Raw genomic sequence first — 140,341 nt, 5'->3', positions numbered from 1 at the left:
AAAATTATGCACCGATCTTGTTGCCCGTCCTAAAGACACTAGCAGGCACCGGTATGTAGAAAACCAGCCTTCCCTCCCAGCATCCTGATACCGTCTGCCATTACAATGGATCCTTTACCTTACTGAAATATGTTTCTGCCTGCTGTGAGTGAAAAGTCAGATTAAGGTGGCGTTCTACGTAGCATGGGTTAAGTGAAAGAATAAGTAGCATTAGAAGGCTATTTCAGCAGGACTCAAACTGGTTTGTAAGAAGCTGGCTGGTCTCATGGTGCTGACTCATTTCCCTTGTTTTCAGGTGTTAATTAGCAATAAAGACTGCTAAGTTATATTAAATATTTCCTTAGTGTTTTCTATAGAAACAGGTTTCAGAGTATAGCTGTGTTAGTCTGTATTTGCAAAAAGAAAAGGAGTACTTGTGGCACTTAGAGACTAACAAATTTATTTGAGCATAAGCTTTCGTGAGCTACAGCTCACTTCATCGGATGCATTTGGTGGAAAATACAGAGGGGAGATTGATATACACACACAGAGAACATGAAACAATGGGTTTTATCATACACACTGTATCAACCACACACCACACAACAGAACCACTAACCCAGGAACCTATCCTTGCAACAAAGCCCGTTGCCAACTCTGTCCACATATCTATTCAGGGGACACCATCATAGGGCCTAATCACATCAGCCACACTATCAGAGGCTCGTTCACCTGCGCATCTACCAATGTGATATATGCCATCATGTGCCAGCAATGCCCCTCTGCCATGTACATTGGTCAAACTGGACAGTCTCTACGTAAAAGAATAAATGGACACAAATCAGACGTCAAGAATTATAACATTCAAAAACCAATTGGAGAACACTTCAATCTCTCCGGTCACTCGATTACAGACCTGAGGGTGGCTATTCTTCAACAAAAAAATTTCAAAAACAGACTCCAACGAGAGACTGCTGAATTGGAATTAATTTGCAAACTGGATACAATTAACTTAGGCTTGAATAGAGACTGGGAATGGATGAGTCATTATACAAAGTAAAACTATTTCCCCATGTTATTTCTCTCCCTCATCCCACCCCCCACTGTTCCTCAGATGTTCTTGTTAACTGCTGGAATTAGCCTACCTTGCTTGTCACCATGAAAGGTTTTCCTCCCTCCCCCCCTGCTGCTGGTGATGGCTCATCTTAAGCGATCACTCTCCTTACAGTGTGTATGATAAAACCCATTGTTTCATGTTCTCTGTGTGTGTATATCAATCTCCCCTCTGTATTTTCCACCAAATGCATCTGATGAAGTGAGCTGTAGCTCACGAAAGCTTATGCTCAAATAAATTTGTTAGTCTCTAAGGTGCCACAAGTCCTCCTTTTCTTTCTATAGAAACAGCTGCTGTAATTGCTTCAGCAATGTTATGTGATTGTGAATGGGAAGAGAGGTGATCTACATGATTGCAAAGGAGAGGGAAAGTGCTCCATGGGATGATTTTATTAATGTTGCAGCTCAGAAAGCACATACACGAATTTTTTTTTAAAATGTGACTACACTTTTAGGCCTGTAGATTGTATAAACATTTGAAGGATAATGTTAAGATCAAAAAAATTGTGAACAAAATTTGACTATTTAATAGTATAACAGAAAAGCCTTTGCAAAACAGATCCTTATGCAAGTGTTAAATTCTGAGTATAATACTGTGAAAAAAAGGATTTGTAGATTTTGTTCTTCCTACTCTAGTACTTCATGATCTTAAATATTCTAATGAGGAGTCAGCTCTACTGATGTGGAAAGAACTTATGAAAGGTCAAAGGTGTTTATGCCAAAAAGCTCCAGTATCAGGTGTCATATTGAATTACCTTAACAGAAATAGTTGTGGGTCTGAGATCATAGGCAGAAGAGCTAATCAGGGAAGAAGCTGGTTTTAACATTAGACTTGTGTTGACAAGTTTAGCCTTGCCCTTTTTTGTCTTTGTTTTTAACAAGTGAATCTGGAAAGTACGTATAGTAAGATAAGAGACCTGAGACACTGATTATGCTCTAAAATAAGTATGGCTATAACTACTTCTTTATGAATTATTACTAAAAGTTAACAATTTTTTTTCTCTTGTAAAAAAAAATAGAAAGGCAAATAAAAACAACGGGTTGGTAATTCAATGTAAAAGAATAACAGAAATATGTTTAAAACTATAAAACTACCACTGAAATAAAGCAGAAGGCTAGATTTTTACTTTATTGAAACATGAAGTCAGTGATTTAGAAAAACAGTTAATCTTAATGTTCTTGATACCTTTATAGCTCATTAACGGGAGCTATAAAATAGTGAGGCAACATAAATAGCATGGATCACTTTTTCAGTAAAAATAGAGCACTAAGAGCTGCAAAGGGATTACAGTTACACACAATTAGCGTTTACATTGATCTTTCAGAGCCAAAATACAGAAGTGAATAGCTTCTCTCTACTTAGACAGATATTGTCATTTTATTAGCAAAGCTATGCTATTTTATCACTCCTTAACTATATGATGTCCTAAGCAACAAAACTGATTTAACTTGTGACTGATTTTACCATTGCTTATTATTTCTGCAAAGTAATAGAATACATGTGAAAAGTGCTATATGAAATCTAGGGACAAAAATCTGTTGTCTGGAATCACTTCATGGACACTTAATGGACTTTAATAGCATTACTTTAGCTTTACATTAGTGTAACAGTGCAGAAATTGGCCATATGTATGAAAACTATGGGTGATATATGTCTGTGCAACCACCACATCCAGTCCCATCTCATTTCATCCAATAGATTTGCAGTATGCACATAATTTAAAGGAGATCAGTAGAGGGAAAGGGGTAAAGTCCATTCTGGTTTCATGTGAGCACTAAATAATGAGCTGTTTTTAGGGCAGGAGCATAGGAAAAGGGGAAGAGGAGCGTCATACAGAGAGCATTATAATACTATATATTTCTAAAAGCACCCTACTTTACATCCCCCCACCTTCAATGCAAATTTTTATATGACAATTGCAAAGTGAAACTGACATTCTTAAACAAACTAGAATAATGTAAATACTATAATTTATTTAGTCTCTCATTTGTAATGTTTTCTTCTCCAAATAAATTTGACAATGCAATGTCAGAGTTATTAATGCTGATTAAAATGTATATTGATGATATACATCACAATTAATTAAAGGTTGTTCTTTTGCATTACAAGAAGCCCTGCAATTGATGGGTCAAATATTTAATTATATCTACATACACACCTGACATATCTGAAATAAGTGTCTGCTCAGTGTTGAGGGAAAGGCATTTCAGATGCAAGATAAATCTGAATTTCCATTTAATAATTACTATAGTTTTAAAGTAATCACTGTGCATATTAAGAATATCTTAACATACCCTAGGTGGACAGATATTGAAGAACCATGCGACAGAAAACAGTATGCTCTGAGATGAGAAATACTTTATTTTAACCAGGATAATGTTTTTAAGGGTTTCAGGCAAATTTGAACCCTCACCTGACCTTAAAAGATAAAAAAGCCAGTACACTAACCCTCCCAAAAGATTTTTTTAAAAATATAGTATAACTTCATAAAACTGATGTAAAATGTATGTAATTTACATGGGCCAAATTCTGTTCTCATTAACGTCAGTTGCAAAACTCTCACTGGCTTCAATGGGACAGGGATTTAGCTCACTACATCTTGCTTCTATTATTTTACTATTCTGCTTTATCACAGTGAGGGTAGTTCTATTTATTAGTGTAGAAATAAGATTCCTCCATCTGTATAAGTTCTTATTCACAAACACTACATCAAATAATATTTAAGGCCTGGAATATAAACTAACATATCATGGAAATTGTTAACGGCAGAATATCCTCTGATAGTTAGGCACAAAGAGTATACCAAGAGATAAATATTACACAAAAAATAATTGACATGCCTTCCCTGTTGTGTATAGGTTTATGAGGATATTATTGTACAATTCTCCCATAATATAGTGCAATTTTTCCTTAACCGACATTAATGTAATTAGTATGTGTAATACGAACAGAACTTGAGATGATGTCTATTAAGGTAAAGCAGTTTAAGAAACCATAGTGCCACATTGAAATAAAAAAGATATAAGCATATCCCAGATATCCCCCAGAAGCTATTCATCTTTTTCTCATTGGCACCAATTGCCAACATAAACAGGCTGTACAAATGATGAAGAAGAGTGAGGTCGTGTCTACTTTCATAGACATTAAGACTAGTTCTACAACTGCTCTGTGTATGGAACTCTCGATTGTTTTTTGTGAGAAAGGGCTGACGTGTCTCAGGCGCCCAAATCCAAGAGAGGGTTCCTGGCTGTGAATCTCAAATGGAAATGGGTCCTAAGTGGCCTGGAGGGAGGCACCTTAGCGCCCTTTGAGAGGTGGGGCTTAGACACCAACCCTCTCCTACTGGCTAGCTTAGGCAGCTCCTCACTCAGCTTGCTGGCTTCTCTGAATCCCATGGTTAGGAGCCCAACTCCCCTCATGCATTGAAAAGGGAACCTGGAAATCTAACTCAGAGCTGAAGATTCAGCAGGGTGCCTAAAATAAGACTCAACATAGCAATGCCTAAGTCCCCTTTGTGGATCTTGTCCACTGTCTGAAATTTCCATTTTTATTTGAATGGGTTGTATCAACTAACACCATCTTATTTATTTTCTAAGTAACCTGAGTCTCTCACTCTTAATAACAACCTATTGCTAAACTGCATATTGATATTTCCAAACATTATGTATTTGCATACAACAAAAGTATCATTGACCAACGACAACATAAAACAGTGAAAAAGGAATGCTTTGGAACCACAATTTTTATAGTAAAATTATAAATTTCAATTTATTTATTTTAAACGGATAGAGCATTTTACAGAATATGTGCTATACAAAAAACATTATTACATATACCAAAGCAAAAGTATTTTTGTTTTAGTGCAATGGTAAATTTGTGATCAATTTTATTCTGTACAGTATTATGAGACATTTTACTGATAATGACAATGCCTTTATTCTCTTCTTATTGACACATATTCCATGTTTAATTTAAAAAAATGAATCTGAAACATTGTTGCAAGATGTAAACTAACAGACATTCATTTACTAAGTGGATATTTTAAATATACAGTAACTTGATTTTTTTTAAAGTGCATTATGTGGCAATCTGTGAAGAATTCACTCTTACAAAATTTATATACTGGGAAACACTGAATTTGAAGATACCACATGTAGACAAGTTTAGTTGTCCTGTGAATTTATAAAGGTGGTCACAAATTTGCCTTCACAATGCAACAAGAGGTGCTATGTACCCACCATGTACAGATCTTGAACTGGAGGGCTCAAAACCAGCTGATAATCAGAATATGCGTAAGGAAAAATGATATAAGTAGGAGTATGTCATATCATATGCAGTGGTAGGAACCATTAGTAGTGTGTGAATATTTATTTACTTAAAAGCATCTCAAAGAAAAGCCACTTCATATATATCAAATTAAAGCAAGACTGCTCTCAGTTCTACTTCATGCTGGGCCAACTCAACCCACGTAGTCAGCAATGTTATACAGATAATTTAATAAGAGTCACTTTTAGCTTTTATTTATCCAGCAGTGCAAGCTACGCAAACTAATAGGCAAAACTGGACTTGCATATTAGTGGGCAAATACTGAGGTTTTGCATGTGTAAATTCCTTCAGTGCTGCAGAAGGGAGGAGACATAAAACTACCGTATGTTGAAAGCCCATACAGCTTAGTCACTCAATTCTACCCTCTCCTCCAGACATTGCAATATATATATGACATAACCTTTAAACTGAGAGCCTCAATTTTGCATAATCTGGCAGCACTATTACTTTGCACTGCCTGCACTCACACTAAGATTTTTTTTAAACATTTACCAACACTTAGCAGAATTTCTACCAGTGGAAGCCAGCCATGTATTTCTACCATAAACCAATGGTAAACAATGGGGTTTAGTAGCATCCATGATAAATTGGTGTTTAATTAAATACTCAAAAAAGAAAGATTTCTAGTGATTTACCTAAGGAAAATTCAGTGCTTCTTACAAATGGAAGAAAAGCAGTTATGATGAGAAAAAATGACTATGTAAAAGTGGCACTTTCTTGCTCAACATAAGTGCTTCCTGTGTGTATTCCATTTCATCTGCTTACTTTTCTGACAAAAAATAAAGGCCCAGTTGAATAGTTCTTACCCACGTTGGCAAACACTTACGTGAGTAGTCCCAATTACTTTAATGAGACTACTCAAGTGAGAAAGTGTTTTGCATCATAAGGGGTACACAGTTGGGCTCAAAGTGAGCAGATGTAATCTGGAGCCACAGAGAGACAATATGTTTTAGGATTAGATTGTGCTCAGCCTTATGTGGATACCACCAGAGCCTTCCACTCTTCCTGGCATCCCTGCACAAGGGCTATACACAATCTGTCCTTTTCCTTGCACAGCACAAGAGCTGCCACAGATTGTGTTAAAACCCCAGTCCTCTGATCTATATCTGGAGGACAGGGAACGTGGTGGGAAGCATGCCGTACCCTTTCAAAGTGCATACATTTGCAATCCCAGGAGCACTATGCTTGCCTCGGTAAGATCCTGGCACTGTGCCTTAAAGACAATTTATATCTAAACTTGGAAACTTACAGTGGCATTTTTGCAGAATCATTTTTCAAAGCATTACTGCATTTCATTTTCTTCTAATACTGTACAGGACCTTTAAGGTTGTGCTATAATAAAGACTAATATAGAAATTATGATTAAGGCTATGATTCTGTCATGGAGCTCACAGATTCTGTGACTTTCTAGGACCTCCAGGACTTCTTCTGGGGCAGAGATGGAGCAGCTGTCAGCTCTGGGGCAGCTGGAGCAGCAGCCACCGGAACAGTTGGCCATCGGCCAACCCTGAGGTCACTGGAACAGCTGACCATCAGCCAGCCCCAGGGCGCTGGAACAGCTGATTGGCAGACAGCCCCGGGATGCTGGAATAGCGGCTGGGGTTGGGTCAGTCCCCCTTGGGCCAGAGCAGAAGCAGTCAGCCCTGCCGAAGGAGCAGTGGCAGGGCTAGAGCAGCTGCAAGCCCTGACAGCACTGTTTCCGCCCCTCCCCTCCACAGGGTATTCTTAGTAGAAGACAGGGACAGGTTGTGAGCTTCCATGAATTTTTGTTTATTGCCTGTGACTATCTGACATTTACTAAAAATACCAGTGACAGAATCTTAACCTTAATTATGTTTTTTTACAATGGGAAGCTTGGTAGTTTAACTCAGAAACCTTGTAATTGGAAATAATTTACATACACAATTTATAGAAAACATTGCTAGTAGCTTGAAGTCATTTATAATGAAGATCTACACTCAGGGCTGGCCTGACTTTCAGAAGTGATGAGTAATTACAACTCCAGCTGAATTCAGTGGGAGGACAGATGCTTGGCACCTCCGATAGTCAGACAGACCCCTCATTGTATAAAGTGCATATTGTACTGAATAATATAGTACATTAGCAGAAACATTTAGTCATATTACTCAAGTCTTAGATTTTTGTTTGTATTTCTCTGTTTAAAAGAACAAAAGGCACATAAGCAGAGGCTTCAGTAGTAGCATTTGCCAAAGCAAACTATCTGAGAAGCAAATTCAAATTATAGTATCAAATGCAATACAGACAGAAAATTTTGGTGAATAATTGTTTTCAAAGAAATCCCTCTCTCCCCTACCAAAACAATTTGTAAGCATTCAATATGGAAATTTTAACTACCCTGTAAGCTTGCCGAAACACCATAATGTTAAATTCCATGAGGCTAACACTGATCTGAGAAATGTGAATTTTGTTTTGAAATTCAGACTGATTTTACAGCTATGTTCATAGGATTGTAGGTTGCAACACTCAAACATTTTGCAATTCAAAATATAAAGAACAATACAGTCAAATACATAGGCCCAACTTAATTGGCAATCATTTGGTTCTATCCTGCAAAGTGGACACAGTCAACTCCCATTAGCTTAAACTGGAGTTGAGTTTTCTCAGCACTTTGCAAGCGGTGCTCAACAACTTGCAGGAGTGGTCTCCATGACTTTACGCTGTGATTTTCAAAGGAACCTAAGGAATCTGGGCATCTGATTCCCTTACACTCCTTTGAAAATCCTAGTTTTAGTTGTTAAATGGTTTATTATGAGGACTTCCCCCACTGCTAATTCTAAATTATTTGACCAGTTTTAGGCTATCATGATGATTATGTTATCACTGTAAATCAAGATACAACAGACATGTTATATCAAATAAAAAATCCAGAAATTGTACACCTGTTTATATAGTAATATAGTTTCTGGGTTTGTGTCAAAAACAAAAGCTATGTTAGCCAAGCTTGAATGGTTTATTATTACATGACATCTACGATGAAAATACTGACTTCTGTAAAACTAGCTGTATATTATTAATAATAGATGGCTATTTTTATAAAATTCCTTGAACTTTTCTAGGTTTTTTTCAGCGGCTATGCAAACCCCGGAGCCTTTCCCCTTTCAGTTTTACATTTTAGCCTAACAATCTAGGCTTTCAATAGCTCTTATTAACAGCTGTATAGGCTTTTAACTTTCAGTCCTTGTAAAAAATAGGTTTGAGACTAAGCTTAGATATCATTTATTTTCCCCTGAGGGTTTCTCATGTTCCATCTCCAGCTTTATTTTTCTTTAAACCAGCTGGACAAATACCAGGCCCAACAATGTTTCAGTTCTGATTCTGCAAAGGTTAACTGGCATAGTTGGAGGCTCAGTATTGTCAGATCTGAAATTTGGCCAGAAGACTGAGGCAAATACTCACTTTTACCAACCACCACGGAATCTTTAATGTCTACAAAGAGCAGCCAGGACTTCAGTTTTGAAGGCTATTTTCAAAAGCCCTACATACATTAAACTACACATTAAACTTAATAAAACTGCCTCATGTAGAAAGGTGAATCAACCCTCCTATTTCCAACTCTAATTCCAGGTGGTTCAGAGCTTTCAACACTTTAGCTTAAGCTTGTAGGCCATTCCTTCTAGCATAACAGTGCACCGCATTACTATAATGTCACTGAACCAGCCCTGGCAATCTTTTAAAAACAGAAAATAAAAGATAAAACCTAGTGTAGTTCGAAAGACACTGAGCAGTGCGGATGTCTGATTGATTTTAAAAGTTTTGCATACTTTGCCATTGGAGAGCTAGGAAAATCAAAATGAGCAAAAGAGCTTAGGTTAGTTTTGAAAGCCCTTGGCCTGTTAACACCCTGTCAAATAGGTACCAGCAACTGTGTGCAAACTTTTATTATTTTCAGCTGTTAGCTGTCAGCTGAGAAATTGTTGATTAAAAAAAATTACATATATTAGGACAGCAGATTCCTAGGGATTCTCAATTCAGCAAGTTCCTTTCCACACAGATGTAGCAATACAAAGGGGCCTTAAAGAGAGCAGAAAATCCCTCCTTCCTATAGGGCCTACTCGATCAATGAAGAGTTATCGTAACAGCTCTACTCTGGCTCTCCTCCCAAACCTAGAAGAGGTAGTGTTGGGTGTGTAACCAAAGTGCATTACAGCAGTTTTCTGTTTTTCAGGACTCATAGAAGCAGGGCCCCAGCAATACCAAAAATATAGGTAGTTCAAAGGTGGCCTAAAGGCACCTTTGCTACCTTATCCCATTCCGCCTATGGAGTAACTGAGAATCAGACCCCTTAAGACTATGTTACCATATTTTAAACTGGGGGGGAAACATTTCATTAAAGAAATATGCTTTAAGATGTTTCCCCAATTGATCAGAATATAATTTCATGAAAGAAAAATTGTCTATTAGGTCTGACCTGTGCAGTAATACTAGATATTTGATGGTTTCGAGCTTGTCAGCCAATTAAATATATTAACTTTAATAAGTCAATTTGAAATGATAGACATTCTGTATGTGCTCTTATTATAGATTATAATGCAATTATTATAGAGAGCACCTTCTATACAAGGATATCAAAACCATTATAAAAAGTGGGTATTATTCCCACTTTACATAAGAGAAACAGATCATGGAGAGGTTGAATGACTTGCCCAACGTCATACAGAAAACCGTAGAAGAGTGGGGACAGCACTCGGATTTTCAGATTGCCACTCTCTGCTCTTTCCACCAGTCAAATCTCCTCCTAATGGTATTAGTTGGGATAGCTCCCCCTATAGGATTTTTATATTTTAAGATGTATTGAATATTTGGCAACCAGCAGAGGAGACTGGGAAATGTCACTTGTTAATTTCAGCTGGTGGTCGATAGCTGAAACTTGAAAATGAGGAATTCTGAGAGTTACCTACAGACTTTAGGTACCAGATGGTACATTTAAAAGAGCAGTTTTAAAGTTCTTTGGCCTCCAAAACTTGCTGTATTGACCTATTATCCACTTTGTTAAAATCAATGTTAGGACAGGATGTTAAAAGTGCTTAATTAAAAAAAAAACAAACAAAGCTGATTAAGGTTAGAATGACATTTCCAGTCCAATTATTTTATGCACTTTTAAAAAAGTAAATTATTTATTTAATGAACTTTTTTTTAAACAAAAAGCATTAACACTTTAAGTTGCACAGTAGCTGGATATCAATCACTTCTTAGGTGTTTAATGACATAAGGCTGCATTGCATAACTCAGGTGTGTGCATATTTGTACTAGGATACACCTGGCTGTGTATGTTGCTTATGGCCTTAATTTTCAGAAGTGATTAGCGTTTTCGGTGCTTGAATTTTTCATATCCAACTTGAGACACCTTAAAAGGGGTCCTGATTTTCAGGAAGTGCTGAGCACCTCTCTTCTGAAAATCAGTCCCCTTTAAGGTGCCTTTAGCTGAGGACTCCAAGTTAAGGCACCCAAGATCACGAGTCTTTTTTAATACTTAGATACCTTGTTAATACAGCCTAACTATCTGAGAAGTTTTTCACACATTTTCATAACTGCAGATTTCATCTCCCATTTTCCAAACTGAAGCCTGCATACATCACAAAAATTTTATAGGATCAAAGCGTCTCCAACAAAGAGGCAAAGCAACAGGCTAAGTACGGAGAAGGCCATTCTCTCCAAGTGGTTGCTGTGTTCCCATGCCCATAGAGGGGAGACTTCTGCCTGTGGATCCAAGCAGACATGGATTTACCAGCCAGGCCATTGTCCCTCCCTGAAGACCCACTTTTTGCTAGAGAGGAGGGAGCCGATAACTTCTTGTTCCACTGGTCAAAAAAAAGATCAGAACGAACTAATTTTAGGATTCAAAATAATATGGTAATAGTTAGGGTATTGGAACAGAGGGCTAGCAATCATAACTCCTGGGCTCTGTTCCATGGTTCTGTAAACTGTTTCACTGTGTGGCCCTGGCACTCAACCTCATGTCTCTTTCCATTTGTAAATAGGCACAATTATCTGTCTCACACAGGGGCAGTGAGGCTTTTTTCATTAACATTTGTATTGGGCTTTGAGATTCTCAGGTGGAAAATGCAATTAAAAGTGCAAAACTGCTCTGGTTTTGTTTAGTGAAAATAATTATGCAAGAAAGGAACAAGTTTATATTTTAAAACTTTATCCAGAGAATGGCTTGAACCTCACCTTGAAAATATCAGGCCTTCCCCAAGGAGGCCAGCCTTATGGCTTAAGAAACATATCTTAGCAAGAATCACTCTGACTGTATCAATGGCAAGCATTGGAGATTAAAAATAAAGAGAGAAAGAAAAAGAATCAGGTTAAAACCTTATTTATGGGGACTCCATCAGGTAGTTTCAGATCAATAGTTAGATTTTGTTAAATAATAATAAAACCAAATATCAGTATCAATATTTTTGTGTTTAAATAGGAATACAAATAATTTGGATATAAACATTGCCCTGCAGTGTTTGCACCCCAGCATTTGCAGCCCTGGAATTATGCCCAAGAACCAGTGTAATACTACAAACAAAAGGGTAACAAAAAAGTAAAGCTAACCTATTTTCCAGTGAGTTAAGTGCAAAAAATTAAAAAGTATAAAATGGTGACAAAGAAGTTGGAATTTTAAACTTTTTTGTTTATGTAATCTAAAGTATTAATAACAACAAATAATTTTCCTTTTGATATATTTAGCCTGACACAGTGTCCCTTTGAGCCAGTTCTGCCCTGATTTCTATTCTATGAAATCTCCTTGAATCCCGTGAAGTCACCTGGCATGTAAATCCGTGCAGGTTTTGGCCCTTTATCCTCTCTGAGGTTCTTACAAAAAAGTTTTGTACAGATCACAAGTTGTTACTCTCTTATTTTGAAACATCTTTGCCTCTTGAAGGATTTCTGTGGTGTCAAAGAGGCAGAGAGGAACACCAAGGAAGAAAAGGCCACTGCAGCCATTCCATATCCATATATCTTCTTGCTCAGATGAAGTGGATCCAGCTTTCATCACATTCCCTAGGCATCTTGAGAAGGTGATGCCTACAGGTGAAGCTGTAGTTCTTACCCTGGTTGTTATCCCAATACTCCTGCCCATTGACACAATATCTCACTGCAAACTGGACTACAGAGCACAGCTGGAGGAGGAAAGGAGGCATGGGGAGAAAGAAAGTGAAGACATCAGCTTGGCCCTTCCCATCCTCCTCAGGATTGCTGCTGTGCCAGTGAGCACACACTTCATGCATGCTCTTCCACTGGTTGAAGGTGTAGCGCACAAACACCTGCTTCTCAAAGGCCACATTGAGAACTTTGATAGTGCCACTGAGCCCCAGGTCTGAGCTGGTCACACATTCTAGACACACCAGCTGCTGATGAAGGCGGGTGGAGAAGTCCACACAATCCATAGGCTGCTGGAAGTCAGGCACCAAGCACTGCATGGTGATCTCCATATCCATCTGGCTGCAGCAAAGGTCCGAGTTGATGGAAAGCCTGGAGAGGACATGCAAGGGGATGGATGGGTCCTCCCCAACCTGAAAGACTTTTACTTCAGCCAGCTCCAAGCCCAATGCATCAGCAAATCTCACCCGGTTTATGCGGCTTCTGCTGCACCCAGGAACACGGCATGGTACTGCTGTATTCTTCAACCTCTCAGGGGAGGTGGGCAAAGACCTGGCTCGTCGGCGTATGATAGGCTGCAGGTGTGGGTCACAGCTGACAGTAGTGCTGCTCTGAAGATGACTTGGTTGTGGCTCCCTCTTGGGTAGGGTGCTCAGACTGGCCCTGCTGCCACGCAGTGGCTGGTGCTCCTGCCGCCACTGTCCTGGACCCAATGCTTCTTCAGCCCTTAGCATGTTCTGATACAGATCGGAGAGGTAACTGGGGCTCCTCTGAGGGACACGTAGCTCCATTGTTTCCTGAAGGCAAGATGACGAAGTTGATGCCACAGCTACTGAAAACTGCCTCTTTTGTGATAGGGAGGGGGCTCTGGGATGACAGCAGTCGCGGAGCCAGTGACGTACTATTTGAGGTTATTGCACTGGATGGTGTAACTAGCGTTGACTGAAGTGGTAAAGGCTGTTGCAATGGATGACAGGAATCTGGAAGCTATTGCTCTAACCAGAAGAGAATCGGAAGCTAATGCACTAGATGGAAGGATATATGTCGTCTCACTGGGTAGAGAATTCAAGGCTAAAAGGCTATTACACTGAATGGTGGAGCACTGAAAGCAGTTGCACAGGCTTAGGTGGGATCAAGGTTGTCACACTGGATACTGGTGGACTTGAGGCTGTCACGAAAACTGGAGGCAGTTGTGCTGGACGCTGGCAGATTCAAGGCTGTTGCACCAGCTGAAGGCGGACTGCAAGCTGCTGTGGTGGGCACTATGGGGTTCGAGGCCGTCACACAGACTCACGGGGGAATGGAGGCTGTCATGATGGATCTGAGACTCTTGCCCTGACTGGAGCGGGATTCGAGATGGTCCCACTTGCTGCTGAATGATTCGAGACTCCTGCACAGGCTAGAGGGGTCTTGGAGGTCACTGGGCTGCAAGGAGGCAGTTGCACAGGCTGGCGGAGGTTGGAGGCTGTCAGGATGCCTGGTGGAGGAATCGATGCTGTGTCAGTGGCTGGACAAGGAGGAATCCAGGTCTGGGAGGGAAGAGGCGGCGCTGCAGCCCACCTCCAACCCCGCCCCTCCCACTACTCTCCTGCGGCGCCCGTCTGCTCCAGGCTGGTAGCCAAGACTCCGCCGCACCACGGGCTGAGCGCTGGAAGCCGCCCAGCAACCAGCTCCCAGGGCGCTCAGGGGTGCAGCCGCCCCGCGCATCAGCTGACAGATGGTTTGCAAACCAAACCGAACCTCCCTTGCAGCACTTTGCAACCGGGGCACGCAGGCCACGTGCCCTCTGACGCTCCGGTGCCACGCCCCCCAGCATGGTAGCGCCGCCCCCCCCGGCAGCCTTCCCTCCGGCACAAGCCGTACGGCCCGGCCGCCCGCCTCGAGGCGCATGCGCAATAGCGGAACCGAAACCGCAGGGCCGCCGCCGTCGGTTTACCCGTAGGCCTTGGCGGGGTCTGCTTGCAGGGGCAGGCGGAGGCGGGGCAAAGGGGGGAAAAGGCGGGAGCGTTGTAGTGCGAGAAACTGCCCTCCGAGGGGATTTGCTACTGGTGGTGCCCTGAGCATGCTGCGGGGGGCGGGGCAGTAGCACGTGGCGCCGTCGCTGGCGGGGCTGGGGGAGGGAAACAGGGAGGAGGAGCCCGGGGGGGTTTCCCGCTGGGCAGCGCGTTTACTTTCCGAACGCCCCGGCCCCCGCTTCGCTTCAAGAAGCAAAGGGCGACATGGCAGCAAGGGGCGGTTCAGGTTGGACATTAGGAAAAACTTCCTAACTGTCAGGGTGGTGGAGCACGGGAATAAATCGCCCAGGGAGGCCGTGGACTCTCCCTCACTGGGGATTTTTAGGCGCAGGTTGGACAATCACCTGTCAGGGAGGGGCTAATACTTAGCCCTGCCTTGAGGGCAGGGGTCTGGACTAGATGACCTCTCAAGGTCCCTTCCAGTCCTAGGATTCCCCTCCCTGGAGCAGAGGCAGCTCCTGGAGGGGAAGGGGGGAGAGAGGGAGTGGCTGCCCTTGGGACAAGAAGGGTGGTGGACAAGGAGGACGGCAGGTAGGAAGCCAAGGGGGCTGCGATTGTGCCAGCGTGCTCACAGGACTCCTGCTCTGTCTGCGGCCTGATAGGCAGAGCAAGCTGCGGGAGGAGACAGCTGCTGCGTGTGCCGAGCAGGGGCATTTCTGCAAGTGTAGGTCACGCTCGTGCATCCGATGAAGCGAGCTGTAGCTCACGAAAGCTTATGCTCAAATAAATGGGTTAGTCTCTAAGGTGCCACAAGTCCTCCTTTTCTTTTTGCGAATACAGACTAACACGGTTGCTACTCTGAAACCTCACACTCATTGATGACAGGTTTCAGAGTAGCAGCCGTGTTAGTGTAAGTCACACTCATGCGTCTGATGAAGCGAGCTGTAGCTCACGAAAGCTTATGCTCAAATAAATGGGTTAGTCTCTAAGGTGCCACAAGTCCTCCTTTTCTTTTTGCGAATACAGACTAACACGGTTGCTACTCTGAAACCTCACGCTCATTAATGACAGGTTTCAGAGTAGCAGCCGTGTTAGTGTAAGTCACGCTCATGCATCCGATGAAGTGAGCTGTAGCTCACGGAAGCTTATGCTCTAATAAATTTGTTAGTCTCTAAGGTGCCACAAGTCCTCCTTTTCTTTTCACACTCATTAGTGTACAAACCAGAGCATGCAGGCTTGTACTGTATGGCTTGCACGTGGCATAGTGATTACTTCTCTCAGTTTTCCCCATAAGAGTTCATCTTGACTTTCTTTTATTCTTTTAAGATCTTTCTAATCTTGTGTCATTTCTTCATAATTGAAAAGACTGTTTCATTGTCAGCATGATTGCCTGTCAGAAAACAATATGTACGCCTGGACATCACTGATTCTGGCAGGTTTTTGCCATCCTTTTTGTGTACAGCTGTGTTTGTGAATAGTGGCCTCTGGCTTAGGGATGAGCAATGGGTGGCCACTGGGTCAAGGGTAATCTTATACCCTCTTCATGGGCATAGGCAGCACCTGGGGAAAGAAGTCTGTGCAGCTCAGAAAACGGTCCTTTCCTCCACGCCCTTATTGGAGAAACACAACACTGATATTCTTAATTTATCTCCTTTATCTGCTGCTACCACTTTCCCACCTTTTCATCTCCAACCAAGCTATGCCAAATGTACTGTTTTCAGAAGTAGGAACATAACAGAGGTGATTGTCTTTTGAGGAGACGGGAGGGAATATGCTGTTGGTCATCCTGACCAAAGTCCTGTTGCCAGTTCAGAACCGCCTGACATCATGACTGTGTCACTTGCCATGAGTCTAGGTGGCATTGGCTTGTCACCACATGCCAGCTTCAGTTACCCTGTAATGATATTGCAACTGAAAAGCTTCACGGTACTGTTGCAGTGAATGGCATGTTATGTTCCTGTGGAAATTACCATCAAACTTCTCTCGCTGCGGGGGGGGGGGACGGACGGACGAGGGGGTTAATTTAGAAAGGAGAACACCAGACTAAAGGAGCAAGTGGTATGTATTCTTTCCCCCTCAATCTCGGAGTCTCTGCCCCGGCAAGGCGAGAACCTGCTTGACAGACGCCTCCATGGAGTGAATTGAGGCACGAGGAAAAATCATAGGTGGAGCACAGTAGCAGGCCTATTGTGGGAGGGGGTCAAATCTCTAACAGCTAGAAGGTTAAATGCACACTGGGCCTCAGAGCGGTGTGTGGGGAGGGAGCTGAATGCTAAACTGGCACATCTGCAGCCTTGGACGCCTTTATACCATTCCACAGTTTGTCAGCCTTCTAAAATAAACTAGAACTGTCAAGTGATTAAGCAGATTAATAGCATGATTAAACAATAATAGAATACCATTTATTTAAATATTTTTGGATGGTTTTCTACATTTTCAAATACATTGATTTAAATTACAACACAGAATACACAGTATACAGTGCTCACTTTATATTTATTTTTATTACAAATATTTTCACTGTAAAAAATCCCAAAAGAAATAGTATTTTTCAATTTACCTGATACAAGTTCTGTAGTGCAATCTCTTTATCATGAAAGTTGAACTTACAAATGTAGAATTATGTACAAAAAAGACTGCATTAAAAAATAAAACAATGTAAAATTGTAGAGCCTGCAAGTCCACTCAGTCCTACTTCTTGTTCAGCCAATCGTTCAGACAAACAAGTTTGTTTACATTTGCAGGAGATAATGCTGCTGGCACATAAATACCTTGAAATGCCATCTATAAAAGTGTCTTGCAAATGCCTGTTCTCACTTTCTAGTGACATGTAAATAAGAAGAGGGCAGCATTATCTCCTGTAAATGTAAACCAACTTGTTTGAGCGATTGGCTGAACAAGGAGTAGGACTGGGTGGACTTGTAGGCTCTGAAGTTTTATATTGTTTTGTTTTTGAGTTCAGTTAAGTAACAACAACAAAAATCTACATTTGTAAGTTGTACTTTCAGGACAGCGATTGCATTATAGTACATGTTTGAGGTGAATTGGAAAATACTATTTCTTTTGTTTATTTTTACAGTGCAAATATTTGTACTCAAAAACAATATACACTTTGATTTCAATTACAACACAGAATACAGTACATATGAAAATGTAGAAAAACATCCAAAATAGTTAATAAATTTCAATTGGCATTCTATTGTTTAACAGTGCGATTAAAACTGCGATTAATCGCGATAAATTTTTTTAATTGCAATTAATTTTTTTGAGTTAATCACGTGAGTTACCTGTGATTAATTGACAGCCCTAAAATATACTGATACAGTGTTAGTAATGGGGTGTATAATGCTCCAGTCAAAAGTGTGTGTGTGTGTGTGTGTGTGTGTAGGAGGAAGGGGAGAGAACTTAATCTAAATGTTAAGTATAAGATACGAAATGTTCATTAAAATGAACAATAAACCTCTTTCATATCTATCCCTCGATACACCATGATAGAATGGGCTAAGTAATAATGTCAGTGCAGTTAAGCATGGTTAATTCTTTTCTTGTAATGCTCCTGTGTGATAGGGTTTGTATTTGTGGGTAAACTACAATGGGTGATTCCTGAAACTTAAATTGTTACAATGCAAATGCTAGGTTTCAGAGTAGCAGCAGTGTTTGTTAGTCTGTATTCGCAAAAAGAAAAGGAGGACTTGTGGCACCTTAGAGACTAACAAATTTATTTGAGCATAAGCTGTCGATCCGATGAAGTGAGCTGTAGCTCACGAAAGCTTATTCTCAAATAAATTTGTTAGTCGCTAAGGTGCCACAAGTACTTCTTTTCTTAATGCAAATGCTGTTTGACTAGAGCAAAAAAGGTTGGCTTTTTACTTTTAGCATGAACATCCTCCAATAATAATAATTAATAAACTGGGTAACATCTTAATCTCCCTTAACTTTTTCTCAAAGGGTGGCTGCCAACCCATATCTTTTTAGATCTCAGTCTTTCCTCACAGCTCACCTGCTTCCCTCACTTCTACTGCAAAGTCAGCATCCTGCTGTTAACCCATCAATCAGATTTAAAGAGGGTTTCCTAATGGGGGTTCTTGCTTGGGTTCTTTCAAGTATGGCAGATGTACTTGTTAGACAAGCAAGACTAGTATGAATAATAATGCTGTAAATAAAATGTACTATGGTTTTTCATATTTTTAAATGTTTTAAACAGTTTTAAATCTGCCCCAGTTTCATACAAAAAATCAATTCAATTCAATCAATTCAAGCCCTGGTATCATACGAGAAATGTGAAGGGTGAGATAGTGTGAAGTTTCCCTTTTAGTGGGAGCAGCACCTGGCTGGTGTTTTGGCCAGCTTTGGCTTTTGTTAATTATTTTTACCCACTGTGTTTTATTTTGTATTTTTCTTTTATAATTTATTTTACGTGCACTTGTATGTGTTCTTTTTGCCCTTGGGCTGCATTGCTGGTACCCACCTCCACCTGCAACTTAAACTTTTAAATAAAACCTATGCTCGGCGGCTGTGCACTGTGTCAAAGACAACTCCTGTGTCGATTGCCTGTTTTTTACAATTGTTCCCCAGGGGGGCACACAAACACGTTTGGCGCCAGGCCGACAAAAAGTTAATGCGGCTCTTCACTGCGATAGCACCTGGGAGCCCCAGTCCTGGACCATTGTGCAAGGCAGTCTATAAACACAGCAAAAAGGCTGGCCTTTCCCTGCCTCTGAGAGTTTAGCATTTGTTCATTGACAGATTCAATTTAGGGGTGCCTTTTTTTTAGATGCTGCACAAATACAAAGTAATTCATAGTCGCTGCCCCCAAAGAGCTAACAACGGAATGTATTTAACACTTAAAAGCTGTGTATACATTTACTCTCACAAAACAATAAAAGATTGCAAACAAAAAAAATCATTTATTATTTGTATTAAGAGGACAGGTGTGCAAGGATCTTCACGTGGTTTCTGCGCTGAAGCACTTATAGTTTAGAAGTTTAAAATGACAACAAAGGATGGAGAGAACAAATGGACAAGTTTAAATCCACGTGATCATGTAACTCACTTCATGCAAATTTTTAGCAAGCTTTTTTTAAGTTTACATTTCTTATAGTTCACTTCTTACAGGCTTTGTGGCAAAAGTGAATTTTTGGGAGAGAGTTCGACCAAGTTTGTCAAAAGTGACTTGATTTTCCATGGCTCAGTTTTTTGGGGGGCCAATTTAAGACTGATTTTCAGAGGTGAGTTTTCAGCACTTTGTTAAAATCAGGCCCCTTTAAGGTGTCTCAAGTTGGGCATTCAAAAAGGGAAGCACCCCAAACTACTAGCCATTTAGGAAAATTTCCCCAAAGTGACTTGAAAAATAGGTTGTAGGGGAGTGTTCCAGGCATATTTGTAGAGATGGTGCAGAGATGTTTGTGTGCGGGGATGAAGGGATGTTAACAGTGATGTCACTGGTAGAGCAGAAGGGGTAAAGGGAATGTGACAGACTAGTTAAGGACTTTGACTGCCAAAATAATTAGATGAATTAACAAGGGGATGAACATCCACAGTTATCATTGCTACACCGGTCTTATGCCCCTGGAAATTCTGTATTATACTAGGAGAATCCCCAGCTGGCCACTTAGATCATTTTGAAGGTTGCTTTGTTAGCTGGAACAGCACAAAGTAATCTTACTGGGAGCAAGGATCTGGTCCTAATTTTTTTGTAATGAGAATAATTCAGTTTTTCTGGGGGGACGGCTATGGGAAAGGGACAGACGCATAGACAGAAATCAGGGTAGGAATATTACTTTTAACTGGGCATCCTTGCCAACAGAATGTTCATCATTATACTTTTATAGAGTACCATTTAAAAACATTCCCATCTGGAATATAATTAGAATTATTGAAACATTCCAAGTAAAATGTAATATTTACTAAAAGTAACAAAAAAGTCATCACTTTTAAAGCAAGCAAGTGATGCAAAATTATCTAAAGGGTGAGAGAGACTTGTCAAAATCTGCTCCCGTGTGGAACAGGGCCAAGAATAGATGAGGTGCAAATGCTGAGATGTTTCGCTCTATCAGAAATTGCATCCCTTGGAAGTGCTGAGGACAAGTGGTTGAAACAATTGCTGAAGGATGGCAGAGAAACGCATCAGAAATCACATCCCCCACATGTCCTCTGTCCTGGTCCAAGGGATGAGATTTCTGATGGAGAGGAGCGAAATGTTTAAGAAACATGATCAGAACTAAGGACAGGTGAGGGGATGGAAATTTTGGAATTGGTTGTCTGTTACCTGGAAATTACATCACCTCCCTCTCTTTATTCCTGGTCCATAGAATGCAATTTCAAGGGGATAAGAGAGAGCATCCATAGGCTGCTCCAGTCCAGGCATTTTCGATATAGAATTCAGACTTTACTTAGGATTTAATTTTGGAAGGAGGAGCCAAAAATAAAATGGATGCAGTGTTAAAATTTGCCAGTGTCTACAAATATATACAAGGTCTATGCATTTTTTTTTTTTTTTTTTTTTTACTAAATGCTAGCTCAAAGGGAAAGCGCAGGTGGCTGATCACCTGTTCTTATTATTGTAAATGCAGAGAGTTATTGGCAAATGACACTCAGCTCCACCCAATGCTTCTGTGCAAGAGGAAATTAAATCAGGACGGAGTGTACGAAGGTTCCTGGCTCCAGGGCTGCTAGGCATTTAAATGCAGCCCTCTGCCTTTACAAGTGATCGTGCAGAGCCATGTTTGTCAACAGATTCCCAGGGGGCATTCATGCTTTGGGATGGTACTAGCGCAGCCTCCCCTAATCCAGGGTATGGTAGGCAGGAGTGAATGACAGGCTGTGTCTGATAAATATTGCAGCAGCAGCAGCCATCGAGCTTCCTCTAGAAAAGTATGCGTATTTCCCTGCTGTCCTTGACCCACAATGCTTTGCAATTCTATTGGCCAACCTATTCCTCAGGGAGGGTGGAGGGGCACTGTACTGCTCTCTATTCAATAGCCCTGGTGATGACAGCTCAAAGATCAGCAATAAGATGATGAATAATGCAGCTGCTCCTTCAACAAGCTTTGGGGGAGGGAAATGTTGTTTTCCAGTACAGCTGGCTAGCTGAGTATTTTTATCCTACTGTTATAAAACATTACATTACGTGTGGGGGGAGGGGGAGTGCATGGTGTTTGTTTACTGCATCCATAGGATGTGGTGATATTTGTATCCACTCCACTCTATTTTATAGGCAGAAAAGGTTGGAGTCCATAGTTTAATATTGTGGAAAATGATGTAAAAAAAAAAAGGTGCAACTTGCAAATACTCTTTAAAAGGAATTATAATGGGACCAGGCATTCAAGATTACCCCTTACTACTGCAACGAGGGACACTGAAAAAGGACAGCCAAATCCATGAAACCCACAAAGGAATGGTAATGTAAGGAAATTATTTTTTCTCTTTGCTAGGGAAATATGTAATTATTGAAGATTAGTAGCTAACTGATTGTGTGATTCAGTGGGCTAGCTAGGGTGACCAGAGAGCAAAAGTGAAAAATCCGGACCTGGGGGTGGTGGTGGTAATAGGAGCCTATATAAGAAAAAGACCCCAAAATCGGGACATCTGGTCACCCTAGGGCTAGCCAGGTTGTCGTTTACTTCCTTTTCATTTATCTGTTTATTCACAACAGCACAGATGATCAAATAGTTTATGTGCAAATCACAAAGTTAGAGGTGATTGTTTCCATCCTGGAGGGACTGGGACTTCCTTTCATTATTTTATAACCCATTAAAGTGACAAAACATCATTTTTCCAAACAAAACACGCTGTATTGACTTCAACTAAAAATGAGTCCGATATACTGACAGAAGTGAATTTTACTGCAATCCATCTGAAAGCAGACAGAATATGGTTGCTGTTTTGAAGTGACATTTTCAAGCATTCTTTTTTAAAATAAGGTATATTTCTCATGTGCAAAGCAAATGCAACTTTTCTTATTCTTAGAGAATGCATTATTTTAAATGTTAAAATATTTTGATTTTTTTGGCCCCAGAGAGAGTGTCTCTGACTTATTTAAGGGACTACTCTCTGGTTTATAATGTCAAATTGTCCAGATTAGTAGTGCATATCATTCATTTTGAACGTGTGTGGGATTTTTTTGCTCTTGATTTAAGCACCAACCTGTAATCACACAAAACTGAATTTTGCTTTATGCCACTGTTGTGAAATAGCTTCTATTACTATTGTAACAGACTGCACATTCTGAGCCAAATTCTGCTTACATCCTCATGAGTAATCCCTTGAGCATCACTGGCACTATGCATATAAAAAAGGCAAGCAAGCTTTGGCTTGCTATATTCTTAATACTGCATATTATCATCATTACTTTAGTTATATTGTGGAACCACCTAGTCCCAGTCATGAACCAGGTCCTCAATGTACTATGCAAAACAATAGTAATATGGTTAATTTACTGATGTTTGTAAATTGCTTTGAGATCCTCAGATAGAAAGTGCTATAAAAGTGTGAAGTATTACTATTATTATTGAATTATCTATTTGTGAATTAAGCACTTAGGTGGCATGTAATTTAAAAGGGACCACCAAATATGCATGAAAAAGTTTTAGTGAAGCATAAATGAGAAATCCCATAAATCTAAGGAACTCTTAAGTATAATTGACTATCTTTCTCACCCCTTTTTAAAATGAATCTGTACTGAAGCTGTGATTGTCAAGTATATTGTTATTTAATGACAATATCCTGTTTGTTTATTGCTAGTTCCAGTGGTGGAAAGGGACATCCAAGTACCAAAGGACTAGAGAAACCACTTCTCCATGTGAGACCTTCTCCCAGCAGAGTAGGCAAAAGTATTTTAAATACCACCAAAAAGGTAAATCAGTTCAAATCCTTTGCATATATACAAAAAATGTGCTTACATTTTATATCAGATTTTTCTTTATTACAGTTTTAGGTACACATATTTACATATGTTTTCTAGACTTTCCATTGCGCTCAGGATGATAGTCAACCAAGTTTTCTTTACAAGGAAAGAAACAAGCTAGATGAGGCTCATCAGCAAAACAGGTAAACATTTTTATATTGTCTGTCTGATATCCATAGATTTTTCAAAGCTGCACATAAGTCTTCAGGTGAAATACTGGCTTTGAATTCAATGGAAGTGCTGCCTTTGACTTAATTGGGGCCCTGATATCACCCTTCATGTTCAGTTATTAGGAACACAGATTTAAGTTACCAGTATTGGAATCTTGCTAGCCTGCCTCAAAGAGCTTTATAGTCAAAATCAGATTCAAATGAAACAGGAGACAGTGAGAGGGGAAAAAAGTCAGTTGTATGTGTTTATAAAGACAACATTCCTGGACAGGAACCATATGCTTACCACCATTATTTTCTGTTCTAAGCATAGTTAAAAACTGATCTCTCCAGTTCACCTCATGATACCCGTGGGCAAATGGTGGCTAATGTCTGTATTTACTTGTTTAGGAGCTAAGAGTAGAAGTTTTCTGGTTTTTAAACCATGTAACCACACAGAGGGCTAGCTCCTCAGCTGGTATTAGTTAGCAAAGCTCAGTTGAAGTCAAGGGAGCTACATCAGTTTACATGAGTTGGTGATAGGGCTCAGAAAGCCTAGCTATTTTATTTGTTATTTTATTTCTGTCTCAGATCTCAACTGACCCTTCTTGCAAGAGCCTGCCTTTTCCTGCAGATCCAAATTTGCTTTCCTATACCCTACACTTTACATAAAACACATATTGTAAGTTATATACATCAAAATGGTCAATGAAATGGGACATTAGGCAAGGTTATTTCTGCCAGCAAATATTAATTTAATCTCATTCATAGATTCTCAAGTCGTATCACTTCTCTTATCTTTCATTTTCAGTCTTTGACTCAGCTTGTGGACACAACTGGGGATCCAGAGGCTGTGGAGTTAGCAAGCCCTGGGGTAGTTGGAGTTCCAAAGGGGTTAAATGATCTAACTGTAAATGCTTTTTCTTTTCATATAGAATGATGAGTGTTTGCACATCACTGTACAAAGTACGAGAGGCAAAGAAGGACCTCACAGAAAGAAAGCAAAGAGAATCTGGACTATACAGAACCCCTTCCAGTTTAAAGGAGAATTCACAAGGTGGCTCCACTAGGGCAGAAGATGGACTGATGCAAAGATTTTATTCCAATCAAAAAGGAGAATCTCATGTGAGAGAGCATGTGACTGAAGCTGTCCCTTGCACTTCTAAATATCCAGGGACCTCTGTGAATGAGATTCTTCTTGACTTTGAATCAGTGAGAATTATTCAAGAGGATGCTGCTGAGGACAGTGCCAGTGACCTTTCTGACTCAGAAAGAATTCCCATTCCCCCTTCCCCGTGCACACCGCCGGAACTCAACCTCCGAGCTGAAGAAATTGACCCAGCATGTTTTGAACACCTCTTTGATGCAAAGTATAAAGAATCAATATATTATTATTCTGACTTCCTCCCACCCCCTTTCAACTCCTGGGACCTGCAGCAACTGGCAATGTTTGTTAACACAGAGTGTAAATCGGAATCTCGACCACAGCCAGCAGGATTTCTTGAGAAATATATCGATCGGCTTTTGCAGCTGGAGTGGCTGCAGGTGCAAACTACACAGAATGAGAAAGGAAAGACAGCCAAAGCTAGGCCTCAGACGGCTCCTAGTATCATTCGGACCCTAAAAAGCCCTGGCAAAGGCAAATCATTGAATAGCCCTTTTCCTAACAAGCAGTTAACTCCCCAAGAAAGGGTTATAAAGCTCCCCACCAGCCGTTCAGGTCACAGAAGAAATGTACACTGTGAAGAAAATAGCCAATTAAATGCATATCCAAGTCACTCAAAAGTTGCTGAGATGATGGGTGGCACATCATTCCCACAGAGACATGCCTATGAAATGAGGAATGAGGTGAAAAAGAGGTCAACCACCAAGCAGCAACTTCTCAGTATGCAGCCCCGTGCAAACAGCTCTAAGATTCAGGTTGTTGGTAACATTAGACCCCTCAAACACTCCCACAAGTTCCATAGTTCAGCTGCCTCCATCCAGGGGAGAAAAACACAGGTATGTTCAAATCTGAAGAATGGAAATGCTAATAATTATGTTTCTTCCAAGAAACCAACAGGGGACAGGAAGTTAAAAACAAATGGTGTGAAGCAAACATCATGTACATTTAAATAATGAAGAAGAATTTATTAGTAAATTGGCAATGCAATGCTGACTGCTGGAGAGTGGAGGGGCCATAGTTTTTCCATCAGGAAATCCTGTAGAAAATTGTTCTTGATGCAAATTTCTGCACATTGGATCTTAAACTGGGCCAACAGGTAATATTTTTCTCTGAAGGCAAATGTCTTCCACTGGTCTTTACTCAAAGGGTAGACACTTCCTTATGTAAGAGGATTCTATCTAATAAGGTTCGGAAAACATAAAATGTCTGATTTCTTCTCACACTGACACCCATGTAACTTCACTGACTTCAATGGAGTTACTCCTGATTTACACTGGTGTATGAGAGAGAAGAATCAAATCTATACATTCTCCATTGAGCAGACACACGTGTGTGCCATATAAGGGGAAACAGATTTGCTTTTCTTTCTGATGGAGAAGAGCTTAATTGATTTTATAAGATAATGAACTGGCCAGGCTCATCTATGCAAAGTCAAAGTCTCTGATTCTTGAGGGAAGAGCAGGAAATTGGACTGTTTGAGGAGCAGAGAGAAGAGAATGTTTTGAAGTAATCTTTTGAGTCAGAAGAGATTCTACTAGTTAAAATCATACCACTGCTAAAGGATTGACATCTAGTGACAGGCAAAGAATATTTTTATACAGCTACCTTTGTTGTAGTGTTAGACCATTTTCCTTAAAGTCCACCTTGTAGGTCTTGCTGTTTTGTGTCATTTAGAAGGTGATCCTCTTAATGTTTTGAACTATTACCACTCAAGAAAGACATCTTAGAGTCATCCTGGTTAGTTCTCTGAAAACATCTGCTCAGTGTGCAGTGGCAGCCAAAAAAACTAATAGAATGGTAGGAACTGTTTGGAGAAGGACAGATAAGACAGAAAATATCATAATGCCACTATATAAATCCCTGGTACTCCCACACCTGGAATACTGCATGCAGTTCTGGTCACCTGTAACAGAGTGCACTCATCTTTCATGAGTGCCCCCTTGGCCAAGTGCACACACTTGCACACTCTCTTTCTGATAGTCCCTCCTCTGGGATAGAGCAGCACCCCAGGGCTCCCACCCTGGAGACAATGTCTTTGCCCTCTTGGGACTTCCTGGCTGCAGCTCTCCATCTGGGTCACTATAGTTTTGTTCCCCCTCTGGGGTGCCTCACTGTCCACGCTCCTTCCCCCCCCAGTGGCTGATGGGGGATGAGGTGGGGGGACCCAGGCCCACCCACTACTCCGGGTCCGAGCCCAGGGATCCTGTAGATCGCAGCCATCTGCTGTGTCCCTTTAACTATGTTGCATGGCTTCTCTAATTCCCTGGGCCACTTCCCCACGCTGTCTTCCTGTCTTACCTCAGGGCCTTGTCCTAATGGAGTCCCAGCAACCAGCTCATAGCTCCTTCTCACTCTCCCCAACTTACGATAGCGCTGCCCTGTCCAGAGTTCTGTAGCTCTGTTGTAAAACAACAGCCTGGTCTTGTCTACATAAAATCACACTGTTACGAGTGACAGTAATTGGATTCAAACAACCCTTGAAAATATTTCTGCGTGCCCTCCCCCCCACAATGTTGGAAGCAAAATTAGGCCCAGTGGAGTAATGATACCATTTCCCAGGAGGAGGAATGAGTTAAAGCGCAGCTATTCCAAACTTCTCACTTCAATCAGCTCCTCTTTCATAGCTTTAAAAAGAGGATGTGACTGTCATGCTGGTGAGAAGTGAATTGACAGCTCTAGGGAATGAAGCTATTTGTCTACACAGCCTGGGCAGTGAGAGTGGCAGCCTTCCCCTTTCAGCCCTCCTCTCCAGGTCTGTCTCCGATGTGGTGATTCAGTGTTTCAGACCATTCTTCCCTCTCATTGCTGGGGCTGCCATTTGTGGTGGTGGCTTTCATGACACGGACACCTGTCCCTGGGAACTGGAGTCTGTCTTTTTCATATCTTTCTGTAGTGTGATTTCTCCTGCCTGGTCAGCCGGAAGAGATGATAGTTGTCAGGAGCAAGGTAGCTGAAGAATTATGGTAATTACACATTTATTTCAATTTCTAGACCAAAGATACAGAAGTAACCATTGCCCTATGCCTTTGAAGTTACTGTGTCTTGTGGCATTGCTTTCCCTAGCTCTAAAGAATTTCTTTGGCTAAAACAAAGATCAGTGATCAGTGATCTGATCAGTGGACAGAAACGATGGAGGGTTTGGTGTAGCATTTTTCTAGTCGATCTGGGACAGCTGTAGATTGATTTTATGGTTACTCCTTCCTTGTCCAGAATGTCCCACATAAAATGGCTGAGGAAACCTTCAGGCTCATATGTATGGCATCTATAATGATCTTTTAAGCCTTTTGTGTTGCCTGAATCTTTTCCCCTCTCCCAATCATTTATACTCAAGGCCCTTTTTCCAGCCTACTCGGAAAATGTCTGAGGAACCGGACAACTGTCTTATGACTCTGTTGCGATTTCCTCTCCCTCTTTACACAAACTTTATAGACGAAACTTCTGTACTTTCTGATCAGTTCCACATCTCCTACAAGGTTTGAAAAATAAGGAAAAATGATGGATCCCATTAGATTGTAACCTGATTTTCAAATGTGCTGAGCTCTCCAGGTCCCATTGAAAATCAGGCCACTGGGGAGAGGGTTTAACATGATGTGTTCTACATGCTTTCTGCTGAAGCACCAATACATTTTTAGCCCCTTTTCAATCACTTACATACATCTCCACCTACAGTCCATAGCACTGGCCTGCAGTCCACTATTCTTCACCTTGTTTGGGTTCCAATTTCAGGAGTGGGTGAAATGACTCCATATCGTGAAATCTGCTGTAATGTGGTGCAGAAAGTAACTCTACAGCCAGGATTGTGCACTGTTTCAGGACCATGTTTGGGCTGCAGTGTTTGTTTTGGAAGAGTGGAATTCTGTGAAAGACAGGAAAGTAGAGAGATTAGCGTAACAGCTACCAAAGAATTGTAGGATGAGATCATCAGCTGGTGTAATTCCAAGACCAGGGAATGACACAGATTTATGGCAGCTGAGGATACGGCCCTGACTTTTCAAAACAAAGGAAAAAAATCTGAAAAAAGTTTGATACTTATTTTTAAAGAAGAAAATATTTATATAGCAGATGCTAAACTTCTGCTCCAGGGGACCAGCATCAGAGCTGTTACTTGACATGTGACTAAGTCATGACTCTTCAGTAGTTCTTGCCTATTATGGTTTACATTAAGAAGCTGTAAATACAAGAGAACAAATTAAGCTATTTAAATTATGTTGCTATTGATTGAACTCGCTATCTAAAATGCAGAGTTGTTTCTTTTTCGTCATTGTGTGCTGCCTGATTTCAGCTCTGTAAACTTTTATAGCATGTATTTATAAGTAATTTGGAAAGATGACTGTTCATAAAAGTAGTAATAAAATAGAATATTTTACTGTACATTCAAAATGAAGTCATATGCTCAGGAATAGTTTGAGTGATTTTTAGTGTTGTCTTCCTAGTCAACTCTAGGCCAAACATGTGCATCTCTGATAGAATGATGGAAGAAAATCATTTTAATATATCATATTCTTTCCATTTTTAATAATCAAGCCAGGTGGCAATTATTTTAAAACTATTGTAGTTGCATGTCATGACTGCATGCAGTCAGCTAAGGCGAAGTTCAATTGCCTGTGCACAAAAATCAAATAAATTGGCTTTATTAGGGGAGGTCTACCAGCAAGCTGCAGTACAACCCTTGTATCTGCTGGTCCATCTCTTTTCAGAGAGAGCATGACACTCCGCCTTTTGGCTTAAAGGGTCTTGAGTCCAAAGGGTGAGTTTCATTCTTTGGGCCCAATCTCTTAAACTTTCATTCGTATGAGTACTCCTTTACTCACATGAGTAATTCCCTGGAAGTCAGTGAAAGTACTCAAGAGTAAGGATTACACACATGAGTGAAGGTGTGCAGGAGCAGGGCCATAATCATTAATACTTATTTTAAAAGCCAAATTCCAGTAAAACCAGGAATCTGTCATTCAGTGAGTATTACCTGAAACAAGATTCTTCTCTGAAAAGTGACTATATAAACTGCACTTATTTGATCGTTTGCATACACAGTTACACAAGTTAAGTATCCAGATACAAGCACATTTTGAATGGTCAGTTGGCACTGACATTTTTAAAAGAAAATTTGCTATTAAAGTCCTTAGCTTTCAGCATTGAGATCAGTGTGGCAGTCTACACCTCTAAGAACTATTTCAGTCTTCTTTAAACAGAGCTATGGTAGTTTACGCTGGAAGGGCTGGAAAGCTTTGTTTTTAAATGAAAGCTTGTATTCCGCAGTATCTGAATCTGTTACCGAAGGTCAAATAAATTCATCAAGCAGGTAAGAATGGTGATGCCACTGGTGTAAGTCATAACATAATTGTTAAATTACTGAACACCAGTTTGGCCTAATAAACACAAAAGTCTAGTCTCCTGTTACTCCTAACAAAGCCTCCTTTCCCCATTTATAGAACTAAACTGTTGTGTTTTCTCCAAACAACAATTCTTACATATTTTTTTCTTCGCACCATGTAATGGATCCAGACCAAAACAAACTAACAAAGCAAATATCCCCTTTAAGAAGGTCTCAGGGAAAGCAGCAATCTTAACAGAGTTCATAAGGTCCTTACCTCAGATCCCTGGTTCAGAGCCTCCAAAGTTAGTAAGGAAACAAAATCTCTGGTCTTGCCCGAGAGGAGGCATTGAGACCATAGCCTACATAGCTTCTAACCCCCTTCATCCTGCTCCAGTTCCTTTTCTTGTTTAAATAACCCAACCCCAGGGCAGGGGAACCTTGATTTCACCCAAACTAGTTTGGTTGTAGGCTTCAGCCTGTTCCTTAAAGGCATAATGGTTCCTCCACAGACCAGTAGACGGTGAGATTTGGACTTTATTCTCCAGCCCTTACTTGAACTGATATGGAATCCATTTTTTGTTTTCCACCTCTACTTCCATTTTAGCTTGTGCACAAACTGGGCCTACGATGAATGCAATCATTTATGCACAAGCTCAAAGTACACACTTCACTTATTTTGTATACGTTTTCTGGACTTTTCATTCAGGGATATAGCCTTCAGGATCACAAGTATAAAAGGAACAGACCAGTTTTTATTGAACTGAATTTATTGTGTTTGATTTTAAAGTCATTCCTGTTTTTTATTGTTGTTACATTATGCGTATGTTAATGTCAAAACACCTTTTGCAGATAATCTTAAAATTCAAGGATTTTTTTGAATATCAAATTTATCATGATTTGGAATATTTTACTAAGGTGATTTATTACAAGTTTAGAGAACCCAAGGTTCTAGCTGTTTATTTCCTTCTGAAATGAATACTCTGAGGTTTCACGGTAAATGTAGGGGGAGATTCTACTTCCAGGTAAACTGATATAAACCTACAATAACTCCATTATCTTAAATGGTGTTACTCTGAGTTCAAACTAAACAGAATTTGGGCCCCAAATATTTTTAAGCACAAACATTTCCTTATCTACATTACCAATAATACCTCAAATGATTAACATTTGAAAATGTAAAACCAATTTACTTTTTTCTATTTGTACATGTGTTTGTTTTTTCTGCATTTCCCTCATCTTGCACAATGAAATTAACTTTTGCTTGTGTTCAGTTTCCCATCAATTTAACATTCATGTTCCAGTCTATTAGTCCCTGCTTTTTATTGTACTAGTGAATTCAAAGCCTAACCCCTTTGTATAAGTATGATGGTCCTGTTGAGCTACCCCTCTCCCATCACATGGGTATGCTAACCGGCAGTGGAGGTCCAAATCCCAATCTTCCAAAATGTAGTATACTCTGGGATTTGAAGTCCTCTAGAGTGTAATGGGCATTGCAGGTTAGAGGGCACAGAGCTACATGGGAGTGGGCAGTGGCAGGGCTTACTACAGAGTCTGGAGATTATTTTTAAAATTGACAGGGAAGATTGATGCTGGTCATGGGGCTAGGGAGAAGAGGAAATTGCTAACTGGTGCAGTGGAACTATTTGGTACATGGATACAGTTGCCCAAAAATGTTGGGAACCACTGCCCTAGATCACAGCTAACAAGAATCACTTGTAACTCTGTATCCTGACCCAGCCGTCACTCCCCTAATTACTCTCCACCACAGAGGAATAACTCTGTATGGGCTTGATCCAAAGCACATTGAAGTCAATGTAAAAAATCTCATTGGCTTGAATGGGCTTTGGATCAAGTCTTATATCATTAAGATTGCTTAGATATGGCCTCAGTCCTAGAAGATGTTGAATACCTGCTACAAGGTGCTGAGAGTCCTCCATTCTTGTTGGATTCAGAGGGACCTGAAGGTGCATAACACCTCACCATATTGACCTTAAGAGCGGAAAAGTCACACCAGAGCATGTCAACAACCTGTGAAAAGGCCAGAACATCTCACAAGGATCTATATGCAAAGAAAATCCTCTATGCATGGATCTCCTCCTTCTCATGTGGAATGGAGGATGTCAGATGCCTTATCAGCACCCTTCCTCCACCTTCCCCCCAACCACACACACTTTCTAGGCTCCTGTGCATCACACACACCTCAGCAGGAAATTGACTTGGAAGTCAATACAGCCTGGAGTTCAACTTCTGAATAAAGAATGCTCACACTGTAGAACCCCCACCGAAGAGCAGGGGGTCACAAGGGAAGAGCATGATACTGATAGAAGAGCAGTGGAGAATAGCATGGAGGAGGTGTAGAAGCAGAATGGAGTGGAAGCATCTGTGTGAATGTCCCCCTGCCTCCATCATGTTCAACATGGGACTCAAGGGATAAGTGCAGAGGCTTTGGAATAATCCCATCCTCCCAAGCAGAATGATCTCATTGATGTTTTCTTCCCTCTGACCCCACACTCTGGGAATTTCTGTTTTTATAAGATAGAGGAGTGACTTGGCTCATAAATAGTACTGCATATAGGATCTGATTTTTAACTTTAATTCATCCTTGTGAACTGGACCTGTCATATAAGAAAAATGGCCACAAAACAAGTACAGTAGCCCTTATATATATCCTTCAATAACCTGGCTATTTTTGCCAACTTAACTTCATATTTTCTAAACTTTACCCTAAAATCAAAACCCCTGCATGTTACCTTTGTATGTGATGGTCATTGCTGTTTCTGAGGCAATTTACATCTTGACGCTGTTATTTCAAGGATCTAGTACTAGCTACAGAACTTTTTCATGGTGTTTTTGCTGAGAGGGGTTTGTAATATTCAGTGTACAGCGCCTTTTTCTGTGTCTGTAAAATAGATAAAATTTCTACCATGAAAAAATGCCACAGATGTCATTTAATGGCGTGATTTTCAAAGGTTCCGAACATCTGCAGCTCCCGTAGACATCAGGGAGATGTGTGGGTGTTCAGGCTCCCTGAAAATCAGGCCATAAATGTGACGTATATGAAACAGTAGTAATATGTTAACTTTCTGAGAACTTTGTAGCCTAGCTTCCTGTGTTTAGCAGATGTTTGTTTTTGCTAGTAATATAAATAGGAAAATGATCTTGCTAATTCAATATATACTGTCCATTTATTTACATAAAGGTGTGATATTGTACCTTTGTCATTTTTATGTGTTTTTTTCATCAGCCACAAGGTGGCAACCACAAGTTAATCTTTGATTGCCCATCCACCTGAAGATCCTCAAATCAGTGGGAGGAATTTAGTTTCAGTATTATGAAAATGTGTTGATTGAACTTGAAAAATAAACTACCCAATCCAATGGACTTCACATGCTCTGTGATAGCTTCACGGATACTTAGGTCCTGATCTTGCAAGCAAGTGAAGTATATGGTTAAGCATTTGCAAGGCATTAAAAACAGTTTTTTGGTGTCGCTGCTGGGTGTGAACAAACTTGTTTTGCTTAATTTCAAACGCATTCAAGCATTGTGGGTTCAAAACTTCTGCTCAGAGTGTATATTATTTGGGAAAAAGAAAAATTATAATGAAAAAAATAAATCCACTGGGTCTGATTGTTCTCTTATGCCAGTTTACAGTGTGGAGTTATTAGTGACATATGCCAGCGAATTGAAAGTAGAATCAGGCTAGGCAAGTATATAATTCCATGGTATATGCGAGCTTAGATTGCTTTGGGGGTGGGGTCATATAAAGCTCAAGCTTCACCTAGGTAGCAAAAATGTTTTGTCTCTTAAAACTGAGTCATTGTTGAAGTGAGGGAAAGCTTGAGGGTTAGAATTTGGGCTTGAAAAATGGTTGTAAACTCAAAACATTTTTTCACATTCCCAAAGCCGTTTGAGCTGTTTGGAAAAGTCCACAATATTTACCCAATCCTTGTTCTTTGTACTGTTATAAGTAGAATGACCAAACATTTGTTTCCAGGTCAAAACTCTTGTGCATATTACACTTGAACCCATTTTGATGGAAGCATTGGGGAAGTGTGATTTTTAGTATGTTTTGCACAAGATTGTAAAACCAAATTTTGTGTGTGATGGGTTAATAAGTGCTTACTGCGATGTATCATCACCTTTTCTGACCCATATGCCTTGCAAACTGTTAGTCCCTTCCCAGCCTGAACTGACAATGATGAGGTCAGATAGTGGGAGCTGCACAATACAATTTTTGGTCTGTTAGTAATATTTTTAATTAAGATGCAAAGCTCATTACTGTGAATCCTGGCAGAGTGTCTGCTGATTGCAACCCAACATCACCTGCTAGTGTCCAAAGAGAGGACAAAAACCCAAAATGAGAGACACCAAAGAAACAGAAAGATTTAAATGAGGTGGAATTAATTTAATATAAAGAACAATGGGCCAACATTTGTGCTCATTTACATTCTGTATTGACCTCCAGAAGTCACATATGCCAGGGTGCAGAAAAGGAGTTAGGTGTTGTGCCTCTGAGCATCGCAGCACCTAATGTTTAGGTGTCTAGAAAATCCCTGCAATTCACAAAGCCTGAGTCAGGCACCTAAACTCATGTACAATGAATGGGGAGAGATAGGTGCCTTACACTGCAATTCACAAAAGCCAGCACATTAGGCAGGGAGCTGTCTAAGGTAGCCAGTGAGGTATGTCCAGTTCAAGTCCCCCTCCACTTGACTTTATCCCGTCAGGTGAGTGCCTGAACCACTGGGCGATGGAATACCCTGATGGGTGTGTGTGTGTGCCCTGAATCTCTGTTGAAGCTGGTGCATTGTGGATAAATACTTGGTGTCATTTGGGCCAGGCACAGAGAGTGAGTGAGAGCACACACATGAGACTGTCTCTGTAATAGTTAGAGCAAAAAGAAAAGGAGTACTTGTGGCACCTTAGAGACTAACAAATTTATTAGAGCATAAGCTTTCGTGAGCTACAGCTCACTTTCATTGGAGCTCACGAAAGCTTATGCTCTAATAAATTTGTTAGTCTCTAAGGTGCCACAAGTACTCCTTTTCTTTTTGCGAATACAGACTAACATGGCTGCTACTCTGAAACTAGTTAGAGCATTCACACAGGATGGAGGAGACCCAGGATCCAGGATCCCTGCTCCAGTGACTCTTTAAGTCTTTGTCTAGTGGAACAGTTTCAACAGGAGAGAGTGAGACAGCTCCACATCAGCCTTATCCCAGTGGATAGAGCACTCACCTGAGAGGTGGCAGATCCCTGTTCAAATCCCTTCTTCCCCTCAGGCATATCCCAGGTGACCACCCTAACCACTAGGCTAGAAGTTATGAGGGAGGGCCTACTGCCACCATATTGTGTGACTTTGCCTGTGGGGCCTGATCCAGTAGGTGTGCTCAGAGTGCACCTACTGGATCGGGTCCTGCAAACGACTTTGGCAGCTGAACGTCTGTCGTCCCCCAGTTTGTGAATCGCTCTGGGACTTGGGTGAGAAATAGGCCTACAGGCACCTAGTGGCAGGCAGCACTGCACCTGTCCACAGGCAGAAACATAGGTACCTAGGAACTTTTACTGCAAAAATGTAAGCACTAAGTGAGTTTAGATGCCTATAGGATTCAGCAGGAGTCTTGTGAATTGAAATAGTCCTGAAACTGGAATTTAGCCCCCCTAACTCTTTTTGTGCATCTAGGCCATAGTGCCACAGGAAAGTCACATCAAAGTCAATAGGGTAGCATGGGTGTGAAATCAACAGGAAACCTGTCTATAACATCAGCCTCATGCCTGGGTATTTGGGATGTAAATAATTGAATTGTAAAAGTGAAAAAATACCAGATTTGCATGAGGTTGAGAAAAATTAAGCCTAAAATGGACGTGCTTCCTAATGACAAGATGGGGTGACAAACCTACAGCAAAAAAATACATAGTACTTGGGCAAGTTCTGACCTCATATCCATACAAATTCATTGACATCAGTGGTTTAATACTGGGGTACCAAAGGGCAAAAATCTGCTCTTTCTTCATGATCAAAGGATTTTCTTACACACAGTGATTTTACCCATGCTGAGCCAACTTCTGCAAGCAAGTGTAAATGTGTGTGGGGGAGGTCCCAAGTCAGTGAGATATCTGAGAACAACACCAGGCTCTGCATTGATCTGTTCTGCTCTTTCAGGATGGGATTTTCAAATAGGTCAAAGAAGTAGGCACCCAAACTCCCCTTTGAAAAATCCTCCCCCCTTCAGCTTTATACTGAACCTCACTTTGCTCATTCCATAACCCCTAGAACGAGAGATGCAGCCCCTCTTTCCAGCAAACAACGCTGCACTCAGATCTAAGACTGTGCCTTCATACTACTGATTGCTGTGTATAGTTCAGTACATCACTTATATGTATAACTCACTTAACAAAGGGACAAATCCAGATCCCTGCATAAGGCCCCTATGCTGGAAAGCTGGTACATTTGTGCTTGGACAGGATTGTCATTGGAACACTATGGGCCAGTTCCTATTCCCAGTTAAATCAGTGGCAAAATTCCCATTGATTCTGATGCAAGCAAGATCAGCCCCTGTGCTGTTAAAGTGGCCCTTCAACAAATGATCCTGCTCTTTTGAATTCAATGGAAGTTTCTTCCATAGACATAAATGGTAACAGGATGAGGCCCATTGTTAGGGCTTAATCCTGCAAGATGCTGAGCAATCCCTGGGAGGTGCAGGAGTTCAGTGTGCTCAGTATGTTTGGAGAAACTCTCAGTACCTTGCAAGTTTGGGCCTTAATTTGGGGCTATGCACTGCATTCCCATAAGCCTGACTCCTACTGATGTTTTTATTCTTTGGCTGGAGTAAGGGCCAATTCTACCCATTCTTACTCACATAAAGTTGAAGAACTGTCTTATGCGAGTAAGGATTTGTAGAATCAGTCTCTAGGTTTGCAAAAGAAATGGATTTTGTCAGGACAAATTAGTAACAAGTTGCAGTAAGATGCATACATGGGGAATAGAGGTTCACCCACTTATGACCGTCCATGTAACTGGACACTGACCAGCTTGCTGCTGAATAGGCAAACGGCATCTACTATATTTCAAACCTTTGTATACCATCAGGGCCATATGATGTTTCTGCTTAATAGCAAAGCAGAAGAATTTCGATTTACTATTTGCCTGTCCTATAATTGTCTTGTCAAATGCAGGAAACAAACTTTGTCATGAGATTTCAGTTGTGAACTAGATGCTGAATACTGTACATGTAAATTGAATGCATTATCTTTCTCTCCAGGTATACCAGTGCATTTCCTAAATTTACTCATTTATGTTGCAATGTTTTTCATTTACCGCATACAGATATGTTGCTTAAATGGATTTATCATAATAAAAGTATTTCACATGAGTGTTACAAGCTAAATACAAAGCTCTCTCTCTCCCCCTCTCCGTGCCCACAGCAATTGTGTGGTACAGAAATTACTGTTGATTTTGTCACAAAAGAAAGAAAAGCAAACATTAACCAGAACTGTGCTCTTGCAAGCCTGGACAAGCATTTGTGAGCTGGATTAATAGTTGTCTTAATGGAGTTTTAAGATTTTAGAAGACCTGAAAATCCAGCTACTGGCTGAAATACGTGTTTGGGAGCAGTTGGGCCCTTCAGAAGGGAACATTTGCTGGCTGAAGGGTAATACTTTTTAATTGCTGTAACTCTTTCACATTTTGTTTCCTGGACAGGCATACCCCACCCACTCTTTTGGTCCCAACACTGATCTCATGTTCCAGCTAAACCCAGACACCAATTAATCTAACTGATGGCCGCCCCAGGGCTTTTAGTTGTAATGATTCCTGGTAGCTGATCCTCCATCCATCTTTTCCCTCTGACTGAGATTTGATGTATATCCCCATCCCAGTGATGTCCTCCTTTTGAGTTTAACAGAAAGTCAAACTGCTGAAGACTCCTTGTTAATTTACTAATAAGTAGCTACTAATGGGAATTGTGTGATCTTTAACTTCCCAGATATAGACTGGAAGACAAGTGCTAGTAATAATAATAGGGATCAGATTTTCCTGGATGCAATAGCTGATGGATTCCTTCACCAAGTAGTTGTTGAACCAACAAGAGGGGATGCCATTTTAAATTTGGTTTTGGTGAGCAGTGAGGACCTCATAGAAAAAATGGTTGTAGGAGACAACCTTGGTTTGAGCGATCATGAGCTAATTCACTTCAAACTAAATGGAAGGATAAGAGATCTTTGACTAGGGTTTTTGATTTCAAAAGGGCTAACTTTAAAAAATTAAGGAAATTAGTTAGGAAAGTGGATTGGTCTGAAGAACTTGTGGATCTAAAGGTGGAGGAGGCCTGGAATTACTTCAAGTCAAGGTTGCAGAAATTATCAGAAGCCTGCATCCCAAGAAAGGGGAAAAAACTCATAGGCAGGAGTTGTAGACCAAGCTGGATGAGCAAGCATCACAGAGAGGTGATTAAGAAAAAGCAAAAAGCCTACAATGAGTGGAAGATGGGAGGGATCAGCAAGGAAAGCTACCTCATTGGGGTCAGAACACGTAGGGATAAAGTGAGAAAGGCCAAAAGCCATATAAAGTTGGACCTTGCAAAGGGAATTAAAACCAACAGTAAAAGTTTCTATAGCCATATAAATAAGAAGAAAACAAAGAAGAAGTGGGACTGCTAAACACTGAGGATGGAGTGGAGGTTAAGTATAATTTAGGACTGGCCCAATATCTAAACAAATACTTTGCCTCAGTCTTTAATGAGACTAATGAGGAGCTTAGGGATAATGTTAGGATGACAAATGGGATTGAGGATATGAAGGTAGATATTACCACATCCGAGATAGAAGCCAAACTTGAACAATTTAATGGGACTAAATCGGGGGGCCCAGATTATCTTCATCCAAGAATATTAAAGGAACTGGCACATGAAATTGCAAGCCCATTAGCAAGAATTTTTAATGACTGTAAACTCAGGAGTTGTACCGTATGACTGGAGAATTGCTAACATCGTTCCTATTTTTAAGAAAGGGGAAAAAAGTGATCCAGGTAACTACAGGCCTGTTAGTTTGATGTCTGTAGTATGCAAGGTCTTGGAAAAATTTTTGAAGAAGAAAGTAGTTAAGGACATTGAGGTTAATGGTAATTGGAACAAAATATAACAAGCACCATGTGTATACAAGTACTTACAAATACTGCTTTTCTTCAAATTTAGTTAAGGTGTGGCAAAGTTTGTAACAGCCTAACATGATATGAATAACTTATAACTTTAATAATAACCATTTTTGTGTCAATATTGACGTTTATCTCTCACAGTGGGTATTGCCCCAATTTTACCAGTGAGGAAACAGACAAAGGTATGATCCTCAAAGGTATTTAGGCACTTAACTCCATTAGGTCTTTGTCTAAATCAGTGGCTCTCAACTTTTCCAGACTACTGTACCCCTTTCAGGAGTCTGATTTGCCTTGTGTACCCCCAAGTTTCACCTCACTTAAAAACTACTTGCTTACAAAATCTGATATAAAAATACAGAAGTGTCACAGCACACTGTCACTGAAAAATTGCTTACTTTCTCGTTTTTACCATATCATTATAAAATAAATCAATTGGATTATAAGTATTGTACTTGCATTTCAGTGTATAGTATATGAAGTGGTATAAACAAGTCATTGTCTGTATGGAGTTTTAGTTTGCATTGACTTCGCTAGTGCTTTTTATGTAGCCTGTTGTACAACTAGGCAAATGTCTAGATGAGTTGATGTATCCCCTGGAAGATCTCTGGTCCCCCCAGAGGTACATGTACCCCTGGTTGAGAACCTCTGGTCTAAATGACTTACCCAAAGTCACAGAGGGCTCAATTGTGTTTGTAAGGGCCGGCAACTGGGCTACAATCCTTTCCTGAGCTCACCTGTACACAAGGGGTTCACAGATTATGCTGTGAAGCAGACTTCTTCCTTCGGTGCCAAGGGACCATGCTTTCATAACCTTCCCAACCCTTTGAGGATGTCTGTCCACAGGCATGCACTGAGGAGGCAATCTACAGTCCCTTGACTGCAATTATCCCTGGATTTCACACATGGCATGCAATGGCTGTAGAAACTCAGTGTAAAGAGCTGATGATACAAGCTTTGCCTCATCTTATAGGCTGTATTTACCAAAGCAGCTGCGTGAAATCATCTTAATTTCCTAGGAGACTCTTTGCATATGAACCCAGATTTTTTCTATGATTTTGGCTAGTTAAATTGAGGGTGGTATTTTTACCCTTGCTGCTGGTGAAGGCACCAGAATCCAAGCTCAGGAACAGACACTGGGTATCCATGTGTGAATAGTCAGGCTACTCAGTAAATGTAATATATGATTCATCTATCTCTACATTTGCTCCTGCACTGAGCTATGGGGAATGGAGGCATTTCCTTGGCTACAGCAGGTCTCCTTTTTTGTGGCTTGGGTTCTTAGAGGAGAGGTAGTGTTTCATTTCCTTTGGTTCTGGGACTGATTGATAAACAGTATGATGCATTAACATGTTGTGGTCTTTACTGTCCTGGTATATACCTCACTGATACAATGAGCTCAGAGTTACCAGCTAGAATTGTAGCATCAGCAGAAATGGTGCTCATTTAAACCACCAGTGGAGAAAGGCTAGAGCCAGCGTGGGACTGACATAGGTCAAGTTGCTCACGACGTGATTTGCTGTATTTCAATTTAGCTTGACATTAGAAGTGAAATAGCATACTAAAGAAAATCATCTAGTCCTTGTCAACATCAGGAATGTTTGCATCAGAGAATGGCAGTGACACCGATGTGGCTGTAATAGAGCAGCACACCCTGATCTACCTGCGCTCCATTGGAGTGAAGTTGGGGGCTTGACATTTTGAGGAGGGCAGTTTGGTGACAACCCTGTTTTACACTGGTGAAATGAGTCTACACAAGGGGTTTGTCCCAGTGGAGCTACATCTGTTTAGCTACAATGGTACAAAAACTCCCTGATGCCGACAAGACCTTAAACCAGGGATCGGCAACCTTTGGCACGCTGCCCGTCAGGGAAATCTGCTGGAAGGTTGGGACGGTTTGTTTACCTGCAGCGTCCGCAGGTTTGGCCGATCGCAGCTCCCACTAGCTGTGGTTCGCCGTTCCAGGCCAATGGGGGCTGCGGGAAGCGGCGGCCAGCACATCCCTTGGCCTGAGCCACTTCCCACAGCTCCATTGGCCTGGAACGGCGAACCGCGGCCAGTGGGAGCTGCGATAGGCCAAACCTGCGGACGCTGCAGGTAAACAAACTGTCCCAGCCTGCCAGCGGACTTCCCTGACGGACCGCCTGCCAAAGGTTGCCGATCCCTGCCTTAGATACTGTGGGCCAGTGCCTGGCAGGTGTTGAGCTCTCCCCGAAGCGCTGAGTGCCCTTGACTAAGGCTCGAAACTAGCTGGTACGTGCCCAGGCAACATACTCCACCTTTCTCCACTACAAAAGGTTCCCCCCTCCCCGCTCTCCTGCTGGTAATAGCTCACCTTACCTGATCACTCTCATTACAATGTGTATGGTAACACCCATTGTTTCATGTTCTCTGTGTATATAAATCTCCCCACTGTATTTTCCACTGAATGCATCCGATGAAGTGAGCTGTAGCTCACGAAAGCTTATGCTCAAATAAATTTGTTAGTCTCTAAGGTGCCACAAGTCCTCCTTTTCTTTTTGCGAATACAGACTAACATGACTGCTACTCTGAAACCTGGATACTGTGTTGTTCTCCAGAATCTCAGGTTTCATTCTTCTGAAAAGAAATCTCCAACTGTTGTGGCTGTGAAGAAAACCACAAAAATGTGTCCTGGACTAACTGATGCAGAGCGGAACTAGTTGAGTTTGCAGAGAGCCTGGAACAACAGGGAGGGGCAAACTGCCCCATTCAACTAGTGATGATGATGTCTGTCAACATTGTGAACTATTTTACTGCAGCAGTAAGAAAGGAGATAGAAGATCAGAGACCTGGACAACGGAGTGAGACAGGTGCTGGAACAATTTGTAGAGTGGGGGTGCTGAGAGCCATTGAACTAAACCGTAAACCCCGTATGGGGTGGAAACCATTTCAAGCCGGGGGTTGCGGCAGCCCCCCCTCAGTTCCAGCACCTATGCACCTAGGGTGTGTGTCTCATTTTAGAGCTACAAGTGGGTAGCGCTTTAGAGGTACCACTCTTTATTCCCCCACACTCAAGAAGCCAGACAGAGCCCATGGTTACACTCAAGCACAGCCAAGGTGGAGCCCAGCAGAGCAGATTGCTGCATGAGCCTATTTTGAACATCTGCACACTCTCCCCTGGGCAGAGCCCGGCGTTGCCCACAAGATGCCTGGGCACAGTTTGCCCTTGGGGCAGAACCGACTCCCACCACCCTCCCTTCCTCACTCTCAGCCGCCCCGGCAATGCCACGCCTTGGCTACAGCCAGTGGAAGTGGGGGGGCGCAGGATCACGCCGTGGGGCTGGGGAGGAGGAGAGGGCTCGGACAACGCCCCAGAAGAATGGCAGGAGCCCTGCAGCTGCCCCCGACCCCGCACCCCTTTCCCCGGGGGCCCTGCGTAGCGCGTCCACCCCAACCCACCCCACCCCGGCGCTGGCCCCTGCAGCGATGGGCCCCGGCCCCGAACTCTGCGTCCCAAGCGGAGCGTGCAGAGCCGGCCCGGGCCCGCACTTTGCAACCGGGGGGGTGGGGGGGGGGGGAGCGGCCCTGCCCCTCTAGCAACGACAGACAAGGGCCGCGGGCATCTCCCCGGAGCCCGCGTGTGTGTGTGTGTGTGTGGGGGGGGGGGGGCTCCCCGCCCCCCATCGCTCCGCGGGCCCCCGCCTCTCCCGGGGAGCGGCCGCGGTGTCCCCGCCCGGGCGGCTCCCCCAGCCCGCTTTATAAGCGGGGAGGCTGCGGCGGCGCGGCTCAGCCCAGCCGGCGCTCCGCTCGCCGCCGCCTCCTCCTCCTCCTCCGCGGGCCATGGCGGCTCTGGCGGGGCTGCTTCTCCTGGCGGTAGGTGCGGGGGGTGCCCGCGGGGGACAGGGCGCCCCGTGGCGGCTGGGCAGGGGGAGTTCGGGCTGGAGCGGTGCCCCGGCCGCGGATGCGGGAGCTGGGGAAGCTCCGGGGAAAGGCCCCGCAGCCTGCAGATGGGTCCCCCCCCCCCCCCGAAAGGATACACGGAGTCTGCCTAGGTTTCCCCCGCACCAGTATATGAGTAATTCGGAGCCACCAGCAAACCCCCCCCCCCCCCCGCCCCGCATTAAACTCCCCCACTGTGGGAACGCCGCTTATAGGGGGGAAACCTTTGGGAATCAAAATCTTTGCCCTTGAAATTTTGTTTGCCTGTTAACCCAGCTTCTTCAAAGATGCGCTGATCTCAAAGAGGTAGGTTTGGCAGAATTTTTTTTTTTTTTTTTAATAATTTTCTTTTTAAACATTTTGACTGTTAATCAATTTAAATTTTCATAGTTGGGGGAAGTTTATGGAGGGGCCAGATGCTAATTATTTAATGACAGTAGATGAGATTCAAAAAGTTAAGGCTTTATAACCATTAAAACACAAGTTGACAACAGTATATGTCAAAATATACAAAGTAAATATCCTTAAATCAAATACTAGTACATTTTGAAGCAGAATTTTTCTTACATTGGCTAGCTGTAAATTTAAATGATCATGGATGGAAATGTGCCTGTCTGTGTAGGTACGGTGAAGTCAACGTTTACAACAAAAATCTAATCCTTCCAAGCCTACAAATTAACACAGCTGCTACTCTGAAACCTGTGGTCGTCTGTATCCACAAAAAGAAAAGGAATACTTGTGGTACCTTAAAGACTAACAAATTTATTTGAGCAGGTGCCACAAGTACTCCAATTTATCAATGATATAGATAATGGCATAGAGAGTAAAATTTGCTGATGATACCAAGCTGCGGGGAGGTTGCAAGTGCTTTGGAGGATAGGATTAAAATTTAAAATGATCTGGACAAACTGGAAAAATGGTCTAAATAAACAGGATGAAATTCAATAAGGACAAATGCAAAGCACTCCACTTAGGAAGGATCAGTTGCACACATACCAAATGGGAAATGACTGCCTAGGAAGGAGTACTGCAGAAAGGGATCTGGGGGTCATAGTGGACCACAAGCTAAAGAAGAGTGAACAGTGTAACGCTGTTGCAAAAAAAGCAAACATCATTCTGGGATGTATTAGCAGGAGTATTGTAAGCAAGACATGAGAAGTAATTCTTCCACTCTACTCCGTGCTAATTTGGTTTCAACTGGAGTATTGTGTCCAGTTCTGGGCACCACTTTTCAGGAAAGATGTGGACAGATTGGAGAAAGTCCAGAGAAGAGCAACAAAAATGATTAATGGTCTAGAAAACATGACCTCTGAGGGGAGATTGAAAAAATTGGGTTTGTTTAGTCTGGCGAAGAGAAAACTGAGAAGGGACATAACAGTTTTCAGGTACATAAAAGGTTGTTACAAGGAGGAGGGAGAAAAATTGTTCTTTTTAACCACTGAGGATAGGACAAGAAGCAATGGGCTTAAATTGCAGCAAGGGTGTTGTAGGTTAGAAATTAACAAAAACTTCCTGTCAGAGTGGTTAAGCACTGGAATAAATTGCCTAGGGAGGTTGTGGCAGAGCTGCCCAGGCGGGGCAGAAGGGGGGCAAGTGGGGCATTTTTCCCCAAGCACCGGGGCAATATACTATAGTATTGCAAGTTTTTTTTTATGGAAGGGCCCCCCAAAATTGCTTTGCCCCAGGCACCCTGAATTCTGTGGGTGGCACTGGGTTGTGGAAGCTCCATCACTGGGGATTTTTAAGAGCAGGTTGGACAAACACCTGTCGGGGATAGTCTAAATAATACTTAGTCCTGCCTTGAGTGCAGGGGACTGGACTAGATGACCTCTCGAGGTCACTTCCAGTTCTATGATTCTATGAAATAGGTTCCTTTGTGCAAAAAATAACCAAACCAGTTGCAGATATTGCTACAAGGTAAAACAATGGAAATAATACATTAAAAAGTGTTGGTACCAATCTCGGTCCCCAGTTCTACAAAGAATTACTGTAAAGTATATGAATAGTCCCATTAAGATGAGTGGAACTACAGTAGAACCTCAGGGTTACGAACACCAGAGTTACGAACCCACGGGTCAATACATGCTTCACTTGGAATCGAAAGTACACAATCAGGCAACAGCGGAAATAAAAATTAAAAAAAGCAAATATAGTACAGTAGTGTGTTAAATGTAAATGACTAAAAAAAAGGGAAAGTTTAAAAAAAAGATTTCACAAGGTAAGGAAACTGTTTCTGTGCTTGTTTCACTTAAATTAAGATGGCTAAAAGCAACATTTTCTTCTGCATAGTAAAGTTTCAAAGCTGAATTAAGTCAATATTCAGTTGTAAACTTTTGAAAAAACAACCATAACATTTTGTTCAGAATTACAAACTACCTCCATTCCCGAAGTGTTCGTAACTCTGAAGTTCTACTGTAGTGACATGCTTGAAGTTAAGCATTTGTGAAAGTCTCTGCAGAATCAGGGCCTTATTTAAACACAAGTGCATGTAGGAGAACCCACAGAATGCAAAATCAATTGATTATCAATTAGTAAATGCATGCGTACTTCACACCTGTTCATTTATAAACTACTAGCATTAATAGAAAAAGCAGTATTAAATAAAAAGGTCTTGTTTATAAAGACTTGCTCTTATTTTGTGGTTGTGCAATTTAATAATTCATACTTGGAACTACTGTAAATATATATATTTTATATATACTTGTACCAATTAGACAGACAACCTATATTTTTTATAATCTTCACATGTGTATATATACACTGCCTCTAGTGCTTTTATAAAAATGCACTGATATAAATACTATAATTTCATTATCATACTATTTGGATAACATGCAGACTAGTATAAAATATACACCTGTCTAAAAATAATAATGAAGTCCATTCCCTTTTTGTAGAACACTGATGCTAATACTTCTGTACATATTTATGGTTTTGTGCTTGGAGTTCTTATTGGCTGATCCTGTGCAAGTTAACTGAAATAAGTTAGCTAGGTGTGTTGTTTTATATCTCCTTCTAAAGCATCTAGCATTGTCAGAGCTAGGACATCTGATTAGATGGACCAGTGGTCTAGTCTATTATTTTCTGGTGTTTAAAAATGTCTTCAGTGAAGTTTCTCAATTAAAAGTAGTTCAGCTATGCCCCCAAATACTTGGCTCATGGGTTCAGGACCTTCAAATATGGTGGGTCAAATAATTCACAAGATGCAGTTATTTTTACACTCTTCCTGGGCAGGGATTCAGGGGATGCATCAATGACATGATGTTCTGTAACGCTAGTGTTAGTCTTAATTTCATTGGTAGTGTCGGTGTAATCCCCATTTATTTTCTAATTTCATGGTGTAATTACAGCTGCTGTTTCTACTTGCTCTGAGTTGATATGGAAACGTTCCCAGACAAGGTGTCAATATAGAGCCTTGAATGACTGCAAAGTAGTAATTGTTACTTCATCACATTAGAGTGAGTGCAGGAAGTTAAAAGCCATGTTTGGTAGCTGTTTTGATGCTGGTGTAGAAGGCTTCATTAAGGACAGACATTTCTGCATATACACACATCTCTCTCTCTCTCCCCCACCCTTAATTAGGGCAGACATTCCTGCATGTACACATACCCCCCATAGTTAGAAGCTCCTAGCCAATCCATAATGAGTTCTGTTGGGGTACAAAACTGGTGAACCGTTTGAGCACCAGTCAGATCCAGTCCAGCTCTGCAGGGAGAAGATAGAGCTGCCAAGGGTAACCCAGACCGAATCTGTGGGTTGGATCTCAGTGCAACTAGAGTCCCGCTTGGATACAAAATTGATATCCTTGGGTGCAGATAGCCATGGATATAAAGCAGATATCTGCAGAGCTGCAGGGTTCTAGCGGCAATGAGCAAGACCAGCAGGGCCATGGCCAGTGACCGGGCCAGGAACCATAGCAGTGAAAGCAGAAGTATGTTGGGCTGCCACTTGCAGAAGCCAATACCCAGCTCGGTCAGCTCCTCCGGTGTGGCTGTCCCTTTTAAAATTACTGTGAGTGAATGTCTATTTGCATTGTCATGGATTTTCCAAAGAGCAATTTGCTAAACAATATTTAAGGTTCAAATCCTCATCTTTGAAGTCAAGGAAGCCCTGCTGTTGTATAGCCATGCAGGATCTGGGCTTGATTCTCTAGAGAGGGAAAGGTTTTTCTCTTTTTTTTTTTTTCCCCCTTGTAAGATTTTGTGAGAAACGATTGAATAGCTGTGTTACCTGAATGTCTAAGAAATGGAGAGCTCTGCCAAATAACAGGACACAGCACTGGTGCTTACTGCAGAGCAAACTGATTGTTAAAGATGGCTCCTGCTGAGGATGGGATTTGGAAGTGCTTCTCACAGCTTATCAGAAAATGTTTGGCAAATATGTGGTGTGAAATCTATTAAATGCCACCCGACTCTGCGAGAGTGTCTGGAGTGGGTGGTAGTGAGGAATAATAATATAGATATATTCAGCAAACAGAGCAGAATTTCTAAGCCTTCTCTCAGAAGGAGCAGATACAGTAAGTCTGAGGGGAATGTTTACAGAGAAGGAAAGGCAGAAATTAAAGACCTGAGTCAATTAGGGCTTGGCTACACTTGCAAGTGAGAGCGCATTAAATCAGCTCCAGGCGCCATAACTCCTGAGGTGTCCACACTGGCAAGGCACTTAGAGCGCCTGGACTCTGCAGCTGGAGCGCTCCTGGTAATCCACCTCCATGAGAAGGAGAGAGCTTGCTGCGCTCCAGCTGGAGCGCCGGGGCGTCGGTGTGGATGATGGGTTGCATTACTGCGCTGTGACTGGCCTCCGGAAACGTCCCATAATCCCCTGAAGTGGTCTGGTCATTGTTTGGAACTCGGCCGCAGGCATGCGGCTACCCCCTTTCAAAGCTCCGTTTCTGCTTCTCTGCTCCGGGACACAAAGCGACCATCCCTGTGGAATGCTCCTGCTGTAGAGGCAGGCGTTTGTGAGTGTGTGAGAGAGAGAGAGAGGCAGTGGGTGGGGGCTGATGTTGGGTTTCCACCTTTTTCCCTGCCGCTGTCTGAACTTGCAAGACAGCCTGCTGACACACTCTGTCCCCCAAAACATACTGTCTCTACCCCCACATACATGCAATACACTCCCAGTCACACTCCCCACCTCCTCATTTGAAAAGCAGCTGGCAATCTAGCAGGATGCCCATGGAACAATGGGATTGGGAAACCTGCATCATGTGACGCTTTGCCTGCCCCATGAGGCATTGCAAACCGTTTCCAAAGCGTGCTGCAGCCACTTGCACACTGGGATGGTTACCAGAATGCACTGCTCTCTGTGGCGTTGCAAGAGCTGCTAATGTGGACCTGCACCATAGTCACAAGGAGCAAGTGTGAACACACAGCAGCGCTATCCCTGCTGCTGTCTCCGAGGGCTGGTTTAACTCCCAGTGCTCTACATCTGCAAGTGTAGCCATAGCCTGAGTCTGTGTTGTAGAGTGAAAGGAAGGGTGTGGCTGGAACGATTATGGCTTTACCAGGCACAGATTGAGTTAAGACTATATTCTGTTACTGCTTGCTGAGCACCTGAAGCCCGCACGTCTCAGGATTTGGTCCTGTGGAAACGGCAGAGAATGACTTGCCTGCCACATATACTGGAAGAGAGACAAATCAGCGTGGTACAAAGTGGCTGTAGCTAAAAATAATAGGATGAAATGAAGAGGAGGGTAACCAGGGGAGCACATAGCTGAGCTGAATTTTACAAGATTGTGGAATTACTTCCCATGGAAAATGGTGAAAGCCCCATCCAGTGTGCCATATTCTTCAATCAGTTAATGAACAACAATTGATATTAATAATGCATATCACAATATAGCCCTGTGAGACACGTAAAATTAGCATGTGAAGCATTAGAACATATACATTGGGGATCAATCCGGCACTCTCCCCAGGGGATAGACTAGATGACCTGATAACATGCCATGAAAGGGGGAACAATATTTCTCTGACAGGCAGTTCACACCTTTGTATGGTGTTTAAGGAAATGGGTATGGACCTTGGAGTAACTTGATTAATTTCAGTTGCAATAAAGCAGACCTTGTACCTATTGTGCTTAATGCCCTTTATGATAAAAACTTGGTCTTCCATGGAAAAACTTGTTTGTGCTTGCAGATAACTAGTGCTACATATTCCAGAGTAGCAGCCGTGTTAGTCTGTATTCACAAAAAGAAAAGGAGTACTTGTGGCACCTTAGAGACTAACAATTTATTTGAGCATAAGCTTTCGTGAGCTACAGCTCACTTCATCGGATGCACAATATACTATTATGATGTTCCCTTCTGGTATTATCTGGACCGGTGATCTGCTAGGTCACTCCAATCTTGACTCTGGGAGCCAGCCTTACCCTGCTCTGCTGTGAGAACCTGCATTCCTGGGCTGTTCATACACAGCCTCTGGCATGTAAGCTGCTCCCAGCTACTTGCAACTGAATGACACTAGCCAATATCTCTGGTCCCAGACACAACCCTAAGAACCTCCATCTTGCAGTGTCCAGTTATGCCAGCTGGATCCTGCAAGATTATGAGTTCATCAATTTAACAAAGAAATTGATACCTACCAGGCTTGTTATTCCAAGGGGAGACTCTGACACGCTTTAAACGAAACACACTGCTTCAGGTAGAATAAACAAACAAATGTATTAACTATAAAGATTACAAGTCAAAGCATACCGAGTCAGATTTGGTCAAAAGAAATAAAGGGTTCTGTCGTTTGTTCAGCTGCAGAACTCTGCCAGCTAACAACTGGGACAGTTTCCTTAATCCCTGACAACACCTCTCCTGCTCCTGCTCCTGAGGGCATGGTGCCTTCTGCTGGAAAGGAGCTAGTCTCAGCCCCTCCCTTACTTACAGGCCCCACAAGGAAAATAACAGAACACCACTGGCCATTACGTACAGCCCCCAGCTAAAACCTCTCCAGCACATTATCAGCTCTCTACAATCTATCCTGGAAAACTATTCCTCACTCTCCCAGACCTTGGGAGACAGGCCAGTCCTCGCTTACAAATAGCCCCCCAACCTGAAGCAAATACTCACCAGCAGCTACACACCACATCACAGAAACACTAAGCCAGGAACGAACCCCTGTAGCAAACCTCGTTGCCTACTCTGTCCCCATATCTACTCTAGTGACACCATCAGAGGACCCAACCACATCAGCCACACCATCAGAGGCTCATTCACCTGCACATCTACTAATGTTATATATGCCATCATGTGCCAGCAATGCCCCTCTGCCATGTGCATTGGCCAAACCAGACAGTCCCTACGTAAAAGAATAAATACACACAAATCGGACATCAGGAATGGTAACATAAAAAAGCCAGTGGGAGAACACTTCAGTCTTTCTGGACATTCTATAATAGATTTGAAAGTAGCTATACTTGAACAAAAAAACTTCAGAAACAGACTTCAAAGAAAAACAGCAGAACTAAAATTCATTTGCAAAATTAACACCATTAATTTGGGCTTGAATAGGGATTGGGAGTGGCTGGCTCATTACACAAGCAGCTTTGCCTCTCCTGGAATTGATACCTCCTCATCTATTGTTGGGAGTTGACTATATCCACCCTGATCAAATTGGCCCTGTCAACACTGGTTCTCCACTTGTGAGGTAACTCCCTTCTCTTCATGTGTCAGTATATTTATGTCTGCATCTGTAATTTTCACTCCATGCATCTGAAGAAGTGGGGTTGGTACCCACAAAAGCTTATGCTCAAATAAATCTGTTAGTCTTTAAGGTGCCACCAGACTCCTTGTTGTTTTTGTGGATACAGACTAACACGGCTACCCCCTGATACTTGCTTCCCTGTGTTACAGAGTCACAGGAATCCTCACCCACCTCAGTGGTTTCTGAGATCCCTTGCCCCTTCTCTGGGCTCTCCTCTGGGACACATTTCTTTATGCTCCCCAGAGCTGGGTTAGTCTCTGGTTCAGCTGCAACCTGCTGGCAGCTAACAACCTGGATAGTTCCCTCCCTGGCAGGCATTACACCCCCATCCCTTCCTGATGTGGTGTTGCCTCCAGCTGCAGTGCAGGAGTTGGTCTCAACCACCCTCCCACCTGGAAGCACACTCCTTCCCTGTGTTAGAGTCCTAGGAATGCTCACCCACCTTAGTGGTTTCTGAGATTCTCTGCCCCTTCTCTGGGCTCTCCCCTGGGACACGTTTCTCTCTCTCCTTTTCTTCCATAGCCCTTCTGTGTGCAGCCTCTTCTTCTTTGAACCTCATTTCTGCCTGCCACATTTGAAACTCTCATGCCTTTGCCGTCTCTTCTGCCTCCAGTCTGGCCAGCTCTAGTTTTGTAGCTGCCTCACTGGTAGCCATTTTTCTGCTTTCCTGTGCTTATTTTCTTCACCCGAAATAAACAGAAAATAATAAAACTGTGACCTCCTCCTGACTGTTCTTAGCCACTGCACTTAGACTCACTTAAAATCACAAATATCAGTGCTTAAAGCATGAACTTCACTTGGAGTAACAAGCCGTACATACACCCTGCGCACTGAGCCACTGTGACTTCCCCTCTGGTGTCATCTGGATGGGTGATCTGCTAGGTCACTCCAATCCTTGACTCTGGCAGCCAGCCTTACTCTGCTCTGCTGTGAGAAGCCCCACTCCTGGGCTGTTCACACACAGCCTCTGGCATGTAAGCTGCTCCCAGCTACTTGCAACCGAATGACACTAGCCAATATCTCTAGACCCAGACACAACCCTAGGAACCTCGGTCTTGAAGTGTCCAGTTAAGCCTGCTGGATCCTGCAAGCTTACATGAGTTCATCAGTTTAACAAAGACATTGATACCTACCAGGCTTGTTATCCCACGGGGAGCCTCTGACACGCTTCAAACCAAATGCACTGCTTCAGGTAGAATAAACAAATTTATTAACTATAAAGATATATTTTAAGCGATTATAAGTCAAAGCATAACAAGTCATATTTGATCAAATGAAATAAAAGCAAAAGTACACCATACGTACTGGTATGTTGTAGGACTGCGTATCAAAATATTAGTATTTCCTAGTCTTTGTTTGGATTTGAAAAAAACATACATTTATGGGTCAGGTGTGAAGCAACATTATTACAAGAAGATAAACAAATTTATGATACTAACAACTTTTAGTAAGTTCTGGAGAGTAAAGAAACAGAATCCACTATAAATCAAACTCTGTTTTATACTTCACAATTTGGGAAATGCTTGATCAGAATTCTTCTTAGAGTCAGATGTCTTTTGGTTCCTTTTTCTGTCTGAAAAGGCAATGTACTTTCTGTTGGGTAAGTACAATATTACATAAGTCTCACAGACATTTTATAATTAGCCATTCCCCTAATTAAAGCCATTTTGTTTTATAAGGTTACTGCTGCCAGCAACACCTCTCATGAAAAGGACAGGATCAGTCTAATAAAGACCATCCACAAGACAAGCGGCAAGGTTTGTTAATCTGCTAATTTACTTAATAAATAATGTATTTAAAATCGGGAGTAGAGTGTAAATTTTTAGGATTTGCAATGCTAGTCTTGGGCTTGCAAGAAATCAACATGATATGAAAAGACAGGGAAGAATTAGTTGCATTATTAAAAAGCCAGGTCACACTCTTTGGTGAACCCTTTATGCTTGAGAAGTTGAAGGGAAGAGTGGCCTATTTGCAAAAGTATTTCCATCAGGTACCTGCCCCCTTCGTATCTAAGTGCCAAATTTGTTCTTATGGCTTCGCCTGTTAGTATGCAGTGATGCAAGTAGAAATCATTTCTTGCCAGTACTGCACTTATGGGAGGCACACAAAGGGGGGCACATGACCTCCACACATGAGCCTTCATATGACTCCTCCCAGCCCGGGGCCCCCACACTCTCTCTGTCCCCCTGACACCTCCCTTACCTCTCTAAAACTTTACAACTGCATCTGTTAAACAGTTCTGTTGAAAACTTTAATGATTTTAAAATATTAGGTTTATACTCCGACTTCTTACATTTATAAAATAGTTGAATCATAAAAGCAAAATCTGCAATTCACAATCTATTGGGAGAGTCATCTCCCACTTTTGTGACCTGAATACATTGTTATACCAACAGGGGCTGAATCTTTATCAGTCAGACAATCTTCGTCCTCTACGGCGTACAAAAAGGAAATGGGTTTTAACCACCTTTGAACTTGAAGAGGAGGACAAAGGACCATTCCCCAAACTTGCTGGAGAGGTAAAACTAAAGCTCTTAGCAAGGATATTCCTACTTTCCTCTATAGAATACTTTCCATTGGAGATTGGGGCCTCCAATGTAATGGGGTGGAGAGGCTGCCACTCCTCCACTGTCGAGCATGATTGGGCCTCATTCGAGAGACTGATACCTTCCTTACACACCACAAGAAAGAAACATAAAAATTGCCACAGCAGGTTGGACGAGTGGTCCATCTAGGCCAGTATTCACCCCCCCACCCCATCCCCCACTGTTCCTCAGATGTTCTTGTTAACTGCTGGAAATGGCCTACCTTGCTTGTCACCATGAAAGGTTTTCCTCCTTTCCCCCCCCGCTGCTGGTGATGGCTCATCTTAAGTGATCACTCTCCTTACAGTGTGTATGATCAAATCCATTGTTTCATGTTCTCTGTGTGTGTATATCAATCTTCCCACTGTATTTTCCACCAAATGCATCCGATGAAGTGAGCTGTAGCTCACGAAAGCTTACGCTCAAATAAATTTGTTAGTCTCTAAGGTGCCACAAGTACTCCTTTTCTTTTTGCGAATACAGACTAACACGGCTGCTACTCTGAAACCTATTCCTTCCCTGACAGTGATCAGCCCCAGCTGCTTCAGAGGAAGAGAAGAAACCCATGGACAACTCAGGAAAAAGTATCCATAGGAGTTGTTTCTTCCTATGAGTTAGCATTAGGTACATTAGAGTTTATATGGAGGAGAAAGTCCAATAGAAAACTAAAGTCTTTGTTTGTTCCTTATTTGATTAACATTTTGGTCTTTTAAAAAAATTGTTTCTGATTCATGATAGTACATTGCCTCTCATTCCATGGCTACTTAGTCTCCTTAATAGCCTCTTGAAGGGATTTTGTCAAAGACTTTTTGAAAGTCCAACTGGTTCTCCTTTATCTACCGGTTTTTTTTTAAGACACACTAAACGAATTGTGGTAGAGAAGTTTGATATTCCTTTACAGAAGCAGTGCTGGCTTTCCCTGTCGTATCATGTTCATCTAGGCATTTTTTATAGTATTCATCTATTTTTAATTGTAGTTTCAACAAGAGTACTTGATATGAAGTAAGGTTCACTAGTCTGTAATTCTCAGGTTCTCAGAGTGATCATATCTTAAAGATAGGCATAACTTTTTGCTGTCCTCAGTATCTGCTTATACAGTTGCTGATTTTGATGAGTGATAATAGATTTTTGGTAACAGCTCATACCCTTTGTTCTTCAGTTCCTTCAGAACACTTGGATCCAAGTTAACTGGGTCTGGGGATTTGTTGCTCTTTAATTTATAAGTTTGTCCTTGCTCTTAATATATTAGGGTCCAATCCAACTGGCTTTCTATTAATTTCAGTAGGATTTGGATCAAACCCTTGATTACAAAGACTCCATAACTACTATGAAGATCTCCCACTTCTGGTAAAAATTGCTTCTTATCAAAAATTGGCATCACAATTTGAATTAACATAGTAGCTAGAAACATCCTATGATATTTATTCTCCCAGAGTGTAGAGTCATATAACCATGACTACAGAAATGTACCAGATCAATATGATGTCCTGAATTTTTGGCAGTGTTTCTTTAAAACCTTTCAGAGTAGCAGCCGTGTTAGTCTGTATTCGCAAAAAGAAAAGGAGTACTTGTGGCACCTTAGAGACTAACAAATTTATTTGAGCATAAGCTTTCGTGAGCTACAGCTCACTTCATCGGATGCATTTGGTGGAAAATACAGAGGGGAGATGAAACAATGGGTTTTATCATACACACTGTAAGGTGAGTGATCACTTAAGATAAGCCATCACCAGCAGCGGCGGGGAGGGGGGGGGAGAGGAAGCAGGAAAAACTTACATGGTGACAAGCAAGGTAGGCTATTTCCAGCAGTTAACAAGAACATCTGAGGAACAGTGGGGTGGGGGGGAGAAATAACATGGGGAAATAGTTTTACTTTGTGTAATGACTCATCCATTCCCAGTCTCTATTCAAGCCTAAGTTAATTGTATCCAGTTTGCAAATTAATTCCAATTCAGCAGTCTCTCATTGGAGTCTGTTTTTGAAGTTTTTTTGTTGAAGAATAGCTACCCTCAGGTCTGTAATCGAGTGACCGGAGAGATTGAAGTGCTCTCCAACTGGTTTTTGAATGTTATAATTCTTGACGTCTGATTTGTGTCCATTTATTCTTTTACGTAGAGACTGTCCAGTTTGGCCAATGTACATGGCAGAGGGGCATTGCTGGCACATGATGGCATATATCACATTGGTAGATGCACAGGTGAATGAGCCTCTGATAGTGTGGCTGATGTGATTAGGCCCTATGATGGTGTCCCCTGAATAGATATGTGGACAGAGTTGGCAACGGGCTTTGTTGTAAGGATAGGTTCCTGGGTTAGTGGTTCTGTTGTGAGGTGTGTGGTTGCTGGTGAGTATTTGCTTCAGACTGGGGGGCTGTCTGTATGCAAGGACTGGCCTCTAAGTCTCTAAGGTGCCACAAGTATTCTTTTTTTTTTTTTTTTTTTTTTTAAACCTTTGAATCCTGGTGCTGAAACTTAATCCTTATGATACAGTTAGCATTTCACTAATACTCCATTTCTTTTGTAGCTGTTCAACGAAGTGTCCTATAATATGTCCATAAGATATTTAATCAGTGGACCTGGTGTAAATGAATCTCCAGAGGTTGGCTTGTTTTCTATAGAAGACGATGCTGAAGGACATGTGTACGTACATCGTACCATTGACAGAGAGAACACCCCCTATTTTAAGGTAAACAGAGTTTAGAAGAACAGTAAAGCATATGGCAATTCTAAATTACTCTCCTAGTGCTAAATGTTTCATGTGAAGGCGAAAATCCAGTAGTAAATTCAAGTCTGTATTTGTTTGTTACTTTCTACCTTAACTCTTATGATAATAAATATCATAAGAGTTATCATAAATATGTCAATAAATATCTGCATGGCCAATGATCTCCATAAAATTGCTTAAATTATCTAAACATTGATCAGTGTCATTGTCTAGTCTTTGTGCCATGCTTGAAGTTCTGCAAACCCAGAATTTTACTCCTTGCGTAGCTACAATGACATTGCTATGAAGCAGCATAAGCAGTTCTAAGGAAGCATAGCTGAACCAACATCCTGAAGTCTAAGGTTCTTGTTGTACACCTCATGATAAATTGCAATTCTAGCAGCAAAGTATGAGTTGTAAAACCACAAACTATTGGCCTGTAGTACAACCCTATTGCACTGTTACTGTTTCTGGAAACACATTTTTGCTGATGTATAAAGGAAATCAGTGATGAGCTGCCAAAATCTTAACAACTGATTCCCTCCTCACCCCACGAGGGGGTCGTGGCCCAGCCCTGCCCCCTGGGACTTCTGCCCCATCCAATCCCCTGAGTTCCTTGATATCCCCCACCCCGGGACCCCTGCCCCATCTACCCCTCTCCCCTGTCTGCCCCCAGAACCGGGCAGGAGGGTCTCGTAGGCCACCGTAGTGGGTGCCCACCCTGCCCCTAAGAGCCAGAGGGACCTGCCAGGGGGCGAGGTGGGGAGTCCCGGTGGTGCTTACCTGGGGCAGCTCCCAGGAAGCATCCTGCAGGTCCCTCTGGCTCCTAGGGGTTGGGTAGCATAGCTGGGGGGAGCAGCTGTTCCCCCGACTGATCACATCAAAAGTGGGGCCTTAGGCACTGATTCCATGGGTGCTCTGGGCCTGGAGCACCCACGGGGAAAATCTGGTGGGTGCAGAGCTCCCACCAGCAGCTCCCTGCCCCACGCCTGGACCCAGCTCACCTCCGCTCCGCCGCCGCCTCCTCCCCTGAACGCGCTGCCCCGCTCGGCTTCTCTACCCCCTCCCCCCCGGCTTCCCACGAATCACCTGTTCACGCGGGAAGCTGGGGAGGGCTGAGAAGCAAGCGTCACGCTCAGGTCCAGGGCAGCGGAGGTGAGCTGGGGCGGGGAGCGGTTCCCCTGCACCTCTCCCCCCCGGTTACCTGCTGCGGCGCGGGCGGCCCTCCTCGCGCCCTCCCGACCCAGCTCACCTCCACTCTGCCTCCGCCTCCCTGGGCCTGAGTGCGAAGCCGCCGCTTGCTTCTCAGCCCTCCCAGGCTTCCCGCACAAACAGCTGATTCGTGGGAAGCTGTGGGGGTGGAGAAGCGGGGTGGCATGTTCAGGGGAGGAGGCAGAACGGAGGTGAGGTGAGCTGGGGCCGGGCGTGGCGTGGGGCGGGGAGCTGCCGGTGAGTGCTCTGCAACCCACCAAATTTTCCCCGTGGGTGCTCCAGCCCCGGAGCACCCACAGAGTCGGTGCCTAAGGTGCCACTTTTGGCCGGTTGTTAAATTTAGAAGCCCTTTTAGAACTGCTTGTCCTGGGCTTCTAAATCTAACAACCGGTTCCAGGGGACTGGTGTGAACCGGCTCCAGCTCACCACTGAAGAATGTATTGATATTGGTCAACAGAAAATTCCTTTTCCTCTTGTATACAGATGTCGGAGCTCAGAGTTTAGATACCATAACCAAAGGATTGCCTCTGTATGCAGGGAGGCTAGGTATTGTGAACCACCCTCCAGATGTAGAGTTGGGCCCTCTTCTACCACATGAGTTATTGTCTGGAGTGCTGCCCCACAAGCACAATGTGGAGAGGAAACCAGGCCGAGCTGGTGCATAGTTGCAGCAACTCTGAATGGGCCAGAAAGAAGCCTGCCAAGCCTGGTCCACAATCTACACCAAGTGGACTAGAACGGAGGTGCAGCAATGGCCTCCTGAATTTACAGGATGTGTTAAGATTCTCTCATTGCTGGGTTATTTTGCGTAGCTGCATTTCCATTTTATCTATGGATTTATTTTTACAAAAAGTCTAAACATTTACCATGTTTAGTTTTTAAATGCAGAGGATAATTGTTTTGAGTTATACTAACTTTGCCAAGTGAAGCAACTTATTGTTAGTGATGCAAAGCAAAAAAAAAAAAAATTGCCAAATATGTTTATAACTGAAATAGCTTAAAGAGATTTTCTGTGCAATTCTGATGGCTAACTTTGTTTCTTTATTGATATCCATTACTCAGATACGTTTTCATGTTGCACATAGAGTGACTGGGAATATAGTGGACAGATCTTTAATTTTCATTATTAAGATTAAAGACATTAATGATAATGCACCCAAGTTTCCCAAGGAGGAATTTAACATTACTATAAAAGAAAACCACGATACAGGTAGGTGCTATCTAAAGAAGCAATTTTTAGTCGCTTGTGGGTTTTTTCCTCCTCTATAGTTTTTATTCCAATATACATTGGTTTAGGGATCGAAGGAACAATTTTCCATTTCTGTTGGAATCATAAGTAATGTACAGACAGGTCCCAATTCTGTAAGCACCTAATAAAGGGTGCCTACAGACTATCACAAGTAGCCCCATTGCCTTCAGTACCATGGCTTGGGCCCTATAGTAATTCCTTTGCCACTATCACCTCCGATTGCAGTATGTCAATCGGATTTAAGTCTTACCTAAAGGAAGAATTGGTCTGAAATCAGTTTCTTGTAAAGAATGCAGCAAAAAAGGGAATGCAGTTTGGGGAGTCATTTTTATCATGCAGCTTAAATGGTGTTGCAAAGCTTGAGGTTTAAGGTCAGGTATTTTCCTAGACCAGAGAAGGTTCATAATAAAAGCCCTGCATGAAGTATCTTAGTGTGCGTCTGAGAAGCTATAATGCCGAAGTTATTGTCTACATTAACTTTAAATACACAATGGTAGCACGTTATACATAAACACCAAATATCTTTAGCAAAACTTCTAGAGTCTTTGGGTCTGGTACCTTTTTATCAGTCAAAACTTGCATAAAATTGTAGAGAACTTAAAGAGATGGGAAGTAGACAGGCCAGCTCCAACCGGAAATAAAAATCCCAGGGTCATACACAGCTGATGTCAATGGCAAAACTCACATTTGATAAGTGGGAACAGGTTTAGATCCTTTGTACGTAATTCCAATATCCCTTATCTCCATATGTAACATCATTTTCAGCAGTAGAGCTTTCAGTGTTCCTGGCAGGCATTTAGTGGGCTAACTTCTGCTGCAGAACTTGGAAGCTGATAGGGCCCTGCTCCTTACAGGAGGTGCTGAGCATGTTGCAGGATTGGACCCTTTCATCCTTACAGATAAGAACATAAAAGATGCCATACTGGGTGATATGATGGTCCATCTTGCCCAGTATCATTTCTCTGATAGTAGCCTGTACCAGAGCTTCAGGGGCAATGAAGAGAACAGGATAATTATGGAGTGATCCATCCTGTCTTTCATTCTTGGATTTGGGTAGTCAGAAATTTAAGGTCATTTTGAGTATGGGGTTGCATCCCTGACCATCTTGCCAAATTGCCATTGACGGACATATCCTCCATGAACTTATGCAGTTCTTTTTGAACCATGTTATACTCTTGGCTATCAGAACATCCCATGGCAATGAGTTCCACTGGTTAGTTATGCATTATGGGAAGAAGTACTTCCTCTTGTTTGCATTAAATCTCATGCCTATTAACTTCATCAGGTGACCCCTGGTTTTTGTGTTGTTTGAAAGGATAAATAACACTTCTCTATTCACTCTTTCCACACCATTCCTGATTTTATAGATCTCTATCATCCTCCCTCAGTCATCTCTTTTCAAAGCTAAGCAGCCCTAATATTTTTAGTTTTTCCTTGCATGGAAGCCATCTCTGAACCTTTTCCAGTTTCACTAATGAACCAGATGATAAACAAAAAACTGAATGGGGTGTGCTTGGAAAGAACAGTGATGTGAACACAGTGTGAGGCTGGCTGGCAGCACTGATGGATTAGAAACCAGTGAATGTTTTGTAAAGAAATACAGAAATTCAATAAATGTCTTTATAGTATAGATCTCTCCTACAAATTTGTGTCCCTAAATGAGCTAGAGTAATTATAACAGCGGGAGAGAAGGAAGGGGCTGCAGAGGAAGAGAAACATAAGTGGCAAACCTCAGTCCAAATGTGGAGAGAACATGTGGAGGCACAGAGGAGTCTAGTGGATATGCAGAAGGCCTGGGGTAATGAGGGGAGAGGGGAAGTAGTACAGAGGGATAAAGGTCATTAGGTCCAAGCACATCCCTGTCAGTAGTGAGCTCGTTTAATAATTCGTTTCAATTCCTAGATGAGCCAGTTTTCCAAGTGACAGCCCTTGACAAAGATGAAGAAGACACGGCTAATTCTCGGGTGACCTATTCCCTTATTACACAGACACCCAATCTGAAAGAGCCCAGATTTAACATCGATCCTACCAGTGGTTTGATAGTGATTTCAGGATGCTTGGATTATCAGGTGAAGTACATAATATGATTTATACTTGCCATGTGTAAATTTAGGTTCATATAGGAATCTGTGAAGTAGGGAGAGATTCACAAGTATAAATAGTTTAAAGGATCAATTTTGTAGCAGTGATCAGACACTTTTTCCTAACCTATATTTTGGAAGTTAATTAACTTGTTTTTCAGACTGCCAGCTCTTTCAAACTTCTGATCAAAGCAAGAGACCATGGTACCCCACAAATGTCATCTCCTGCAACAGTTAACATTGCCATTGAAGATGCAAACAACCACCTGCCTGTATTTACCAAGGAAAATGTAAGGAAAAAGTGCAGCTACTTTACTGAACCATTCCAAGACAAAGAAATTTCAATCCTGCCAGGTGCCGAGTATGCTCAATGGCAAATTAAGAGTGCTTGGCACCTTGCAAGATCAAGCTAAAGTATATATGGATGTGGGTTATTAACACAACAGCACTAAGATTTGGGGGTTGTGGTGGATACTCAGTTGAACATGAGTTCCTAGTGCAACACTGTGGCCAAAAAAGCTAATGACATCCTGGGATGCATAAACAGGGGAATCTCGAGTTGGAGTAGAGAGATTATTTTACCTCTATATTTGGCAATGTGTTACTGCTGCTGGAATACTGTATCCAGTTCTGGTGCCCACTGTTCAAAAAGGATGTTGATAGATTGGAGTGGGTTCAGAGAAGAGCCGTGACAATGATTAAAAGCTTAGAAAACCAGCCTTTAGTGATAGACTTAAGGAGCTCAATCTATTTGGCTTATCAAAGAGAAGGTTAAGGGGTGATTTGATTACATTCTATAAGTATCTATCTGAGGTAACATATATAATAATGGAGTCTTCAGTCTAGCAGAGAAAGGGATGATACGGCTGGAAGTTAAAGCTAGATAAATGCAGACTGGAAATAAGGCATACATTTTTATTGATGAGAGTAACTAAGCATTGGAACAATTCACTCCATCACTGACAATTTTTAAATCAAGATTGGATGTTTTTCTAAAAGATCTGCTCTAGGAATTATTTTGGGCCTGTTATATAGGAGGTCAGACTAGATGATCAGAATGGTCCCTTCTGGCCTCAGCATCTATGAATGGCAATAGAAATCTCATAAATGTTGACAGGAAGACAGTTGACAGGATGTCATCAATTTCAGTGGATTTCTGTGTACTGATATTGGCTCCTCTAAAAGTTTTTGTACCATTTCTGTAATCAGGTGCTATTAAAACAGCATTTACATGTTATAGAAAAGTGGACTCACTGCTGTCATGCCCTCTTTTGGGTGGGCATGGCATAGCAGGCTCTCCTCATCTAGTACCCCTTACCAACAACCTCTCCGACCCTGCAGCAGCCTGAGTCTTCTTGTGACTCAACCCTCTGACCAGGCCACATTTAGTCCCATGCCTTCTGGAGTAACAGAAAGTCTGATAAACAATGGAGTGGCAGCCTCAAGCCAAGTCTCCGTCCCAAGTCCTAACAAAATAGTCCTTCCACATGTGGTCTCCAGGACCTTTTCTGGGGGCCAGTGTGAAACCAAGACCCTCCTTCTTCTCTGGGTTAAAGTCTAGGGACCCTGAAGAAAGCAGCCAAGCTCCATTTACTCAGATTCCTTGCTGCTTCCCTGGGACCACTTCCAATCTCAGCCTGTCCACAGACTTTTCCCACCAGCCCCTTTCTGCGCTCACTGTGCCCCTGCATGGCTCTCAGGCACCCACTTCTTTCAGGGCTCTGGCTTGTAGGATTCTTCCCTGGAGTTCTTCACCAAATCCCAAACCAAAAGTACATTCTGACTCACTTCCATCCCTCCCAGGCTTGAACGTTAGTCCTTCACAAGTCTTCCCTGGTACTCTACTTTTCAGCTGAACACTGACACCCCAGCGCTGCCTCCCAGGAATCTTGCCTCCATTTTGAGATGTACCACGCAAACTAACTCCCCTCCTGCAGCTTTTCCCAATTCTCCTCTCTCCTGACTTCTATCAGACCATTCTCAGAGAGCAGGAACTCCCAGCCTCCTCTCTCCTGGTTCTCTCTCCAAGTTTTCTCAGTCCTGACTCTTTTCCAGGTGGGTCTACTAATTGACCTACTTAGCACCCCTCTGGGTTCCAGCTCCCAGGTTCCTGTTAACCCTCTAAGTGCCAGTGTGGGGTTTACATTCTCAAATGCATGTTATAGAGTCAATTCATTTTAATATAGCCAACAACCGGAAATGTTGATTGTGAACTGCTTACATAAAACAATTCTGGTTGTGATCCATAATGCCTTGTACCCCTGGCTACTTATGAACCCTCTGTATATCCCATTGTGGTAGTTAAGTTTTGCTGAGTTGTTTCTACTGTCAGTTCAGAGGATAAAACTCTCTCTAGTACCAGCAGCAGGGTGCTCTCAGGAGGGGGCTTGCTATGACAGTGGGGCAAATAAACCAAGCTTGCCTAAAGGAAAGTGACTGTTAAAAGGGCTATGGATTAATGAACAATTAGCTTGGAATTCTGGAAAAGAGCTCAAACTTATGGCCAGAGTTAGTCTGAGGAAGATCCTGATGTGTGATGAGAACCTTGTTTGTGAATTGGACGTATTGATATGTATCAAGGCTGGTTTTTAAGTAAAGATTATTTTAGGTAGATGTAGTTCCTAGAAGACTCTGGAAGGAGCATAGTGAACAGCCTGGCCTGAAGGCTTTATAAAATACCCAGAGTGATTTTGAGGAGAGTGGGGCCAGTTTGGGTGCTTATTGTTTTGTTTCATAATCAGGATTCCCTTTCCTTTGTTTTTTTTTTTCTTTCTTTCTGCTGAGTTACAAGTTTCACCAGGCTGATTACAACCTACTGGCATGCAGGCTCAATGTTATTTGAGTTTAACAATGCATCCTCCACTGTTGTGGATCTGGAAAGCATCAAATGCATTCTCTGCTGGACCTGAGGCTGGGAGAGAGGCTACCTCATCCAAGAATTAAGGAAGTCCAGAACTCTTCTCTTGAAGCAGGCTTCCTGACCTCTAAGGGACCAGAAATTCTCTCTGCTTGAGAAGAAGCCATGACTTTAGTCTGAGCTGACAGTAATTATAGCCACCCACCTACCATCCAATCTCCAACCAGCATGCTCTTTCCATTTCCCCTCTGCTGTCTCCTCCTTTGTTGTTTGTTTGGTTTTGGGGAAAGAATTCTGAAAGGTTTATGAGTCAGCTGACGATTTTAGGGTACTAGTCCAGTTAATATTTTCCATTTGTGTAAGAAAAGGTTAAAACTGGTTTTATAACTTGCCTGTTCTAATGAATGAAAGTGGGAAGCTTGACAGGGTATGTGTGGGTATTAAGAAGTTAAGGTGCAGACCAGGAGAAAAGGGTCTTACTTTGCAGCATTGGCCACAAAGTGCACAAAAGAAACATCTGACTAAGACTTAGCCATGGCAGACCTTTGCCTATGTAATTCACTCCCCCAGGATTGTTGCTAGAGTTTGAAAGCTTCAGGGCTAGAGCAAAAATGCACCTGTTCCAGCAGGTTTCTGCATGAGGTTTGGGCTTTGTGGGGATAAAATATGCTAGTTAAGTTCTATGGTCCTTTGTAGCCATTGTGATTTGTTCACTCCAAATGGGTATCAGGGTTTGTATTTATGTGTGGTTTCAAAAGGTATGAGAAGCACTGTGGGGTACATGGGGGTGGAGAAGCTGCAATGGTCTCTGGCAATGGATGGTGCTTTAGATAAGCTCCAGGATACAAGTGTTAGATTCCACCACGCTTAGTCACATTGAGTAGGACCTTGTTTCATGAGTAGTTTAATCGATATCAATGAGTCAGTTTGCAGAGTAAAATGCTATTTTGTGTGAGTAAGGGAGGCATCATTGAGCCCTAAACAAAAAATTAAAATTACCTGCAGAAGATACAGAATCTGATGGAAGTAACTATTATCCTGGAGATATTTACATTGGGCAGAATTATGTCCCCACCCAGATCTTCAGAGATTACTTAACCTCAGGCCATATCCACAAATCCGCTGCCATCCTGGGGAACGGGGTCCTGGAGGAAGCTGTAGGAGAGGCCCTAGTTTTGCATCTACACTAGAGCTGCACTGCCAGGGAGTAGGACCCTAAAGCTAGTGCAGAGGAACAAGGCCCCTGTGAAGTGGATCTTCAGGGCTTGGAAGTGTGATGGGAACCTGGATTGATAGACTAGTTCAATGTGATGATTCCTGGTTAGACATTGCTGAGACAATCCTCTTTTTTTTTTTTCAGTATTCGCTGCAAATTGCAGAAGACAAAGCAGGGCCAGGAGTGTTAAGGCTACAGGTGGAAGATCAAGATTCTCCAAACACACCTGCTTGGAGAGCAAAGTACAAAATAGTGAAAGGCAATGAAAAGGAACAGTTCATCATTGAGACCGATCCTGAAACAAATGAGGGCATTTTAAGTGTCATTAAGGTAATGTTACTGAAGCCGTGGATTTGATACAATATGGCATGGACAGATTGACTGCAATGTTAGTAGTTGGAGCTGATTGTAATTTGGATCAGTTACTGCTCTCACTTTTCTAGAGATGATCTTTCCACAAGAAAAACCATAATTTCTAATGGAAGCTTCTCTTTGGGATTTGCAGTCTGTGGACTATGAAGGTGACTCAGAGAGGAGACTTGTCATTTCTGTTGAAAACGAAGAACCTTTATCTTTGTGTCATAAAGGAAAACCGAGGAGCCCTCCTGTAGTCCCCATTAGTGCATCTGTGGCTGTGAAAGTCCTAGACACAAATGATGCTCCTGAATTTCACCTTCCCACGCTTGCTTTTCAAAAAGAAGAAGGTGTGAAGCCTGGGACAAGGCTTGGAGTATATTCTGCTGTAGATCCAGATGCGGTGCCAAATAAGATAAAGTGAGTGGAGACACTATAAATTCTCAGCTGGGGAAATTGTTAAGGAACATAAAGGAAAGAGCTTTTTAACTTTAACAAAGAAATCTCTACGAAGTGCAATTGTTCTAAACTGTATATTGGAGCACTAGATTGGCTGGATTCAGCCAAACCTCCAGACTTAGGGCTTGTCTACACGACCCATCGGATCGGTGGGCAGTGATCGATCCAGCGGGGGTAGATTTATCGCAATTGACCACTGAGTGCTCTCCTGTCGACTCGGGTACTCCACCAGAACGAGGAGCGCAAGCAGAGTCGACGGGAGAGCTTCAGCTGTCGACTTACCGCAGTGAAGACACTGCGGTAAATAGATCTAAGTACGTCGACTTCAGCTACACTATTCAAGTAGCTGAAGTTGCGTATCTTAGATCGACCCCGCACGGTAGTGTAGATAAGTCTAGTTCTGCTTTTGGAATAGTAAAAATAATCATTCAAATCATACGGTGCTTGCTTGGTCAAAACTCGCATTGACTTCCTCACAATTGAACTGGAATGGAGACTAAACTATCGTCTCACCCTTAACAGTGATTCCTCCAGGCTCTAAGCGAGGCATATTAGCACTGGTGTGGGGAATCTTGCATTGCCACCAGCTACACTGCAAATGTTTTGGCTGATAAAAAAAAATTCAGTCCCTAGTGAAGCCACCCCACCTCCTCACTTTTCATCAACAAGAAACATTAGACAAACAAACAAACAAAAAAGTGAAGTCCCAGAGTGAAAATATCTGAGGCTTAAAAAGATACCAGGAGATGTAATGGAGCTTGTATTTGAGTGCCTAAGACATTTAAATAATTGTGTGGCCTTGGGTATTTTGTCTTGTTTTGTTCAGATACAAACTAGTTCATGATCCGGCAGGGTGGGTGACTGTTGATGAGAACTCTGGCATTGTTACTGCTGTGAAAGAACTTGATCGGGAATCCTCCTATGTGAACAACAGTGTTTACCTCATCATTGTTCATGCCATAGATGATGGTAAGTTTCTGCTCAGATGGTAGCAAATGAGACAGTTTCTGAGTATGTGCTGTGAGTGTTAGCATCACAGTAGAGAGGGATAACAGGTCCTGCTACTGAAAAAATAGTCCCTGTAGAGGAAGAGTGGGGATACTCAAGTCAATTGCACAGTGATAAGGTCTTCAGTTGCTATGTATCTGTAAGGGCTTGTCTACACTGGCAGTTAACAGCGCCCCAGCGCTGGGAGCTATGCCCCTCGTCGAGGTGGTTTTTTTAGAGCGCTGTGCTGTGACCACACAAGGCATGTTAAAGCGCTGCCGTGGCAGTGCTTTAGTATTGCCAGTGTAGACTAGCCCTAAGTCTTTCGTTTCAGGACTCCCTGCTTGTTTTGTATCCAGAATGCTGCTCATTTGCATATTTGTTTAGAGGATCAGATTTTCAGTGATTCCTGTCAAATTCTCCACGCACATGTGTGAATGATAAAGGCACAGCTATCATCACAATATGGGAAATAAACATTCAAAGAAAACAAATTTCCCAACACCCTCCCGCTTAAACCCTTCCTGCTCTGTCTCTTAATCAGTGCCTCAAGTGAGCACCTGGGAAAACAGGTCAGACTTGTATTGTACCCTAAAGTTCACAAGATCTAAGCTCTAGAGGACCAAGGGAGCGTGACAAGTGGAGGCCCTGCTCAGTGAGAACGGCCCGCTACTAGCCTCGCTTAGCAGAAAAGGGTGCTGTCAGCTCAAGCACCTCAGATGATTGCAACTGTGTTGGGATCTTACAGGGGGAGAGGTGGGGCATTGCAGATCTCAATTGACACCTCTGATTTCACCCAGACACTAATTAGCTGCAGTACAGACGATGGATTACAGGGTAGGGCAGTGCTACAATCCCTCGTGTACTGATGGGAATGGAGGCACAGAGATGGACTGACTTGCCGAAGCTCACACAAGAAATCTATGGCAGAGCAGGTGTCCTAAGTACTGGACCATCCACCTTCCTTTTGTACTTCCTTCTGTAATCTCATAATTGGGGCAGGAGACTGGGGGAATGAGAGAGAGGACTATGTTCTGGTCCTGACTGTGACCTTGCTGTGTGCCTTTTGGAAATGCATCTAACTCCTTGGTATCTCCCCTAATCCATCTGGAAGAGAGGATGATGATGTTATCTACTTGATAGAAGTATCAAGGGTTAATTGATTATTACTGGCTAATTGATTATTACTAATAAAGCATATTCTCAGGTCAAAGACACACTATGAAATGATTGACCATGAATCTGAATGGAGGATCAGTACAGAAAATCCTAATGTCCTTACATCTTGCTAATGTATTTACTTATACAGGGACTAATAGGAAATGAATTGGGCAGGGGAATCATGTCAGACTGTTGCCTCTTGCCAATATCTTGGCCAAGCTCTGTTTTTTCCACCTAGGCATCCCACCAAAGACGGGCACTGGCACCATTCTGCTTTACCTGTCTGACATCAGTGACCACATGCCAAAATTAGTTACACGTTCCTTGGACGTTTGTGACAAAGCAAGACTGACTCCTCTCATCATAAAGGCGGAGGATAATGACTCCCATCCGTTTGCTGGTCCTTTTACATTTAAACTCACTGATGACTCAAAAAATATAAAACAAAACTGGAAATTAGGAAAGAGTTTTGGTAAGTTCTTCCTCCCACACACCCTGTGAAACCCCTGCTCACGTCGTCATCCTGTCACTGTTTCACACAGGTATAGTCATGTTTACCATCTGTTATTTATTCTCACTTCAATGTTTTCAGTTCTGCACTCCTACCTTGGAATACTCTCACTTCAGTGGAGTCACTCCAGAGTTACACTGGAGTAAACTGAGGTCAGAATCTGCTTAGATGTCTTTAATACAATTGTCCATGATTATAGGCTCAATAGGATTTTGTACCATTCAACTTTCTGCTTTGAGGCCTCTAAAATCTCACATATGGCAAGAAAAAATTTTCTTTTGGGATCATTGACACCGTTACTATGGAACTGAAGGTATTACACATATTGGAAAGCGATCTCCTATTTTACTGGATAGTTACCAGGTACAGGCAGGCACTGAAACACTGGCACAGGCAGTTATCCACTTTGTGCACGCTGTCTGGGTAGCGGGGTGTGCAAATTAAACACCAAATAGTGAACCTAACCTCACTGACATTCTGTCCCTTTGTGCTTCCAATCAATTTCCCCACTCAGTTTGTATAATTCAGAAGGACTCAAAATGGAAAAAAGCCACTCCTCCATCAACACTTTGCTTTCAGGCTGTTTATTGCTTTTTTATAGAAGGCTCAGGAGTTCTTGCCTTTCTTCTTTTAGGTGACTCAGTTGAACTTTTAATGTTGAGAAGCCTCCCACGTGGCAAGTATTTGGTGCCTCTCCTAATTCTGGACAGGCAGGGATTCTCTACGAAGCAGAATCTGTCTGTGAGGCTCTGCCATTGCCCAGATGGACGTGTATGTGAAGAACCGAACTCCGTGTCAGTGAGTCTTGGAGGTGGCACCATTGCTGTGATTTTGGCAGCTCTCCTGTTATTTCTAGGTAAGATACCTCCTAAAATTTATTGCTCACTTACTCATCACCTGGCTATAAGATCTCATGGGAACTGCAGCCTATTAATATGTGGCATATTGTACCTTTTTGCCTTTAAAAGGAACAAGTGGCAGTAAAATGGCCATTTGACTCTCTTAATATGTATGACTGCTGTAGCGGTGGAACTAAATAACTGCTCTTTGGTGTCACCACTATTCAGTGGTCTTATTACATTCCGGAGCCACCTTCGTCTTGCAATGGGACCCATAGCTGTGCTCGTGTAATGACCACTGCAGTCTTCATCTCCAGCAACCAAGAGAACAGTCTGTTAAATTATATGGCAGAAATGCCATGATGTGCAGCACAATGGCAGACGATATCCAGTGCTGATAAATGAAGGGTAATGGCCATTGGAAGGGGTTATTTAAATGACTCATATGCATGGGGGGCACTCTAAATTAGCTGTAGCGTCTCAGGAGAAGGACCTGGGCTTTATTGTGGAGAGCTCAATGGAAACCTGGGTCAGCATGCAGTCATGATTGAAAAAGCAAACAATATTAGACTGTATGAAGAGTTGGTTAGAGAGTAACACAGTAAATTCTACGATGGCAGGGAGCTGGGACACTTTCATCTGGAATAGTGTGTTCGTCTCAAAAGTATAATGAAAACAGAAAGGGTCCAGAGATGAGCAGTGGAAATGAACAGTCCTGGAAAGTCTTCCATCTGAGGAGAGAGTGAAAAGCTCAGGGCTGCATATTTTAGAGAGGAGAGGAGAGGAGATGAAGGTGGAGTGTGAAATGTATGTCACATGCTCCTGCTGACCCTTTCTCATATTAGTATGAGGGAACATCCAACGAAATGGAAAGGCAGGACACTTGAAAGGGAATTCTCTCTTTTACAGCATGTAGTTAACCTGTGGAACTCACTGCCACTGATATCGTTGGGGCCAAGAAGAGTTCTGTAGGAAGAGAGAAAGTTTCAGTAGAATATAGGCACCTATAAGGATAGTGAGAAGATTCCTGGATGAAGTTAAAATGTATAAGGATAAAACTTTTGGCATTAGCCAAGCCCTAACTAATTGGGAATAGATATGCAGTGTTGTTGTAGCCCTGTCAGTCCCAGGATATTAGAGAGACAACACAGATGAGGTAATATCTCTTGTTGGGCCAACTTCTGTTGGTGAAAGAGCTGAACTTTTGAGCTTACACAGAACTCTTGTTGAGGTTTAGGAAACATACAGAATGTCACAGCTAAATACAAGGTGGAACAGATTGTTTAGCTTAAGTTAACACAGATTTCAAGGGACCTCCCATCACAGGGGGAAAGGAAAAGTGGGGGAAACTGGGAGTGGGGTAGGTTTTGTTGGTGGGTTAGATATTATTTTAATAAACCATACATGCAGTGTCTCTATTCAATCCATGATTTTTAGTGTCTAGCAAAGTTATGAATTTAAGCTCCCGGGCTTGTCTTTAGATGGTGTTGTGCAGGTTTTCTTTGCGGATGAGGACTGAGAGGTCAGGTATAGCGTGATCACTTTGTGAAAAGTAATCCCTTTTTTTTGGGCATAAGCTTTCGTGGGCTAAAACCCACTTCATTGGATGAAGTGGGTTTTAGCCCATGAAAACTTATGCCCAAATAAATTTGTTAGTCTCTAAGGTGCCACAAGTACTCCTCGTTTTTTTTGCTGACACAGACTAACACGGTTACTACTCTGAAATTTGTGAAAAGTGTTATTATTGGGCATTTTAGTGCACTGAATGAGGTATACGACATATTATGATATCAGTGGAGGTAGGGGTTGATCATTGCAGCAGCGGAGATATGCCTGTGGGTTTTGCATCTGTTCTGGCAGAGTCTGGTGCAGCTGTGAGTTTGTGTGTCCTAGTCTGTGGGGACCTTGCTTCTGAGGATAAGCTTGGAGAGGTTGGGGGATTGTTTCAAGGCCAGAAGAGGGCATTCAGGAAAGATTTATTTCAGGATGGGGTCCTACTGAGTATGGGTTGTAGTTATTTGATGCCTCTTATGGGTTCCAGTATGGGTGGTAGGTGACAGGAAGCGTTGTGCGGTCAGAAGGTGTTTTATTTCTGTATTGAAGCAGGTTCTTTCTGGGCTGGTTCCATGATGTGATCCACCTCTCTGGTGGAGTGTTCTTGTTTGGTGAAGGCAGTTTTCAGTGCGTTAAGGTGTATATCCTGGGCTTTCACCTTGGAGTATATTCTGTGGTATCTGAGTGCCTGGCTGTAGATAACAGCTTTCTTGGTGTGTCTGAGGTGGTTGCTAGATTTGTGGAGGTAGGTGTGGTAATCTGTGGATTTATTGTCTGTATTGTCATAGTTGTCTGTAGGGTTCCATTGTTGAAACTGACTCTGGTGTCCAGGAAGTTGATGCTAGTGTGGGAGTGTTCCAAAGAAAGTATAATGGACAAATGGTGGCTGTTGAAGTTGTGGTGGAAATCTGAGCGAGTTTAAGTCATCTATACAGAGGATGAGAATATTATAGACATATCTTAGGTTTATCAGTGGTTTTCTGATGCATTTGTCCAGAAACTCTTCTTCAAGTGGCCCATGAAGAGGATGGCATATCGGGGGGCCATCCTAGTACCCACGGCTGTTCCCATGGTTTGGACAAAATGTTTCTTGTTGAATGTAAAGCTGCTATGGGTCAGGATGAAATCGATGAGTTTGGCGATGGGTTCAGGTTGGAGATCTGAGTGTTGTCCAGTGGCAGTGATGCTGTCATTGTGGGGGATGTTGGTGTACAAGGAAGTGACATCCATGGTGGCAAAGATGGGGTCCTAAGAGAAATTGTTAATGTTGTGGAGTTTGTGGGTTGGTAGTGTTCTGGAGGAAGTCTTTTTGTGTGGTGACAGGTTTGAAGATGGTTTCTAGGAGTCCCAATATTCCTTCACTGAGGGTACCGTTGCCAGATATGATGGGTCTGCATGGGTTCCCTTGTTTGTGTATCTTGGGAAGCATGTAGAAGGTTCCAGTGGTGGATTCTTTGGGGATGAGTTTGTAGAGTTTCTCTTGGAGTTGTTTGGGGAAAGGATTTGATGATATCCGTAAATTCCTGGCTAAACTGTGGTGTGGGGTCTTCTTTGAGTTCTTCATAGTAGGTGCTGTTGGAGAGTTGATTAGACAGAAACTTCCCATAGAGGCAGGTTACTCCACAATTGCCTGTTGTGGGGTTTCTTGCACCTTCCTTTGAAACATCTGGAGCTGACCATTGTCAGTGACAGGATGTTGAGCTAGCTGGACCCCTGGTCTAGTCCAGACTGATTTTTCTATGTCACCATTCATTCATTCATTCATTCACTCATTTTTCAGAATAAAAAAAGATCTGAAATCTGATCTCTACATTCACAGAGCTCACTGAGATACCTGTGGGGCTGCTTGGAAAGGCTGTGAGGTGTCAGTGGCAGCTCTGGTCATTCTTTCCCTGTTTCAGTGGCAGGCTGTCTTCTGCTGCAGTGTTCGTATGGGTCTGAAAGCAGGAAAAGCCAAGCCAATCTCCCTTTTGAAGAAGGCAACCAGACTTTAATCAAGTACGATGAAGAGAGTGAAAACTTTTGCTCTCAGGTGAGCAACTGAGCATGTATCCACCTTCCTATTGTGAGCATCCTGCCAACTCGATACCTGTCTGCCCAGATTATCAACCATCTGGTCTTATCACTCATGTCACCTGTCATTTGGTGTTGAGCAGAACACTCCTCCCTTTCTCAGCAGAATGTGGCAGGAAAATGACTTGCTGTTTGGTATTGGTTATCCAGGTAATGGTGACTAACTCTGATGCACCATCTGCCATTCCAATGAATTTCCAGGTAATCTTCTTCCTTGACACCTCATCCCCTTGGAATGTATTAACAAGGCAGGCATGGTGCTTTGCTGAGGAAAGATCTGAGTGGCTCCTCCGTCTCTACTTGCCATGTGATACCAGCCTGGTTACTGAGAACAGGGAAATAACAGATGACATGAAGAAGGGCAGGGGTTGCAAAATACTGGTTAATAGCCAATAATGATCAATAGTCCTTTTTTTCTGTACGTTTAATGAATACACGTCTTCATCTCTGCCCTCCGCAGATTATGCCTGATGGTTTGGATTATGCTAGCCAATTCTCTACATATGCAGAAGTTAGACAAGGAAAACAAATGTCTGAGGTAACCATGTATTTGTTTATATATTCTTGTAAATGGAGCGGTCCCTTTTTAACACCCTAAGTTGATATTGTCATGCAGTCTGGAGTGGCTCACAACTGTGAGAGCCTACCTCAGGGCTGACTGTTGGAAAACTGGGCAGACAACCCAAGCTGGTCGTATGGTCTATATTTAGATTTCACCAAATCAATAACAAATGTGAACTCCTGGATCGCTATATCAGTATTACCATGGAGTCACAGACAGTCCCCATAGATTCTCTAGTCTATCCTGCCACCCAGACAAACTGGACTTTGTGATTTAAAAGGTCACAAATCAAAAATACACCACATCAGGTTGCTCCCAGTCCCAAGAGACCAGTCATTTACCCCATATCAATAGGTACTCCAGATCTTACACCAAAGACAACACTGGCAGCCAATTCTATAGTAAACTAACCATACTGTCAGTTTCCCAAAAGTCTTCTCAGGATACCCAGATTGTCTCACAGAATCATAGAATATCAGGGTTGGAAGGGACCTCAGGAAGTCATCTAGTCCAGTGGTTCTCAAAGCCAGCCCACCGCTTGCTCAGGGAAAGCCCCTGGTGGGCTGGACTGGTTTGTTTACCTGCCACGTCCGCAGGTTCGGCCAATTGCGGCTCGCACTGGCTGCGGTTTGCCGCTCCAGGCCAATGGGGGCTGCGGGAAGGGCGGCCAGCACATCCCTTGGCCTGCGCCACTTCCCACAGCCCCCATTGGTCTGGAGCGGCGAACTGCAGCCAGTGGGAGCCGCGATCGGCCGAACCTGCAGACGCGGCAGGTAAACAAACCAGTCCAGCCCACCAGGGGCTTTCCCTGAACAAGCAGTGGACCGGCTTTGGGAACCACTGATCTAGTCCAACCCCCTGCTCAAAGTCTGATCTAGTCCAATCCCCAACTAAATCATCCCAGCCAGGGCTTTGTCATGCCTGACCTTAAAAACCTCTAAGGAAGGAGATTCCACCACCTTCCTAGGTAACCCATTCCAGTGCTTCACCACCCTCCTAGAGAAAAAGTTTTTCCTAATATCCAACCTAAACCTCTCCCACTGCAACTTGAGACCATTACTCCTTGTTCTGTCATCTTCTACCACTGAGAACACTCAAGATCCATCCTCTTTGGAACCCCCTTTCAGGTAGTTGAAAGCAGCTATCAAATCCCCCCTCATTCTTCTCTTCTGCAGACTAAATAATCCCAGTTCCCTCAGCCTCTCCTCATTAGTCTCTGGCGATCTCTGCTTTGCATCTGGTACACTTCTCTGTACTCCAGAGATCAAGGATCTTTGCTTGAATCCATCCTTAATAGCTTCTGCTGACAGAAAACAAACTGACAGTGTCTCTACCCATTTGGGCTTTTCCTCTGACAGTGAGTGAGGAATGAATTTTGAGTCATTGACCTCCAGTCATCACACACTATGGCCACTTGCTTTGAAATTACACTTTTCTGTTAAAGTCCTTCGTTAGCATTCCACAAGGCTTCTTTGAAGGGTTATTTATTTACAGGGGTATTTACAATGTAAATGTTTGCTATTACATTATAACAGGATACAGATAAGTTAAAAAAAAATGCATGTACCATCCCATATTCATGATGCTTAAACACCAAATACATTCTTATACATTTAACAATTACTTTGATCAATACTAAATCACAAGTGAATTGACATGGGGCTTTGGCATGAGCTGGCACCTGGTCTGCCAACATCACAGATGTGCCTAACACGTGGCCTCTGACGTGAGCCACAGTGAAAAGAATAACTTAAGACAGCCCCTTTTTGAAAATAATAAACCTTTAACTAAAATGAGATTGCACTGCCATTCGAAGCACTGTCAGTCACTGACCATTGTCTGAGGCTGATGTTTCTCAAGATTAGTCTCCATTCAGAATAAAACTATTTTCCCCTTACAAGATTCTTACCTATCCAGCCAGATAGTTTAGTGATGTGAGATTGTTTGTCACTGTAGGATGTAAATGGAATGGCACCATCTCCCTCCCTTACATCCAGTCGAGGACACTGTGACCAAGGTCTATGTGTAAGTAAACTTTACAAACTAGCATAGAGTATTTTGTATGTGTGTGGGTGTTGGGGGCAGGGGAGCGGGGGGATGAGAGGTTAACGGTGGTGGGTTTTATTAACCCAGGGATCTCAAATTGGAATCACCAGGAGGGCCACATGAGGACTAGTACATTGGCCCGAGGGCCGCATCACTGACACCCCCGCCCCTGCTGACCCCGGCCCCATCCCCACTCCACCCCTTCCATGAGGCCCCACCCCTACCCCATCTCTTCCCACCTCAACTCCACCCCTTCCCTCCCCCTATTCCAACCCCTTCCCCAAATCTCTGCCCCTGCCTTGCCTCTTCTCCGCCTCCTCCCCTGAGCACACGGCTCCCTGCTCCTCCCCCCTCCCTCTTGGAAAGCACTAAGTGCCACCAAACAGCTGTTTGGCAGCGGGAAGTGCCTGGAGGTAGGCAGAGGAGCAGGAATGTGGCACGCTGGGGGAAGGGAGACCGGGGGCGGGGGAGGGAGCTTGGTGGCCCGCAGGAAATAACTGCGTGTTTGAGACCCCTGTATTAAACCCTAATAACTTTCCTGGAATCATGCAACAGTTCCCTGTTTTTATTTTTTAAAGGGTGCCAGCACAATGGTCCAGTCCAGACCAGTAAGCGGCAACCACAGTTCCCATGTAAGTAGAATGCCATTCATTCTATGTTATGCTCACTAATGGGCTCCACAAACTATCTCTGTCTGGGGACAGGTTAGAAAAAAAATGCAAAGCATAATGCCTTTATTTGTATAGCATAACCCTGAGTTGGTAAACTTAACTTAAAACACTAGGCCTTTGTGAGTAAGGACGACTTGTGTGAGTAAATATTGGCAGGATCAGGTCCTGCCTTTGGTATCTTTAACTAAAAGGAATGCAGTGAATTCTTATGATTCACCATGTTTATGATAGTCGTCCCAAAGGACCAACCAAGACTGGGGCCCCATCGTGCTAGGTGCGGTACAAACACAGTGTAGCAGATGGTCCCTGCCCAGATTAGCTTGCAGTCTAAATAGACAAGATACGTGTAACACCGACAGATCCCAGTCATCAGCAGGCAAGATCGAACCGGGGATCTCTGGAGTTTAGTACATGAGCCTCTACCGCATGAGCTAAAAGCCAACTGCCTGTTAGCTAAGGCTGTAGAGCAGACTCATTTTTACCTCTCTCTGTCTAAGTGGTCTCGGTGCCACTAGATGGGACAGGACACCACATCGAAGAGGTGTGTGGGTTACACATGCACAGGAGAAATGGCTGTAACATACAGTGAGTGCTGAGGAATTTGTTCAGACCAGAATGACACTTGTAAAATCTTGATGGAGGGGCTATGGCCTTGCCGAGGTCCAATGCTTTGTCTGTCTTTCAGGGGGTCCAGTATTCTAGACACGTGGAGACACTCCACAGAAGATCCCGCAATGAGATTGTACAAACAGTGGGTGAAACGTTGAATCAGGTAGGGAATGGCTGGTTTGGAACTCCTCAGTATTGTCAGTGGGTCCTGGCTGTGGAGCATGGGTTGCTGTGGGAGCTTTCCAGTTTGGCTGCAGCTGCTCGTAGGAGAGACACACCTGCCAGGAATGGCAAAAGGGGCTAAGGTGTGTAAAACAGGCATTAACTCGCAGCAGAATCCAAACTCCTGGCTGAGAGCAAGGTACAGAAGCTGGGGGAGTGTAAGGAGGGGCCACTTACAACGGTCTCTGAGCCTTTGCTGAAGATTTCATGTCTCCAGCACTTCTTGCTGTGCCATTCTGGTCACCTACATGTTACCTGGATGCTTGTGTGTCTGTCACATGCACCTTTTCCTTTCTGGACAGGCACTGGGCACTGCAGTGCTTCCCATTGCAGGTGCATAGGTAAAGCCAGGTTCCTTGCTCTTTCCGTTCTGTGCTGGCGGGGGAACTTGTAATTTTCATGCTTTTTGTATTTCTTATGATAGCTTCCCTGTGCTATTCTATTGCAGCGTTGCTCCCAGGGCGCTCTTTGGCATAGCTGACGTGTCTGTCTGCATACTGTGTCTTAAAGGGGCTGGCTGGTTGGGTGGGAGTGACTAGTATTTCTTACAGTATCACCATGGGACTTCTTGCTGACGTGCTACTTATAATGAATCCCACTGGTTTCCAAAGGGGTGTGAGAGATGGAGTCTCCAGGGAGATTTTGTTTTCTTATGTGTTCCCTTTCCCTTCCTCAGAAGCTCTATCACCTCAGCAACCTGGAGGAGAACATGGTCATTTACCAACCTCACATATATGCCGAGGAGGGAAAGCTAGAGATAAGCGGCTCCTTCAGTTCCCTGCTCACTGTTGACAATGAACTGCCTAAGGATTTCTTGGACACCCTGGGACCAAAGTTTGCTGCTTTGGGTGAAATCTGCTGGAAATGATTTCAGTCGCAGCCGCTCTCATAGGAACAATGGAATTGTGGGGACCTTTTTCCCCCTGCCCCCATGAGATACAGAAGGACCTGTCATTATTGCCAGCCTGCCATTGTTGCCAGCACTGAATATTATGGCTTCATCTTCTGTGTGGAGGGGGTAGGGCAGCCCACGAATTGGCATGTCGGAGGAAACCAGGTCACCAATTGTTTGGGCCCTGTATCGTTCTTGAGTTCTGCAGGTATCTGCTCTCACCCCTCAGAGAGCTAGAGATTGAAATAATCTAGAAATAGGATGGTGTTTTAAAATCCATGGTGTCTGACGCCCATGTAGGGCTGTAGAAGTGGATGAAAAGCCACCATCCTGATGATATTTACAGTAGATCTGCTGGGAGTTCAGATCACAAAGCAAGCACAAATTTTGGTAAATGCTAGGTTTTTGATTAATAAAACAGCGAAGGTCGTTTCCAGCTAGTCCTGAATTTGTGAGGCTGCTGGATCGTCTTCCACCCACAGATACTGGCTCGCACCCATTTTGTGTGGGCAAAGCCTGTCTTTGTACATTCAAAATGGGCATCAGTTCACTTCTTTAGGTCCAGGCCTGTTGCATAAGCAAGCATGCAGAATCTGGAGGTGGGCCCTGAAAGTTTCCCCTGTATGGCTAGAGAGGAGCAAAGTCCTAGCAGTGGCTCAGTACCTGGGGTGGTTTGCTTTGGCAGAGCAAAGGAAGTAGACGGAAGTGCCCACAAGGTTCCCAGCCAGAGCATGCTAACTGAGTAACTTTCTGGCTGCACTGTTCCAGGGACATGCTGAGCTCTTCACTGGGGCAGATGCATGCTGGTGAAATGGGAATCTTGGTACATGCATAAGATGATCTGAGGGTGCGGGAGAAAGGTCTCTCAAAGATTGCAGTACTAATACGTCCATTCAGTGAAATGCTAGCTTGTCAGAGCGTAATGGACTGGCCAGTGTGTGGGAGACCCACTTGAACGTACATACGTGTTGCCTCCAGGGTCTGGAGACTCACAGGGGATATACCAGCAGCCAGTCAGGGAAGTAGGGGATTCTCCTTCAGCTCCTGTAGGATAGCCTGTATGTTGGGAGCAGGAGGAACAGAGCTCTGATCTGTGCTGCTTGATGCAACATAGCTGGTGTCTTCTTGCTGCGGGTATGTGACTTGTTACAATCTGACAACAGTGAGTGCAGAACTTAGTCTTGTTATGGACAGACGAGCACTGCATCTTGTCCTATCTGAAAAAGGATCTGCCTGGGTGGGGAACATGTAACTCTTTTGGGGCAGGTGACTTTCTGAGTCTGGAAGTGGATTTTAATTGACACTAGTGAGTTTAATGGCTTAGCTGTTTTCTTTTGTACATATACTTTGGGGAGTCTTGTTGGGAAATAACCTCATACGTTCTCTCTCTCTCTCTCACACGCGCGCACACACACACACGTATGTATACACATATATAAATATGTTTTAATACATTATAGGCTATTTGAGGCATAGTGTGAGTGAAGTGCACTTGACATGACTGCGTGGGTTGTGTGCTGGTAACAGAAGCGAGGATTTAAGGTTGAGAGCGGCCAAGGACTGTTCATGCGAAACAATTTGTTGTGTCCAGGGGAAAGATGAAAAATCAACAGAAAAGGGAATAACATTGGTGATGTTGTCATAGCAATGTATCTGTTACAGCTGTGGACAAAAATTGCGGGAAATGAAACACCTTGGATTATGCCCAGGACGGAGTTGTGGGTGAAAGGCCTAGTGAACAGAAACAAAGGACTGTTGACATGATGGAATGGACTACACATCTATATACATCTGCAACTTGGAGTCAGACATCGATCCAGAGCCCTAATTTTGAAGAAGTGTGCTAGCCCGCTCCCAATGCCTTGATTGATTGGAGCGGATCTCAATTGGCCATCGGGACTTGGTTCTAATCTTCAGACTCTGGTGCACTATGTTTAGGGTGTGAATGTGGAGTGAGTGAGATTTATATTGTAACCAATAAAAGTATTTAGAGTATTATATACGAACACTGTGTCCAGTATCTGCCTGCTCCCCCATCCTGTAGAGAGGCCTCTATCAGAGCTTAACAGTCTGAATCAGGCTTTTTATGTATCTAAAATAAACACATGCTCCTGCTCGTGCACGACCCCTGACATCCTCTCACAAGTGCCCCCATGTGGAATTCTCTTCTGCTTGATACCCACCCAGGTCCATCTTTGTTACACTTCAGGGCAAGACTCAATCCTTTATGTTCCTGTTCACATTGTCCTGTGTCTTTATGCTGTTTACTCTAGGCCCGACTGTCCTGCACACCTGCTAGAGAGGGTGCAGAGGGGCCACACAATAGGGACTCAACATTTCACTTCCATTTTGCCAGGGGCTGGCATCTTCTGTTTACAAATCCGTTTCTCAAATTCCCATCAGGTTTTAGCACCAGGTAACAGTGGAGTGGACTTGAAACGAACTGCCATATGCTAGCACACCTCTGTGTGGCTTTGCAGAGACTCAATTTCTACCAAACGTGGGCATATCACTAAATGAAACTGCCACAGAACATAACGGCTTGCTCCTTTGCTATACGGCTTTACACACACCCATTTCTGTGTTCTTGATTTAAGCTTTTCTATCCTCTTATCTAGTCTCACGAGTCACAGAGATAATGGCTCAGTGGTGTTGTGTCTCATTCAGAGCTTCAGTCAGCAGCAATATTAAATGCTAAAAAAATAAAACACTATGTCATGGTAGTATGATACCCCTATAAATCCCAGGCCTCTTGTTGATGTTCCTACACTCACTGCTTGCACCTCTGCAGCAAGAGAGGTCATCTGTTGTCTGGAAAACCCATCTTTATAGTGAGAAACAAAAGGAGCGCGAACTAGTTACCTTATTAAAGAGAGCATAAGCAATGACTTGATCACAGTCAGGCGTTATCTGACACTAAAGGACCTTTTAAATCTGGCAGACAAAGGCAAAAGAAGAGCCAGGGCCTGGAAGTCAAAGGCAGCAAAAGTCAGACTGGGAATAAGACACAGTTTTGAACAGCGAAGGTAACTAACCATTGGATCTAGTAGCCAGGGATGTGTTAAATTCTCCATTAGTGGGAGTTTTTAATTCAAGAGTGAATGCCTTTCTAAACCTCTACACTCTAGTCAATCACAAGTGATTGATTAGATGCAGGAATCACTGGTGAAATTCTGTGGCCTGTGCTATACAGGAGGTCAGTTTAGAGGATCATAATGGTCTCTTTTGGCTTTGAAGTGTATGACTATCTAAGAAGCAACATACTTCTACTGCTACTACAATTACAATTAATTTTATCCGATGCCTTTGCAGCATCTTCTAAAAATGATTTGAAAGGTTTGTAGCATCCCTGCCATATAGTATCATATTAATGCGTAGAGCCCTGAAAATCTGCAGATACCCACTTTATATCCGCTGACCATGTTTGCAGATCGTGGATGGATGCAGATCCAAATTTTGTGTCAGCGCAGGACTCTATTAATGTGTACTTACTGCATTGTGATGTCACAGGTATGCTGCCACCTGGTGGCTGTCCATGTTGTTACACTTTTGTGAATGTAATGCTGTTAGTAAAAAGTGATTTGCTAAAGCTGCAAAAAGAAAAAAGTACTTGTGGCACCTTAGAGACTAACGAATTTATTTGAGCATAAGCTTTCGTGAGCTACAGTTCACTTCATCAGATGCATGCAGTGGAAAATACAGTGGGGGAATTTATATACACAGAGAACATGAAACAATGGGTGTTGCCATACACACTGTAACAAGAGTGCTCAGGTAAGGTGAGCTATTACCAGCAGGAGAGCGGGGGGGGCAGAACCTTTTGTAGTGATAATCAAGTTGGGCAATTTGCAGAGTCTCTGAGGTGCCACAAGTACTCCTTTTCTTTTTGCGGATACAGACTAACATGGCTACTACTCTGAAACTTGCTAAAGCTGCTGTTTTCTTAATGCTAAGAACCATGAACAGCAGCAGTGGGCATGATTGTCCACTTTCTCCAAAACACCTGTTTACACAGAGAGAAACTACATGTTAATTGTGATGGAGAAAAAATGCAATAGGCTTCCTCATGCATCATAGCAAAACTCTTGATACTAATGGGAAAGCAAGAAAAGGATCACGGAGATTTCCTCAGGCTACACTGACAATATATATTGTATAACAGTGTGCAGTCTACACAGATGTGCACACACACACACACACACTCTAACATGACAGTGGAGCTGTGTTATGACGCTGATATTCATGAATGAGGAAAGGGAGGATATCTGCAAAAGCTACTCCACAGCCATGAGTGAATTAACATGTGCAGAAGATGGAGTCAGCTGTAACCTCACTTCTCTGTTGTGTTCTTTCTTCATGAGAAAAGCAAAATGCTCCATCAGAAGTAGATCTGAAGTCTAGTATCTCATATCCTGCACTCCCATTTCAGAGTTTACTCCACCTATCAACCCCTTTGCTCAGATGCCATTAATCCGATATTCAAAACTGGAAACCTTCAATCCAGTGTGATCAAAGAACTTTCACTGACTGGCAAGGAGCTAAACTTTTCTAAATGCCTGAGGCAGGATCTGCTAACACAATAAATCATTACTCTGATAAATTGCCTTTAACTAATCATTACAGCTGGGAGCCTTTAGATCAAGCCCAGTGCTCTAGTCAGCCTCCAGCAAAATATCAATACCTACAAGGGCTGTTTTATTACAAACTGTCCCCCGGGGAGTGAGATTTGAGTTGGGATGTCTTTTTTTCTGTTTAGGGTGCTGAAAACTAAAACACCCCCCCCCCACACACACACAATAAAGAAAGGCATGTGTATGGTCACTATTCACATGTACTGGGTGTGTGTACCATACTGTAGTCAGATATAACACACACAGACTCGATGGGCATAAGTGGGGGTCAAACCTACAGTCTTTGAGCTAAGAGAAAGTACAGGGCTGTATAAATGACAGGGACCCACCATTACAGGCATTCTCCATCGCATGTACTATGCCAACCTTTACCAACTCTATAAAATAATACCAGTGACTGTTACAGTGCCCCCAGCAAAGGACCTCAAAGCCCTTTACACACACTAAATCAATTTAACCTTCCAACAACTCAGTGAGCTATGGAAGTAACACCCCTATTACAGAGAATGGAAACTGAGGCAAAAAACAGATCCTTCCTTGGCCAAGGACACAGAAGATGCCTACGTCAAAGCCAGGAATGGAACTTGGCTCCCCTGACCCTCAATCCTGGGTTTTAAGTACAAGACCTTTCTTTTCCTTTTTACAGTGACTAGAGCAGGTGCCTTGCCTCTAATGCTGCCTCTTACAACCAGACTTTTTATCTGTCTAAGATACTTACATGGGCTTCATTACTGTAATGTCCAGGCACCTCACAACCTTTAATGTACTTATCTGTGCAACACTCCAGTGAAGTAGGGCAGGGCTGTTATCTCCATGCTAAAGGCAGGGAGCTGAGGCCCAAGAGTGAACGGCTTGCCCAAGGCCACAGGTGGAGTCTGCGGCAGAGTGGAGAATTGAGCCCAGATCTCTCACCCAGGTATCTGCACCACAAGACCGTCCTTCCTCTCAAGCCTGTCAGTTTTGTGCAGGTACAGGTGCAAAATGTATTCCTACTCTGCTATCATCCATTTCTGATCACAAACTGGATAATTTCACACCTAAATGCACGCTGCTGGCCACACTGTTCCCTGATTTGTGCGCATAATTGTGATAGTTACATGTGCAATTTAATTGCATAATTCGATGCTCAATTTATTTGAACATCTGTCAGTGTTTTTCCAAGTGGCTGTCTGCCTCTCACTAGTGACATCCAAGTTTTCATCTAAGGATCTCAAAACACATTACAAACACCTACAAACACCTCCCGACATTTCAGGGAAAGTAAATGAACACAGTCATCTCAGATACTGAAGCACAGAGAGGTGAAGTGTCTTGCCCAAATGCTCATAGAGAGACAATGGCAAAGCTAAAGAGAAGTGGGATTCCCAGTTCGCTGCTCTAACCCCTGGACAACACTCCCTCCCTTATCAGTCAGTGTGTGGATTTTGACTGAGCTGGCATTTGCTCTCAAAAGGGAGCCTAAATTATTCCATTAATCTCCTACTAGTCTAAAAACTAGCAACATCTGTTCAAGGCATGAGTATCTTTTTAGCATAGTTTGGCAGCAGGGGAGCCCAAGCTGATGAGGTCTGTCCTCTCCACTCGATTACTACAATCAAAAAGGATTATTTGGCGGCTTTCAAGTGACATGATGATTAATAACTAGTGAGAAAGAGGCATAAATCAGGGCATATCTCACACAAATTACACATTTACATCCATCTCGCTTTTGCAGACAAGACTGCAGGAAGCCAGTCAAGAAATGGCTCTTAATCATGGGAGACCGAGTAAGAATCTAGAGACAGGCGTGTTTGTGGGCATCTGGAGGCAGCACATTTTCTTGTGTCGTTTGCCACTCAATACATGTAGCTCTATTGGAAAGACATCCCCGTCAGTGCCTGTGATACTGTTAGCATCCTCAGCAGCTGTCATGCTGCCTGTAATGATGATACAGGATCATCAGTCTCCCAAGCGCTGGGTGTGATCTCCTGTTTTTTTTGTTTCAAGTTTCCACTCAAAGGTCTTTCTTTCTTTCTTTCTTTCTTTCTTTCTTTCTTTCTTTCTTTCTTTCTTTCTTTCTTTCTTTCTTTCTTTCAAAAGCAAACACTGAATTCCACCTCAAGGTCTAAAGTTCAAGCCCCTGCTTTCTCATTCCCCATTAAAAGTCAGGGCTCCATGTTCAGCAGGTCTCCTTTAACTGTGCATAAAATATTTTTTGGCCCAGACATTTACATACACAAAACTCACATTTGTAAAAGCCCAAAGACAGGATTTTTACTGCACATCTAAACAGAAACAAGCTGGCTGGACTCATGTTCAGACTCCTTTGAATGTATTGCAACAAGAGGGTTAGTGTGCATGTGTACTGTGGCCCCATTCAATAGAACCAGAACTGCTCCATGAAGTGTTAAGTATATAAAATGCTCACACACTTGGGTGCATGTTTAACTCCCAGTCTGGTGCCCAATTCAGCAAGATAATCACCAAAGGGTCCCTAGCAGAAGGTTTAGACTGTGAGAAACACTAACAAGAACACTTACTTCATAGAGCTAAGCAGACGATAATGAACAAGTGGGTTCAGGAGGGAATTACTGCAATATGGTAGCAATGAGAACTAGTACCCAGAATTTCTGTGTGTTCAGGCAACTCAAATTTGTATACAGGAATGTAGGCCAGTGTGAGCAAAGTGACCCTTGGAAATAAGTTAGGTGCCAAGACTTCACAGGGACTCTGGCAGAGCTGAGAGTTGAGCCCAGCTGTCCTAAGCAGGCATCCTAACCATTAGGCCATTTCCTAGTGTGAGGCAGAATGCCTGGTAGTGCCGCCCCAAGAGCAAGTGGCATGTACTACTGAACTAGAGGAAGTGGAAGAGACATAAGACCCGATGATGTACTCCTCCTAATTCTGGCTTGCAGGATTGGGACCAAAACACTGATTGTTCAGCATACACTTCGCCTCTTCCTTGGTGCCCCGTGTCTAAAGGAATGTGTGGGGCCTCTCGGTTGCTCCAGACCTGCTTTAAACTCAGCGTCTTTGGGGGTCATAGTTTCATAAGTGGTAGTGATGGATATAGCATTTCAATTACCTGCTACCAGTAAGGGGTTTGATCAAGATGCCCGTGAATCGCTATTATTGCGGGTCCCTGCTCTGCTTAAGTCTGTGGGAGTCACAGCCGCACAAGCATTTATTGTTGCATGGTCTTCATCTGTGTCTTTGTTTTTGCCTAATTTATAAATCTCACTGAAAAGTAAAGTGACATGCAATCAGGCCTGGGGAAATTAACCACCTTAGGGTCCACACTCTTCCCTCAAATCAGACAATAGAGAGGAGGCTGCAGTTGTTTTGATCTACCCCCTTGTTTAAAAACTGGAGCTGTCAAACTGCACAGAGGTTCTGGATTCCAGTTCTTATGAGGATACATTTTAAAGCTGGAGGGATCTGGAGTAAAATTCTTAAAAGCCCCTGGAGCCCAGATCCTCAGAGGCATTTAGGTGCCTAACTCCCAGTAAAATCAATGGGAGTTCAGCTGCTAAGTACCATTGAGGGTCTGGACTTCGGAACCGAAGCCCCATTTTCAAAAGTGATTTCAGACACTTCAGAAAATGTTCCTGCTAATTGTTGTAGAAGCAGGACCCTTTGTGCCACTCACAGCACTTGGTCATCAGAGATGGTCAGTCAGTTATATTCACTGCTGTTCACCGAATCAAAGGCAATTGTACATTTCATCCCCCAACAACTCATGTGGTGTTTTGTTGAATGATGATCCCCTAGTAGGGTTGTCACTCAGGGCCTCTCAAGCTGAAAGCAGGAGCCTCTGCTGCCAAACACAAAGGCCTAAAACCCCAGCTCAGCAGAGCACTTAAACATGCACCTAACTTCAATTAAATGGCTCACATGTTTAAAGGCAATAAGACTGTTGATGTGTTTCACATGCTTAAACACCTTGCTGAATCAAGGCCTATTCCTAATAGCCAGGAGCAGCAGCTGATCCATAAACCTCTTATATGCCCGTTACAGGGAGACAAAGACCTACAATGTGCTGATGTGAGTTCCACATGTTCCACACTGGGCTGCAGGGCAATAATAAGGCTCCTCACGTCTTCCAAGGGAAAAGCTCCTCCTGCTCGCTATTCTCCCACAGCCTTGCCTTTCTGTGTGGTGACACAGACAGGGGATCTCTCAGGACCATTAAGCTGCTGCTGCAGGAGGATGAAGATTTTCCTCCATCAACTTGGAGTCACCTGCTCCCCTCTGAAGGAGCCATTTGTCCAAATTAAGAGTTACTACATCAGGAGCCATCCAAAGGACAACTAGATGATAACGACAGGTGGGTTTTTAAGCTGAGGGTGACCCAGGTGTGTGGTGAACTGTAATTAGTTCCCTCAATTAACATCTTGGCTATTGTCATATTTCACTGTCTTAATAATTAAACACTTAACAACAGAGTGTTGAATTAGGGGTGGTATGAAAAGCACACCTAGCCTGTGTGGATTTCTCCAAGGGTTTTCTGATAGTAAGAGGCAAACAGACTTTGCAGTGATTGTGCGAGTAGCAAAGTTTCACAACTCAGTGCAAAGCCATTTAGCACCTCTAAAGAAACCGGAAATGGCATTTTTTTCTTCTTTTTTGCATGTGTGCTGGGGCTGAAAATTGACAATAAAGAGAAAGTTATTAAAAATGTGGCTTCCCAGCTTAGCGTGCAATTGCATTCTGATTGCAAAGCTGGTGAGTAAGGGAGTATAGCCCACATACGAGTCACTGGTGTAACATCATTTCTCTGTGCATTTTTTGTCTGATCTTTTTCTTCCGCTTTATTTTATGCATTTTGAAAATCACTAGTGTCTGACCAAAGCTGGAAATGCCTGGCTGAGGATGTACGAGCTGACAGTCTCCAGTGTTCACAGTTCAAAATGACCCGCCAAATGGGCTCTGGAGGTTTGTTCCCTGATTGGCTGGAGGGGACTTCCTGATACTACAGCCAGGAACCAACTCACAGAGAATGCACAGCTGGGAACTTGTCACGCAGACAATAGGTAAATGACCTGCTTGGTCACTGTGCCTTGGTCTTACTACCAGTTGGAGAGATGTTTCATCCGACACTGCATCAGGGATCTCTCCTCCCACAAAAGGGGGCAGCCGAGATTAATGAAGCCATGAGGTTGCAGTATTAACCCTCAGCACCCTGGGTGGGATAGGAGAGGACTCCCTAACCCTGGCCTGCTGTGCAGCTTCCCACTTCCCTGTGCTGACTCTGCTTACTGAAGCAAAGCCCACTGACCTTGATCACAGTGATACAGGGGCACATCCTCCTTGTTCCAAAGTAAACTGTTATCAATGCTCCAAAATGCCTGTTGTCATTATTTAAACGTACCCTACCAACCACCTGCCCCCCCCATGTACTATACTGGGGACTGGGGCATTTCTCAGGGTGCTGCAGGCACTTGACAAAAATACCCCGACCACATATCACCCACATTACTATAGCTTACTGCTTAACTCTCGGTGGCCTCAGCAGGAGCCTGAACTATACTCTCATGTTCATGGCACCATTGTTTCTGAAGCTGTTTATACATTTGACATGCTATAGAAGAGGGATCAGCAACCGTTGGCACGTGGCCCATCAGAGAAATCCTCTGGCAGGCCGGGCCGGTTTGTTTACCTGCAGTGTCCACAGGTTTGGCCGATCTCAGCTCCCACTGGCCGCGGTTCGCCGTTCCAGGCCAATGGGGCTGCGGGAAGTGGCTCAGGCCAAGGGATGTGCTGGCCACCGCTTCCCGCAGCCCCCATTGACCTGGCACAGTGAACCACGGCCAGTGGGAGCTGCGATTGGCCGAACCTGCGGACGCTGCAGGTAAACAGACGGTCCCGGTTTGCCAGCAGATTTCCCTGATGGGCCGCGTGCCAAAGGTTGCCAATCCCTGCTATAGAAGGATCATCTCACCCCTACAGAAGTGCAGTCACTTCTGGCTTGCAACATATTGTTATGAGCTGGGTGGAAATTATTGTGATGAGTTGAGTTAAAACCCTAGTGAGATTGGTAGGTGCAAACTCACCCTTCAATTAAGTTCTCTTTAAACACGAGCTCTACCTAAGACAAAAGATGTGTGAGAATCCACCCAGGAGTTTTTTGGCTGAGTATTCTTTTGGGTAGGGGAGTGTGTGTGTGTGTGTGTGTGTGTGTAGAGAGAGATCACACAGAAACTGAGATCAGACAGGAACAGGCTGATTGAGACAGCTGAAGGAGCAGCTAAAAGCATGGTAGCCGACTTTGGAAGAAACCTGAAAAGAAATTTTTGGGTCAGAGGTGCAGGCTGAAAAGAGTGCTCTTGGTGCTGTGAGCAAAAAAAGCTGTTTCCTGTCATTTGAGTTCCTCTGTGCTCAGAGACACAGGACTTTGTACCTTCTTTGTAAATAAACAAAACTGCACCAAAGAAAATACCAGACTCCATCAATTTCTACTTCCAATTGGAACAACCTACTGGACCCTGAATTTTTGGCTAGCCACTTAGGCCAAAAATGGTAATATCATCAACCCTTTATTTCAGCAACACTACACATACATTTAGATCAGGAAGTGAAGTTCAGTATATCCAACTGAAACCGTAGGGGGAGATTTTGATAGACGGAATGTATTTACCTGACAGGATTTGGCCAGGACACTAGGGTGAATACAAAAAAATCCCATTGGATCTTTAATGACCACAAGTAGTCAGGGTCTCAGTTTCATATCTCCCCGGAGGCAGTACCCCCAGCCGCACAGAGTCCCCCAACTCTGTGACACACCTAAAATTCCCAGCAGCATAAAAAGAACAACTCTGTTCTATAGAGGTTCTTATACCAACCTGACATCTATTACATGTGGTTTGTTCTTGCTCACCTTCTCTCAAGGGGTAGAACGTCCAGTGATTTGGGATAATCTGGTGCCATATCCGAGAGAATGCCATCAATAAGATACATTGTAAATATTATCAAATTTGCACCATTTCTTAATGGTCAACGATGGGAAACATAGCAAAATTGTTGGACTCATACATTCATAGCTGTCTTTGTAAAATATGATGATTACAGTATTCATAAATGCTGAATATGATTACATGCTACTAATAATTTTCTAATATTTCATTTGATCAACATGCTTAAAAATAAGGAAGGAAAACTATTTTTGGGATGTGATTTTTAGAAAATTCTTTAACAGCACCGATAAATACTAAAGCTTCTGACTACATAAAGCAGTCAAGTAAGTAACCAGAAGATGGCATCAGTAAACTGGATATGGAGGCTACTCGAGCAAGCAGCAGAAGGAAAGGAAGAATATTCACTGTTACTCAGTTTCAAAACAAACTTCTTTATAAAGAATATTCATTTGAGTAGGGAGGTTGCCTGGTGGGGGGGGGGGGTTGGTTTTGTTAGAACACAACCTCTCCTTTCACTGGCATCATTTGAAAAAATGGACCAATTCAGAGAATCCAAGGCCAGAAGGGACCATTGTGATCAAATAGTTTGACCTCTTAGATATCACAAGCTATAAGGACTTCCCTGAAATAATTCCTATTTGAACTAGAATGGATCTTTTAGAAAAAAACATCCAATCTTGGTCTAAAAATTGCCAGTGATGGAGAATCCACCATAACCCTTGATAAATTGTTCCAGTGATTAATTAGTCTCACTGTTAAAAATTTATATCTTAATTAATAGGTGATACGGAGAAGGAAGGTGAAAAACCCATTATGGTTTATTTGGTGTTTGAGCTGTGTGTTTGGGTTAGAGTTTGTCCTTTACACAAACAATCTTTTTGGTTGTCCAGCTTGTTCGTATATTTCTGTTAAGTGGTAAGTTAGAATGACATAAAAATGTCTCCCTCTATTTTCCTTTGAGACGGATGTGCTCTGGTTAGAGGCTTTAATTCTAATTGGTACTTTAAGAAATTTGTTTTTATGACTTTTTGTCATTTGTGGGTGGAAAAGGGGGACTTACGCTTGCAATTGCCCTGGAGCATACACATGTCCACATGTGGGATTTGCATGTGTCAATATGCAGTGTAAATTCCAGTGATTGGCACTATATAAATACCACAGAGCAACAGAGAAAATAAATGATGCTTAGCACAATACCACAATCGCTGATACAAAGGTGCAATGGATAAAAGTTCAAGTAGAGGGTGGTTCCCCCCACCCCACTTCATTGTGTGTGTTTAAATTTGGAGTTCACAGCATTAAGTAGCCACATGATGATGCAACACTGAAATTCAGCACAATGCAAATATGCTCTAAATTAGTCTGGACTTTGCCAAGTCAAAATCTGCTGCATGCATAAACTAAGGCTCCACACATGAGCGAACAAATGGGGAAATGCAATTAAACAAACATCCCTTCAGGACTAGGGTTCAAATCCCAGTTAGGCTGTGAGTAAAAATGAGCTTGGTGGTCTCCTTGCCTCACTAGTTTGCAATTTGTCACAGTTCATTGTAATTGGCAGCCTCTGCTTCCGAAAGGCTAAGAGCTGGATTAGCAGGTTTGCTATGGGTCAGGATTGAGATGCCTGGGCTGAGCTGCGTGGGGAGGTTTGCACACGCCTGGCTTGGGGCCCTCACGTTTCTAAACACTGGAGGAGGTAAGAAAGGGAACAACGCTGGGGATTGGAAAGGATCTACATGCTAAACTGTAGGAGAGGGATGGTATTAGACAAATATCTGATTCTCTCCCAACTTAGTATGAATTAAATATTGGGGGGAAATCCTGCTGTCCGCCCTGCAGCTGTGGAAGGCACTGGATGCAACAGGATTGCTGCTGGGGAAGGAAGATTCAAGGAGCCTGCCCAAGGGGTCCATCCATGCTTCACAGCACAGCAATGGTCTCCATAGGGATTCCTTGCACAGGGGTAGGATGTGGAACTGAAGAGCCAATGGATCCAGTGGAGTTTGTTTGTATGGTGGGGTGGGGGGGGGGCAGCCCTGAAGCTACTTTGCTGCTGTGGGGAAAAGACTGATATTCATGTAACCCCCGCCTGGACTTTGCCAACTAGAGTTGCCACCTCTCGGGTACAAAAACCTTGGACCTCCATGATGATCCTGAGCCCTTAAAACCAGACAGCTGGCAGTGTGTACTGAGCCCCCCCACAGATTCCCCAGGACAGCTACCTCATGAAAGGAACAATCCTGGTAAAACCTGGACAGGTGGCAACCCTATTGCCAGCTTGTGGAGTGCCAGACTGAACCTCTTTGGGGTCCTAGCAAAGGGGTTACAACTGTCATGGCTACCAGAGCTCTCTGACACCATCTCCCAGCAAGCTTGGCATCAGGGATGGAGACAGAATGGACTAGAAACTCCTGCTGAGGCCAACAGGCAGGCTTCTGCATGGGGTACTCTGGACAAGCTGTTTGCTGGGCACACGATGAGCCAGGGCGGCTCAGCCCCTGGGGCGAGAGAACAGCCTGGCTAAGAGACTGTTTAGCTAAGTTTCAGCTCTGAGTGGGAAACAAAGCAGCTCAGGGAATCTCTGGTTGACCCCGTCACCCTGTGTGCAAAGGGGACATCTTTGCATTGTTGTGGGATCCGGTTGCATGGGTCAGGCAGCTCAGCCCAGCAGAGACCAGTGTCAGAGTGGCAGGGAACCAACCCAGCGCCAGCTACCAAGAGCCAGATGAGACCACCAGAGGATGCCAGACCAGGAAGCCAGAAGAGGACCCTGTCCCACCCAGGGGCAGAAACAGTAAATGGACCCTTTTTGTTTAATCTGTTCACAGCGCTGTGGCACTTGTCTCCCGTGTTCCATTTGCCCGGCACCTTCCAGATGGGACAGGGAGGGGTTGGGAAGAGTTGTGGGGTTGGGAGGTAGGGAATGCATTGATGCTCATTACCTGTCAACCCTGACCCTTTTTGTCTCCAGAATCTATGTTCCTGCTCTCGGTAAAGGCCCCTTTGTTACACTGTTATTTTGGGTGTCATTCTTTTGCTGGGGTTTGTATTAATGTACTTTGGTGTTTCTTGTACACCGGATTTTATACTTCTTGCCCATTAGCGGCATTGTGCAGTATCCCAGTACCCCTTGTGTCCCGGGCCCAAGACTTGGGCGGAGGCGCCGGGAGTCAGAAAAATGAAGAGGGGCCATGTGAGGAGAGGGGAGAAGCTGCTACACATAGCAAGCACCAGGGAGGAGGCTTGAGCCAGGCCTTGGGGAAGGAGCTACAAACACTCACAGACCTCACTCCTGCACAGCCCTGGTGAATGTGCTGGGGAGAGGAATTGGGTGGCATTTTGATATCTGTCTAGGTCACTTTTATGGACCTTGTGATCACAGTCTTGGAGTGCCTCACACTTATTAATGGATTTTAGTCTCACAACACCCCAGTGAGGGAGGGCAGTGCAATGTCTCCCATTTTCTGAAGGCAAGGTCACATAGGAAATCCCTGGCTGAGTGGGGAACTGAACCCAGTCCAATGTCCCAACCCCAGGACAGGTACCTTAGAAATAGATTGAAAGGTCCCTGTTGGACCAAGATTGGTAGGATGTCTCTTTAACCTATTTTTCTTTAATGTCTCATTGTAAACAACAAAAATGTCAGAACAAAGCTCTATCCTATGGAAAGCTATCTGCAAATTAGAAATATTAAACACGTGTACAGAGTTGGATAAATCAACCACTGCTGCACCTCACTGACTTGACTGTTACTACTTCGAGCGTGAGTATGACTTATTGGGACACTGCTGAAATGTATTTGATCTGGGCCAGGACATTTTTGTTTTCTTTTTAAAGCGGTTAGTTAACTGCAACATTTTGGCAGTATAAAGGAAAATACCTGTGAAAATACCTCCACAAAATACCTGTGTTGTTTGCAAGATCATTTACCCTGTCACATAATTTCAGGATGGGGATTGTTAGTGCAAACAAAATGGGAGACAGTTTCAAAAGCATATATGCCAGGAGTGGACAAACTTTTTGGCCTGAGGGCCACATTGGGGTGCGAAACTGTATGGAGGGCCAGGTAGGGAAGGCTGTGCCTCCCTAAACAGCCTGGCCCCTGCCCCCATCTGCCCCCTCCCACTTTCCGCTCCCTGACTGCCCTCCTTGGAACCCCTGACCCATCCAACCCCACTCTGCTCCTTGTCCCTTGACTCCCCCCACCCCTATTCAACCCCCCCTGCTCCCTGTCCCCTGACTGCCCCAACCCCTATCCACACCTACACCCCCTGACAGCCCACCCTGGGACTCCCATGCCTATCCAATCCCCCCTTTTCCCCATCCCCTGACCGCCCCCCCAGAACCTCTGCCCCATCCAACCGCCCCCTGCTTCCTGTCCCCTGATCGCATCCCCTAGAACCTCTGCTTCCTGTTCCCTGTCCCCTGACTGCCCCGTGAAACCCCTGCCCCTTATTCAACCCCCCCCCCCTTACCATGCGGCTCAGAGCAGCAGGAGCTCACACCCCTGCCGCCCAGCTGGAGCCAGCCACGCCGCCACGCTACCCGGCAGGAGCGGCGGGCCAGAGTGCTGGTGGTGTGGCAAGGTGAGGCTGCAGGGGAGGGGGGACAGCAGGGGAGGGGCTGGGGGCTAGCCTCCCCAGCCGAGAGCTCAAGGGCTGGGCTGGACAGTCCTGCGGGCCAGATGTGGCCCACGGGCTGTAGTTTGCCCACCTCTGATATATGCAGTCAGGTGCCAAACTCCCAGTGAAAGTCAATGAAATGTAAACGTGCTTATTTAGTATGCTCTTGGGGAGGGGGAATAATCTTTTTGTTCTGTGTTTGTACAGCACCTAGTGCAATGGGGTCTTGGTCCATGACTAGGGCTCCTAGATGCTACCACTTTATAAATAATATTGGGAGTTAAGTGCTTACCTGCCATTGGTGCCTTTGAAAATCTCCCCCAATGTGTTTTACAGGTGGTATGGGGACGCATACCATGTCCTGTATTGTGTGCTGCCTGCCCTGGGCAGTTTCTCTTCATTACCAGAGATGAGAATTTAAAAAAAAAAAGTTTCCTGCTACATTTGGTCCAAGAAACCCCTGCTGCGATCACGGCTCTCAGAAAAAGAACACAACAACTCTTTCCAGTTCAGCCTGTCATCTTGCCAAGAATGCTGTTTAGATTAATACAAACACCATCAGTCTATTTAATTGAATCGCATTTAGAAGAGACAGGGGAGAGAATGAAACGTGGTTTGTGGATGCTGTACCAACAAATGTTCCAGAGAACACATGACACATTTTTACACAACAAAGGAGCAGCGAGTGCAGTGTGAGGAACCAGCACGCACACTATACCTAGGGAAAAAAAAAACAACCTAGAGAAGTGGCTTTTAGTGTAGAAACTAGAGTGTATTCAGGCTCCTGCAAAGCTGCTGACACAGGCAGCTGCTGATGGAAATCCAACAGAACCTGTTATCTCCATGTTATGATATTGACAGTGTAAAGGATCTTTTCATTTAGAAATTCATTTTAAAGTGATAGTGACAAGTGAGTCCCTATTTCTGAAATCCATTAGAGCTTGAGAGAATTCCCTTCTTCAGGCCCTGATATGGCTTTCGCTTATGCTAGGAGAAATCTGGAGTGACTCCACTGAAGCCAATGGACTTGGCTGGTACAGATGAGAGGATGATCAGGCCCACAGTTATCTTGGTCACAAAGCAACTTTGAAAGAGTAAAAATGCCCGTATGCTGAGAGCTGCCAGCGTTACACCACCGAATCAAATGGTCTCCTTACAGGCAGGGTGATGGGGTACAAAGGGGGTACAAAAGCAGCAAGCTTTCTAAATGATTGCAGGAGCTGGAGGAGGTATGGTTCATGGAAGCTGAGCCGAATGAGGCAGGGTCTCTTGGCAATTTCTTACCCACAGGGCCCTAGCAATCTCGCTACAAAAATGGATCTCTTCAAAGTTGTATATTCTAAGGGACCAAACAAGGAATTCTGGAGTTACTCAGACTGTAATGTCTAAGCCCATAATAAATCATAGAGGGCTTGATTGTGCCTTGTAGGCACAGCACTGTGTTGGGGATTGGACAGTGCTGCATTACTTCGGGGGGAGCCCAGACACACTGGGAGGCAGACTGCCTCCTGGAGCTTCGCAGTGCATACAGGAGAGCACAGACTGCTATATCCCTTTGTAATCTCCCTAGCCCCTCTGTGCAGGACTGGCTGGGGTACTAGAAGGAGGACCCATGGCTCCACCTGCTCTTCCTCACCTCATTTGGGCATCCCAGTGGGCATAATTAGGGATCATTTCTGCCTGGCTTTCACATGGGCAACACAAATGGGAAGGCTCTTCTTCCCCTCCCCTGAATGCTCATACAAGGGCTAGGCCAAAAACTAGGAAATCCAGGCATCCATCTCCTCTGAATGTACCGGTATAACACACGGCTTGCCTGTGAAGCAGGATCCCAGAATAGCGCATTGTACAATCAAATGACTGGGTATGTTCAGCCCCTATGGCACAAATGCACAAATCCTTTGCACTATCGTAAAAATGCCAAAAAAAATTTTAAAAAAATCAGGCTGAATGTCTAATAAGCCCACAGGGCTTGATTCTGTGCCCCCTTCCTGGCCACCAGTATTCTCACCAATCGCAAGGAGACTACTCTGAGAGCCAGGTACTCAGCAGGAGGAAACGGGGCAGAATCACACCTGTAATAAAGAAATCAGGGAAGGATGGTTCAGCTGTGAGGGTGCTAGACTGGGACTTGGGAGACCCATATTCAATTTCCTGCTGCACCATCAACTTGCTGTGTGACCCTGGGCAAATCACTTAGTCTCTCTGAACCTCAGTTCCCCAGCTGAGAAATGAGGGCAGCAGCACTGTCCTATCTCACAGGGGTCTGGTGAGGTTAACAGGTTAAAGGATGCAAGATGCTCTGATTATACAGCAACAGGAGACATATAAGTATCATAGATAAAAATATAAAGTCTCTCTGAACCGATGCTGTGTTAATGTACTGAATAAATATTGTTAGGTGTTGCAACTGTCAGGTTTATGAGCCAAATGAAAGCAAAGCCCAGGAAGATATTTTTAGTGTGCTGAATAAATATTAAGCAAGATGTTTTTAAACTTAGCTTATGTCCAAATATATTTGTTAGTCTCTAAGCCACCACAAAGATTCCTCATTGTTTTTAAACTAAACACCCAATAGTATACATTCTACTTTTTTTGTGCAGAAAAAGCTAGTTTCTCTAGGAAAGAGGAGGAGGAGGACTGCACTCTGCTACCAAGTCATAGGAAATATCCCATCCCTAGCCCTAGCTGGGATGATTTAACTGGGACTTGGTCCTGCTTTGAGCAGGGGGTTGGACTAGATGACCTTCTGGGGTCCCTTCCAACCCTGATATTCTATGATTCTATGATTCTATGATCACAACAAGAACATGACTAGGGCTAAATCCTCCTCACCTTCTCCACATGAATGGTATCATTGACTCTAATAGAAAACAGGGGTGGGTGCTCAACACCGCTGAAAAATTCAGGATATTCATTTAGGTACCCAAGTAGATTTAGGTGGCTAACTGTAGGCACCCACATTAGAAAATATGGGCCCAAGCACTTGCCCAGTGCCACACACTGGAAGAGTGACAAAGATGGGAACAGAACCCAGGTCGCTCGACTCAAAAAAAATCTGATAGCCTTGCCGCTGAATCCCTCGTCCCTGCAATACCACAGTGGCTAGCACTCAAACATTTGTAGAGCTGTTTTTCTATGTTCGATCTCATGGGATCGAAGATGGTCCTGACCCAAAGCCCACTGAAATTAATGGACTTTCTACTGACCTCAATGGAGCAAAGCCCATCAGGCTTATCCAGCAGTAGAATTTAAGAGGCTCCAAAAGGAGTTTGCATTGTTTATACTGGGCCCTGTATGTGTGTTGCTAAAATTACAATTATTTCCAGGAGATAAGAATTTGGAATTTCACGTTATGCTCCCACTTCTACAAAGGTTCCAGCGCCCTTGGCTGGTGCTACTCAGAACTGGACTCTAATGGCCTCCGTGCCCAGGCCCTATTGTGTCAGGTGTGTTTTAACCCAGGGGAGAATATTGCTGTTGGGGATTGTGTCTCATACTCACAATGAAGATTACATTCCATGCACTTTCTGGTTTACTAATCTCCCAGCTGAATACAGGACAGAAAATGAGATTGAGCCTGTTGTAATAGGTGAGAATGTAGAGGCACCGCAGTCAGAATCAAACAGGGCTGCTGAAGGTGGAAAAATACAAAGGAACATGAAGGGAAGGGAAGACACAATACTCTGGCTGGTTACTTGACATCTGAATTACAGCAATTACCCACCTACTCCTTTATCACTTTGCAGCTCCATCCTGCCCTCTTTACACAGGAAAAGCTCCAAAATGAAATCAGTGGGAGTTTCGCCAGAATAAAGAAAAGGAGGATTAACCTCTTCAGGTGCCAAGGGCCCACATGTGCTACCAGAAGGCAAATAAGGGACACAAATCCCATTGGCTTGGCTAGAATTGCCAGTGGGCTCAAAAGAAGGAGAGGAATGAAATATTTTCATTGCATCTTCCTCATTTATTTTTTAATGATTAGGCCTGTAGAGGGGGTTCTTCGGGGTTCATCCCTCTCCGGGGTGGCGGGGAACCACACTGCCACCCTTAGTCTTTGCATGGCCCCTTGGGGAATCGGTCGGGCTGCAGGAGTCCGGGCTCAAGCCATCTGGCAGGGGGCTGATCACACACAGGTAACAATCAGCAGACGATAAGCCCAGGCCCTGGGTCAGGGCAGGGCAGTTAAGAGTCACAGCTCAGGCCCTCAGGCAGAGGCTGAACAGCAGTTTATACAGTCAACAGGCCCAGGCCCTGGGTCAGGGCAGGGTAGCAATGAGTTCAAGGCTCAGGCAGGGGCTGAGCAAACTCAGGTAGATAGCACACCCAGGCTTTAGGCTCCGAGCGGCCTGGGAGAGGGAGAGATTGCCACCCAGGCATCGAGGTGTTATCCTCGGGGGGTCGATCACCATTAGATCCTCGGGGTAGCTGGTGAGGGGTAGGCTCAGTGACTCTTCTGGGTAGCTGGCGAGGGGTAGGTGTGGCAACTCTCCCACACGCTGATCTATGTCGAATATTGGCTGGTCAGGCCAGTCTCTAGGTCCGCCACTGGTTGCTGGAGCCTCCCCAGCGGGAGCTGGGCTGGAGGCATCTGGCCTCTCAAGTAAGCTCTGGGGGTGGGCTCTTATATTTCCTGTCCAGCCTCTGACCATTTGAGGGGCGGGCATCCACCCCTGTGCTCTGGCTCCGCCCACTCTGGTGTCCGGCGGAGCTCGTCCCTCTCCGTGGCACTGGGGAACCACACCACCTCCCTACAGGGCCATTAAGGCTAACCTGGGGCACCAACTGGCTCCAATCCTAACCCTAGCCCAAGCTCAAAATCTGGCCCCGATCCATTCCTTAAAAAAAAACCTGTTGAATTTAATAGAAAAAGGTAGCCATTCTATAGACCCTTTGAATTATCCTGTTTTACCTAATAGCGAATTCTATCCCTGTTATAGAATCCCATAGATTTCCATAGAATTCCATTTCCTTCCTATAGAAGGAATCCTATTCTCTATTAAATTCTCCAGGTGTTTGCAGTGGTTTCTATGGAATCCTCTCTATTGAATGCTATAGGACTTTTCCATAAGGGATTATTCCCCTAAAACTTTTTCTATCTTTTATCTTTATTTTCAGTCTAAACATGTCCTACCTTTGAGGCTAGTCCTGCAGAGGAGGAGAATAAAACATGCTTAGGAGAGAGAGTAAAAGAGTTGTGTCCCAGAGCAGGTAAGGAAAGTAAACTCTGCATTTTGCATGGGCTTGTTCGCGATGGTTATGTCTACAGTGTAGTCAGAAGGTGGGATTGCAGCATGTGTAAGCACACCTCAGCTAGGTTTTGATCTAGTGGCGGCTGCTCCAGTGTGTACCCAGAGTCCTGGGTGGGTGGGGCTAAGTGCTGCATCCAGCTGTTCTGCCGCAGCATCACTGCTGTTGCTACTGATCTAGCTAACCCAAAGCTAGCTTGGGTATGTCTATATGTCCTGCAGTAACACCTCCCAACTGCACTGTAGACGTACCCCATGAACTCACGCCTACCCTCTGGGGCTGTGACATTGAAAGTAACTTGTGTCATGGGAGGCGAATGGAGAAAGTAGAACGATACTAGATCCTAGTTCTAAGCCCCTCCTGTCCCCTTCTGTAACTGACCCAGATTTGAAGTAAATGTTAAAAACAGCAACTTCTTTATAAAATAGTGAGCTTTTGGCTGTGGATGTGTGTGTGCAGGATCCCTTGAGCCACGTGGCAGGCAGTAGCAAGTATCAGCCCAGGCTCACAGACTTTAAGGTCAGAAGGGACCATTGTGATCATCTAGTTTGACCTCTTTCACGTTGCAGGCCACAGAACCTGCACAGTCACAGCTGTATAGCAAACTGCCTCAGATAAGACCAGACTCCCATCTTGCTTACACCAGTATAAATCCAGAGTAATTGCACTGATGCAAATGGAGTTACAACAGATAGATTCGTTTGGTGGAATTACCCTGAATTTACACTGGTATAAATAAGATTAGAATCTTGGCACACAATCAAGGCACACAAGTTGGTATTTCCTGCTGAGGTTACTCGAGTAAGGCTGTCATAAATATAAAGGGAAGGGTAAATACCTTTAAATACCTCCTGGCCAGAGGAAAAACCTTTTCACCTGTAAAGGGTTAAGAAGCTAGGATAACCTCTCTGGCACCTGACCAAAATGACCAATGGGGAGACAAGATACTTTCAAAGCTGGAGGTGTGAGAAACAAAGGTTCTCTCTGTCTGTATGATACTTTTGCTGGGAACAGAAAAGGAATGGAGTTTTAGAATTTAGTAAGTAATCTAGCTAGATATGCGTTAGATTCTGTTTTGTTTAAATGGCTGATAAAATAAGCTGTGCTGAATGGAATGTATATTCCTGTTCTTGTATCTTTTTGTAACTTAAGGTTTTGCCTAGAGGGATTCTCTATGTTTTGAATCTGATTACCCTGTAAGGTATTTACCATCCTGATTTTACAGAGGTGATTCTTTTATTTTTTTTCTTCAATTAAAATTCTTCTTTTAAGAACCTGATTGCTTTTTCATTGTTCTTAAGATCCAAGGGTTTGGGTCTGTGTTCACCTATGCAAATTGGTGAGGATTTTTATCAAGCCTTCCCCAGGAAAGGAGGTGTAGGGTTTGGGAGGATTTTGGGGGGAAAGACGTTTTCAAGCAGGCTCTTTCCCGGTTATATATTTGTTAGATGCTTGGTGGTGGCAGCAATAAAGTCCAAAGGCAAAAGGTAAAATAGTTTGTACCTTGGGGAAGTTTTAACCTAAGCTGGTAAAAATAAGCTTAGGGGGTTTTCATGCAGGTCCCCACATCTATGCCCTAGAGTTCAGAGTGGGGAAGGAACCTTGACAAAGGCACTGCTCAATGTAAGAGTGGCAGGACTAGGCCTTAAATAAATAGAAAGACTTAAATCAGATTAGTTTCATGCTTACATGATGTTTTCCCAACCTCTGTTTCTTAATATACATACAGGGTTTGATGGAAATACTACCACTATATTCTAATGGGTATAAGGAGGTATTTCCAAGAACTCCCCTAACTTCCAGTATTGTCAATAGGAGCTACCCACCCACAAGGCTACAGTTTCTGCTAGTGTAAACTGATGCAGCTCCATTGACTGAGACAGAGAATTTGTCCCATCAGATGCAGAACAGAAGCTTGTAGCAGCTGTAAAAAACCAAGCCTTTCCCTCTTTCAAAGTCCCTTATCAAAGTCTGACCATTCTGTGCTTTCAGATCTGAAAGGCCTACTGTCAAGAAACTACGGCTAGAATTCACAAAGGCACCTAAGAGAATTAGGCACCCAAATGACATTGAACTTCACTGGCAGTTAGGTTCCCAAACCCATAAATCCCTCTTGAAAATCTTAGCCTTAAACAGAGAATCTAGCCTACCAACAGGAACATCTATTGAATGCTCTCCCATGAAAGTATGGATCCATCCTAAATCCTTATGCTTACAAGCTATTGATTACACAGTGAAGAAAACTGATCCTATCATGTTAGCTCCTTACTTGCCAACTCTTTTGACGCTGAACTGTACCCACTCACTAACCTCACTGTTTGGCCGCGAAGGGCCTGAATCAAAGTCTACTGAAGTAAATGGGAATCTTTATATTGACTTCAGACCAATGAAGGTACATAATCCTTCAGGGAATTTTTGGCCTATTGTTTGGTCTTGCTAATTAGTCCTTTGTCTAGTAGACTGTTTCTGAGTGTTCTTTACCACCTTGGAAAACACACCCATCTCCTAAACATGTGAGATATACTGAGAAAAATAAATTTGCTGGATCCTTCCTGTCCTGAATATTCTGGTTTTAACCAAGCTTCAGCACTTCTACGTTGTGATTAGGTTTCACATCATTTCTACCCTTATCCCCCTTCATTACCTGAGTCAGGTATATACATTTTCCTTAGACAGCAAAATCATAGAATCATAGATTTTAAGGTCAGAAGGGACCATTATAATCATCTAGTCTGACCTCCTGCACAACACAGGCCACGGAATCTCACCCACCAACTCCTGTAACAAACCCCTAACTTATATCTGAGCTATTGAAGTCCTCAAATCGTGGTTTAAAGACTTCAAGGTACAGAGAATCCTCCAGCAAGTGATCTGTGCCCCACACTGCAGAGGAAGGCAAAAAAACACCAGGGCCTTTGCCAATCTGCCCTGGGGGAAAATTCCTTCCCAACCCCAAATATGGCAATCCGCTAAACCCTGAGCATGTGGGCAAGACTCACCAGCCAGACACCCAGGAAAGAATTCTCTGAAGTAACTCGGATCCCACCCCATCTAACATCCCATCACAGGCCATTGGGCATATCTACTGCTAGTAGTCGAAGATCAATTCATTGCCAAAATTAGGCTATCCCATCATATCATCTCCTCCATAAACTTATCAAGCTTTTTCTTGAAGCCAGATATGTCTTTTGCCCCCACTGCTTCCCTTGGAAGGCTGTTCCAGAACTTCACTCCTCTGATGGTTAGAAACCTTCATCTAATTTCAAGTCTGAACTTCCTGATGGCCAGTTTATATCCATTTGTTCTTGTGTCCACATTGGTACTGAGCTTAAATAATTCTTCTCCCTCCATGGTATTTATCCTTCTGATATATTTATAGATAGCAATCATATCTCCTCTCAGCCTTCTTTTGGTTAGGCTAAACAAACCAAGCTCTTTTGAGTCTCCTTTCATAAGACAGATTTTCCATTCCTCGGATCATCCTAGCAGCCCTTCTCTATTCCTGTTCCAATTTGAATTAATCCTTCTTAAACATGGCATACATATATATATATTCACACAAATAATGAATTGCATGCTAAAAAAACCCCCAACAACACAATCCAGTCATTCCAGAGCAATCTCTTGAGGAACAATTTGTCAAGGAAGCATCTCAATACTGTCACTTGATACAGCAGTACCCTTTCCAAGGACTCAGGATGTTAGCCCTGCCTGTGTATGTTAAAGTACCTTAAATGCCATATTTCATCCAGCCACCTTCACTACAAGATGTGCAAGAGACTTTCCTCTTACATTTTCTATTCACCTCTCACTCACTGTCCACTTCACAGCTCGTTGTACCCCCATGCCACATCTGTGCTCACAGTTCTCTGACTGGCGCTGGCACCAAATCAGAGTTTTGACTGGTGCCCCTAAATTCTCTCTTTCCTGTCTCTGTTCATTGGAGTTGTTACTATCTAGTCATTTCTGATTTCTCCAGGTGCAACATTCTCTCAACACTCCCATCCTTTTGTTTCTTGTATTATTCAGGTCCCATATCCATGGAGCCTGTAGCAAAGAGCAGGGCCATGGCAGACTGTTCCAAAGAGAATGCCGGAAGGCATTAGGGAACAACCCTTAGGCTCTCCTGAGCCCTTGAACGGCAATTACAAGCAGCCCTGACATGACCATGCAGAGGGAGTGATGTTAGAATTATGACTTCCTCCTGTACCCCTGCATGGGCATGTAAGGACCACCCAGTTTAGATCTCTATCTTTTTCTCAACCGTTCATTGCAAGGACTGTGGCAATATACATCTGAAAGGCAAGCATTAAGACTTCAGCTGTAAGGAAATTCCATTTTGTATTATTGCTGTGTATTCTTTTTGTTTGGGTTTACTGATATAAAGGTGGAGAAAATGAAATTAAAAACAGCTCTATAATTCCAAGACAGTGAGTGTACAGTAGGTGGCACTCATTCTCTTGAGGATACAGGAAATGCCAGTGCTCTTTTTAATTAGAAGAAGGCAGCCTGTCTTTTTCTCTTGCAAAACTAACAGCTCAGAATAGGTAAATCACCATCTCTGGATCAGTTTCATTAACATCCTGTCAACGTGAGCAGTCAGCTCTATTGAGCTATATTAATATGCACATCTCTGAAATATCTGCCTTCAAACTGGGCACTGTGAAAAGAGGAATTGGATTGTCTGGCTGAGGGTCTGTGCCGGGATCCATTGCAACTGCACAGATCCTGTCTTATTGGTCAATTGCTATAAACTTATTAAGTGAAAGTATTGTTGATGCTGTGTCTCTGCTCAGACCTTAAAGCTATCCGCTACCATTGTGTTCTCTTTATCAAAGGTACTTTAGTAACTTTACATGGTAATGGACTACAAAAGAAGAAAATCCCCTTCCTTGTTCAATATACAGTGGTTGCCTTTAGGTCATCAACATGTAACAACACATTATTTGTTGGGAATTTACACAGTCAGCATTTATACAATCCCAGTTTGAGATGCCAAAGTGTCTCCTAGCCTAAGTCAAAGGAAATACTATGATATCTTAGATATCACTGTGTGGTATCTATTTCACCTTGCAGAATTGTCAGGAAAGTGTGCCAGCCCAGGAACAAATTCTAGTCACTTACACTTAGCATGACCTTAAAGGAAAGGCTAAAGAGATTTCACTTGACAGGAAAAATGTTTATCTCCTTTAATATCTCCATATCCCTATGGTCAAGTGGTGTGTGGAATTATTTTGTTACAAAGCTGTGGCAGATGTAGACTTTATAAAGTTATTTACAGTAATAGTGGAGAAGAAAAGTACCATTTTGCTAGTCACTGATGTCTCTGAGGAAATGGGGGTAAAACCGGCACGAATATGCCCATTTAAGAACAGTAAGGGGACTCATTCTCTTGAGGATACAGGAAATGCCAGTGCTTTTTTTCATTAGAAGAAGGCAGCCTGTCTTTTTCTCTTGCAAAATTAATAGCTCAGAATAGGCAAAGTAATGACTGAAAGTAATGGGAGGTTTCCCCCGCAAATGATTAGATGTAAAGGGTGGGATTTTAAAAAGCACTCAGTTGGCTGGTCACTGTGCTCATTGACATCAGTGGGATCTGAATAAGATCAATGGTAAATCCCACCCATAATGGCTGGATAAGTGCTAATTGCACCAAAAGTGGATAAGCAAAATTATATGTGTTTCCTCTCCCTTGAGATGTGGCTCAAGCCTCTTCCCTGGTGCTTGCTGTTTGGAGTAGCTTCTATAAGACTTTTCACTCCTGCAGGTATCACTATGGGCTTCCCCACAAACTTCAATATCTCCACGTGGGTGAGTTTTTCTTCTTCTGGTAGGCCTCCCTCACCATGGGGTATACGCAGAGCATGTAAGGATGGTCGCCTCCTCCCTTTTCATGGCATAGCATGGGCTGCTGTCCAAGCATATTGGCATTAGTACAAATGAGAACAGGCACCTGTGTGTCCCTCTGTGGATCCAGGAAGATCAAGGCTAATGTGTCCACTTTACACCTGACTCCAGTCACATTGGGGGAAATTCCAGTTGAACAGTGATGTACTTGGAGTACACTTAGTCCCCATACAGCTAGTCCTTGCAGAGTGGGCAGACAGGTGTCGCAGTAATTTGCCATATAGGGATCTAAAGCTGAGGGTCACTTGGGAATCATTGCCTTAGCTGGCTTTACAGGTGTGTCCTTCTAGCTCTTCTGTTACTTCCAAGGCAGGTCCTACCAGACCTTTAGGCAGGTACTTTCCCAGAGTTGTCACTATGTCAGGGAGATTGATCATGCTGGAGAATGGCATGACCCTGGTGGTTTCTCTGAATGTTTCTCCGGTGTTTCTCTGAATGGCCTAACCCTGTAGACACGTCCGAATTGTGCCTTCCCTGTACCTGGGCTTAGGACTTCTCCAGGCTTTATGCCCAGCTTCCCCACAGTGGAAACAGAGCAGAAGATTCTGGCCCATGGGTTGAGATGGTCTCCTCTGTCTCTCTTGATTTGGATGCGTCTGAACAGGCTGCTTAGGGTGGCTACCTCCCTCCTCCATGATAGGCTTAGGTAAAGGGAGCTGACTTTGCGATATCTGCATGGCAGCCGCCTGATCCTTCAAGTCCTTCAATTGCTTTTGCACATCCTTTTCTTGACTAGTCGCCATTTCTTCTTGGCTTTTGTGATACAGGAGCAAAGGCAGCCTTCTTCACTCCCTCCCTATTTTCTTCCTCTCTGACTTCCTTTAACAGAGCCAGGAAGATGAGCGGATCCTTCACTCTCTCTCTCAAGCCTAGCTTGAGGTGCACCTGCCGGGTGGGCATGACTTACATATGCAAAAGGTAGCCAGTAATATTTTGATCCATTAAATTTCTGTCACACTTGCTTGCGATGAGAATTTTTTCCCATGTCCCTGTAACTGTGGACCCCAACAGCTCATATTCACAAACTTGGTGTAGATTCCAATCCAGATTCCAGAAAAGATGAGTCACTTCATCCCAGTGGCGCCCACAGTCGAACACATAGTGTGTACCATTGGCAGGGTTGGATTCAGGCATAGAGAACCTAGGCACGTGCCTCGGGCCCAGTTTGTGGTGGGGAGGCTCCTTGAACTCCACCTGGTTGGGTTCAGTACTGGTGCAAGAACTGTCTCAACGGCAGGGGTCAGGAGAAGGAATGGCGAGGCCAACATGGAGTGAGTGGCATTGTGACTTGGTGCATGTGGTTCACAGCACCACTGAGGTTTGGCCCACAGCCCCTGGAGTGGCACTGCAACCCCCATGCATGAGGGCCCAGCGCCACTCACTCAGTTTTTGCCTTGCTGCCCCTTGTCATGGTGGAGGGCCATGGAGCCAAATCTGAGTGGGCGGTAGGATGGACAGTGCTGTTCCTCCTCGTCACTGCTCTAGGGTCAACTGCTGCACTAGCAGTCTCACCTAGGGGCCTTCCAGGCCTCGCCCTGTCTCCAGCAGCCTGTTTCCTCTCTGCTCTGCCTGCAGGACTCTCCCAATGGCATCATGAAGGCCTGGCACAAGTATGAGGAGCCATAGGCCCAGGAGAAGGGCAGTGGCTAGCCCTGGGCGGGGGGGGGGCATGAGGGTTTTTTTCCTAGTGTAAGATAAACAAGTGTTTTGTGTAGACACCATGCTAAGTTAAAGTGACAGTGATTCAGTTGTGTGTACCATATGAAACATTTCTGGGGGCATCCCTACTTTACCCTTCCGCAGAAGCCCTATTAACCTCCAAGTTAATTCCTCATAAATCAATGATAAGCAGAGCCTCAAACAGTGGCATGCACCAATCAGCCCTCAACAAACCATGCAGCAGGTGAATTGCTAGCCAGGAGGCTTGTCCTACTGGCCACCAGTGTGTGAGGCTCAATGGTGGAGGAGGAGAAGGGACGGGATGTTCTACCCTCTACCTCCTGCCATGGTACTCAGAAACTCTATGGTCTCCCTCCCTTCCAGAGGCAGAACTCTTGTGGTACCTGACACACTGTCCTACTACCCTATTCACTAACCATGACTCTTCAGTGTTGAGAGCTACACCAAGGGCCTGCTGGGTGGGGCGAGGTACGACAACTAGACTGTCATCTAACAGACATCTTTTCTACATGGATTTTGGGGGCAACTGACTGTATAGGGAAAAGTAGCTTCATTGTGGGGTGAGGAAAGAAATCCTTGTGGAGACTACCCAGATTCTGCTATGTTATGCACTGCTGATTATACTGCCTGATGTTATTGGTGTTGGCAGCCATTGTAAAATGAATTTGGCGAGATTAAGTGGTTAGAGGGATTGCCTGTAATTTTTAATAATCCTCCTCTTTTACCTTCTTAAAAAGAGGAACATGATTGTTGTGGATGTATTAATGGAATCTACCTGTCAAAATAATGAAATTGAGAGTGCTTTTACCAGGTATGTACATGATAGCAATGTGAGCATTATAGATCTCCCTTGTGCCCAATGTGTTTTATCAAAGCAATAAGAGCAGAAGCATCAATTGTAATACACTCTATAATGTTGCTTAAAAATCCGCATATACACCAACACTGTTAAAATACTGACCGCCCTCCCAAGTTATAAATCTTCCTAGAAGCCTTTCACAATGTTGCTACCAGTTTTTCAATATTTGTGGATTGAAATGCTCCCTTTGGAAGAAATATTCCATGGAGGTGGCAATGCTTTCTACCAAACCAATCCAGAAGGTAGATTCTAATGATGTATACATTAGGGATGTCGTTTGACACTTCCTCTCTCTGGGCCTGACTTTAAAAATTCTCTGCCATTGCATGTAAAAAAAGTGTGTGCAGAATTACCACAAAGGTGCATGCAAACTGTGTGTGCCTTGCATGTATAAATGACCAGTCAGAGACACAGTTGGCCACTCATGCCTACAAACCCCTGGTTTGTGCATGCGATTAAAGGATTTTCTGAAGCACACAATGGTCATGCTTAAAAATGTCGTCCATTTTGTCATCTGTTTCAGAGGCTATCTGTTTCATTGGTTATCCTATACTTTTAAGTACATGGAGTCTCTCACACTGGTAGAATCATTCCAAATCAGCAAAACTTTTAAAGTGGCATCACTGTCCATGCCGGAACTTTGCAGAAAGAACAATAATTGAACAAGTTCTACATCAGCTTAGACTTAAGGCTCTGCTTCTGCTTGAGTATGGAATGTAGTTGCCCTTGACGGGTAGGTGGTGCACATTTCTGTAATAAAATAACACTTTGCATTTTCATCAGAAGACATCAAAGAGCTTTGAAAACCCTGGTATAATCCCCATTTTACTGCTTTAAAGCAGAGGTCATAATGGCTTGATTTTCAGAAGGCTAAGGCCTGAAGGCTGCATACATTTACCAGGGCTTATTTTGCATGTTTTTGTGACTGTGGACATAAATGCCTGTTTGCACATGCAATTGTGGCAACTGCAGATGCAAAATTGGTGTCCAAATTCATAGATTTCAGGCCACAACATTCTGAAAATCAGCCCCAAAATTATTCTTCCTTCTGGTTTCCATCCCATCCTTTAACTTCCCTCTACCTCTTAAAAGGACAGATATAGGGAACACTATTTGTAACCAAAAAGACATAAAGGAATCTACTAAGAGGCTGGGACACATATGGTTGAGGTTTTTAAACAGTGCAGTGGATTTAATCAGGCATCTTCCATGAGTCTCTGGCACTGTCTGAAAATCTGAACTGTGTTCTTATGACATAGTGATGGAATTTAACCTGATAACACAGGTTGAATGAATGGTGGGGAAGACGCATCGTAGCTAAAGCACGGAACTAATTCCTCACTCATCTAATGACTCACTGTGTAATCTTGAGCAAGTGACTTAATTAATCTCTCTCTGTACCTCAGTTTTCCCACCTGTAAAATGCCAATCATGATCCATCTCTGTGAGGCACTTTAAGGGCCTTGGGTAAAAGCCAGTGTGTAAGTGTTAAATAGCATTAGTATTTTCATGATGCCTCCTTATAAATGTAACTTCAAATCCAGTGAGGCATCCCTTTAGCATTCAGCCTTGGCAGGGCAGGAGGTGCTGCACTCTCAGCAGACTGCCTGTCCTTGTGAGGAAACACAAGCCAAAGTTTATGCTGTGGTTGTAAATAGTCCAGTTAAACAGTGCAGCAAAGATGCAGAAATGTTATTGCAAAGGTGAATATGAACAAGGGAATGGAAAGATAACGTCTCTTATGCTGCATGCAGGTATCTCAGGGGTTGCTTGGAACAAAAGGCCTAGGCAAGGCATCCAGGGAGAGATCACAGGTGGACATATGCAGGGGACCCATTTCTCTTTCTCCTACTAAAAATGGTTCATTTGTTTCCTACATGTAAAATAGCTACGGTCCATCATTGCTGATCACATGGAGGCAGAGTTCAGGGCCCCTACTCTGTGGGCCAGTCTGTGAACTTGACCCCTGTTGGTGAGTTGGTGTTCTCCCTTGGACACTGTCAGAGTCCAGCATTGTGAGTGACTGGACGGGAAGCTACCCCTTTGCTTGTTTGTCAAAGACGTGGCTGCCGTTGGCTTCCTATGAGGACAGGATGTGCATCCACTGGCATCTGTAATGTGCAGCCCAATTCTAAAGCTCTCCATTCACTTAGAATCATAGGATATCAGGGTTGGAAGGGACCTCAGGAGGTCATCTAGTCCAACCCCCTGCTCAAAGCAGGACCAATCCCCAACTAAATCATCCCAGCTGACTGTATAGGGAAAAGTAGCTTCATTGTGGGGTGAGGAAAGAAATCCTTGTGGAGACTACCCAGATTCTGCTATGTTATGCACTGCTGGTTATACTGCCTGATGTTATTGGTGCTGGCAGCCATTGTAAAATGAATTTGGCGAGATTAAGTGGATAGAGGGATTGCCTGTAATTTTTAATAATCCTCCTCTTTTACCTTCTTAAAAAGAGGAACATGATTGTTGTGGATGTATTAATGGAATCTACCTGTCAAAATAATGAAATTGAGAGTGCTTTTACCAGGTATGTACATGATAGCAATGTGAGCATTATAGATCTCCCTTGTGCCCAATATGTTTTATCAAAGCAGTAAGAGCAGAAGCATCAAGCCTGACCTTAAAAACCTCTAAGGAAGGAGACTGCACCACCTCCCTTGGTAACCCATTTCAGTGCTTCACCACACTCCTAGTGAAAAAGTTTTTCCTTATATCCAACCTAAACCTTCCCCACTGCAACTTGAGATCATTACTCCTTGTTCTGTCATCTGCCACCACTGAGAACAGTCTAGATCCATCCTCTTTGGAACCCCCTTTCAGGTAGCTGAAAGCAGCTATCATTCTTCTCCCCTCATTCTTCTTTTCTGCAGACTAAACAATCCCAATTCCCTCAGTTCATTTAGTGAACTGCTGCTGGCAATGGGACTGAGAGCCACACCTGGAACCCAGGGGCTAAGCTCAGGTGTCACTTTGCCATGCCTATCAATCTCTGGCAATTTGCTTTTGTGTATGTGCATGAAATGCTTGAAATCCTTGGGACTGGGAGGGCTGTCCTACTTCAGCCCTACTCTAGCTGCTAGAGACCATTGGTGTCTCCTCTTTGTCAAACTGACATTACTGGGAGCAACCCCACTGAGTGAAGCAGGAGCTGCAGACCACATCCTATCTCTCTCTCCATCCCAGGGACTTCTATATTTTACATAACATGGATCACAGCTTAATAGAGATCGTCTCCTGGAGCACCTGCTCTCCCATTCATCACTGCATGGACCATCTCCCCACCCACCCCACATCCCAGTCACATCCCTCTGGCAACTACAGCAGTTGATTATGAGCAGCTAAGCTGGCTCCTCCTCATTTCCAGCTGCTTCTACTGGCAACTGGGTTCCTCTCTGCAATGAAGGGTCCAAACACCTAGAAACAAGGAGCAGCCAGCTCCTGTGAACCACACTTGGGGAATGCCTGCTCCATCTGATTTTGAAAATAGTTTAAAATATCTGGTTGTACACAATTCTTAACGTCCCTTCCTCTTGTTCATTGCAATGGGAACAGGCCAGCCACATGTGGTGCAGGAAGAAAGGGCATTTCTGGCAGGGGGAGAACAGATTAGGATCATCTTCCTCTAGTAGTCCCAAATCAGATTCACCTTCCAATATGGGCATATATTCTTCCTCTCTATCCCAGTACCTGCAATGACCTAGCTGTATTCCACTTTAGACTGTGAAAGTCTCAGGGCAGATACTTCTTTACATTTGCCACTAAAGCGCCATGACACCAATGGCACGACATAAACATTGTGATCGGAGTAGTATGTTAGTGTTATGTACCTTGCTCTCTGAATGGCCTGAAGACTTAACGTTTCTTTAAAGTTACTGGTGGTTAGATAATGAAACAGGACACGTGGCCTGGCTGCTTTGATTTCAAATGCCTTGCCACAACTGACAAACACGAAGGGCAGAAATTCTGCAAAATGTGGATGAGGTGGTAAGAAAGGGAACAGAACCAAACAAAAACACAACAGGCTTTTGGTTAGGGAAGAGATCAAAGGTAAAAGCAGTGCTGTTAGCCTTTCAAAATCTTTTCAGGGGTGATGTTTCATGTGAACACCTGCTGCGGTGCCGTCTGCTGCTCTTTGTGCCTGTACAATCTGTGCCAAGGAGACTTTGGGAAGAGTTCAGTGGAAATGTGTGAGTTGCTGATATAACTGGCAAAAAAGTGAAAAATTTATTTTATTATTTACACCAAGCTTTTCCAAGCAGGGACCATGTCTTCCTGTGAGTTTGTGCAGCACCTAACGTGTCGGGTGCTAATCACTACTGGAGCCTCTGAGTGCTGCTGCATTACAAATGATTGATAACTGTTAAAGTAACTTTCAAATTCATAGCAAACAGTTTTTAAAATGATCTTGAGCATGATCTTTAGGTCATTGATGGGATTCCAGGTGGGACACATTACAAATACTTGCTGAATTCATTGGCTTTGCAGGGGGTATAAGCATAGACTCATTTTACCTTTACTTCCTCCATCTAGGGAATAGGAACCTACCACATGCCCTACTACTGAATAAATTCACATAACAAATCTGAACCATTTGTCCTGGATGGTTTGCAAACAAAGTGGCAAAACTAATTGGATAATTTTGCTATGAATTATTCACCCTGCTCTATTAAATCCCTTGTTCAGAGCTACAAAATGACTAATAAGAAATAGCCTTTTAATTGCTTTTTATTTATGTCCTCTTTGTGATTATTCCACAGTATTTTAAAGAGATGTGAGGTCTGGGAGCAATGAATCCTGGTAGCTCCTGGGTGAGGTTTTCTCTCGGAGACAGAAATGCAACTCATGAATACAAAGGCATTTTTAAATTTTATAACAAAAGCTGCTGAGCAACTAAGTCTCCTGTTCATCATCTTGACAGACCAGCTCATGATGTAAATACCTGGAGTAAGTAAAACCTTCTCAGGGGGACAGTGCTGGGCTATCATTCATTTATGAAAGCCACACAGGCCACAGTCCTGACTGGGCTGCAAGAGGAGCCCTAACTACTGCAGATCTGCTCAGTATCTTGCAGACCTATTTTGGCACTACAGAATTATTTAAAGGAAAGGTGCAAGGGTTCGTTAAGCTGTACTGGGAGTAGCTCAGAGGGTTAATATTAATTGTGGTAGGACTGGGGGAGTGTATGTTTAAATCCAGATAAGAGGTAAATGCTATGCTAATAACAGTAGGTTGGAGCTTGTTGCTACTCAAGTCAATGGCCAGCGAAGCCAATTCAATGATTTGGCCCACAAAGAGAAGACAGGCTGTTCAATTAAAATATGAATGGCTGAGGCCCAGACCTGGTGCCTTCAAACAGCATTTTGTTAACATGCTTGGCCAAAAAAAAATTCCTTGCTCACTAGGAAACCCAAAGAACCAGTCTGTAGTAGGTTGACATTAAAAACCTATTTGATCATAGATAGAATAATATGCTCAATAAATATTTCATTCTCAGTGTCCACAGAATGTCCTTTAATAGTGTTGGAAGCTTCCCCAAGCACATCTCTGGTGGGAAGAATGAACCTTTACAAGTGGCACAGGATTTTCCTCTCTCAAGCTTGTTTATTTTAGTTCTTCAGGAATGGGAATGCATATTCTTGTGTTGTACAGCTCCTTGGGTCCCATAGCTAGAGAAAATGCCCTTCTCTTAAATCATATAGTATCAGATTTGGAATGACTCTGACTTTTCACAACTGAAAAGCTGGCCCATAGTGCTGGGGAAGTTTCCCCTTCAACGACCTGCATTGCTAGGGTGCACCAGGGCCTGAAGGAACTCTTCAGAAAAGCTCAGAGCTTAGATTGTTCTACAGAAAGATTTGGTTCTAGCTGCTCCACCGACTCCTGTTAAAGGTTCTATACGATCATGTCACACCCTACTCTTCTCAGTATATACAGTATCTTGTTGCTGCAGATATTGAAAGAGACCTTACATGCTGCAGACACAAGGGTTTCTTCCATACCAATCTGCTCCTGGGTAATTGGGTGTTGTTGGTTCTCCCCCTTCAGAAAGCAGCAATCGATGGGAAGGAAGGGTCTGAAAATGATCCTCACAGGCAGGCTATTCCTGCAACTTCAGACATGTTCCCTCTTCATTAAATAAATAGATTGAGAGCAGAATGGAGGCAGGACTCTAGTTTTTCCTTGGTTTTCTTCCAGACACCACTCAGTAGAGGATGATGTCCGATGGGAGATCACCCATTTGCTTTCTGACTGTTAAAGAAATGGCTCTATTGCTGACGTAGAGTAAGGAGCAAAAAGTGGGAACTTGTTAAGGTAACTATCCACAGCCAGTAGGTTTGTGATCTCCTAAACGCAGCTGGTTCAGTATTAGCTTAATTTCTATTTAAGCCATTTTCTCCAGATCTGGTCCGTGTATGTAGCTCCTTCTCTTTCCCTTTATGCCCTTCTCCCACCAATGGCTGCTGAATGATCTTAACAAACCAACCACTTACAGAACTGTGAGGCTCTAATGAGCACACTTGCTCCTGTTTACATGGATCCACTTGAGATCATCCCCCTTTCGGTCCATGTCCCATGGGGCTTCAGGTGTTCAACATGCCAAATGCTATTAATAAGATCTGCACCTCTGGCTTCAGTGAATGCTGTCATTATGTTCCCTTGTGCCAAACCTATGCTCCCATTCATCTTGCACATTTCTGACTTCTTACCAGAATAGAGTAAGCAGAACAGCTGCCTCTATAGCAATCAGATTGATGCACATGATTACATGGACTGTTAACTTTGGCTATAAATAAATAAAAAATTATTTACCTGCCAACACTCACAGACACCTTCACAAACCAGTTGCTGATGACACTTCTGTTCACCTTGAAAAGGACATGAAATGAAGAGTGCCGCATGACATACTTAATAGATTGCCCAGAATTTATTATAGAGCTTGTATAATATGACTTTAGCCATGTCCAGTCGGTACAAGCTTTTCTAAGAGGCAGGGATGATTTAGTCCGAAAACAAAACTTATATGGCCATATCAAGAGGGTGTTTACATTGACTTAATGCTATAGTGCTTCCAGGCATCTCAGATACAAAATATAGAGCATAATTTTCAAAGCAGAGGGGAGCAAAATATTAATGTTGCAATGCAGAACTGCCTGGAAGTCAAAGTTTTTAAAATATTTTGTTGTGAAACGCAGAAGGGGCAAATTCAGCATTTTTGGTGGGAACCACGTGTGTGAGGATGGCCTTTGGGCAGAATCACACATTTATATCCCATATCTCTGTGCATAACCAAAATCCTGCACTGAAAAGGGCTTTGCAAAGGACAAAAAATGACCCAAATGTATAGGGAAAGTCTCCAGATTGAATGGCCTTTGCACGCAAGATAACAGCTAATGGCAATTAGACCTGGCTCGGTGGGCTGCACAAGACCCAAACAGGTCTGGCTTATCCCAATGCCCAGACAAGGCTGCTTTCCTATGCAAGCTACTGCACCAATCAAACCCAAAATCTCCTGCTTAATCTGTATTACCAACCCCAAGCATTCAAAAATCATGAGTGAGTCTGTCCAAAAATGTGGTGCCTTCTATTGTTACAAGTAACATCTAACTTGACTACAACTGAAAGAGGAAGAAAATATATATTTTTCCTGTTTGTTTGCTTTGAACCTTTGCCAGCCCTTTGTATCGGTCTTGTTTCACTGTTTCTACTGTATAGTTTCTCCTGTTTGTGTAGGCCTGTTGCATAGCAACAGGGCATAGAATCCCATTTTTTTAAAAAATGATTGTAATAGCATTAAAACTTGGCATGAAAGGACCGAGAGCAGGCATAGTACCAAAACCTCCTTTTAGGAAACTGACTAGACTTTGAGTTGATAGGTAGCGTCCCCCCCACCAGCCTCTAAGTTTACCACTTAGTTCCATTTAAGCTTGCAAGTGTATTGTACAACTTGGCCTGAAACATGGTTGCTTTTCCCATGTCAGCAGAGGACCTGAGCTGATGAGAATAGTGCAGAGACCAGATTCCCTTACAACGACAGAACATTGATTTGTGGAAACTGTGAGTCGAATGCAAAGCCCACTTAAATCCATAGAAAGATTTTCCTGGACTTCAGTCTGGTTTGGATCAGGCCCTGTATTAGTTTTCAAAGTCCGTCTCGACTGATGTGATTTCAAGTGATATGCACCTAAAGCAGGATACTCAGTGGGCCCCCATGTGCAAAACAGGACCTAAGGTTATCTTTTCTGGCAAAAAGAAAGAAAAGGCATTAATATAGCATATATAATGTGTCTCTTAGGGAGGGAGCTGTGGTGCATTCTGTGCACGTTATGGAAAGGAAGCAAATTTCAATCCTGATCCTGTATATATTCGTGAGTAGTCTGACTCAAGTCAAGAGTAGAGCTCATATACTTACAGCTAAGCACAGGACAAAATGTTGGCACGATCTGGGCATTAAATGGCCCTAAATGGTGGGTTGGAAATCCAAAGCAAAACCGGCAAAAACAAGTGATCCCTCCTACTCTTCGTTCAGGTGCCCAGCCAGGAAATTCAGTGTCTGATGCTTACATTGCTCACCCAGCTTTGCTCTGACAAAAATCCTGTTATAAAATATTCCACCCACAGATGAGTCTTCCCAGCATCTCTCGCTGCAGCTAGTGCGAAAACTTTGGTCAGCAGAAGGTATATTTCCCTCCTCTCCCACATATAAACCACAAACCATTTTATCATTGTTTTTAAATGAATGTAATCTCCTGTGGCCTAAATGCTTTGAAGACATAAAGTGCTACTTAATTGCTAAGTATTAATACAGTAGATTGAGGCTTCCAAGCGCCCACAGCAAATATACTAATTCAGATACCACCCATTAACCAAAGCTAATCATACACATCTCTCAACTCTTCTTCAGTACCTAGGTGGAGAGCTGACGGTTCTATCAGGTTAGCAATTTATTACTGTATCTACTCTACTTATTTTCTATTAATTCACCCATCATAGCAACCTTATCATGACTGACTGGGCAGAATCAAAATATCGACTATGGACTTATTAGTATTCATAGCAAACCAAGGACCTCCCAAATAACTATCAGTTGGGGTATCAGCCTAATGGTTGGGTTAATTGTCAGAACATGACTGGGTGGACATGGAACAAGAACTGTCTCATTAACAGCATCACTTGTATAAAAGGGAAGAGGAAAAACAGAAGCAAAAGACAGACAGGAAATTATAAGTATTTACAGAGCTCTCAAAGCACTTACAGTGGGGTATGCGGGGGCGGAACTGAGGCGCAGTTCCCTGTAGTTATGTGGGTTGCCAAAGGTTGCAGGGCAAGTCATTGCCAGAGCACCCAAACTCAGGTCTCCTGACTCTCAGTCCGGGAACATCTCCCAGAACATGATGCCTTCTTGCAGATAGAAGCAGTGAAGACTGCATATTTTTCTCCCCATTTTCTAATTATGCTATGGGCACTTTGCCTAAAATGGGTGCTCCCATTCCACTAACATTAAAACAATGGGCAGGATCATAGAGATTAAGGCCAGAAGGGTCTGGCCTCCTGTCCTTCACAGGCCACCAACATCACTCACACACTAAATCCAACAACCAAAATGAGACCAAAGTATTACAACCCACAGGAAACTAAACTATGATGTGCTACAGGCAGAGAATTGGAGGGATGGAGGTGCACCTGTGGCCCAGGCCCCTACAATGGCAGGAAAATTATTAAATGAGATATACCCAGATAATCCTGGCAACTGATTTGCACCCACATGGTGCAGAGGAAGGCAACTCCCCCTCCCCCCATATTCACTGTCAATCTGACATGGGGAAAAATTCCTTCCCATCCCCGCACATGGCAATCAGCTAACCATAAGAGGAGTGAAGTTCTGGAACAGCCTTCCAAGGGGAGCCATGGAGGTAAAAAATCTAACTGGCTCTAAAACTGAGTTTGATAAGTTTCTGGAAGGGATGATATGATGTGACTGCTTACATGACATGTAGCCGATCTGTGCTGGTAGCAGCAAATATCTCCAATGGCCAGTGATGGGCCACTCGATGGAACACGTGAATACCAGCTGTAGTCATGGCTTTTCTCACTGTTAGCTGGGGTGTCTTGATTTATCTTTTACTCAGTGGAGTTTTAAATAGTTGCACAGGCATTGATTTCCTACCCTGAGGCTCCATTACAGCTACAGTTATTGGTGTTCCCAGTTCTGCATCTCTTTCCTCTTGCTTTCACTACACACATTTTCCTGTTTTAAGTATGTGTTTCCCACCGTGCCTTTTACGACTGACATCTTATTCTGAACTAGGGGCCCGGCTCTGCACCCACTCAAATCAAAGACAAAACTCCCACTGGCTTAAATACTAACAAGGTCTGAGTAAGGGGCAGCAAGTGGTTGGTGCTGCCCTGTGAGCACATAAGGGGCCAAACTGTGCTCGGAGGGCGTCTCAGTTTGCTCCTAGGTGGGAAGGGGAAGTAATCTGTGCTGACCTTCTAGTAGTTGGTGCAGATGACCTTCCTGTTCCCCTCACACCGCCTTATAACTCAAGTCTTGAAAGACAAACAGAGGCTGCAAGTACAGTTAAGCCCTAGTTCTTGTCTTCTAGGCACAGCAGCTCTTCCCAATGGACATGGGAAGAGAATGGGCATGTCAGAGGCAGAGCTGTTTCAAATGGAGAGTGCAAATCGGTTGGTTTGTTTATTTTTTCTGTGAAAATTTTTAGGGAAAAAAACCAAACAGGTTTTTGTCTGTTTCATTTGAAACTTTTCCTGATTTTGTTTTTTTTTTGTTTTGTTTTTCAACAACAAACAATACTTCAAAAGCGATTGGTTTCCTTTTGAAAGAGGCCCTTTAAAATTGTTGGGGTTCCCAGCTTTCCCCTCACTTTTTGAACTTTCTCCCCATTTTTTTCCCCAGTGAAAAAAGGAGTGATGCGGAGGAGGAAAAAAAGTGAGCGTGAGATTTTTTTTTTTTTTACCATTTCGAAAATTTCTAAAGTCCATCAAACATTAAATTTGACAACCAAACCTTTCTGCCAATTTGCTGAAAACACTTTGACCAGCTCTAAAGTTGCCTCTCCTCATGCTCACTGGCACTTAGCTACATGCTGCCCTCAGAAGTACCTTGGTAGCTGCGTCTCATGGGTGCCAGATCCAGCCCTGTGCATTCTGTCTTACTCATCGCTTTGTGCTCACGCATGGCATTCCATATCTGTGCTGTGAAGGATCAACCCCTCTACCTAGCCAGACCAAATCTGCAAGGTCTGCCTATCATAGCTGCTTTGCACATCAGGCTTTGCTATATGTAAACATGTGGTGCGGCTCTTGAAAGCAGAGTTGTTTTCTAACATGATCACAGATAGTGAATCTCTGTAAGTTAAGATAATGAGAAACCGGAGTTGAGGAGCAGCTCTTTTATTAAGCTCTTACCAACCACCTGTAGCCTGGGAAGTTACCAGGAGGAAATCATTAGATGGTTAGGGATTGCTTTTTGAAGTCACCGTAAATTAATAATTAACAGCTTGGATATTTTCTGAAGAAATGTATCTTGTTTTTTGCTTCACTGATTTCTAATCACTTGTCAACCAACATGTTTTCCCCTGAACAGCTGAATTCCCCAATCTAAAATGGGGAATATTCTTGTGGAATAAGGAGTGATGTGTAGCTGCATGGTCCCAGGAGCAGACGAGAGAACAAACTGTGACTGGAAGGGTCGCGACTAGTCCCCGACCTCTCTCCTCACTCCACAAGGGAAGTCAGGTATTGCTAGTATAGAACAGCATCAGATGACTTCTCTGCTACACTGGCTGGAACGTTGGGGAGGGGGACAAAGCCAAGACTCTGGGTGGGAAGGGGAGCAGCAACTTCACTTTGGGTTGTCTTCACTGCAAAGTTATGACTCAAGTGTTGCTCCTCACTCAACACAAAAGTCCTTAGTTAAAATATTTTTAACTTGGGTTGATTGGCCTGAGAGGGAGTATAGGCAAAAGTTCAGGTGAGTGCAACTCGTCAGCTGCTAGCCCAACCACTCTCCAATAAATTTTGAAGCATGGGGGAAGTTCCAGAAGATTGGAAGAAAAGTAATGTTGTGCTAGTTTTTAAAACAAGTAAATGGGATGATCTGGGTAATTATAAGGCCTGTCAGCCTGACATTGATCCCAGGCAAGATAATGGAGAGGCTGGTAGAGGACTCGCTTATTAAAGAATTAACAGAGAGTAATGTAATTAATGCAGATCAACAGGGGCTGATGGAAAATAGATCCTATCAAGCTAACTTGATATTTTTTTTAAATGAAATTACAAGTTTGCTTGATAAAGGTAATAGCGTTGACAATATACTTAGACTTCAGTAAGGCATTTCACTTAGTGCTGCATGACATTTTGATTAAAAAACTAGAATATAAAATTAACATGGCAGACATTAAAGACATGGCTAACTGACAGATCTCAAAATGTAGCTGTAAACAGGGAATTGCCATCAGGCATGTGTATTTCCAGTGGGGTTACACAGGGATTGGTTCTTGATCCTACACTATTTAATGTTTTTATCAATGATGTGGAAGAAAACATAAAATCATCAGCAATAAAATTCACAGACGACACAAAAATTGGGGGAATGGTAATAATGAAGAAGACAGGTCACTGATTCATCTGAATCACTTGATAAACTGGGCGCCAGCAAACAATATATGTTTTAATTAGCTAAATGTAATGGCCTACATTTTAAGAATAAAGAATGCAGGCCATATTTACAGGATGGGGGACTCTATCCTGAGGAGCAGAGATTCTGAAAAAGATTTGGGGGTCATGGCGGATAATCAGCTGAACATGAGGTCCCAGTGTGACATATGGCCAAAAGAGCTAATGTGATCCCGGGATGTATAAACAGTGGAATCTTGAGCAGGAGTAGAGAGGTTATTTTACCTTTGTATTTGAAACTGTTGTGACCACTGCTGGAATAGTGTGTCCAGTTCTGGTGCCCACAACTCAAGAAGGATATTGTTAAATTGGAGAGGGTTCAGAGAAGAGCCATGACAATAAATAAAGGATTAGAAAACCTGCCTTATAGGAATAGACTCAAAGAGTTCAATCTATTTAGTTTAAAGAATAAGTTAAGGTGTGTCTGGATTACTGTATAATTACCTACTGGGGAGCAAATATTTAATAATGGGCTCTTCAATCTATCAGAGAAACATCTAACATGAGCCAATGGATGGAAGTTGAAGCTAGACAAATTTAGACTGGAAATAAGATGTAAATTTTTGACAGTGAGAGTAATTAAGCACTGGAACAATTAGAGGGATCATGGTGGAGACTCCATCACTGACAGACAAGCTAGCTCTACTTGTCCTCCAACGCCTTCCCACAATTCCCAGAAAGAACAGATAATTTCTCCCACAATACATTGCAAAAACACGCATAGACTAACTCAGGTAACGGAAGCATTAGAAATCATGGGAGGTGCCCCCAGAAGACTTAGTGCCACACATGAGAGAGCACATCCCCTATGTGGATACAGCAACTTGAAGGTTATTTCACAGTGTGGCGGTGTCCCCTGAGCTAGGCTAACTCGAGAGGAGTAACTTCAGTGTAGATAATTGGAGCTACTTCTGCAGTGACAACACGCCCTTAGGCTGCTGTCTCCCTGTGCTATGACCTGTGATACAGGTAGTAATACAGCTCTTGTATTATGCAAGAGCACAGGGCAAGAGACAATCTTGACCTAATTTTTTTTTATACCCAAGTGTAGACAGTGCTAATATTTCATTGCTTTGTGTTCCATATATAATATCAGATTGTATCACTTCTAACACACAACGTGTTGATTTATAAATTCAATGCACTGCTGCCCCATATCATACCGCATGACTCCTGGCTGAAGGGCTGTTCACCAAGTGCTGCCCGCAACGCTCCAGTGAGCACCAGACTGCAGCCCCCTGGAGGGTGGTCAGGGGCTCCTTGGCTGTGTAACGTGATGCAGTGCTGCTGACTGCTTACTGAGAGTGGATATCACCTCCAACTATGTACAGCCCCTTTCCTCTTTCTACAGTGAAGCATTTTGCTTGGGTGTCTTCATTGACGCAAATGACAGACAAGTTAGTATACCTTTTGAGAAACTTTTTTAAAGAAATACAGTAACCTTCTACATAGTACACTTAACGGGACAACCGAATATGAGCATTTCTGGAACCTGACTTCTATTAAGTGAAGTCTGTGCAAATTTTCACATATGTTACAAATACAACCATGAGATGACAATGGGTACTAAATCTTTGGCACTGGTGTGAAAAGTGCGGCTCTCTGCCATAGAAGCTAAAGGAGAAAGTCTGTTAGCTAGCAGGAGTTGCAGGCTCTGTATCCTCTATGTGGACCAGCTGCCTGAGGGAGACAGAGCACTTAGCCATGTATTGCACATGTCCACACACAAATACTGCAGCTGAGAATGCAGATGCTTAAATTGTGGGCATAATAATTGATATTTGCAAACACCAGTGCATGCATTAAAATGGCTAGATTTTTATTCAATGAAAGCAAATACTTAATGTCCAGTTGAGGTTTATCAACTTGCAGAATATCCAGACCCACTCTTATATGGATGCTAAAACTCACATGCTTTTAATAACTCTTTGGTACAATAATTCTCTTATTAAATCCACATGGGAAACCTCATTGGAGACAGTTAAGTCTGTAACTGAAATAGTAAAATGCTCAAACTAAGTTAGTAAATTTGCGGCAGGTTGATCTATAGACTCCCTCAGTTAATACACTCTCTGAATGTTCCTTAATGAAGCCATTAAGTCAATAAATATCATATGTGCTAAATGGTAAAACACAGCCATGATCTAATCTGCTCTAAGCTGCTTAGTAAATAAATCTGTTAAATGAATTAAATCCTCTCATTTATGCTGATGATATTCATATGATGAAACTTCATACATGATTACAGACAAACCTATTAAGAAGATCAATGTATTGTTCCCCCTCCCCCAAGGCTAAACATTAAAGAGATTCTTGCTGTGCTAGCCAGCAAAATTTTTTGCCTTTTGAACCTTCTGTTCCCTAATGGAAACAACACATCATTGACAATTTACATATTTTAGCACTAATTTGGTATGTCAATTGATAACAGGCTTCTTTTGTAATTCTTCCTTACCAGCGTCCCATCCATTGAGTGTGTCCTGTCCTTGTGTGATTACTGCAGCCCTGGGGCTTTTAAAGTCCACCAATACCACAGGGAATTTCCAGTCAAGGCTCCCAGAGCCTCAGTGGGGTGTGCACATTGCAAAAGCAGTGGTAGCTAAAGCAATGTGCTTCCATGAGGAACAGGGATAAGAACACTCACCGGTGGACTTTGCAGCACCTTTGGAGGCCTCCCTCTCATACTTGCCAGAGCAAAGAGGGGATCAGATAGTGTCATGGTCACCTTGCCACCCTGGAGTGTCTGCTCCACATGCAATTTTGCAACGAGTATAATGCACAAGCCCAAATCCAAGAACACTGTGAGGTGGGTATGGAAATATGATCCCCATATAGTGAATCTCAGAGACAAGAGCACTGTTGCTTCAGTCAAGCCTGTGGTAGAACCAGGATTAGAACTCATCAGAACTGATTTATAGCCTGCTGCTACAGGCTACAGTGCCTTCCTCACATGATTAGGGCATGCTTCTTTTAAATTGTGCACAGTAGCTCGGGTGGAAAAATGAGTTCCTTTCACTCATTCCCTAAATATCACCCGTGTGGAGCAGCCATAATTTGGTCATGTCTTCATAGATTTTCAGTGTTTTTATAGACAGTCTAGATTTTCAGAGATGAGTGAGAAAGCTGAACCCACTTAACCATTTAATGGAGCACTTGGAGTTGGTTTCAGTTCTACCTCTTTATTCAATCAATACCTTAGCTGAGGCAAACGCAAAATGGAATCTTCTATACTTTGTTAGAATTGCAAGCATAGGACTTGTCTGTGCACAATGGTCTCTAGCAGCATGTGATGAACTTGAAATAGCTTTAAAGTTAACCTGTCACCATGGTACATTTAAACTGTTTGTCATGGCAAAGTGGGATACTGTTGAAGTTTCAGTCATCCTTCAAAATGAAGACTTGCTAGAAGAAAGTTTTCACTGCAGTTACTACAGTTCATTTAACTTGAAAAAAAACACCCCTCTTTAGAACCTGTCACTGCAATATCTTAAGCCAGAGACAATAATAACACAAGTAATTATTCGGCCCGTTAAAGAACACCTTCCATCCGCAGGTCTCAAAGCCGTGCTCAGACATTAAAGATAAATATTGTTATGCCTGTTTTACAGAGGAGTTAAAATGTAGCTTAAAGAGGCTAAGCGGATTGGTCAAGGTTATATACAACTCAGTGGCAAAGATAGAAATAGAAGCCAGGAGTGATGGCTACCAGTGCCCTCCTCTAACCAAGTGATCTCATTTAAACTTGACCAGATGAGCAAGGGGCACAAATATTTGTTTTGCACAGTAGCAAAATTATCTTCACTTTAATAAGGGACTTTATTATCCAGCCAAGGCTTTCTATATTTGGTATGTGTCAAGCTGAATGGCACAAGGGATTTCCAGCTTCTGTGAATGTAATGATGCTGTGCATCAACAATAATGAGATGTATTTGACTTACATTGAAAGAGCTGAGATTTCTGTTGTTTGTTTGCACTGTAATTTGTTTCTGCAGTTGAAGGATCATTTTATTAGGTAAACCTTGAGGCTCCTCTGAAAACCATTTGTAAATGGATCCGTCTCCTAGACACTAAAAATAAAGAGGAATCTTGTTGGCTGGATCTCCTTTCTAGAGCTAGAAGCTGCTTCTCCTATAACACAACTCACCTGTTGCTTACCCAGAATACATGTCAGTGCATAGAGAAGTCCAAATGTATAAGAATCAGTAGTGCACTTGGTAGTAAGGTGGAAGCACATTAACTATCCCATACAGCATATGGGACAGGACCATGCTCTCACTGCAAATAAAATGTGGCTGGGGCATGAAATCTTGAACCACAGAAGCTGGGGAGATTGGCTACTTCTTTTGGCTGAAGAATCCACATAGTTATGGATCCACCAACCCTACCATTCCTTTCATTTGTTCTCACTCCTCCAAAACACCTGCACCGTGGAGTAGACAGAGCCCCCACAGAGTATGCAGCAAATTCCACATGCCCCCTGCTCCCATTGCAGTAGATCCACACCAGTCCCACTAAACTTGGAGCCCTCCAGGAACATGGGCTATGGGATGGCAAATTTGCCCCATAATGCATAAAGAAGAAGAGAAATTCTTTTTATTTGACTCTTCCAGTATTTATTAATAGATCTGTGCAGGAAATGGTTTTCCTGTTTCTCAAATATCTTCAAGAGTTACCAGTTTTTTACCATCCTGAATCAGGACAAAAAGTCAAAATCTCAAATGTTTGCAAATCAAAAACTATTTTTTTTCTGTTTGGGTCAATCAAAACATTTAGTTTCAATTTTGACCCATTTTCTTTGACCCTTTTCAGTCCAATTAGCTTAAATTTTGAAATGAAAAGTCATTTCAAACCAGAAAAATGGAAACCCTGTGTTGAAAAAATGTGAAAATAAAACATTTTGACAATTTTGAAACTTTTCTTCAGCATTTGAGTCAAGAGATTCATCAAAACCAATCTAGGTTCAATGAATAGCTATTTTTTGGTGGAAAAAAATCACCAAAAAATATCCAACTGATTCTACTGCTGTAAGCACCTGGGCCATTGGAATTGTCTCTGAAGTGGGAATGACCAATACTTCTCTATGGCACATGGATGCAAATTCATTAATGTCTGTCAAGCTCTTTGAGGGCCTTTGACACTGTACAAATTCTCATTCGTAATTAATATTACTTTTCTAAACTACCCTTTTCCATCTATTTGTTTTAAATGAACACTTAGTAAATCTCCACTTGCCGCCCCCCTGTGAATAGTTACCATATGTTAGATTTAATAGATGCATAACATCATCTTTTATGAGTGCATAAACTTATTTGCAATTAACTTTAGATTGTCAAATAAAATCCTGTGACATTTTAGCCAACAGTTTATGTCCCAGGAAAAGATTCTGAATGTTTTGCTAGAAGAATTCATGTGACAACTAAAGATAATCCTTTTTACTTCAGGCTGGACAGCTGAATACACCATTAGAAAAAACAGGTAAGGGATGAGATAAAGCTCGGGTGAGGTAAGGCAATTGTCAGAGAGGGGATTCTTCTATTCTCACTCAGCTTTAATATAACAAAAAGAGAGAAGTTCAGCATGATCTGGCAATCAAGAGCAGAAATACATGGAGTTAATGGCCCCTGATTTATGTTGTCCGAATAATGAACATACATGTGTTTGCTGGATATATGAGAGAGCTGGGAAAGAGAAAGGAGATTGTCTAAACTGCCTTCCCTATGAGCACAATTTATGGACTGGAGCTGGCCAGATCATTATTTGCAAGAAATGATGGGCTGAACCACTAAATTTGCCAAAGTTCAGTGTTTTTGTTGAGGCTCATCTCTTGTTACAAACCCTGAAGCTGCTTGGCCCCAGGTGCACTGAAAGCTCTATAACAGTCCCCAAACTCGGCCCATGTTTACTGGAAGGGCTGCTGAAGGTCACAGACCTTTGAAATAAACCCAGGCCCTTCTTCATTTCCCATGTAAGGACTGTGGGGAAAGACTTGTGGTTTCATTTATGACCATTAGGGTTGCCATTTCCCAGGATTGTCCTGGAGTCTCCAGGAATTAAAGATTATGTTATGTGATGAAATCTCCAGGAATTCATTCAACCAAAGCGGGCAACCCTAATGACCCACACAAACCTTGGCAGTTTTGCATGGGCTCTGCAAACCAGAAAAACTCAAACTGTTTTTATTGAGTGTGGCTTTGGGGATTTTAAACCTGACAGTCAAAGGGAAATTCAGGGTTGAGATATTAAAAAAACAAACCTAAACATTTTGTCAAACCTCCATGAACCAAAACTGCAGAGTTTGCAAAGCTTTTGCAGGCAATTTCCATTAGTTTAGTAGCAGCCTTCCCCTCTTTATGCCAAAGTAAGACCACAGGTGCATCTTCACTAGGAAATATGGTGTGTTCTTTATTCATGTTAGCTAACATGGAAATCAACACGAGGTAAAACCCTAGTGAAGACCACAGAGTGTGTAGTTTTAACATGAGTTAGCAGGTTCAGATAAATCTAGGCTCCCCCTTAGTCTTTACCTCACCCTGCTAATTCATGTTAAAACTACACACTCTGTGGTCTTCACTAGGATTTTACCTCATGTTAGTTTTCATATTAGCTAACATGAGTAAAGAACACACCATATTTCCTAGTGAAGACCCACAAAGCTGCCTTGTATCATAGCCAGCAACACGTTAAAACAGCTTCCCTGACGTCTTTGATATGAAGTGTATGGCTTTACCCCAACAAGGGAACAATTTGCTGCATTTTATTTCCTCCTCCTTTTCCCTATTTAACAAAAGGGACAGGAGAACGGGGGCTGGACGTTTTCTTTCTTAGCTTTCAATGAATTTACAGCTGTTGAAATGTACCATAAGGACAGCTCACTATTTATCAGAGAGAGAGAGATGCAGCATAGCCATGGCATCCCTACTGCCTGAACTCTGACCTGGATGGAGCCAGGGGTGATGAGAGGGGTGGAGGGAGGGAGGGACAATTGTACCAGACCCCGAGCCCCCAAAACAGGGCCCCGAAAACAGCTGCAATGTTTGTGTAAATAAAGTGAAATGGGAAAGGGTGGGGTCCTAGCAAACATGATGTACCTGGTCCCCTAATTTTGCTCACTGGGCCTGCATGGAGCACATGCTAGGAGTGGGAGGGTAAGTCAATCCTCATGCCCAGTCAATCCCTGACTTTACTCCAGATGTTGCTAACGTTGTCACATAGTGCCAGTATGGATGGAGTGGTGTTTCTAGATGTGAATATCTGCCCATTGGAAACGGGGTGAAACCACTTGTCTTGTGTCTCTATTGACCAGAGACTTTAAATCATCGCAGTGACTGCATGACTGAAGCCAGGTTATCTGAGACAAGAGGTTAGTCCCTTTCCAGCAATATGTCTGCACTAGGGATGTTTGGGATTTGTTATCACTGACCACTGTGTCAGATATTTGTCCTTACCACTGAAAACTCTCCCACTTTGGTTTGATAAGTTAGGTGAGACTACAGTTACATTTTAAAAAAATATTTCAATGTCTCCAAAAGGAAGGGAAACAGGAGGAAGAAGCTGGAGTTCTGGAAAGGTTGATAGACAAGGATGGATTGCAGCCAAAGCCTGAGTGAAGAAAATCTGTTAGTTCTCCATTTAAAACTAAAAGCAACTTTCCAGCTGAGAATTCGTCTTCAAACAAGGCCCTACTTCTTTTATGAAAAAGAGAGGAAAACACACTCTAAAGAACCATCCCGAGAGACTTCCAACCACTTTGAATTTATCACACCAACCTAGATTAACCAATATTATGGATGAACCTCTAGTTATAAAACAGAGCATGTGTGAAATCTTCCATGACTTGGGGTTTTAAAAGCCTCAGTGAAACTGTATATGAAATGAGTTCATGCATATATTATCCAATTCTCCAACCAGGGGCATTTTTATTCTTTACCTTGTGCAGCAACCAATGTAATAGAATAATGAAACAATGCCTAGAAGAGTTCTAGCTCTGGGGAAAGAGGACCCTCTATCATGACTTTCTGGAGCAATTCTGTTGTGGTTCATACATTTATCTAGATCTCCACGTGAGCACCTGGAAGGCAAAGTTTCAAACAGATGCCTGAGCTCTGAATATAAAATATCATGAATATTCACACGTGAACTCACAAATTAGGTCACTGGAAATACAAATGACTAGGTGGGCTTCTAAAAACTGTAAATAGCAATTAGCCTTCATAATCACCCTGTTTGCAAATGTAGCCATGGTAACTGCGCACATAATTTTGTGTACAGACCTTGAACCTCCCAGTTTGAACGTTTGCCCCTAGATGCTTGGAAAAGACATCAAGTCCTTTACCTAATTCATACCTATGTGCTAAATTTAACTTGTGCATTGAGAGATTGGTTCTTTGCATCAAGGTTATGATTTTCCAAACAACTATGGGAGAGAAAGAATCCTACCCGGCTTGTACATTATGCAGAGAATCTATAGATGCAATAAGCATAAGCACATTTGAAGATACATAGTGTATATCCATATTTATAGAAATTTTATATGGAACTTTATTAACATTTATATTACAGTTGTGTCTAGAGGCTATTGTGCTAGGCACCATACAAACATAGACTAAATGACAATTTGCTGCCTCAGTGAATTTACAATCGAAAAGCCAGACATAACAGGCCAGGAAAGGTATACTGGTGTGCGTGACATAATATGATGTCCATAATACAGTCAAAAGCAGTATTCAACATTTGATAAATAAGATCATTGTTCTAATATATTTCATGAAAGCTATTTTAATATGAGAAATACTAACGCTAACGCTTTTGGGTCCCTCTATTTCTGGGTGCTCAATTTGAGACACCTTAAAGAGACCTGATTTCCAAAAAGTGATTTTCAACACTCAATTTACAAATCACAGCAATGGATTCTTCACCTTACACACCCACATTCTTTAAAGAGTATCTCTTTGTAAGAGGCATATTACGCTCAAATAAATTTGTTAGTCTCTAAGGTGCCACAAGTACTCCTTTTCTTTTTATTTAATGACAGTAGATGAAGTGGTTCAAAAAAATTCATTTTTATAAACCATTAAACACAAATTGTCAACATCATATGTCAAAATATACTAAATAAATATCCTGAAATCAGCAAATCATACCTGTTTTTACTATTCATTCACCAGTCTATTTGTAACAAGCCAAATTTAAATCCCTGGATTGTGACTCTAAGAGGTTCTCAAACAGTATTTTTCTTACTTTGGCTATCTGTAAATTTAAATTATTGTTGATGGGAATATATTTCTGACAGCTTATGTGTGTATGGTTAAAATGATGTTTACTAACATTTATCAATAAAATCTAATCCTTCTAAGCCTAGCTACAATAGATGTCTTAATGAGATATACGCTTTAATAACAGTGATTAACAAAAATGTTTAAATGGCAAAGCCTTGTAAATGGAAGATGTATTAGCAATAAAATTAATAGACAAACCCTTCCCCCTAGCTTTATTCTATACATGATGATAAAGAGGAGCTTGTTTTCAGTTCTCTATTTGAAACATGCCGTTATGTGAGCTGGAATAATGCATCCAGGAGATGTTAACACAACAATGAACTGCATATGGATATCAGTAACATTTAAAAGTGATGGATGTAAATGACCCTTCTGTATTTCATCCTCATGCAATATTTATTCAGCAGAAGAGAGCAGAAGGAGTGGGAAATGAACTTTACAACGTAATTACTTTTGATCTTGACAAAATCTGTTTAAAAGCCTTCAAATAAACATCAATTTTGATGGGTGCAGTGTAAATTGCAACAGTTGTATGCCACATTCAATGGAATTGTGATGTACATTAAAGCTAACAGATGATCCAGGGTCTCAGAGAAAATGCAATAGTTGGGAAAATGTTTTGGACTTCTTGTAATCTCCCCACTGGAAAATTATCTGCCATTACTTTGTATAATGGTTTTATTTTTAAGAGCAAAGCATCACTTTGAACAATGAAAAAATATACATTAATTCTGCTTCTAAATGCCCCTATAAAGAGTGGAGCAAAACAGAGGTCCAAAATAGAACAGACTAAAAAAAAAAAAATCCCATAGAAATAAGAATCCTGATCCAGCAAAGCATTTGAACATGTGCTTACTTTTGAGCACATAAGTAATCCAGCTGATTTAAGTGGAACTCCTCACATGCTTAAAGCTATGCACATGCTTAAGTTTTTTGCTGTATTGAGGACTAAGAATACTATAAAGATTACTAATAAAATTAAATCAAGCTTGTTGCAAAGTATAAAGAAATGACACTATTATTTTAGAGGCGCTGAAAACAGCAAAGGTAACAGGTCATTGTTTCAGAATTTCTTACAATTCGCCGCTTAGGGGAAGGCAGAATGCAGGACACAAAAGGATGGTGCTTCTCTTAGAAAACAACCTCTTAAAATTCAGATTATGGCACCAACCTTGGGTTCTGGGTCTGTTTTGAAAATGCAGGATTGCGGACAACTCCTCCTCTCCCCACACGGAATTGGAGAACAGTGACTCACTGATTTCAACAGGACAGCTTGCTCATGTGAGTAACTGCTCAACAGTGTGACCAAGGGGTTCACAATTACTGGATAAATGGGCAAATCGTGAGTTTTCAAAAATGTGACCAGGAAGAAATTCATCAGGTTTTATAGAGAAGAGATAGTGATTTTGCATCAAAGAGTCACTCTGCTGCCTCTATACTTTCCACTACTTTCCCCACCCCCCACAAAGCCACAAATACCTTCTCTCCATTCCCCCAACCACACACTCCTTTGGCACTGAAATTCTCCGGTAGCGTTGCTGGGGCTGGACCACTTGGGTCATTGTGGACATGCATATTGGATTTAAACTCTAAACTCACATGTAGTTTGATACCATTATAGTTACAGCCTTAGTACCTCACTGTGTAACTATGGCAGATCTAACAATGCAGATAAGGTGGGTAAATCAATGCTTTTGTTGGATAACTCAAGGAAAATTAAAGATGCTGTAGGAAGTGGCAATTCAGTGTCAGACTCTACCTTTGGAGGTAGTAATGAGTCAATTTCCCAACCAGGTTAAGAGGGAAAGTGTTGCTGAAGGTACCATATTGGCATTTCGGTGACTAAATTTTTCTTTGCACTGTTCTGAATAGTCAGGAAGGTAGCCTTAAAGTCCTCATTCACTGCAGTCTGCGTATTTAAATTCCCCCTGAAATGTTCAACTGGCTACGCTATCCTTCTTCACTGCCTGTTTTAAACAATCCAAACCAAAGTTGGCTGCATTTCAGTAATGGATGAAGTGTTCCCCCATCTCTGATATAATAGATCTAAAAAGCACTTTTCAATAATTCAGGATGAAAGGAGATATATAAATGTAAGCTGTTATAAATTAGTCTTGCTTAGTTTTGAACAGTGTTTAAAGCAAATTCCATATCCTCCTCTCCCTCCCACACACACAAACCTGGGAACAATGGGGCATGCCAGTGTGAGTAATTGGTAGGTGTCAAACAGGACCATAAGAAACTGAAAGGCAGACAGCACAGTGGAAAAGTTAAAGAAAATATTTTATTAACCAATATTTTCTTTATTGTAGTTTAACTGCATGCACACACACACACACACACACATAGAGGAATAAGGTAAATTTAGTTGCAGCAGTAAACTTGGTGTGGTGGTTGCTTTACTACTCCAATGATTTTATCTTCTCATTTCTTCACAGATAAGCAGCAATAAAGAAAAATTGGTCTATAAAATATTCATCCTTAATATTTTGCATATGTTGTGTACTACAGGTCACACTCTCAATGTGGGTAAATAAAATTCCTCTAATTTAATGATCTCTTATTGGTTGTTATCTGAGGGAATAGAGCTGAGAATCTGAGAACGAAGGGTCTTCCAGATGGAGCTTACATATTAACATTTAATATTTTTGTCATGGAAAGGCCAAAGTACAAAACTTTAACTTTATACAAGTTCCGTGGAAAGAAAATGAAGAAACCTAGGTCTGGATGATGCTTAGTCCCTGCCATGATTGTTGCAGTCTTGGGAATGAAAAACACAAGGCAGAAATTAAAAGAAATTGAGCCAGATTCTAAGTCAGTCTAAACTGCATAACTCAGTTGAAGCCATTATTTTTACTATTTACTGTTTGTATTTCAGTAGCACCTAGTAGTCCCAGGTATGGCTCCACTGTGCCAGGTTCTGTACAAACACAGAACAAAAGATGATCCCTTCCAGAAGGAGTTTACAATCTAAGCATAAAGCAAGAGACAACAGATGGATACAGACAGATGGGGAGAGTGCAAGGAAACCAAGAGACAGTATTGGTAAAGGCAGGCTTTGGTCTCAGCACAACGGCAGCCTAACTCTTGTTAAGTTTTGTTTAATTTTATAGATATATAATGGTAGCACCAAAAGGCTCTAATCACTCTGGGTTCTTATTGTACTGTACAAACACGTGCTACGAAACAATCCCAGCCTCTAAGTGTTAATAATCTAATACCCCTTTTCAGGGCAGTGTGTGTTAGGTATGCTTTTTCTTTCAGAGTTCTTTGATCTTTTTGGCCAATTCCTGCATGCACAGATAAATATATTTCAATAACAACATTTAGCATTTATTGTACATAGTGCTTTTTACTTTACAGACATTAGCCAATTAATCCTCATAGCACCCGGTGAGGTGAGTACATAGCCCCATTTTAGAGAAGGCAAAGCTGAGGCACACAGAGACGAAATGACTTGCTCAAGATTACGTGGCAAGTCATTGGCACAGCAGTGAACAGGACTAGGCCTCCACCTGGATATGACAACGCAAAGCAGGCATACTTGTATGTGAGCAAAAAGTGCACCTAACAGGCTGGCCTTACTTGATTAAGCCAGGACTGTAGAGGACATCAATATTGGATCTGGAATTAGAATCTTAATTTCTTGGCTCCTATTTCAGTCCTCAAACTACATCCCCTCCCTACTTTAAGTTACTTTCCATGTTACTTTTAGTTTCCCCCAGTCAGCATGCAGAACTGTCAACAAACCCAGATGTGGTCACACAGCTGCTTTCCCAAAAGTCTTTGGGAAGTCACTTTTCTATCTGCAAGGTGGGGGAGGGGAACATAGTGGAAAATGTTAATGGGTTTAAGAGCAAGTTCCTATTTTCTTGGGTTAATGAATGACAACATTCATGCAACATGCAAACAAGTAATCACTGTATCTCCTTGCTTCGATATGTAGACACTCCCCTTTAACTTTGAAATTGAGCTTCTGGGTAAAATCTTATGCTGTGTGTTACAAAATTGCAGAGATGACCTTAGACGGAGGTTTAAAGTGTTGCTATTGGCAGATCTATTCAGAGAGAGTGGCCAATCCTGCAGTCTATTTTGCATTTATAACTTGGCAGGAATAAGGAAAATATCAGACAGAATTTGGCAAGTTTTCTGGCCAGATGAAAACTACAAATACGCAGAAATGTAAATGTAACTTTTCACCCTTCCATGCTGTCCCCCATCACAGCAAGCAGGGTGAAAAAAAGCCTGCGAACCACCACAGACAAAGTGAAGCTCATTGTCATCACCAATGCTAAGACCCAGCTCCACTGGTACAAGTTGCAATGGGCAGAAAGGCGAGAGAATGGGTTTGAAACAGTTGGAAAAAATAGGTTTCAGAGTAGCAGCCGTGTTAGTCTGTATTCGCAAAAAGAAAAGGAGTACTTGTGGCACCTTAGAGACTAACAAATTTATTAGAGCATAAGCTTTCGTGAGCTACAGCTCACTTCATCCGATGCTCAATGCATCCGATGAAGTGAGCTGTAGCTCACGAAAGCTTATGCTCTAATAAATTTGTTAGTCTCTAAGGTGCCACAAGTACTCCTTTTCTAGTTGGAAAAGAGTCAGTCAGGTAGCTGCGAGGGCATTTTGGCTTAGCTTTATTCTGACTCACTGTTAGAAGGTGATGGCATTACCTAGCAAGCACTAAACATACAGGCTATTGAGAACACAGGAATAGAAACTGTTGATGGGAACTATCTCTACATGCTGACAGTCACCCTGGATGATGCACAGACCTATGCTTGGGAACGAGTTTAGGGCTCTTTTTCGTGGTGTAGTGGGAGCCCAGGGTATCAACAAGGAGCAGATGGCAGCCCAGCACTCTTGAGAACTTTCTTGTGGCTGCTAAATGGCAACGGTCTAGCTCCGGAGGCCTCTGACTGCCCTCACGAGCTACAGAGAGCATTCAGAAAGGCTGCATGTGACTGCTCTAAAGAAGGAGGGACAGAACTTTAGAAAGGACGCAATGAGTCTGAGAATAGATGGGCAGGTGGAAGCCAGTCTCAACTGGCTCTGATCAGATCCAGTGTCTCATCACGGCTTATGGAGAGGAAAACCCTCTTTTCCACCTTGAAATAGATCTTAATCGCATGCAGGGCCCATGTGCCAATGGCTAGAGCTCCCATTACCAGATTAAAAAAACCCAGAACACGTATTATAAAACTTCATAATTCAGTTGAGATTCATTCAGAATGCCAATGTAAATAGATGGAAATGGATATTAGGTAAATATTGTGAGATACTGGACATCAAGGGCATTTTTAAAAAATGACTTATGGTCCAGAATGAACTATGCTGGTTTGTACCATCTAAGAAGTGGGCTCTGTATATCTGCATGCTTATAAATTTGTCTTTTCCTATATAATACCCACTCAAGCTCATTTTAACAAGGAAGGAAATATTTATTCTGCCTGTGGGCTAGATTCAGTTCTGCTGGAACAAGGAGAGAGAGTTGTCCCTTTAGATCCATTCTTTGGGGAAATTTGTTTCTCTCAGGGGTGAGTAGCTTTTCTTTCTACTGGGGGCTCCCCAAGAGCCATGTTAGTGCAAGCTGCAAAGGGAGTGCAGTGAATCAAAGCATCCCAACCACTGTTTTGGCTGTGTGGTTGCCATTTTTGCAAGCTGTCCCTTAGACCACAAACTATTGATCATCTGACTCAAAGGAACTGGATCTGGGAGCAGATTTTATACCATCCTGAAGCAATTGTAGCTAATGGAGACATCCTGCTAATGCCATTCTTTCTGCCATTTAGATGCCCATAAATAACAGATTGCCATTGTAATAGGTTACTTGATATAATTATATAGTAGCCAAGGGAAACTGATCACATCCAATAACCCACTGAATTTGATACTGTTGTAGTTGTTGCGCCTAAGATAATGAACTGAGTAAGCTATGTTCAACATTGGCTTCAAAATTATGTATCAAATCAAGCAATAATTTGATTGCAGTCCTTTTCTCCACACAAGTATTTCATGGCCATATCCAGGTTTATGTTTCAAAGCATATTGCTCTGACCGCTCAATACTAAGTACTTTTGGCAATGGCATAGCTCTTTATATTTATTTACAGGCTTGGAAGGATTAGATAGTAAATGTTGGTAAACATCAATTTTGCTGTATACACACAAACTAATGAAAAAGTATTTCCATTAATAATAATAATAATAATAATAATTAACGAAGTAAGAAAATGCTGCTTGAGAACTGATTAGAGTTGGATTTGAGGATATTTCTTGTGTTGACAGTTGGTGTTTGAACTGTTAAAAGCTTTAATTGTTTTGAATCTCGGTGTCTACTGTTGTTAAATAATTGTCTGAGCCTGCCTTGTCTGATGACTGCTCATAATTTCCTGCAAATGTGAAAATTTAAATTGATAAAAACTGAAGAAAATTCTTAAATATAAAGATTGACATTATCTGAAATAAATATTGAATTCTGCTGAGCCTATTTATATAGTATTTTTTCAGGCAAGGATCTCAAAGCACATTACCAATAACATGGAGTACACAGGAGACATAGGTAGCTGAAGCCTGATCTAGATAAGGCTAAGATAATGCTTACAGGGCTAGAAAAGGAACTGGAAGAAGAGGTAGAGATTATACCAGGGCTTCTGATTGCAAAAGAACACCTGCAGTTTGTCAGACACCTTCCCAGGCTGCGGTAGGGTGGGGGTGGGGGGTTGTTGGCTCCCCAGCTGCTTGTAGATGTCCAAGGATATTTTTTATGCATTGCACTCACTGAGATGACTAAAACCTTCTCTTTCACTGTTGGGTCCCTGCCACAGTTACGCAGGCCATGAAGCTGGATAACTAAAACGTTCTGCATTGGGCTATGCCTTCAATCTGTTTGGAAATTGCATCTGATGCAGACAGCAGGGGCCTGATTGCTAAGCCCATGTTTCCTATAGGCTGTGCATTAGGCCCATGCTCCATGAGCTGCTCTAGCTGTGGATTGGTTTTCAGGTATAAGGACAGTTCTTTTTGCCTATAAAGCCCTAAATGGTTTGAGTTCTGGCTCTCTTTCTCTCTCTCAAGATACAATAGCAAATGTTGTGAACCAGAGAGCTAAAGCTACCAGTGTCTGATTTAAACAAGAGGGGGCTAGTGGGATGTTCTCAATACTTCTCCTCTTGGTTCTCTTGAACCTATATGTAGTGACCATCGGAGCATGCTGCAATGCTTCTGTCCTCCCAAGGGGTTTTTATTTGGGAGATGGGGGAAAGCAGAATTGATTGGGGGCAGAGTGGAAGGATGGGGAAAAGTTTGGTTTCATGGGTGGGTGTCGCTCAGTGGTGTAAATAAACCACCCCCTCGGAGCGACATAAATTATACTGCCATAAGTGCTCGTGTGCACAGCGCTATGTGGGCGGAGAGCTTCTTCCGCCGACATTGCTCCTGCTGCCTGCAGAGGTGGGTTTTTTATGCCGACGGGAAAGCTCTCTGCCATCGGCCTAGAGTGTTTTCACCAGACGTGCTGCAGCGGCACAGCTGTATGGGTATGGCCATGCCCTGCAGCACTGTACATATAGCCCTCCCTGGGCTGAGCCTGGAGCCTGTATCTCAGCATTTCCCTGTCTTAATTGTCTCTATTCTTAAACTTAAGTTTGTTTAGAGCCTAAAACTTGTGATCATTTATTTCCACACAGGCCAGGAGGAGCCACTTCTGGATGTTTAATATGCAATACAGATTTCGATAAGTGATTGTCAGCGAGCTGCATTTTCCACCTCAGACATACATGGTAGGTTTATTGTGTAGAAAACGATGTTGCTTTCACCACAGCATTGTAATTTTGTACTGAACTAATTATCATCTTAACCTAGTCACAGATGACCTTGGAGAGACTGCCGAGACTCATCAAGCCCTCGGATCGCTACCTCTTCCTGCTTCTCCACGTGGGCACCAATGATACTGCCAAGAATGACCTTGAGCGGATCACTGCGGACTACGTGGCTCTGGGAAGAAGGATAAAGGAGTTGGAGGCGCAAGTGGTGTTCTCGTCCATCCTCCCCGTGGAAGGAAAAGGCCTGGGTAGGGACCGTCGAATCGTGGAGGTCAACGAATGGCTACGCAGGTGGTGTCGGAGAGAAGGCTTTGGATTCTTTGACCATGGGATGGTGTTCCATGAAGGAGGAGTGCTGGGCAGAGACGGGCTCCATCTTACGAAGAGAGGGAAGAACATCTTTGCCAGCAGGCTGGCTAACCTAGTTAGGAGGGCTTTAAACTAGGTTCACCGGGGGAAGGAGACCAAAGCCCTGAGGTAAGTGGGAAAGCGGGATACCGGGAGGAAGCACAGGCAGGAATGTCTGTGAGGGGAGGGCTCCTGCCTCATACTGGGAATGAGGGGCGATCAACAGGTTATCTCAAGTGCTTATATACAAATGCACAAAGCCTTGGAAACAAGCAGGGAGAACTGGAGGTCCTGGTGATGTCAAGGAATTATGACGTGATTGGAATAACAGAGACTTGGTGGGATAACTCACATGACTGGAGTACAGTCATGGATGGTTATAAACTGTTCAGGAAGGACAGGCAGGGCAGAAAAGGTGGGGGAGTAGCACTGTATGTAAGGGAGCAGTATGACTGTTCAGAGCTCCGGTACGAAACTGTGGAAAAACCTGAGTGTCTCTGGATTAAGTTTAGAAGTGTGTGCAACAAGAGTGATGTCATGGTGGGAGTCTGCTATAGACCACCGGACCAGGGGGATGAGGTGGATGAGGCTTTCTTCCGGCAACTCACGGAAGCTACTAGATCGCATGCCCTGATTCTCATGGGTGACTTTAATTTTCCTGATATCTGCTGGGAGAGCAATACAGCGGTGCATAGACAATCCAGGAAGTTTTTGGAAAGCGTAGGGGACAATTTCCTGGTGCAAGTGCTAGGGGAGCCAACTAGGGGGAGCGCTTTTCTTGACCTGCTGCTCACAAACCGGGTAGAATTAGTGGGGGAAGCAAAAGTGGATGGGAATCTGGGAGGCAGTGACCATGAGTTGGTTGAGTTCAGGATCCTGACGCAGGGAAGAAAGGTAAGCAGCAGGATACGGACCCTGGACTTCAGGAAAGCAGACTTTGACTCCCTCAGGGAACAGATGGCCAGGATCCCCTGGGGGACTAACATGAAAGGGAAGGGAGTCCAGGAGAGCTGGCTGTATTTCAAGGAATCCCTGTTGAGGTTACAGGGACAAACCATCCCGATGAGTCGAAAGAATAGTAAATATGGCAGGCGACCAGCTTGGCTTAATGGTGAAATCCTAGCAGATCTTAAACATAAAAAAGAAGCTTACAAGAAGTGGAAGGTTGGACATATGACCAGGGAAGAGTATAAAAATATTGCTCGGGCATGTAGGAAAGATATCAGGAGGGCCAAATCGCACCTGGAGCTGCAGCTAGCAAGAGATGTCAAGAGTAACAAGAAGGGTTTCTTCAGGTATGTTGGCAACAAGAAGAAAGCCAAGGAAAGTGTGGGCCCCTTACTGAATGAGGGAGGCAAGCTAGTGACAGAGGATGTGGAAAAAGCTAATGTACTCAATGCTTTTTTTGCCTCTGTTTTCACTAACAAGGTCAGCTCCCAGACTGCTGTGCTGGGCAACACAAAATGGGGAAGAGATGGCCAGCCCTCTGTAGAGATAGAGGTGGTTAGGGACTATTTAGAAAAGCTGGACGTGCACAAGTCCATGGGGCCGGACTAATTGCATCCGAGAGTGCTGAAGGAATTGGCGGCTGTGATTGCAGAGCCCTTGGCCATTATCTTTGAAAACTCGTGGCGAACGGGGGAAGTCCCGGATGACTGGAAAAAGGCTAATGTAGTGCCCATCTTTAAAAAAGGGAAGAAGGAGGATCCTGGGAACTACAGGCCAGTCAGCCTCACCTCAGTCCCTGGAAAAATCATGGAGCAGGTCCTCAAAGAATCAATCCTGAAGCACTTAGAGGAGAGGAAAGTGATCAGGAACAGTCAGCATGGATTCACCAAGGGAAGGTCATGCCTGACTAATCTAATCGCCTTTTATGATGAGATTACTGGTTCTGTGGATGAAGGGAAAGCAGTGGATGTATTGTTTCTTGACTTTAGCAAAGCTTTTGACACGGTCTCCCACAGCATTCTTGTCAGCAAGTTAAGGAAGTATGGGCTGGATGAATGCACTATAAGGTGGGTAGAAAGCTGGCTAGATTGTCGGGCTCAACGGGTAGTGATCAATGGCTCCATGTCTAGTTGGCAGCCGGTGTCAAGTGGAGTGCCGCAGGGGTCGGTCCTGGGGCCCGTTTTGTTCAATATCTTCATAAATGATCTGGAGGATGGTGTGGATTGCACTCTCAGCAAATTTGCGGATGATACTAAACTGGGAGGAGTGGTAGATACGCTGGAGGGGAGGGATAGGATACAGAAGGACCTAGACAAATTGGAGGATTGGGCCAAAAGAAATCTAATGAGGTTCAATAAGGATAAGTGCAGGGTCCTGCACTTAGGATGGAAGAATCCAATGCACCGCTACAGACTAGGGACCGAATGGCTCGGCAGCAGTTCTGCGGAAAAGGACCTAGGGGTGACAGTGGACGAGAAGCTGGATATGAGTCAGCAGTGTGCCCTTGTTGCCAAGAAGGCCAATGGCATTTTGGGATGTATAAGTAGGGGCATAGCGAGCAGATCGAGGGACGTGATCGTTCCCCTCTATTCGACACTGGTGAGGCCTCATCTGGAGTACTGTGTCCAGTTTTGGGCCCCACACTACAGGAAGGATGTGGATAAATTGGAAAGAGTACAACGAAGGGCAACGATAATGATTAGGGGTCTAGAGCACATGACTTATGAGGAGAGGCTGAGGGAGCTGGGATTGTTTAGTATGCAGAAGAGAAGAATGAGGGGGATTTGATAGCTGCTTTCAAC

At 43.1% G+C, this 140,341-nt stretch overlaps 2 protein-coding genes across 3 annotated transcripts; one reads left to right on the top strand and one right to left on the bottom strand.

The window, feature by feature from the left end:
- Nucleotides 1-11,741: 11,741 nt before the first annotated feature.
- PPP1R3D (protein phosphatase 1 regulatory subunit 3D) lies at nucleotides 11,742-14,359 on the bottom strand. Its single transcript, XM_038370234.2, has one exon. It carries the CDS (start codon nucleotides 13,321-13,323, stop codon nucleotides 12,400-12,402), a length of 924 nt encoding a protein of 307 aa, XP_038226162.1. The 5' UTR covers nucleotides 13,324-14,359; the 3' UTR covers nucleotides 11,742-12,399.
- Nucleotides 14,360-20,479: 6,120 nt separating this feature from the next.
- LOC119841942 (cadherin-like protein 26) lies at nucleotides 20,480-79,608 on the top strand. 2 transcript variants are annotated; one of them, XM_038369776.2, is made up of 21 exons: nucleotides 20,480-21,886; nucleotides 23,230-23,341; nucleotides 23,450-23,535; nucleotides 24,477-25,542; nucleotides 52,439-52,516; nucleotides 53,156-53,278; nucleotides 55,868-56,029; nucleotides 58,322-58,469; nucleotides 60,411-60,577; nucleotides 60,751-60,879; nucleotides 64,807-64,992; nucleotides 65,168-65,436; nucleotides 66,302-66,444; nucleotides 67,862-68,095; nucleotides 68,769-68,990; nucleotides 72,429-72,559; nucleotides 73,061-73,138; nucleotides 75,119-75,187; nucleotides 75,787-75,840; nucleotides 76,565-76,651; nucleotides 77,387-79,608. In XM_038369776.2, the coding sequence occupies exons 1-21, from the start codon at nucleotides 21,867-21,869 to the stop codon at nucleotides 77,576-77,578; spliced, it is 3,756 nt and encodes a 1,251-aa protein (XP_038225704.1). In that variant the 5' UTR covers nucleotides 20,480-21,866; the 3' UTR covers nucleotides 77,579-79,608. The 2 variants fall into 2 exon arrangements, with proteins under 2 accessions (XP_038225704.1, XP_038225703.1); XM_038369775.2 differs by having other exon boundaries at nucleotides 20,480-21,891.
- Nucleotides 79,609-140,341: the final 60,733 nt, after the last annotated feature.

Source organism: Dermochelys coriacea, chromosome 13, assembly GCF_009764565.3.
Source record: "Dermochelys coriacea isolate rDerCor1 chromosome 13, rDerCor1.pri.v4, whole genome shotgun sequence".
Taxonomy (NCBI): Eukaryota; Metazoa; Chordata; order Testudines; family Dermochelyidae; genus Dermochelys; species Dermochelys coriacea.
This window is presented reverse-complemented; position numbering and strand designations above follow the sequence as displayed.

Excerpts from the sequence above, each read along its gene's own strand:
- LOC119841942 (XM_038369775.2), top strand. The coding sequence starts at position 21,797 with ATGGGACCAGGCATTCAAGATTACCCCTTACTACTGCAACGAGGGACA. Across the intron at positions 23,536-24,476 it reads GAGGCTCATCAGCAAAACAG|AATGATGAGTGTTTGCACAT; the intron begins GTAAACATTTTT and ends CTTTTCATATAG. Across the intron at positions 75,188-75,786 it reads ACTGTGACCAAGGTCTATGT|GGTGCCAGCACAATGGTCCA; the intron begins GTAAGTAAACTT and ends TATTTTTTAAAG.
- PPP1R3D (XM_038370234.2), bottom strand. The coding sequence starts at position 13,323 with ATGGAGCTACGTGTCCCTCAGAGGAGCCCCAGTTACCTCTCCGATCTG.